At 52.1% G+C, this 139,064-nt stretch overlaps 6 protein-coding genes across 8 annotated transcripts; 3 read left to right on the forward strand and 3 right to left on the reverse strand.

Annotated features, from left to right (window-relative positions):
* The first annotated feature begins 614 nt into the window (after positions 1 to 614).
* On the forward strand, positions 615 to 30,069 carry Dtx1 (deltex E3 ubiquitin ligase 1). Its single transcript, XM_051161593.1, has 10 exons — positions 615 to 798; positions 1,307 to 2,219; positions 17,270 to 17,975; positions 27,368 to 27,429; positions 27,686 to 27,847; positions 28,011 to 28,072; positions 28,301 to 28,459; positions 28,560 to 28,721; positions 28,802 to 28,891; positions 29,433 to 30,069. The coding sequence occupies exons 2-10, from the start codon at positions 1,961 to 1,963 to the stop codon at positions 29,655 to 29,657; spliced, it is 1,887 nt and encodes a 628-aa protein (XP_051017550.1). The 5' UTR covers positions 615 to 798; positions 1,307 to 1,960; the 3' UTR covers positions 29,658 to 30,069.
* Positions 30,070 to 31,480: 1,411 nt separating this feature from the next.
* Positions 31,481 to 65,228, reverse strand: Rasal1 (RAS protein activator like 1). 2 transcript variants are annotated; one of them, XM_051161594.1, is made up of 20 exons: positions 64,899 to 65,228; positions 61,386 to 61,442; positions 59,316 to 59,429; positions 59,098 to 59,159; positions 55,021 to 55,150; positions 51,746 to 51,827; positions 51,524 to 51,655; positions 50,735 to 50,820; positions 49,682 to 50,082; positions 49,282 to 49,346; positions 48,916 to 49,028; positions 47,504 to 47,696; positions 42,349 to 42,486; positions 41,074 to 41,218; positions 38,240 to 38,412; positions 36,558 to 36,695; positions 36,321 to 36,456; positions 35,053 to 35,173; positions 32,426 to 32,490; positions 31,481 to 32,182 (listed from the first exon to the last, which is right to left on the reverse strand). In XM_051161594.1, exons 1-20 carry the CDS (start codon positions 64,961 to 64,963, stop codon positions 32,058 to 32,060), a joined length of 2,541 nt encoding a protein of 846 aa, XP_051017551.1. In that variant the 5' UTR covers positions 64,964 to 65,228; the 3' UTR covers positions 31,481 to 32,057. The 2 variants fall into 2 exon arrangements, with proteins under 2 accessions (XP_051017551.1, XP_051017552.1); XM_051161595.1 differs by lacking the exons at positions 51,746 to 51,827; positions 55,021 to 55,150; positions 59,098 to 59,159; ... (1 more) ...; positions 61,386 to 61,442; positions 64,899 to 65,228 and having other exon boundaries at positions 32,414 to 32,490; positions 51,529 to 51,624.
* Positions 65,229 to 76,685: 11,457 nt separating this feature from the next.
* On the forward strand, positions 76,686 to 84,147 carry Cfap73 (cilia and flagella associated protein 73). The gene is made up of 8 exons (XM_051161958.1): positions 76,686 to 76,837; positions 78,572 to 78,677; positions 79,894 to 79,998; positions 80,234 to 80,434; positions 81,722 to 81,943; positions 82,143 to 82,301; positions 83,553 to 83,639; positions 83,930 to 84,147. Exons 1-7 carry the CDS (start codon positions 76,782 to 76,784, stop codon positions 83,628 to 83,630), a joined length of 927 nt encoding a protein of 308 aa, XP_051017915.1. The 5' UTR covers positions 76,686 to 76,781; the 3' UTR covers positions 83,631 to 83,639; positions 83,930 to 84,147.
* Positions 84,148 to 84,328: 181 nt separating this feature from the next.
* Ddx54 (DEAD-box helicase 54) lies at positions 84,329 to 98,371 on the reverse strand. 2 transcript variants are annotated; one of them, XM_051161598.1, is made up of 20 exons: positions 98,162 to 98,371; positions 95,311 to 95,440; positions 93,980 to 94,050; positions 93,216 to 93,404; positions 93,074 to 93,123; positions 92,391 to 92,432; positions 92,175 to 92,270; positions 91,658 to 91,779; positions 91,507 to 91,568; positions 91,282 to 91,413; positions 90,197 to 90,404; positions 88,525 to 88,659; positions 87,958 to 88,188; positions 87,800 to 87,873; positions 87,021 to 87,221; positions 85,974 to 86,116; positions 85,777 to 85,890; positions 85,290 to 85,394; positions 84,956 to 85,071; positions 84,329 to 84,857 (listed from the first exon to the last, which is right to left on the reverse strand). In XM_051161598.1, the coding sequence occupies exons 1-20, from the start codon at positions 98,330 to 98,332 to the stop codon at positions 84,625 to 84,627; spliced, it is 2,625 nt and encodes an 874-aa protein (XP_051017555.1). In that variant the 5' UTR covers positions 98,333 to 98,371; the 3' UTR covers positions 84,329 to 84,624. The 2 variants fall into 2 exon arrangements, with proteins under 2 accessions (XP_051017555.1, XP_051017554.1); XM_051161597.1 differs by having other exon boundaries at positions 87,958 to 88,191.
* A 642-nt stretch (positions 98,372 to 99,013) lies between these two features.
* On the forward strand, positions 99,014 to 102,091 carry Rita1 (RBPJ interacting and tubulin associated 1). Its single transcript, XM_051161599.1, has 4 exons — positions 99,014 to 99,100; positions 99,303 to 99,422; positions 99,717 to 100,069; positions 101,187 to 102,091. Exons 3-4 carry the CDS (start codon positions 99,801 to 99,803, stop codon positions 101,692 to 101,694), a joined length of 777 nt encoding a protein of 258 aa, XP_051017556.1. The 5' UTR covers positions 99,014 to 99,100; positions 99,303 to 99,422; positions 99,717 to 99,800; the 3' UTR covers positions 101,695 to 102,091.
* Positions 102,092 to 103,522: 1,431 nt separating this feature from the next.
* Positions 103,523 to 111,855, reverse strand: Iqcd (IQ motif containing D). The gene is made up of 4 exons (XM_051161600.1): positions 111,040 to 111,855; positions 108,938 to 109,171; positions 105,915 to 105,986; positions 103,523 to 104,132 (listed from the first exon to the last, which is right to left on the reverse strand). Exons 1-4 carry the CDS (start codon positions 111,760 to 111,762, stop codon positions 103,704 to 103,706), a joined length of 1,458 nt encoding a protein of 485 aa, XP_051017557.1. The 5' UTR covers positions 111,763 to 111,855; the 3' UTR covers positions 103,523 to 103,703.
* Between the last annotated feature and the right edge of the window lie 27,209 nt (positions 111,856 to 139,064).

Below are 139,064 nucleotides of genomic sequence, written 5' to 3' on the forward strand. Positions count from 1 at the left end.
CTAGAGCAAGGTGCAGGTCCGTTCGCTGCCCAGGCTCCCAAGATACTGGACGTGAACTTTTCTTTCTTATTTTTTAAAAAAATGCTTTTTTAATTTTTTACTCTATGTGTATTGGCCTTTTGCATTTGCCTGAGGGTGTGGGAGCTGCCATGTGAGTACTAGGAATTGAACCTGGAGCCTACTGAAAAAGCAGCCAGTGCTCTTCAGGGCTGAGCCATCTCTCCAGCCCCCAGTGGGCCCTTTGATTACTCTAGGCTCCAGGGTTCTATTAGGCTCTGAAACAGGCCTTCTGGGCCCCTTTGCCCTCCAGTGAGGAGATGGGAAGCCATCCAAGAAGGCCTTATGAGGGGCCCTCAGCCTGTCTCCAAACCAGATTCATTCATTCTAGCACTAATTTGATGCCTGTTGTGTACCAGGTCCTGGCCTAGCCGCTAATGCAAAGATGATAGATTGGAGCCAAGACCCCTAAACACACACTGGGTTCGTGTCTCCCTGCCTGGATCCGTTGCCTCGTGGCGGGCCCAGCCTGAGACTCAGTGACTCGCGTGTCACGGCGGCTGGGCGGATCGGTCTCCTCCCCTTCCTCTACCCGCCCCGCCCTGAGGCCGCCTCCACCCGCGGGATCCCAGCGACGCGTCCAACGCGTCTGCTTGCTTGCCAGGACTGCTGCGTCCTTCTGTCTGTCTGTTAGTCTGTCCCGTGGCGGGCGAGGTCCGGGCTGGGGAGGACCGGTCCCCTCCTTCCTTCCCTCCCTCCCTCCCGGGAGCCGGCAGGGAAGGAGCCAGCGCGGAGATCACGGTAAGCGTGCAGCGCAGGGACCCCACATCCCTGGCTCCAGTGGGCCCACAGATGCCACCGGGCGGGGACAAAACGACCTGCAGCTCTTTTGCCCCTGGGGAGGTGACCCCAGAGGAGACCTGGGTTGCACCTGCACCTGGCACCCTCCACCCATCTCGACATCCCGCATCTTGAACTCGAATCCCTGCATCCCACATCCTTCATTCCGCATCCCCGAATCCTGCATTCCTACATCCCGCGTCCCAGCATCCTACACCGCAGCCCCCGGTAGCATGCGGGCCCGGGGCGGGGGATGAGCTCCAACCGAGCACGGGCCACTGCGGGTGACAGTAGTAGGGTCTGGTACCCGCTCTTCTCCCGGCACCCAGGGACCGCAGGGCTTGGACCCTAGAGCCTCCCTACCGCCCCCCCCCACCGGCGCCCCATTGTTCTCTGCCTCGGCTCCCGGGAGGGGGAGGGGGCTGCTCTCTTCTTAAAGGGCCCTCTCCCCTTCTAGTCGTCTCTGCAGGTCGCGAACACCAGTGGGGTGGGGCGTGCCCACGGCTCCCGCCCCCCAGGGTCTCCCGCCGCAGCTCCGGAGCCGCGATCCACACGCTCCGCCCCCTTCCCTGGGAGATCTGCGACCACTCAGGCCGGCCAGGAGAGGAGATAGGGGTACAGGGGTGCAGGGGTGCTGGAAGCCCCGTCGGGAGGGGCGGACCCGAGGCACCCCGTAGCACGAGATCTGGGACGCAGAGCTGAGCGCGCAGGAAGCAGCAGGCTGGGGCCTCCTGGGTGACAAGGCCCTGCGTGGTGGACAGGAGGAACGGGAGAGAAGCAGAGGAAAGGCCGAACCTAGAGGGGCAAGTGCCTCACTTCTGCACCTGCACCGAGGGGACCAAGGAATTGAGAGCACGTTCCCCACGTAGGACAAACATTGCCTTCAGCGCACCCCTGTGTGCAACAGCTGCGCTCTGCAGGAAGGGGTCCTCGCAGTGTCTGGATGGCCACCCATCCCCCTAACCCAGGCCTCTAGGCCTTGGAGAGGAGCCCAGCTGGAAAAGAGGCCACACTCTTCGCCGCCCGCCCTGGAGAGAGAGGACGAAGCTTCTCCGGTGCTCCCAGGCCCAGGAGGAGCTGGGCCAGCAACAGTGGGGACCTGGCCCCGCAGGCAGCAGCGGCCATGTCACGGCCAGGCCAAGGTGTGATGGTGCCAGTGAACGGGCTGGGCTTCCCGCCGCAGAACGTGGCCCGGGTGGTGGTGTGGGAGTGGCTCAACGAGCATAGCCGCTGGCGACCCTACACGGCCACCGTGTGCCACCACATCGAGAACGTTCTTAAGGAGGATGCCCGGGGCTCTGTGGTCCTGGGTCAGGTGGATGCCCAGCTAGTACCCTATGTCATCGACCTACAATCCATGCATCAGTTCAGGCAAGATACAGGTGAGTAGATCTCCGCGGGCCAGGCCCCCAACTCTCCCAGGGAGGTGGGGGTGGGGCGAAACAATTCCCCCTCCCAGCATCCCTGAAAGGGGAGTCTGCCATTCAGGAGATCCTTCCTCCTTCTCCCACCCCTAGGAAAAAGGACAGTGTGGCCTCCCCACCATGCCCAACACAAGCCACTTCAGGTTAACATGTTGGTTCCAGCCTTGTGTCTTGTATTAGTTGAGGGGGCACGGGGTGGGGGGGGGGTCGCGCCGGGTAGGGAGTGGATAAGCTAATCGCAGCTATGAGCCGGAGTTTCTTCACCTGTAAAATTGATAGACTGCCATCTCTCGGAGCTATGTAAAGATTTCCTTAAGTGAATCCCCCTCCCTCAGCACCGAGCCCCTCAGCACCGAGCACACCCACTTACCAAACTGACAGAAAGTCTTTTTGATTCCTAACGGGCCATTTTACAGGCAAAAGAAACTGAGTCTCCCCGAAACTGAGTGATTTGAACTCAGAGCTGGGATCAAAATCCAGACCTGGGGGTAATGGTACAGATGAGGCGTGGAGGAGTGGTGGTGATGGTATCCATGGTGAGGGTGGGGTCATGATGGAGAGGGAGAGTGCTGACTGTGTGGTAATGAAGTCGATGAGGTGCTGTGGGCTGTGGAATTTTTTTTTGACAGTCTGAAACTGGTGGTTCTGCTGGAAGTAACACTTGTGTTGCGGGGAAGGGGTGCTGGCCATCTTGGTGGCCCTGTGTGGTGTGGGTGGTAGCTGCCAACGGTGGATGGTGGCCATAGGGGCCATATCTGTAGTTAAATAGTAACAGTGAGCTGAAGATGGCCTCTCTCCTCTGTTGGAGATTTGTCACCTCTATGGAGAGTGTCTGCCTCATCACTGGGCGGCCTCTGAGGCGCACATGATGGACAGTACGCAGTGAGGCCCTGCCTGGTGGGAACCAAGGAGCCCTTGATGAGTTTGACCTCGAGGGACAGTGATGGGGGCAGGGGACGCCGCTGTACTTCCCTGGGTGACCACCACGGGCACCAGCTTGGGGACAGAAGAATCTTCACCCCCACCCCCACCCCATGTAGCTTCCTGCCCAGCCTGGAGGCCACTATCCACCTGTAGCTATTTCAACTCACATTAAAGATAAATATACTGGGGCCTGGCATGGTGGCACACGCCTTTAATGCCAGCACTTGGGAGGTAGAGGCAGGTGCATCGTTGTGAGTTCGAGGCCAGCCTAGTCTACAAAGTGAGTCTAGGACAGCCACAGAGAAACCCTGTCTCAAAAACAAACAAACAAAAACAAAACAAAACAAAACCTGGCACTTAGTTGCACATCAATCCCTCAGGAACAACAAGCCAGCCTAGGGAGGGTAGAGTGTGGATCCAGAGCTTCCAGGGCTTACAAGTGGCACCTACATAAGTCCAGACACGCAGAGGGACTGCATCTCCAGTGGCCCGGCAACGTGACATTTCAGTGTGCCTGTTTTCATAGCTTTGGGCATCAGCCTGTCATAAGGACATTTGCTGATCTTCTGGGTCCTGGAGTGCAGCGGGGAGCAAGGTCCGCTAGTGACTGTCCCTGTGTGGTCAAGGAGCAAGCAGGAGGAGGCAGGAGCCTGTGAGCTAGAGATGTGTGGGTACTTGGGAAGACCTGTCAGGATGTGGTATTCTCAGAAGAAGGGAACAGCCAGTGCAAAGGTCCTGGGGTGAGGAGGAACTGCGCGTGCTCAAGTCTACTGAGTTTGGGAGGCAGGGAGGGGGGCACCGATACACCTGAAGGCCCAGATGGTGGGAAGGACTTTGGACTTGATCCTGAGAACTGGAGATTATCCTATAGTTCTTTAGGCTCATTCTCCTAAAGAAAAGGAAGGTGGGCAGGGTCTGAGAGGAGAAGGGGGCGGGGGCGGGATTCCCCTCACCTGCACCTGGTTTAGCTTTCTGTAACTTGGAGGGTGGGGGGTCCTTAAAGTAGAAACAGCCTCTCCTGAGGCCACCAAATTTGCATCTTTACCCATGGTTTTCCTCTGGGGCCTCCTTCAAATTTCAATACCCCTACTTCAGCTCCCAAGGCCCCAGAGTCCCAGGCCTAGTCCAATCTGCTTACTCTCCACAGCAGCTCCGTGCTTCTTCAAATTATGCCTGGCCTGTGAGCGAAAAGGGGGGACTAGGCTTCTGAGTGCTAGCCAAGATCCCCCAGCAAGGTGCAGGGTCTGGAAACCTGTGGGGGATGTAGCGGGGTCTTGGGGGCACGCTAGGATCCTGGGAAGCTTGGGGGACCTGGGGAGGCTGCCTCCTGCAGACAGACAGGCTGGGCTGAGCTGTTTAGGAAAGAACCAAGATGCCTCCAGGTCTTCCTTCCTTTCTGACCAGCTGTGGGGACCAGGCCAGAGGACCGCTCCTCCCTGAGGCCTCAGCTTCCACATTGTGTCACCAGAGAGAATGGAGTCCAACTCACCTCACAGACCAACTCCTAACCCACATCGAACCGGTACCTAGGCACACTGTGGTTGAGAGAGGGGACAGGGAGAGTGAGGGGTAAACCCAAATTCCAGGGGCTGGGAAGTTTGCTCAGTTGATTGCTTGGGCATAGGCAATGTAGTGGTGCCCACCTAACACTCCAGCATAGAGGTGGAGGCAGAGGGGACCAGAAGCTCAGGGTCATCCATGGCTACATAGTGAGTTCAGGACTAACCTGGGACATACGAGGTCTTATCTCAAAAAACTAAACAAAACAAAAACCTGAAAACCCAAAACTCACATACGTGTACCAAAACCACACAGGGCTCCTGTCTAGACTTGTTTGGTATCAAAGCCCCTAGAAGCTTCTAGAAGCTGTGTGTCCTCAGGTGGGGAGATGTGAGCCTGGTTTTGCCTAATGCAAGAGCTGGTGGGCTTTTTAGGCTCCTCAAACCAGACCCTTACACTGAGCTTAAGCACTGCCTAGGACTTATGCAAATGAGCAGCCATGGATGGGTTTGATAAACACTGTGGCCAACAATGACATTTGAATTTTGTGCCAGTTTCACGGCTCATAAAATATTATTTTTTATTAGAACTGTTTGAAAAATGCAAAAGCCACTCTCCACTCTTAACCTCTGCAAGCTGAGAGTAGGTGCGTCGACCCCTGGCTGCCGTTCACCCCACCCCCACCCCCTGCCAAAGCATCTAAAAACTTGCCTGTGGGGGTGTGACAGGGACCAACACCCCAGAACACCCAGCATGATGTAGGCATGCCTCAGGATACGCCAGACAGAGCTCGTGTTCAGTGCAAACACACGCGCGCACAGCCACAGCCTGCTCATCAGCCGCCAGCACACAAATGTCCTGTCTGCCTGCCTGCGTGGCAGCCAGCCAACCTAAGGGAAGGGAAGGGGGCCAGGTGTCAGGCTTGGGGACAAGAGGAGAGGGAGAGAACAGACCTGTCACATGGGGAGAGTTGGGGGGGAAACGACAGGATCACTGTTTACTCAGCTGTCCCAGATGCTTCCACATGGGGGGGTAGGGAGGTTCCCACAGCCTCCCAAGTGGAGGCAGAGGCTACATCCCATGGCTGGGATATTAGATCCCTAACGGTTACACCCCACTGGCTGCTTGCTAGCTTTTCCCTTGCATGTCCACGTGGGTGATGATGCTTATCTTTTCTGCACAGGGGACTTCAACTTTGAACCCAGGACCTCACACACAGTGTGCTACATCGCCAGCCCTCTTAAGTGTTCATTTTGAGACAGGGTCTACCCAGATGGCCTTGAACTTGTGACCTTCCTTCTCAGTCTCTGAGTAGATGGGATGACAGGCCCCAGGCTGGGCTCCCAAAGCTTAACGCTTTGTCTAAAGCCTCCCCACCCCAGATGAACCTAGGTGATTGCAAATGGCCAGGCTCAGAGGGGTTTGGCCAAGTGGGCTCACAGAAACGGAGGAGCCACCAGGATGTGGGGGCTAGGGGCTAGGAATGGCTTCCCTATACACACACACACAACTTCTCTGAAGCCTACAAGCTTTCGAGCCCAGATAGGAAGACTGAGGCCCAGAGAAGACAAGTCAGTTGCCCCAGGATCACACAGCTCAGCAACCCCAGAGCCTTGCTCCAGACCTGCTCTACACAGCTAGAAATCTGGTCCCTGCTGATAGCAGGCTCCATCGTCTCTGTGGCCAGGGAGAGAAGCTATGAAAGAGAATAGAGGGCTCCTATGTGGCAGGTGTCCCCCATCTTCCTCTTTATCCATTCTGTAAAAACAGCTAAGTTCCACTGGCAGCTGTGTCTTAAAATGCAGGCTGTCTCAAGAAACAGGGTTACAGGATTTACACCCCTTCTCTGGGCAGCCAGGACTCTCTCATCCCTCATCCCTCATCCTGCCTTGAGGGGTAGGTCCTGCCTGAGACACTTAGACTGAGGGGACCAGGGAGGAAAGACAGCTGTTGCCACCAAAAATGCTTTCAACATTTACAGTCCAGATGGGGAGACAAAGCCCCAGAGAGGGTGAGCGGCCTGCCCAAGGTCACACAGCTTTTCTCTCCCAAACCAAAACTAGGCTCCTTAAGTCAGATCTCAAGGACAGAGATGAGAGCTGAGTGTCTCTTCTCCCTGTCCCCTGAGAGCTCTGTTGGGCTTGTTGTCAGGGTTTGAACTAAGGCAGGGACATCCAGAATTACCTTGGGGCCTCTAGGGGCTGCGTCCCAGCATACCACACCTCTGGGGCCCTTTCCTAGCAGGTCTAAGGCTTGATGCCAGAGCAAAAACTGGAAGGAGGGTTCTATGAGGTCCAGCTAAGCCATCCACAGCCTAGCTGTGTCCCTGTGTCCCGCGCCCCTGTCACAGGCCACAGTACCTCCCTTGTACTCCCGTTCTTTGGGGTCTGCTGTCTGTTATGCCCACTAGCCACCAACTCTACCATTTATCTATTGGACAGTCACTGGTGCTACCCAGGGCTTGGTACTGGGTTGAGTTCTCAGGGAGGCGGTGTGTGGTTCAGAGAGAAAGACCAAATCAATCAATTTCAGATCTTATCAATCAATATCAAACCCATGCCAGACTCTAGGAGAGATAAAAGCCATCACATCATAGAAATGACTTCTGAGCCTGGTTCTGACACTGAGGCCAACAGAAAGGTGTATGAAAGCACACTTATGCTGGCTGTGTGACTGTGGGCAAGCCATTTCACCTCTCTGGGCCTCCATTTCCTGCAGTAGTCCTTCCCCAGGACGGTTTCTCGGTTTCACAAGAAGCCTGGAGAACACTCTTGTACGTCATTCTTACGGGCGATTAGGTAGAATGACCTAAGTGCCTTCCGATGAGGCCAGGGTGTTCCAAGCAGATGATGTGGGCTCCCGTGGGTGTGCAGGCCTTTGCCAGGGTCAGCCCTGGAGGCACACTCAGGCCTGGGGGCAGAGGGAGGCTATGACAAGCAGGGGAAGGCAAAGGTGGTCCCTTGGGGCCCTTCAGACCTGGCAGATTTGGCTGCCAGCTGCTGCCCTTTAGCGGCCAGGCCCCCAAGGGACCCAGAGCCAGTGTGCTGTACCAGCATCGTTAATCTCAGGGCCTGGGAGGCTGGCGCAGGTGAGCCTGGGTGGGCAGGCTTCTCTACAGTGAGTACAGCTCCCACCCGGGTCCAGGACACAGCCAGAGATGGAGACACAGACGCCGGGGTTGGGGGGTTCAGGGTGCACTGCAGATCCCCTCCCCTCCCCAAGCTTGCTCTGTGATACTTGGATGGCCACATGGTCCTATTTATGTGTCTCCTGCCTTGCTCCCCTCCTCTCTTCTCTGGTGGCAGCTACAGGGTCTATTTGAAAAGTAAGGGAGTACTGAAGGCCCCAGGGGGTGCTGGTCTGATGGAGGAGAAAGTACTACAGAGTAGGTGACATAGAAGGGGTGTGGCTAAGAAGGGGGAGGAGGCCAGGGAGGGGATAAGGCCCTGGTGGAGGAGGATGAGGAGGGTAGAGAAGAGGGTGGGGCTGTCATGGAGATGAGAGTGAGGAGGAGGAGTCACAGTGGAAAGTGGGAGTGGGGCAGTAACATGCCCAAATTCCTCTTCATGCTGGGACCCCGGGGACCTCCCCAATCCCCCTCCACCTTTGTGTCCCTGAACCTCCCGCCTCTTACCTCGCCACTGACACAGTAGTGTCACACCCTGCATTGGCCAGTCCTCCTAGACACTCACCTTGAACTCACTTAGCCTAGGATGCTAGGCAAAGGGACCCCAGACCCAACACAAACACCCTTGGGATCCCATGGGTGAGGGTAGGGCTCCCAGGCTGGACACAGTGAGAGGGGCAAGGCCCACAGTGTCCCCGAGCCTGAGCCTGTTTCCTCATCTGCAGAATGGACCCCAGAAACAGCAGCTTTGGCCAGACTGTTCAGCCTTTACAAATTGGTTCACAGGGGCTGAGGATGTGGCCCAGTTAATGATGTTCCCTGCTATGCCTGAGGCCATGGGTTCGATCCCCAGCCCTGCATGAACTAGGCATGGTGGGGGACAGCTCTAATCCCAGCACTTAGGGAGGCAGAAGGATCAGAAATTCAAGGTTATCCTCAGCTACATAGAGAGCTTGAGACCAGCCTGGGCTTTGTGAGACCCTATCCAAAAAAAAAAAAAAAATCAATAGGAATGATTAATGAGTGCCTACTATTGCAAGTGTTAAGAATGTCACAATCAGGGCTGGAGAGATGGCTCAGTGGTTAAGAGCACCACCTGCTCTTCCAGAGGTCCTGAGTTCAATTCCCAGCAACCACATGGTGGCTCACAACCACCTATAACATGATCTGATTCCTCTTCTGCAGATAAAACACTCGTATACAATATATAAATAAATCTTTAAAAAAAAAAAAAAAAAAGAATGTCACAATCAGCAGAGTGTACACAGAGAGCCTGCCTCTGGGTGCTTTGGTTCTGGTAGGGTCTAGAGGATAGTAGAGGAAGCCAGGTACCAGAGACGTCCAGGACACAGGGCTGCCGATGACCTTGGGGCTGGCTGAGCCTTCTCCAGATCCTGCCCTTGTTCTGCCTCTATGGCAGAAGCCTCTCTGGGCCCCTCCCACAGTCTCTCTGGACCTGGTCCAGGCTGCCACCTCCACCTGCCCAGACAGCAGTGGCACTCAGTGACTGGGATACATGAAAGAGCCTGGCAGGGAGCCCTGAGCTCTAGAACAACGGGCCCAGTCATCATAGATGGCTGCCAAGACAGCCTGCCCACACCTGCAGCCCAATGGCCACCTCTTCCACGGCGACAGCGCCACAGCCCCTGTGCATCTCTGTCCCTCTCTCTTGGGCTCCAATGGGGCCACCAAGTAGCAGAGCTCAGATGAAATTGGAGGGATGCAGGGGTCAGGGGCCTGTTCTTCCTGTCAAGGTGTGAGTGGCCAGGCCCTGGGGAAGAGGCGCCCTGAGTTGAAACTCTGATGAGCTAGCTAGGTGACCTCAGAGGAGTTTTTCTGTCTGGGACTCAGTTTCCCTATCTGTGCAGACGCTGCAAATTCAGCTGCCTAACTGGATAACAGTGTAGGCAAAGACTGGAAAAGCACAGGTCTAAGAGTCTCTTAGCCACCAGCACATGGCACGGAGTAGGTGCTCAATAGATCTTTAAAGGCACTGGGCACAGTATGGCATCTGTGATCTCAGCACTCTGGAGGCAATGGCAGGATTGTTAATTTGTAACCAGCCTAGGCTACTTACTTAGTGAAACCCAATCTCAAAACAAACAGTGGAAAAAACAAGGACAAAACCACTTAAAGTCATGTACACAGGGTGGCCCTGACCTAGCTCGGCTACCTGTTGCCAAGGAAACCAACCCTTGTAGCCATGTCTTTAGATATTTGAGGATCTGGGAACCCAAACTAACATGTCCTTTACCCTCCCCCAACACACACCTTTTTTTTTTTTTTTTTTTTTTTTTTTTTTTTTTTAATTAAAGACAGGATCTATGTAGCCCTGGCTGTCCTGGATAGAACTCATTCTGTAGACCAAGCTGGCCTCAGTCTCACAGAGATCCACCTGCCTCTGACTCCAGAATGCTAGCATTAAAGGCATGCGCTACTACACCTGCCTACGCTCCCAGTTTTTAGATGTTGCTCACGATTTTTCTTATCACAAGCAGTAGCGGAGCAGAAGAAGCCCACACTCATGCCAGTTGAGAGCCTCCGGCCTGGCCGTGGGAATGGTCCACCTAGCATTATTCATATCCCCGTGTTGCATCACTCATGCATTGCATCACTCGTGCATTGCATCACTCGTGCATTGCATCACTCATGCATTGCATCACTCGTGCATTGCATCACTCATGCATTGCATCACTCATTCACTCAGATTCAGCCATCATTTCTACAGTGTTGACCTTGTGCTGCTGCTGCTGCTGCTGCTAAGGTGCAAAAGAGACTGAGAAAACCTGCCCCAACCTTCCAGATAAAGGGTATAGCCAGACTGAAGGGGATGCAGACACCCTGTGAAGGGGATGCAGACACCCTGTCACCTAGCGATCTGCTTTTGGTGCTCTAGAACTCAGAGTGTTAATGGAGCCTGTGGGGGAGTCTTTGATTCTCCTTTGAGATGGTGGAGACGATTTGAGGACAGACTTAAGCCAAGATAGTTATACTCAGCAGGGAGGAAAACTAGGATGGCAGAAAAACATGTCAGACACTCAGGGTTTGGCCGGTGGCAGCCCCCAAGATTACTGTTGTTAAGTAACATCTTCATTTCACAGGCTGGAAGGACACAGCTTGGGGGACTCAGAGGAGGAGGATTCAGAGTCCCTCTGTCTCTTTCCCATCTCCTTCTCATTCTTAGCTGCTGGCATCTCGATCTCAGGGCATGAGAATTGGTGTCAGGGAGGCCTCAGGGTGATGAAGTGCACAGACACACACACACACACACACACACACACACACACACACACACACACTGCAGCAGCCTTGGGGCATCAGTGGTCAAACAGAGTGGAAGAAATCTGGGGGCCCCAAGTCCTCCTTGCCCCACCATCAGCAGCGCATCCCTAGGGAGCCTGGGCAGCCCCATGCCCAAACCATTGATGGGCCAGAGCCAAGCCTGAGAGTCCCACGGGAGCAATCAGAGAGAAACAGGATCTGCAGGTTCATCGATTGTGGCCAGAGCGGGAAGCCCTTGACCCAGAGCCAGCTGTTTCTACCCCAGTCATCCAGTGCAGGGACTGGACTTGTGTATCTTCTTGAAGAGCCTCAGTTTCCCCATTTTTCAGATGGATTCCCCCTGGGAAGACGACGTCAAAAGACCTTACTCGGCACAGGGCTGCCGCTGCTGTTGCTGCAGGAGGCTGCACCAGCCCTGCAGACAGCCTGAGATCCAAAGCTGCAATACTCCTGGCTAGGGTTTTACGTCAGCCTCAGCCATGTCTCTTTCTTGCTATGTAGCCTCTCTGCCTATGTTTCCTCCACGGTGATGGGGACTTGTGAACATACACAGTTAAAGAAGCAGCCACAGAAGGCAGGTGGCCCCAGGCTGGAGTCTCCTGGACCAGGGAACCGCAGATGACCCTGCGTGTGTCCCAGTACTGCCTGGAACCTGTGCATCTTCAGCTGTAGGCAGGGCAGCCGGCTCCATTTCACAGTGTGGCTGAGGATGGGATGGGGGACAAGCCCGCTGCCTGTGTCACTCGTTCCTGGGATCACTAAAGATCCCACAACACCCCTCCCCCTGCCAGAGATGCTCAACCCACTCACTGCCCAACTCCCAGTCTGAGGCTCCCACTTGACAGGACGTCCATGGCTGCCTCCCATGGGCCCTCCTTCCCACCAGGTCTGGATGCCCCTAACTGTGGTCATTTCCTCCAGGAAGCCATCCCCAAAGGGAAGGGCTCCTACTGGGGACTGTTTAGTGCCAGAGGGACAAGTAAGGGTTACTCCCATCCACAAAGTCACCGTTCTGAAGTATTCAAGCTTGGGGGTGAGACACACACACACAAACACATACGTTGTGCCTCTACGTATGTGTTGGCTGGTGGGGTTGTCTGGGTAGGAAAGCATACTGAGGTAGTGAGCTCCCTGTGAGTGGAGGAATTCTAGGTTAGGCTACCACCTGGCTAAGCTGGAGGCCTCAGGAAGCAAGCTTTCCTCTACTCTGTCCTGCTCTCAACTCTCACCCTTCCTTATTTTACCCCTCTAGACCTATCTCCTCAACCATTAAGAGGGACAGGTCTGTGTGGCCTGAGAGGGAAGGGAGGGAGGGAGAGGACAGCAATGAGCCTTCAGGGAACGTACATAGTAGGTGCTCAGCAAAGGGTGTATAATAGGGCGTCTAGTGGTACCAACTGATGCTTTCTGGTGGTGCTGTGCCCCACCCCCCCCCCCCAGCCTCCCTTCTCTCACTGAGTCTCAGGCTCAGCCTCTGGTCCTTCCTGATTCTGCTGGCCAACCGCCAGGCTTCGAGCCTCTCTCTGATCTGGCACATGGTAACTGCCCTTTAGCTCCCAAAGGGATCTTGCTGCCTCTGATAATCTATGAGTGAATGTCTCTGTGTCTCTGTGTCTCTGTGTCTCTGTGTCTATCTGTGTCTCTGTGTCTGTCTCTCTCTTTCTCTGTCGGTCTCTCTGTCTTTCTGTCTCTCTCTCTGTCTCTGTCTGTCTGTGGGTCTCTCTCTGTCTCTCTGTCTCTCTGTCTCTGTCACTCATGTTCCCTACCTTGTCTGACTGTCACCTCCATGCTGTCTCAAGCCCTGCAGCCCCCAGCAGACACTAGCCCTCAGCCCCCCATCAGCTGAGGCAATTTTTCAATATCCATTCTTAACTGGCCAGAGGAGGAAGAAGAAGTGCCCACAAAGGCTGACACACAACACCAGGCCCAGGACAGTCCTCTGGGCCCAGGTACTAACAGCCCTGGGATCCCACTCTGGGTGGTCAGCCCAGGCCTGGAGAGACCTAAGCGGTGGCTCATCTCCCAGGCTCACACACTGGGCATTCAGTCTCCGGCTCATTGTACTGTTCCACAAATCTAGGCCAAGGCCACCATGGAGGAGGCCGGCACGGCTGCCTAGGAAATCTCAAGATCCAAATCCAAGCAAACACTGGGAGCCAGCTGCCTCCCTTCCCCACAACCCCCTGGGCTGAAGGGGTAGATATACCGGCAGGGCAGCAGCGGGTGCAGTGGTGCAGGGTCTGGTAGGGCGGGTACAGCCGCCCTAATTACTCTAGCTCTCCAGGCTCCGATCTGTTCTCAAAAGGACTCCAGGGACACTGCCTTTAATAACTACCACTAAACAGGCAAGAAAATCCATGCCTGGTAAACAGAGCCCCAGGGAGGAGATGCGGGCTGGCCAGCTCCCAGAATCCTTTGCTGCAGAGTAGCCAAGGCAATCTCCAGAGCTCTCTTCTACTGCCCAAGGTCCACCTCCCCCTCTCCCTGTCAGCTCGGATTCTTCCCTCCCCCTCTGTTCCACAGACCTCGGGTTCAACTGCACGTACCTTCCTTTGGGACAGGTTTTGAAACTACTGTGGCACCAATCTGGCCTGAGAAGCCCAGACGTTATCAGCCAGTTCAAGAGAAAAAAGCAGAAATGATTCAGTGACAGTACAAGAGCCACATGCACCAGCTTCTACAACTGAAACTAAGAAGGCCTTGCTGGAAGGGCTGGGCATGCAATGGGATGATTAGGAGTTCACTATGTGGGGACGCTGGAAGTGGGTCATGTGTGTGATAGCAGCCATCTCAGGCAACACTGGATGATCGTTTCTGTATGCTAAGTCAGTCATGTGCTAAGCAGCTGTCATGCCTTCTTTTATTTTGTCCTCCAGAAGTTCTTTGGGCTAGGTGTTGACACCCCCATTTTATATACAAGAACACTGAGGATATGCCAGGTGGTGATGGCACACACCTTTAATCCCAGCATTTGGGAGGCAGAGGCAGGTGGATCTCTTTGAGTTTGAGGCCAGCCTGGTCTACATACAGAGTGAAGTTCCAGGACAGCCAGGGCTACACAGAGAAACCTGTCTTGAAAAACTAAAAAAAAAAACCAAAACAAAAAAACCCCAAAACCCAAAACAACAACAAACACACAAACAGAACACTGAGACTGTGTGAGGAGCCAGGGTTCTCACCAGGCTCTCTAACGGTGGCTTCTTGTCTCACACATTCTGCCCCTGAACCCCCTTTGGCTCAGGACCTAAGGAGCACATGGGGCTCAAGGGGGGGCAATTCCCTTTTGTCCCTCCTGGCCCACCCAAGGGGACACAGCCCCTCACCTTACCACAAAGCTGAAAGTACTTAAGGTTCATCCCTCACAGCTCTTTATTCTGCAGGTGGGGAAACTGAGGCACTGAGGGGGCAAGTCTAGCAAGCAGGAACAAGGGGACAGGATAGAGGCCTTGCTCCCAGCATGGAGAAAACCACAGAAAATGAATATGCGTTCCAATAAAACAAACGGGCATTAGGCCCTGGGGAGTCTTTCTGTGGCTGACTGGGGCATTGTTGCTGCTCAGAGACCTTACTTATTTCTTGACACCCTCCCCCCTGCCTCTCTCCTATGAACAGCTACAGCTCTGTGCCTCAGTTTCCCCAGCCTGTGCTGTTGTCAGGGGCAACCTTGGACACTCTAACAGGCGAGGCGGATGAGTTCTTTGAGACCTGAGTGGCACTAGAGTGAGGGACAGTCAAGACAAGATCTGTAGGTCGGGAGAGGGACCTCCTAGCAAGACACCATGCTGGGTGCCCCCCATCTGGCTGTAGACTCCCAAACCGAGCACCCTGGAAACATCTCATGCTGTGAGGACCTACTGTGTGAAGCTTTGTGCCCAGAGTAGGGGTTGGTGAGCTGGAGGGTTAAGCAGAGCAGCTTCCTGTGCGCCTGAGCTGACAGACGGGGGAGCAGAGGCAGAAGGAAAGGACCTGCCATGGCCAGGTATGAGCAAGTTCTGGGAAGTGGGGTACAACAAGGCAAGGATGGAACCACTCATTAAGAAGCCAGGTGTGGGAGGAAGGGCTTTCCTAAGCAGTGACATCCAAACAAACCTGGATTAAAGGAGTCTGAACATGCCTAAGTCATGATCCATGCAGAGGGAACAGCCAGCGCAAAGGCCCTGGGGCAGCACCAGGTTTGAGATGGCTAGGGAACAGCAGGGAGACCAGGTGACGCCAGGGCCAGGTCCTCATGAGGCCTTCAGCTTCCACAGGTCACTAGGAGCCACCAAGGACTCTGAGCTCCCTGAGGATGAGTGTGATGTGGGCTGGACAGGGTGCCCGGGCTACCACTGTGGGCCAGGCACAGGGGCCCAACGGCGCGGAGCAGCAGGGAACCAGGCAACAGAGTTGTCAAAGAGGCAGCTCAATGGGCACACCTGGGTCTGGGGAAAGATGTGAGGCTAATGGCAGCACATTTGGGAGGTATCAAAGCAGAGGCAGGATTCTCCCCGCACCCCCCCCCCCAGCAGCTCTGCCCACCTGATGAGAAACCAAGGCTGACAGAGGAAGTCACCTGAAGGTGGTTACAGAACTGGATTGTTGTGACACCGGAACTTGAGATGAGAGCTGTCTGCTCCAAATCCCCGGGACCTCATGCACCCTCTTTGAGGAAGGCTACTCTCAAATCCTTGCAGTGGTCTGAGGGACGTGGTGGGCCCGGGAGCTCCCTGTTACTGTCAGGATGAAGGCAGGATATTAATTCTTTGTCTAATTGCCATGATAAAACGCCTGACAAAAAAGCAAAGCTTATTTTGACTCACAATTTGGAGGTACAATCAGTCATGGCAGGAGGAGGTGACGGCAGGAGCCGGAGGTGGCCTCCACAGTCAGGAAGCAGAGAGATAGGAATGCTGCCGTTCAGTCGTTCAGCTTGCTTTCTTCTTATGCAATCTTGGACCCCCCCTCCTGCCCACAGTGATGGTACTGCCCACATCCAAGGTGGGTCTTCCCATTTCAACTAACCCAGTCCAGAAATCCCCTCCCAGACATGGCCAGAGGTTTGGCTTCTAGGTGATGGGTGTTAGGCCCTGTCAGTATTAATTGTTGTCCGGGCCACAGAGGCCTGGGAAGGGACTTCCCACAGCTTTGTAGCAGGTGGCAGCCTTTCCACAGCTGTGTCCTTGCAATCCCAAGAGTTCAGTTACCTGAACTAGGCAACCCAGAGCCAACTAAAGTAACAAGAAGTCTGGCATCAAGCATTGTCAGCCACTGGTCCCCTCAGTTTTCTCAGGAGTGTGGCTCTCGGGCAGAGAGGTAAAGCTTTGGCCAGCGCAAAGAAAAACAAACAAACAAACAAAAAAAAAAAAAAAAAAAAAGGAGGGAAGCCACTGGCAAACTGCAGGCTGGGATATCACAGAGCTGCATGGAGTCTGGGTGCACTCTCCACTCTCACTTGGAACACATATGGGAGGGGAAAGGAAAAGTCAGGGGCGAGAAGGAGAAAGGGTTCTTGTAAGTGTTGACTGTACACAAGAAGGTGTGGTTGAGTGAATGGAGAGATGGCTGAATGAATGAAGTGAGGGTTGAGGGAAGGCGTGAAGGAATGAATGGACCAATGGGAGCATCCAGTGGGCCCCGTGTGAATGAAGAAACCCACAAATGCTCAGGTTGCTGGGCACCCTGGGAGTCTCTGGAGGGAGCTCAGTGGGCACTTGCTCTCTGGGTGGCCACTTTGCTGTTCTCCCTGCTCCTGTTGTAACCAGGACCTTCAGGGTCCATCTTGCCCCTGCAGAGGGTAGGCTGGCTCTCCAGGGCCACCCACCTCTTGCTCTTTTTTACCCTTTGGTTCCCTTTCTGGCCCCTTAGTGCACCTGTTTCCCCATATGTTGACTGGACCTCTGCCGCCTTCTTTCCCAGCCTCCATGCCTTTTAGCATTTAATGGCTTTCATTTATTAGTTAATTGAAGGTCAGATCGCGGCCTGGAGGAGCCGACTCTCTCCTTCCACCATGTGGGGCTCTGGGATTAGAATCAAGTTGTCTGTCAGGCTTGGTGGTAAACACCCTTCCCTGCTTAGCCATTTTGGCGGCCCAGTCTCCATATCTTGACTCTCTCTGTCTGCGCTGATTTCTTTCCTGGCTCTGAAGGTCCCCTTAGGGACCTGTGATGACACCTCTCTCTCTCCCTTCTGAGCGCAGGTACCATGCGGCCAGTGCGACGCAACTTCTACGACCCGTCGTCGGCGCCGGGCAAGGGCATCGTGTGGGAGTGGGAGAACGACGGCGGCGCGTGGACTGCCTACGACATGGACATCTGCATCACCATCCAGAACGCGTACGAGAAGCAGCACCCGTGGCTCGACCTCTCGTCGCTCGGCTTCTGCTACCTCATCTACTTCAACAGCATGTCCCAGATGAACCGCCAGACGCGCCGCCGCCGTCGCCTGCGCCGTCGCCTGGACCTGGCCTACCCGCTCACGGTTGGCTCCATTCCCAAATCGCAGTCCTGGCCCGTGGGGGCCAGCTCGGGTCAGCCCTGCTCCTGTCAACAGTGCCTGCTGGTCAACAGCACGCGCGCCGCCTCCAACGCCATCCTGGCCTCGCAGCGCCGCAAGGCGCCCATTGCGCCAGCCGCGCCTCCAGCGCCCCCGCCACCCCCGCCGCCGCTGCCGCCACCCGGAGGACCTCCGGGTGCTCTCGCTGTGCGCCCTAGCGCCACCTTCGCCGGGGCCGCGCTCTGGGCCACACCTGCTGCGGGCCCTGCGGAGCCCGCGCCGCCTCCAGGAGTACCCCCACGGAGCCCTAGCGCCCCCAACGGAGCGCCCACCCCGGGCCAAAACAACCTCAGCCGGCCAGGACCCCAGAGAGCCACCAGCGTCAGCGCACGCGCCTCTATCCCGCCTGGGTAAGACCTCCCCACCTTCTCCAGAAGGGCACCCAGGGCCACCCCAGCACAGGTGGGCAGCAGGACCCCATGAGTCAGGGACCACCATCACCCCATTTACAGCTGGAAGGTGTCCCAGTTCACTATCTGGCTAAGCTGGTTGGCAAATAAGCCATTGGGATCCTCCCGTCCACCCCCTCCACCAGAGCCAGCGCTGGGGGATTGTGACTGGCTATTTACAGACACATGCGTGCACACTCACGTGCACATACACACACGCCCTCCCAAGGGATGAAACTTAAGCCTTCCTTCATCAGTATGTGACAAGCACTCGACCCACTGAGCCATCTCCCAGCCGTAATATGTTTATTATTTGCCAAATTTCTCAGTGTCACTTTGAGACACATCCCCCCAAGACAATCCCAGAAGCCATAAATGAAAGGTACCTTTTGCCCATCACCCAGGAGAGCAAGGGTTCAGCCCAGACGAACAGATCCAGTAATGGAAGTTTTATTTATTTTTTTATTTACTGGTGGGGTAGGGACTCGAACTCAGGATGTCAGGCTTGGCTGTAGGTACCTTTTCCCACTGATCCATGTTGCAGGCCCTGTTCATGCACACACTTCATGGGTCAGTGAGGACGGTGCCGGAAGCCACCCCTTCAGGACATGCTATAAATCACTCAGCTTTCCCTGCCTAGCATTCATTCTTCACATATGGAGTGGAGTGTGAGCTCGCAAAGCTGAGCTACTCCGGGGAGGGCCTAGTTCTCACCATGCACACACAGGAGACAGGCACACCGTGGTCAAGGGAGTCAGTGGACACAATCCTGGGAGGAGAGGGGAGGTGGTGGGACAAGGTAGCATGTAGTCCAGAGAGAGTGGGCGGTCAGATCAGGACACCATGGGGAGGAGCTCGTGGTGGGAAGAGGCTGTCTTTAGGGAGCTCAGAGGACATGTCTGAACTCCAGGGAGGAGGTTTGGTGTTCCATACCTGGCAGGAAGAAGGGCATCCCAGGGTGGGCATTGCAGGTGCGTAGGAGTGGAAGCTGAGCAAATCTAGAAGGTTCTAGAAACCAGACACCAAGCCTCCCTAGTGGGATGGGGATAGGGGTCTCCCAAAGGGGGATTCTAAATTGGGGCTTAGAGCCAGATTGGGGAGCCTCAAGGGAGCTTGGGGTTGGTGCCACCCGCAGCTGGAAGCCATAGAGTATATTTGAGCTACAGAGAGCCTGGGGGTGTTAATTGTTAGACACGCCCTCAGGTCTCATCGTTGTAGCCATACAGAACCCCCTTCTCATGCCTGACAAATCTGTGTCAAGACACCCCCCCACCCTCCCTCTCCAAGAAATCCAAAGAAATATACCCCTGGCTTAGCATGAGGGATGGGGGTGTACAGGGGGTGGATGGAGAGGGTGAGGCATCTGACCCCTGGTCCTGTCACATTGTGAACTGGACGAGAAAAGACACATGGGCGTCTCCATGGAGCAGGCAGCCCCACCCACCCCAGGCTGCTCCCCAAACCCCCTTACCGCCCCTCCCTGTCCTGTCCTCAGCTCTTCCGCCAAGTCCTTCCTTCAGTCACTGCTCCCAGGGCTTGAACTGCAGAACTAAGCATCCCAGGCTTCTGAGGTCTAGAAACCTAAGATGGAGGAGGGGGTGGGGCTGGTTCCCCTTAAGACCCCACCCCTCAGATTCAGGGTGTCCTGTCCCCTTTAGGCTCCTGTGTTTCCTCATTAAATGGCTGTATCCATCCTCATCCGTTCTGGGATTCTGGGGTCCTGTGTTTAGGTCCCCTTCCACATGAGCTGCCCCCACGGGTTCCTTTTTCTCTCAGCCTCTCCCTTCTTCTTTGCCACCTACTAGCTGGGTGACCTTCAGAAGTAGTTTCACCTCTTCAGCCTCAGTTTCCCCACCCGACAGACAGAGTTCCACCTGACACCTGTCTGCCCAGGACAGGTGAATGAGATCTTCACACCTACTGGATGTGGTCAATGTGCCGGGGTGTGGTCAATGTGCGGAGGTGTGGTCAATGTGCAGGGGTGTGGTCAGTGTAGGGGTATGGTCAGTGTACGAGGGACGTGGTCAGGGTACAGAGATTCTCACCTTATCACTAGAAGTCAATCAGGAGGGAGGCCCAGAGACGGGGATCAACCTGCCCAGAGTCACACAGCCAGTTGGGGACTGGCCAGGGTTTTTTCCACTCCCGTGTGCTGCGGCTGGGAACCAGCTGGCAGAATGAGCCTGGGGGATACACAGGGTGGGGAGATCCGCTCTGTCTCGAGGGAGGTCAGTGTCCATCACTGTGGAACACAGCTGCAGGCCAGAGGAACCGAGTCAGACTTTCCACCCCACATGGGGGACAGCTGCAGGCCTGTTTCTGTTTACAGAGCATGCACCATGTCCCCAGTCCCATGGCTCTGCCATCTCCTGGAAACTTGTGGCGAAGCTCCTATTGTTGCCATTTCTCAGAGGGCAAAACTGAGGCTCCAAAAGACCATGACACTTGCTCGGATCACACAGTTTGAACCTAAGTTGGCCAGGATATGTGGGGTCCTGTTTCCCCCACCTGCTCACGCTATTCCAGGCTGTAGCCCCGGACAGTAGCAGAGCCCAAAAGAGAAGATAAGCAACAGAGGCCATCTTGGGTCCCAGCTTCAACTTTCTCTACTGCTCTGTGACTAGCTGAACCCATTGCCCTCGCTGGTCTTTGGGGTTTTTTGGGGGGGGCGGTTGGGGGGTTGTTTTTGTTTGTTTGTTTGTTTTGGGTTTTTTGTTTATTTTTTTGTTTTGTTTTTCGAGACAGGGTTTCTCTGTGTAGCCTTGGCTGTCCTGGACTCGATTTGCAGACCAGGCTGACCTCTAACTCACAGCGATCCGCCTGCCTCTGCCTCCTGAGTGCTGTCTGTCTGTCCATCAATTCCCCATGTATTAAAGAACCTCTATGTGGCAGGCACCTTTTGGGGATGCTGGGACACAGCAGTGAGTGAAGCAGGCAGTCCCTGACCTCTGAGAACTTACAGTTTCATCAAGACAAACAACACATGAAAGAAATAGATCCCGGAATATACTAGGAGGTAGTTAGTGCTGTGGAGGAACCATAGTTAAGCTGGATGTAGTGGCACATGCCTTTAGTCTCAGCACTATGGAGGCAGAGGCAGGCAGATCTTTGTGAGTTCAAGGCCAGCCTGGTCTACAAAGAGAGCCCAGGACATCCAGGGCTACACAGAGAAACCCTGTCTGGAAGAAGAAAAAAAGAAAGAGAGAGAGAAGCAATGAGAGAGAGAGAGGAGCAATAAAATAAAATGTCACTATTGGCTGGGTGAGGTGGCACACACCTTTAATCCCAGCACTTGGGAGGCAGAGGCAGGCGGATCTTCATGAGTTTGAGGCTAGCCTGGTCTACAAAGTGAGTCCAGGACAGCCAAGACTACACAGAGAAACCCTCTCTCAGGAAACAAAAAACAAAAAAGTCACTATTGCCTTCCCTTTCTATGTCATGGTGGCACACACCTTTAACCCAAGAACACCAGAAGCTGAGACAGGAGGCCTGCTGGGAGTTGGAGGCTGTCTTGGGTTACATAGCGAGTTCTTATCTCAAAAGTGGGGGAGAGGGGTGCAACAAGATGGCTCAGCAGGTAAAGGCGCTTGCTGCCAAGCCTGGCCACCTAAGTTCAATACTTGGGAGCCACGTGGTAGGAGGAGAGAACAGACTCCCGGAAGTCATCCTCTGACCATCACAAGCACAGCTCAGCACACTCGCACACACAAAATAAATAAATGGGGGTCAGGAGAAAGAAAGTTGGGCATGGTGGAACACACTTATAATCTCAGTGCTTGGGGGCTGAGGTATACAGACTGTGAACTTAATTAAGGCCAGCCTGGCCTGATACTGAGACTCTTAGGGGCAGCATGCGTGGAAGGGAGGCAGGGACAAGCTTTCCAGGCGGTAGGAAGAGACTGTGCAAGAGCCCCGAGGCAGGAGCTGGCCTCGTGTGCTGAGGCCCAAGTAGCTGGAAAGGACGGAGGGGCCACAGGCCACAGGCTGTGGGACCTCTGGCTTGCTTTAACTGGCTTAATCCAGACTTGAGAAGAGCCTTCAGCTGTGGGAAAAGATGTGCCTGGCTGTATATGGGGGAGAGGTGATTTGAATGATAAATATCTTTTAAAGCAGGGTCTCGTAGCCCAGGATAGCTTTGAGCTCGATACTTAGCTAAGATAACCTTGAACTGCTGGTCCTCCAGTCTCCCGCCCTCTCGAACGTTGCTATGTGGCCACGGTGCCAGGTTTAAGTGGTGTGGTGGATCAAACCCAGGACTTCATGAATGCTAGGTAATCGCTCTACCCACTGAGCCACACCCCCAGCACTTGTTTATTTCTTGTGATCTTGTATCTGTTGAATGGCTTCATGTTCTTTCTCTCCCTCTCCTCCCCCCCCCCCCCAGGTCTTTTCACTTAAATGGCTCTAAAATGTTAAAGTTCCCAAGTCTTGCAGGGAGCCTGAACCTGGGAAGGGAGGAGCCTGGGTTCCCACCCATCCCCCCCTTTCCTGGCCAGGGTAGCTGTCATGAGGCTGGGTCACACCCTCACCACAAGGTCAAACCCAAAACCTCCCAACCAGCCCCCACCTGAAGCACTTCCTGTCTTCTCCCTGGGAAGCGGAGCCACACGCTCCTGTCTGCACCCCCATGCTACCCCAAGGGCGTGGGAACAGCAACCCAGCCCGCCCTCCCCTACCTGGGCTCCCCCAGAGCTCTTGGGGGAGGGGTGGTGGTGACACAGACCTTGAGATAGAACACAGGCACATAAAATACATCAATCTTTGAAAGCAGGACTGAGCCCCAGGGTCCTGCAAAAAAATTCAAGTTCCAATCGGCAGCCAGGGCTCCACGTTGTTCAGTGCGCACCCTGAGAGGCAGACAGGGACAAGGAGTCATTTGACAAGGGAAAACTGAGGCTATGGATGCTCAGAGCTGGCCGATGAGGAAAGACAGTGTGATCATGGGTCCCAGATCACTGATGGTGGACCCCTGAGCTCAGGCTCCATCTCCCAGGCCTTGCCTTGTCTTCACAGACAGGGGAGTGCAGGGGGTGGTCTCAGGTGATCATGAGGGCAGGGAGTTGGCTACAAGGTATAGAGGGACTCAAAGGCAGCAGGTGACAAGAGCATCTCAGGGTCCCGGCAGGAATCTCTAGAGAGGAGAAAGGGAAGTGTGGGGGACAGTTTCACTTCTGCTCTCTCTCTCCACCTGAACTGAGGCCAGAGCTTTTGGGGGCTCCCCTGGGGGCTGCTGGGAACATTAGGCATCTTCAGAAGGTCTGAGGTTTGTGGGAGACATGGGAACCACCATCAGAAAGTGTGGAGGCTCAGAAGATCTATAGGGGGTGCTGGTGGGGCTCTTGCTCTCAAAAGGGATGACTTTGACAGCCAATCAATGGCATGTCCTGAAGCCACTTGTACCGCCCCTGAGCTAGCTCTGCAGGCTGGCTCTGAGGCTTTGCATAACCCTGTAGTTCTCAGCTCCACAATGCCCTGAACCCTGGCCAACCTGGTGGGGTCAGCCCCGAGTTGGACCCAGAAATTACAGGTCCCACTGCCAAGAGCAGCCAGGACAGCTGGGTGGCCAAAGTGAAGTCATTTCCTCTCTTTGGGCTTCATCATGTTGCCAGGTTCAGGGTCTGTGACAGACTGTCTCACAGGTGTCTCTAACCTAGCAGTATGGACTTTCTGGAGTACGGTATTGCGGGTGATTCTCAAGTTATATCTTAGGTGTGTGGGAAAGAGTGCTGGGATTGATTGGTGATGTCTGCCATGGCGCAAATTTGGTAATAGTGATATGCATGTTATTTAATTGATATCTGTTCTGATCTTGTATGGGAGATTTCAGGGAGCATTTGCAATTGGAGCCCTTGTTTTTGAAGCAGAAGCAAGAGACCCCAGAGCTAGTGAGCTAGTTTCTTATCTGTTTCTTATCACTGGGAGCCTGTTTTGTTATCCTCAATCCTTGGGTCACAGGGTTGGGAGGTTCCCAGAGCTAGAAATCTGGCAGACGAGATAAGAGCAGAACCACACAACTAGAAAACAAGATGGAAAATGCCCTGATCCTCTATGAAAGATGAATTTTGTCCCTCATAGATAAAAACGAGTGGGGCCTGCGTTCAGAGGACAGATGTGGAAGTTTATGGGGAAACAGTGGACAAGATGTCCAAACCCCCCTCCCCCGCCAAAAAAGACAGGGAATGATGTGAGGAACAGCAAAAAACAAAACAAAAAAAACAAAACAAAACAAAAAAACAAAAACAAAAACAAAAAAAAACCTCCCTGCATTTTGCCTCTGTGCATTGCCCTCCAGCGGGAACACGCATAAGCATGTGCCTGCTCTCCTGGTAGGAAGGGGGACCAAGTGAGCCTCCTTCCTTCTCAGACTGGGGAAGGAGATGAGTTCCCCACCCCTCAGCTGGAGCTTCTAGCCTCTGGGTGGTGGGAAGGGAACCTAGTTCAGTGTAAGTTTTCCTGAAGTCTTGCTGTGGACCATGCCCTGAGAGGGATTAGCAGCATTGCTGGGGACGCCTTGGACAATGCAGGGATGCTCTGTTCTTCAGGAGTCCTCCCCTGAGTGCTCTCACCTCAGCACGAATGTAGCCTGAAAGCTGCAGGAGGCGTTCCCTGAGCACCTGCTCCATGGTTTTCTTAAGACATGATCAGAGAACACCCAGGGACAGCACCCACCCTGCCTTCGTACACTCGCGCTGCGGGTGTGTGTATTGCACATCTGCTCCATGCCAAATGAGCGCCCTTTCTGTCCCAGCATCATCCAGAGAGACCTCATTTGGGGATATGAGTGGGAGGGCACAGAAGTGCAAAGGCCAGAAAAGAGGCTGGGCCCACACCTTAAAGAAACCCCTGTGGGTTTGAGGAAGAAACCAGGAGTAGGAGGGGAGACCAGAGACAGAGGTGGGCCAGATGGTACAGTGCCTGGCTGGGCGTGAAGACTTCCGTATGTCCGTGCTAACACCAAGAAAAGAGTAAGATACGAGAAACAGGCTGTTAAAGAAAGGCAGCATTGAACCCGAGACCTCTGTGAGGGAGAGCGCTAGATGAACATCTTGAGGAGAGCCACCTGGAGAAAGGGGTTAGCTGGTGCAAGGGGCCCTGGGATAGAATTGAACCTGGCACTTAAGAGATCAGCACAGCTGGTGTAGAGCGTGTGTGTGTGAGAGAAAGAGTACATACACAGGAAGTGAGGTTCACAGCACAGTGGAGGTCCCATCAGATGACCAGCCGTTCCTCAGTGCAAAAGGCTAGCCTCTGCAGGATGGAGGGTAGAGGACACACGGCAGCTGAGCAGGGGCTGGGAATGGTAGTCAAGCACAGGCCTGCCTTGTGGAAGCTTTTCCTCAGACCTTCTGCCAAGCTAGGGCCCCAAGAAAGTAGGGCAGGAGTGAAGGCGACCCCATCCCCCTTTTCTGGAGGCCCTAGGCCACAGTGCTTGTCCAGGGAGGTGTTCTCTCGATGCCTGGGAGGAAGAGGTGTCTCCCACATCAAAAGGGCCACCTCCCAAGGCTCCCACGCTTGGTAGCATGGGAACCGCTCTACGGAAGGTTCTCGCAGGCTGCCTGCGGACTGCAAGAGGGTGTGTGCCACCTCGGGACTGTCCCCTACAACACTGAGATGCTGTACCATCAGGCTCCAACGAAATCCTCCTCCCAGTAGCCAAGCTAATTTTTATAGCACAGGTCTCTTTTAAAAAAAAAAAAAAGTTTTTGAAACTTATCTTGAGAGATGAGTGTGACCAAGATCTCAAGAATCCTTTTCCTGGGGTTTCTCTACCCATCTCCCAGGGACAGACTCATGGGGAATCATTTGGACCAGACTTTTGAACCTCACATATACAAGGTAACAATCTGATCATCCTGGTAGATAGAAGCTGACTGGAGAACTGTGTTATGGAGTATTTGAGCTTCAGAGAGCTGTGATGGATTAGGCATCCCTGCCAATGGTAGGCGACAAGTGGTTAGTGGTATGTGTGTTAAATACTGTCCTCCCTGCCCGTCTTACATCAGAGCACCCATCCCTCCTCCCTCCTCACTTTCCCCTCCTCCCACATGAGCAGTGCTTAGGGACTTTAGGTTGTCCCAGCCACGTCTCCAAAAATGGGTCTAGATGGCTATGGTATTGATGATGGTGATAATGGTGATGCTGATGATGGTGATGATGATGGTATAGTGATAGTGATGATGGTGATGGCAGTGATGTGACAGTAATGATAATGGTGATGGTAATGGTGGTGACAATAAGTGGTGGTGGTGGTGCTGATGGGAATTGTAGTGATAGTAGTGATGATGGTGCTTTCAGAATCTTTCCTAGCTACCAGGATTTGTACTCCTCTCAGCAAACAAAAAGCAGGCGCTGCACCCTACCCATTCCACACATAGAAAAATTAGCTTACGAAGGCTGACATGCTGCCATGTGTCACCAGCTAATTAGCATCTGCACTAAGAAGCAAAAGCGGCTGTGATTGACCCCAGAAGGCAAAGAATACTTTTTTCCAGGGGTTCCTCATCTGAAGAGCAGACCATGTGAGGCCTGGTGTCAGGACTTATCAGAGCCTTTACGAGCTTGGATAAGTTGAGAACCTCAGAGTGAAAGACACTGTAGTGTTTCCCATCTTACATGTTTCCTGATTTTTATTTTTATTTATTTATTTATTTATTTATTTTTGAGACAGGGTCTCTCTGTGTAGCCTTGGCTGTCCTGAACTCACTTTGTAGATCTGCCTGCCTCTGCCTCTGGAGTGCTGGGATTAAAGGTGTGCGCCACCACACCCGGCCATGTGTTTCCTGAGATTTTTTTCCAGAGTGTTTTGCAGGACTCAGTGCTCCACAGAGCAAGCCTTAAGAGAAGCTAACTCGGTGATAGTTGGGTTTCAGGCCAGAGAAGGAGAAAGAACTGGGGCCCAAATGCTCTCCAGTGGGTGAAGAGGATGTGGGACCAGGAACATGGCTCGTTTGGTAGAGTGCTTGCCTCATCGTGAAGCCCTGGTTCAATCCCCAGCACCACATAAAAACTAGGTGTGGCAGAACACACTTGCAAGATCAGCACATGGGGGGTGAAGGCAAGAGGATCAGAAATTCAAGGTCATCCTTGGGTACAATGCAGGTTCGAGGCCAGCCTGGGCTAAACAAGAACATCTCTAAAGATCAGAACTAGGCCTAAGGATGTTTCCATTAGAGTCCACTGACGGTACCCATCGCTGATAGGAGCTCAAAATGGGATAGGGTTTCCTAGTGGCTCATCCGGATGGTGAAAGTGGGGTGCGTCAGGAGGAGCCCTGATGTAAAATCAAGCCAAGGTCCTTGCTTGGCGGCGTGTTGGGCCTGGAATCCAGCAGGGGCTTCTTCTCATCCCTGCAGGGTTCCGGCACTCCCAGTGAAGAACTTGAATGGCACTGGCCCTGTCCACCCAGCACTGGCAGGTAAGACCCAACCCAGTGAGGCCCCGCCCACCAGCCTCATGAGCCCCGCCCCTTCGGTGAACTGGTAGGTGGGTTCAAGAGTGGCCCTTCTAATTGGGTTTGCTTGGTTTAAGCTTGAGGTGGTTTTCTAGGGTAGGTCCGCTGTAGCCTCCGCCTGCCTCATCAGCGCAATAACGAAGGGAGGGCGTGGCTTGTCATGACTCCGCCTTTCATCCCTAAACAACATCCCCCCTCCCCCAACACACCCGGTCCCCAGGTATGACCGGGATCCTGCTGTGTGCAGCCGGGCTACCAGTGTGCCTGACGCGAGCCCCCAAACCCATTTTGCACCCGCCACCCGTAAACAAGAGCGACGTGAAGCCCGTGCCCGGAGTGCCCGGCGTGTGCCGCAAGACCAAGAAAAAACACCTCAAAAAAAGTAGGTCCCGCGCCGCCCCGAACACAACCGCAGTGCTCTTAGGACCAGCATGCACCTACCTCAGCTTACCCTCAGCTCTCCCTTCCAGACACTCCCTCACCTGTTCCCCAGCACTTGACCCCCACCCCTACTCTTCCTGAGACACATCCCACTCTCTTGGCAGGTAAGAATCCTGAGGATGTGGTTCGGAGGTACATGCAGAAAGTGAAAACCCCACCTGATGAGGTGAGCCAGCCAGGTGGGGCCTGGGGGTGGTGGTGCCCAGGACCAGTCAGTTCCTCCCAGCCGGCCTCTCCTCCCGTCCATCCAGGCCTCACTTTCCTCACCAGGCCCTGGGGGGGAGGAGCTTAAGTTTAACAGAGGCACACCTGTCTCTGTAGCCCATAGCCTTCCCTATGACCTCATCCTCTGTGTCCTTCCTCATGGCGCTCCCTCATCTCCCTGGCCCTCCAGGACTGTACCATCTGCATGGAGCGGCTGGTCACAGCGTCTGGCTATGAGGGCGTGCTCCGGAACAAGAGTGTGCGGCCCGAACTCGTGGGCCGCCTGGGCCGCTGCGGCCATATGTACCACCTGCTCTGCCTGGTGGCCATGTACTCCAATGGTAACAAGGTAGGCTGCCGTGCAATGGGTGGGTGTCATGCAGTGAGGTGGGCAGTGGGTGTGGGCCCGGTGGGACCCCAGGGGCCTCACCCCAGCACACGCTTCTCAGGATGGCAGCCTGCAGTGTCCCACCTGCAAAGCCATCTACGGGGAGAAGACCGGGACACAGCCACCGGGGAAGATGGAGTTCCATGTCATCCCGCACTCGCTGCCTGGTTTTGCAGACACCCAGACCATCCGCATTGTCTATGACATCCCCACGGGCATTCAGGTGAGGCTGCAGGCCACAGCCCCAACTCTCTGGCCCCTTCCAGAAACTCTATGATCTGAACCCTCCTGCTGTCACCGCAGGGCCCTGAACATCCCAACCCAGGCAAGAAGTTCACCGCCAGAGGATTCCCTCGTCACTGCTACCTACCCAACAATGAGAAGGGCCGGAAGGTGGGTGCCCACCTGGTCTAAACAATGAATGAAGACAGGGTCCCCCAGCCACCGTCTTTTAAGCCTGCCCCACCCCCGCCCCCGACCCCTGTTGGTCCACAGTCCCTGCTATGTTATTTCTTCCAACATGCTAAACAGCAGGCCCTGAGCCTACTTCATCTCATTCACCAGCTAAGATAAAGCTTCAGAGAGGGCAAATAACTTACGCACAGTCACACAGCAATGAAGTGGCAGAGCCGGGATTTGAACCCCAAGCAGCTCTTCAAACCCTTCATCTTCACACTTAGGTTGTCTGGTTTTATTTACTGTTTAACCAAAGAAGCTAGTGCCTTTGGTTTTTTTCCTGTGAAATCTGCAGGTTTTTAATCATGGAAACTAATTCACGAAGTGACTGTTTAGTGCAAAGAGTGGGGTCTAAGCCCCGTCTGTACTGACGACAAGCCGGGAAAGAAACAGAAATTTATGCAGAGGATGACAGTGGAGCAGACCATGGCTCTGACTGCCTGTGACACGCACCCCCATCCCACCCCACCCCCTCCAGGTGTTGAGGTTGCTCATCACCGCCTGGGAGCGCAGACTCATCTTCACCATTGGGACATCCAATACCACGGGCGAGTCGGACACGGTGGTGTGGAACGAGATTCACCACAAGACGGAGTTTGGTTCCAACCTCACTGGCCATGGCTACCCCGATGCCAGTTACCTAGACAACGTGCTGGCCGAGCTCACCGCCCAGGGCGTATCTGAGGCCATGGCCAAGGCCTGAGGCCTAAGTTGCCTGCCTTCCCTCTTGCTTTGCCCTTAGCTTGGCACATACCTCCCTCCACTAGGGGGGAGGAGCCAGAAGTGCTAAGGGGATCTGGCTGGTGGCTGTGGGAGGTGATGGGAGGACACCAGGCCAGCTGGTTCCAACCTGTGGTTTCCGGTAAGGGTGGCAGATATAGGACCACCAGCAAGGGCGACCTCCCTACGGAAAAGATGGAGCTTTGTCCCTCACCACACACACACACAAACACACATACACACACGTCCTGTTGCACGCACACACTCATGCACATACACCCAGGTGCCTCTGACTTCTCCCAGCTTTGGGGGAAAAAGAGACAGAAAGGTCCTCATGACACATCCTGTGGGTTCCACCTGTGTCTCCATTACATCTGCATAGACTCCTTCCCAGGAGCACGAAGGGATGGGGAATCTGCAAGGCTTCTAGGGGCCAGTCCTGTGCCCCTGTGCCTCACCCCTTAACTCATGTCAGCTCCGCCACCTGCCCACTGAGCACTATAAAGCCAATGGGGTAGAGATCCCAGGTTACTGAGTAGCTTTTTGCAGGGCACTGGGGACGAGGCTGTCTTACTTTGTGCTTGTGTCTATTTATCTTTCTGGCACCCTGACTTCTTCCTCCTGTGCCCATCCCTAGACCTCTGTCTATCCCAGTCAAAGGCGTCATTCCTTGCCTCTGTATCGGCTTCTCCCCGACTAAACCGCTCCGGACATTGAGACCCAAAAGCTGTAGCTTCTGGCTTTTAGGGAGCGAGGGGAGGCCTTGTTCAGGCTCCTCGCGTTGAAAATGGAGAGCAGGCGGCAAAGCGTTAATTTTATTAACTTCTCGCTGCTTGGAAGTGGGCAGTGGGCGGCTGATCGTCTCCGGCCAACCAGAGGCCTGTTGCCCAGGCAACCCACCAGCTCCGCCTCTGAGGATTGGCTGCTGTGATGGAAGTCAGCCAAGCTTTAAAGGGACGCCAGCGATTGCTCTTTTGGAAAAAAAAAATTCTACCAGTCCCACTGTGGGTGGAGAAATAAATGGTCTTTCTCCTTGTCAGGCCTTTTTTTTCCGCCAAGAGGGTGCTGGGTGACTGTGCTGCGGAATACTAGGGAGTAGTGATGGTTTGGGAGACAAAGGTAACCTTAGGACCACTGCCCTGGGCAGCAGGAGCAGTGGATGACTCTCCTAGTCCCTAAGGATTCAGAAACACACACCATAGTGATAAGGATGTGGTAGGGCCAGGAGCAGGGGGAACGCTTCCCTCTTAAGAGAAGCCTCTGAGCCAGGCGTGGTGGTGCACACCTTTAATCCCAGCGCTCGGATCGCTGTGAATTCGAGGCCAGCCTGGTCTACAAAGCGAGTCTAGGACACGACTAACTAACACAGAGAGACTCTGTCTCGAAAATAAAAGAGAGAAACAGAGACAGAGAAGCCTCTGGTAGCATAGGAATACCCAAGCCAGTGGGAGATGCTCGGGGCGACCCTTGCTGGCCACATGCGGTATAGCGCCATGCCTTTCCTGGTGCCTTTGATCCAGCCTAGCTGACTTGAGTTTTTTCCTGTCCAGAGCTCTCCTCAGACAAACTCAGAAGTCTTCCAGCTCTGCCAGCCCAATTTTCCTGAACATTTCATCCTCTATAGGCTCTCTCAAATCATACCCCAACCCTACAAAACCTGTGAGCCCCAGAATTCAGATACCAGCCCCCCTAAACCCTCAGAGGCACTCTGCAGCTGAGCGGGGCCTTGGAACCTGTATTTTTAGCTAAGAAGCTTTTCAACTGGCGCCTCCCAGGGTACCCCAATTTTAACACTTCACAGCTAAGCACACTCACTCGTCACTTTATACAGAGTAAACTGAGGCTCAAAGAGGGAGAAAGAGCCTGTAGTATCCAACTTCAAGGCTCTGAATTGGCATGCTGGGCTCCCAACCCGTTCTTCTGAGAACACCCGGTTCCAGAAACTTGAGGGTGGGGTTGCCAGATGAGAGTGGGGTACAGGGGTTCCTATGGGGTCATAGGAACTCAGAAGTGAAAACCAGAAGCTCCTGGCCAGCCAAGCCTTTTCTGAGTCAGCCAGGGTACGCATTCAGGTACAGCTGTATCCAGCAGCTCAGGGTGAGGTGGGCGCCATAGGCATTGGAAGAGGTGTGTCCAGTGAAGCTGAGACTCCGGGCTCAGAAAAGAAAGTTGAGGTTTGGTCGGTACAAGGCTGGACCCTACCAAAGTCGCCTACGCCCTGGCTGGCCACAGGGCACACAGGATCGGGATTTGTCTAGGAGGCTCCAAGCCACAGCAGTGAAGAAGGCAGCCTCAAGGAGATGCCTGGGCCGGAGTGTGCTGAGGGAGACCCCATGGCTCCTTGTCCCCAGCTGGCTCTGGCACCTCCTCAGCATCCAGCTTCCTAGAGGGCCATTTGCCCCTGTCCCCGTCTCTGGAACTCCTCATGGGCTTGCTCCAAGTCTTCAAGCACCTGCAGCAGGCGAGTGATAGCTGTTCTCTGCTGAGCCAGAACCTCGGCACAGGCCTCTGGAGGGAAAGTGAAAGCCACGGGGCTCAGCAGGTTTCTGGTGGCTGTCACCAGAGTCCACTTCCTGGGGCTGAAGTTTTTTCCTATGTAGAAAGAAGCCCCAAATTCACCAGCACTGGGGTCCCATTGGTAAACCGGAAACAGGAGGGCATGCAGAAGGGCATAAGGGTGTGTCTGGCCAACTGGGACACACATCTGTAAGGGGCAAGAATAGAACCTGTCTCCCTTACCATCCATGGCACCGGAGTCATTCCCAGAGTCCGCCTCTGGAGCTATGTCCAGGCTGGAGTCCTCCAGTAATTTCAGCCTGAGGATTGAGAGGAAAAGGGACAAGGCTGGTTTCTGAGACACGGTGTTGCTCCTACCCAAGATTCTTTGCTGCTTGCAGGGGAAATCAGAGAGTCATCTCCATCATCACCATCATCACTATCACCATCACCATCACTACCATTATCGTATCATTACCACCATCACCATCACTACCATCATCATGATCACTACCACCATCACCACCAACACTATTACCACCATCACCATCATCATCACCATCACCACCAACACTATTACCACCACCATCACCACCATCATCACATCACCAACACTATTGATCACAGCATCACCAGCACCACCAACACTACCACCATCACCACCAGCACCACCAGCACCACCAACACGATTACCACCATCACCACCAGCATCACCATCACCACCAACACGATTACCACCATCACCACCAGCACCAGCACCACCAACACTATTACCACCAGCACCACCAGCATCCAGCACCACCAACACTATTACCACCAACCACCAGCACCACCAACACGAGGACCACCATCACACCATCATCACCATCACCACCAACACTTACCACCATCACCACCAGCATCACCATCACCACCAACACTATTACCACCACACCACACACCACCAACACGATTACCACCATCACCCATCACACCACACCACCAACACAACCACCACCACCCTCACCACCAACACTATTACCACCATCACCACCATCATCACCATCACCACCAACACTATTACCACCATCACCACCAACACTATTACCACCATCACCACCATCATCACCATCACCACCAACACTATTACCACCATCACCACCATCACCACCAACACTATTACCACCATCACCACCATCATCACCATCACCACCAACACTATTACCACCATCACCACCATCACCACCAACACTATTACCACCATCACCACCATCATCACCATCACCACCAACACTATTACCACCATCACCACCATCACCACCAACACTATTACCACCATCACCACCATCATCACCATCACCACCAACACTATTACCACCATCACCACCATCACCACCAACACTATTACCACCATCACCACCATCATCACCATCACCACCAACACTATTACCACCATCACCACCATCACCACCAACACTATTACCACCATCATCACCATCACCACCAACACTATTACCACCATCACCACCATCACCACCAACACTATTACCACCATCACCACCACCACCACCATCACCAGTATCATAGCCATCATCATTATCACAACCATCACCACAAACATTTCTGGAGTGTAGCAGACACTACACTGAGAAGCCCTGCACACAAGTGAATTCATTTCATTACTTACCAGTAACGCTGTTCTTCAAAGAAATCAAGGAACTTGCCTAAGGCCACACAGCATAACAATAGCTATGTGGTGTCCTTTCACTGGATTAGCATCTGACCCTTAGGGCAATACTATGAGGCCCATACCCTACCACCTCCTTTTCCAGATGAGGCTCAGAGAAGCCAGGAAATTAGCTGAGTACCACACAGCCACTAAATAGTCAGGATATGAACCCAGGCACCTCAGTGCAGACCTTTCTTCACAGTGGGATGGGACAAGCCCATCACTAAATAACAAAGCTCTTCAGGCCAGGAAGGAGAAGGGAGGTATCCAAGGCACCAGGGAGGCTCAGAAGCCAAGTTAGATAGATCAACCATGCCTGTATCTCTGGAGCCCCCCACACTGTAAGCTCCCATGCTCCCTGCAGTGCTTTGAATGAGAACAACACTCACAGGCTCATATATTTGAACACGTGGTTCCCAGTTGGCAGAACTGCTTGGATAGGATTGGGAGGTGTGGCCTTGTTGGAGGAGGTGTGGTCTTGTTGGAGGAGGTGTGGCCTTGTTGGAGGAGGTGTGCCACTGGGGCGGGTGGAGCTTTGAGGTTTCAAAAGAGTCAAGCCACACCCAGTTAGTTCTCTCTGCCTCCCGCTTTGGGATCAAGATGTGAGCTCTCAGCAGCTCTTGCCACCACATTTTTTTGGTCCTCCATCATGAACTCTAACCCTGTGAAGCCTAAGCCCCAAGTTAAATGCTTTCTTCTAGATGGTGCCTTGTCCATGGTGTTTTGTTCTTGTGCCTAGCAGATCAACTACAGATCGTTCCGAGCCCTGACTTCCTGGACACTGAGGCCCCTTGGTGGTGCATAGGCATCTCTGGAAGCTTAGCCAGTGTGCTAGAAGATGGGCAAATGGAGCTAAGTGAGTGCAAGGCACTCAGCCCCATCCACAGCACTGGCAAACAGAAAAAGAAAAGGAACGAAAGGGGCTCAGCCTGCAGCTTGATTGGTAAGAGTCTGCCTGGCATGTGTGAAAATCAAGGCTCAGTCTCCAGCGTCACGCCTGTAAGACTGAGCACTGAGAAACTACAAGCAGGAGGATCAGAAGTTTAAGGTCTTCTGCTACATGGCCAAGTTCAAGGCTAGCCTGGGCTACATGAAACCCTGTGGGGGTGGAACACTTTCTAAGGGATGAATGAATGTGAGGAGGCCACAGCAGGGTGAGGCAGGTGACACCCACCTGAGCTGGTCCCGCCCAAGGAGCAGCTGGCGATACACCACCTGGGCCTCAGCATCAGGATCCAGTGGGTCACTCCAGTCTCCAAGTGTCACAGCTGAGTGGGTGCGGCTGCAGCCAGCAGCTGAGGGGACACAGTATTGTCAGGGACGTCTTGTTCCACGCCAGCAGCCTCTGCCCCATTCCAGGCCCAGGTGCCATAGCACCCTGCCTTCAGCTTGTCCAATACCTGTGCAAGCCTCTGCTTAGTCAACTGCCCCCCCCCAACCCCTATAGCTTCTGCCTGGGTCCCAGCCTCCTCCCCAGCCACCCTGCCTTCACCATGAACCCTGTCCCCGTTTAGATTAACTGTCAACTCAACACAGCCTAGAATCCTCCAAAAAGAGAGTCTCAAACAGGAATGCCCAGATCAGATTAGCCCGTGGTTCTGTCTGTGTGGATTGTTAGTTGATGCACGAGGGCCTAGCCCACTGCAGGCAGCACCATTCCCTAGGCAGGTGCTCCTGGGCAGTACAAAAAAGCTGGCTGAGTGAGGCCACAAGTGAGTCAGCAAGCCGTGTTCCGCCATGGTTTCTGCTTCAAGTTCCTATTCCTGACTTCCCCCAACGATGGATTGTGATCTGGAAGCGTAAGCCAAACTAACCCTTCCTTCCCCTAAGAAAGAGAAAGGAAGCTAACACAGACCATATCGATCAGTTAGCCCCACCTCGGCACCCCTTCGCTCAGCCTGATCCCTGCCATGCACATCCTTGCTTGCTCATCGCCTCCATTCAACTCTAGCTACACCCTCCTCCAGGAAGCCTCCCTGATCCCTGCCCCAGGGCTGAGTCTCAGGCAAAGCCTCAGGTTGGTGTTTCTAACACTGTTTAATTGTCTGGCTGGGGCTGGGATGTGGGTCAGTGGCAGAGAGCTCGAGGCCACGGATTCATCCCCAGGAACGGCATAGCAACCTGTTTCCGTCACCATAATCATCATTGTCATCTGGCCTCAACCACTATGTGTGAGCTCTGGGCAGCTGGCACACGGTGAGAATGTTGGAAACAGTCCTTGCACGCAGCTAACGCGGTGCTTTAAGTACATCAACTCGGTATCCGCTAACAGGACCAAAGAGGTAAGGGCTATCCTCAGTCCCACTTTCCAGCTAAGACGAACCAAGGCACAGAGAGATGACGTCACATGCTGAAGGTTGCACAGCGCGCCCAAGTGGAAGTGGGATGCTGCTGACAGGCAGATGGGGAGGGTGGAGCTTGTAGCACGCCCCGCCCCTTCACCTGAGCGCTCTGCTTGGAGGCAGCAGGTCCAGCGCCCACTGCGGAAGGCACCAGGGTGGCAGGCAGACAGCTTGTCCTGGTTGGGGGCGCTGGCTTTGCGCAGGGCTGACAGCCATTGGTTGAGGTCGTTCACATTCTGCCAGAGGTAGATGGCAGGCGGTCAGGATGTGGGTAAGGCTGAGCCATGGTCCCCACCCCACCCCACCCCCGACTCCTGACTGTGCTGAGAGGCCTTACCTTGCACTGGAGGTAGGTGGTGTGCGGCAGCCCCGTGCCATCCTGGGTCACCACCTGCATGACATGTGGTAGTTGGAAGGCACCCTCGTCCACACGCTCCACAGCACGGATGCAGGACAGCGGGATGGATGAGTGAACCTGTGGGCAGCCAGGAGACAACATCCCTTTGGATGTGGCACCAGGTGGAGTCACTAAGGCCATGTATTCAATTCTGAATAGCTCTTTGCATCTTCCCCACAGTCCTGCTCTGTCATGTGCTGACTTGACTTTTCTAGGTCTAAGTTTGCTTTTATAAGTATTACTGATATCATCATCACTGTCATCAGCAGCAATCATCACCATCGTCGCCATCACCACCATGTCACAATCACCATCATCAACATCACCCTCATCACTATGACTATCAGTATCATCACCATTGTGTTGGCTGGTTTGACACAAGCTAGAGTCATCTGAGAGGAGGGAGCCTCAGTTGAGAAAATGCCACCATAAGATCAGGCTGTGGGAAAACCTATAGGGCATTTTCCCAATTAGTGATCAATTCGAGAGAGCCCAGCCCATTGTGGATGGGGCCATCCCTGGGCTGATGGTTCTGGGTTCTATAAGAAAGCAGGCTGAGAAAGCCATGGGGAGCAAGCCAGTAAGCAGCACCCGTCCACGGCCTCTGCATCAGCTCCTGACTCCAGGTTCCTGCCCTGTTTGAGCTCCTGTTCTGACTTCCTTTGACAATGAACAGTAATGTGGAAGTGTAAGCTGAATAAACCCTTTCCTCTCAAAGCTGTTTTGATCATAGGGTTTCATCACAGCAAGAGTAACACTAAGACAACCATCATCATCACCTCCATCACCAGCATCATCACCACTATTATCAACATCACCAGCATCATCACCACTATTATCAACATCAATATCACCACCATCACCACTATTATCAACATCACCAGCACCATCCCCACCATCACCACTATTATCAACATCACCAGCATCACCATTATTAGCATCAGCATCCTTATCATAGTTACCGCCTCATTAACTTCAGCATCTTCATCACCACCCTCACTCATCATCAACACCACCATCATCCTTGCCACAGCACTTGCTTATGTGGTACTTGGCTGTCTGTGGCTTTTAGAACCTTACTTCCATCAGCTCACTCAATCACCACGGCCATCTTCTGAGACCGAGTCTGTCCTTCTCCCCAATTTGAAGATGAGGAAACTGAGGCATGAAGGTAAATGATCCTTCCTAAGTCACTTGGTCTGTGCACCCAGCCTGACAACCTAAGCAAGCCAGACCCACAAGCCGAGTCCTAGTCTCCCTCAGGCTATGCTGGTTAGGGCAGCAGGACCTGCAGTGTTTTCTGCCTAGGAGAAAGCCCGGCACACACAGGCACACAGGGAAAGCTTGTGTATGGGTGACTGAGCTATTGAGTGGATGCCTGGATGTGTGTGCACCTGCACGTAGCCATGGGAAACAGATAGATCCTATGTGAGTCTATGATGCTTGGTGTAAACCTTGTGGCCTCCACCCATGCTTGTTCACACCTGCTCAAGAGTGTAACAGCAAGTGTCCCTGTCACGAGCCAGGCTGGCCCAAAGCAAGCCAAGGGTTTGGAATCCATTACCTTAGCTGCTGTGATACCAGGGGTGGGCGTGAGGGTGGGGGAGGTGTCAGAGTCCCACCTGCCACTCTGGAGTCTTGGAGTAGGAGAGGTCCTGCCCACTCAGCCGGAAGTAGCGCTTCTTGAAGGCAAAGCGTGTAGCCAGGCCTGCAGGCTCCTCCTTGCGCTTCAGCAGGAAGCCTTCTCGAACAATTGTCGAGGGTTGGACCAGGACACAGGCTGATCCCCCAGACTCTGGGGAATAGATAAAAGGGGATGGGTGACTCTGTCATGTCTGGAGCCTCTGATGCTTTTTGGTCTGTCTGCTCCCAAGGAGCAGGAAGATTAGGGATATGGCCTCAGACATCACTCCTTTAGCTACTACCAACACCACCACTTATCCCTAACAGGAAAATGGTACCGAGGTCCCTCCCCGAGCTGAGAAGTGAGAAGTGCAGATGGCAGGCAGGCAGGCAGGGAGGCAGGAAGGCAGGCAGTGTGTGTGTGTGTGTGTGTGTGTGTGTGTGCGTGTGTGTGTGTCCGTCCAGCCATGTTCCCAGCCAGCCTCAAGCCAGACCTCCAGACTACAGATCTCTCCCCCCACCACAGACACACATCCACCCCCAACCCTTGCCCCAGGGCTCAGCCTGGGCTCTCCACTGTTCCAGGTCGCTCCTATGCAACCTGAGCACCCCCCACACTCTGACGTTCCCTCCACCCGAAGTCCTTCATTTCAGAGGGCCACATGGCACCACCCTACTCCTAACACAAGTCCCAGTTCTCCCAAAGCTCTTTCCAGCACCCTACTTTTCTTCTTTCTCTTCTTTTTCTCTTCTGCACTGGCCTCTCTGATATTCTCTGTTCCCACTCCAGGGCCTTTGCACATGCTGTCCCCAGCCTGGGTCACTCGGACATTGACATTAGTTCTCCAGTTTTGGCCGGAATGACTCCATCTTGCACCAAGACACCCTTTAGCTACTCTGTGTGCCCAGACAGAAGACCAACAAGCTGTCCTGCCCCAGTCAGTTATCTCTGAGGCCAGCAGAAGATGAGAGCAAAACGGCCTGTGCCCTGTTGTCTGAGTCCACAGTCATTGCACAGTGCTGACTCTAGGTGGCACTCTGAAACCAGGGTTGCATCAGCGATTGGGTAGACAGGTGCTTAGTGAATCAGGGGTGGGGACTTTGAGAAAATCCAGCAGTTCTCTTGGCACCTGGCAGCGCCCCCATCTGGGAGCTGATGTTAACAAAATTCCAAAAACTCCCCTCCTTCCTTCCCTTCTTTCTCTTTTTTAAGATTTATTTCTTTATTTGTTGTATATGATGCTTTATCTGCAGAAGAGGGCATCAGATAACATTATAGATGGTTTTGAGCCACCATGTGGTTGCTGAGAATTGAACTCAAGACCTCTGGAAGAGCAGGTGGTGCTCTTAGTCACTGAGCCATCTCTCCAAGCCCTTCCTTCCTTTCTTAAGACTCCATCTCACTGTGTCACTCTGCCTGGCCTGGAACTCTATAGACCAGGCTAGCCTCTCTTGCCTCCTGAGTGCCGGGATTAAAGACTTGGACTGCTGCACTCAGCCCACCCTTCCCTTCTTTGTAACTCTCTGACACTCTGTATATTTATTTGGCTATTGTCTTGTTTGTTTTGTTTTGTAAATGGTTTTTGTGGTTTTGGTTTTGTTGTTGTTGTTGTTGTTTTTGTTTTCCCAGACAGGGTTTCTCTGTGTAGCCTTGGCTGTCCTGGACTTGCTTTGTAGACCAGGCTGGCGTCGAACTCACAGTGATCCACCTGCCTCTGCCTCCCAAATGCTAGAATTAAAGGCGTACGCCACCACCACCCAGCTTTAAATGGTTTTTAATTACTTTTATTTTATAGGCATTGATTTTTTTTTTTTTTTTTTTTTTTTTTTTTTTGCCTGCTTGTGTGTCCCATGGAACTGGAATTACAGACAGGTGTGAGCTGCCCTGTAGGTGCTGGGAATTGAACCTGGGTCCTCTGAAAGATAGCCCTGGCTGTGTTGGAACTAATTTGTAAGCCAGGCTGACCTCAAACTCAGAGATCCACCTGTCTCTGACGCCTTTCCCCCAATGCTAGGATTAATGCTGTGCATCACCACTGCCCAGCCCTTGGCTATTGTCTTACAGCTTGGTTCCCATGAGATTAAAATTTTATGAATGATTACAAAGTTTTCTTTTATCTGTGTCTGTGTGTGTGTGTGTGTGTGTGTGTGTGTGTTTCATCTGCATGAGCTCATGTGGAGACCCAAGGTCGACATCTGAAGTCTTCCTTTGTGCCCCAATTTATGTTTTGACACTGGGCTACTTGTTGAATCTGGAGTTCACCATTTTGGCTATGGTGGCTGACTAGGGACCCAGAAGATCCACCTGTCTCCACACTACCAACGCTGGGGTTACAGGCAGGCACAGCCATGCCCAGATTTTAGGTGAGTGTGGGCATTTGAACTCAGGTCCTCAAGCTTGCCCAGCAAGCATTTTACCCATACAGTCGTTTCTCCCTCATTAAAACCACTTTATCCAAGGCGCCTTGAGGGGTGTCTATCATTACTTTCTTTTTCAGTGCTGGAATTGAACCTAGGACCTCATACATGCAAGGCAGGCATTCCCCCACTGAGCTGCTGTTCCAGACCTTTAGGGGTAGTGCCCGTTATATCTCATGACCATACCAGAGACCATGTTATACCAGAGACACATACCAGGATCATGTGCCATGACCCTGCCACACTGCCACATTGGCCGAGGTGACCTAAGCAAGCCCAACACAATATGTTAGGTGACTGACCTGCAAGTCTTAGTATCAGGGAACTGAGGACTAATGGGATTGGATGATGAGTACTGGGGGGAAGGTGAGGGGGCTGGGTCACAAGCCAGGAAGGGCAGGGCCACAGGACTCACCCTCATCCCCATCGACATCGACCAGCTGGTCCAGGAAGTCCCTCACACGTGAGATGCTCTGCAGCAGGAAGGGGTGAAGGGGGGCCAGCCATTGCTCCTTGCCCTGGCCCAGCTGCTGGCCCAGGTTTCCAATGCTCTGTACAGCCTGGAGCAAAGGAGAAAGGAAGCCAAGGTTACCGCTAAGGCAGGCGCCCTCTGTGGCCCCAAATTCTGGTCCTCATATCCATTCACCTCGGGCACTGTCTGATCCTCCTGCTCCCTTTTAGAATCAGCACCACAGCCCACCCAGCACCCAGCACTGCCCAATTCTGTCATGTGTACTTAGGGACCCGTCAGAGCCACAAGCTATGGCTACTTTGTCAAGAATAGCCTAATTCATAGTAAGGTATAAACGACTGCTAGTCCACTTCTCCCATTTCTTTTGGAAGAAGTGAGTTGTGGTTATTTCATTAAAAGAAGGGGGCACCAGGCGTTGGTGGAGCACGCCTTTAATCCCAGCACTCAGAAGGCAGAAGCAAGTGGATCTCTGTAAGTTCGAGGCCAGCCTGGTCAGCAAAGCGAGTCCAAGATAGCCAAAGCTACACAGAGAGACCCTGTCTCAAAAAACCAAAAGAGAGAGGCGGGGGTGGGGGGGAGGAAGAAGAGGAGGAGGAGGAGGAGGAGGAGGAGGAGGAGGAGGAGGAGGAGGAGGAGGAGGAGGGCTGGAGAAATAGCTCTGAGGTAAAGAGCACTGGCTATTCTTCCAAAGGTAATGAGGTCAATTCCCAGAAACCACATGGTGACTCACAACCATCTATAATAGCTCTGGTGCCCTCTTGTGGTGGGTAGTCACACATGCAGGCAGAATACTGTATAAATAATAAATCTTTAAGAAAAAAAAAAAGGAGGAGAAGGAGGAAAAGAAGAACAAGAACAAAGCTGGGGCTATAGCTCAGTGGTACAGCGATTACCTCCCATGCATGAGGCCCCATGTTCAATTCCCAGCACTGTCAAAACAGGTGTGGGCGTGGGCAAATGAAAGCTAGGCATGGTGGTACATTTAGAATCTCAGCACTTGAGAGACTGAGGCAGGAAGATTGCCTTGAGTCCTAGGCCAGCACGGGCAACATAGCAAGTTCTAGGTCTCAGTGGCCCCACAAGCTGTGTTACAGAAAACAAAAAGACACACACACACAAGGAAGCTTTCTTGCCATCTTCTCCCAGGTGATATTCCTGATCTTTCCCAACATGCTTCTCCCCAGATGGAGCCCCACCCCGCCCCCTCCCCACACACACCTTGGCGAGCAGCAGCAGGGAGCGGCTGGTCTGAGGGTCTGCGTGATGGTCTCTGAGATCAAACAGCTTCGGTGTGAGGATGGCGGGTGCAAAGAATCGCAGAAAGAGGAAGCCACTGGTGGCCAGGTACTTCACATCCTACCAGAGAATCACAGACAACAGGCCCTGAAGCCCTAGTCCCATCTAGGGAAACTGAGGCAGAAAAAACTAGCTGCCCAGAGGAGGGCAATGGGGTTGAGTCAGGATGCTTATTCTAGCCTGCCAGGGTGTATTTTCTTCTCTGACTCAGTTTCTCTAGCTGGAAAATGGGGTAATGAGACTGATCGGACAAAACTGGTTTCAGCAGAATCTGTGCTCGGAACACACAGCCAGAGGAGAGAGATGTCATTGCATCCTCAGAGAGGCCAAGTGCCTTGCTCAAGGTCACATAGCAGAAGAGTCAGGATTCAAACCCAGACCCATGACCTATGGCTGCAGAACAGGCCACATTCTCTCCCAGTGCCTCTGCTTATCACTTGCTCTAGGATGGGTTACATACAGTTTTAGAGAGGCAGCAACTGAGGCCTAGAATTGGTTCTTTGCCCAAGGTTACACAGCAACCAGCAGTAGAGGCAGTGTGATTTGCTGTTCAGTCATTCAGTCTCCACTACCAGGCAGTGCCCATAAGGGCCAAAGGTCAAAAGTTCCCCGAGTCCTCAAGTGGGCACATTCAATCTTCAAACACATTTGGTTTCCAAACAAGGAAACTGAGGCCCAGGCTGTCAGGCTGCAGAGCCCACCTGAGTGCACCACCAAGTCCCTCTGTGGACTTTCCACACTGGGCACAGCTCGCTCCTCCAGCGCTATATCACACCTGGGTATGTATGCCTGTGTTTATTTTGGGGGCGTCAGTCACACTTGTGACAGTAGCTGACCTGGAGTGTACTAGCTTGCTGGGTATGTCAGCCTTGCCAGCGGGCCCTGTGCTGAGTATCCCCAAGGCTTCCAGTGAGAGGTACCCTTCCCAACCAGAGCCCCGAAGTGTCCTCAATATCACCACTTCCTCCTAGGCAGGTCCCAGGGTCAATTTAGCCTGCAACATTAGCTCATCAAGGTACACATGAGCCAAGCCTGGTGGCACAGGCCCACCATCCCATCTACAGAGGCCAAGACAGGAGGGTAACAAATTCAAGGCTAGCCTTGGTTACAGAGTAAGTTCCAGGACAGCCCTGTCTCAAAATGAAAAATAAAAAGAGGCCTGCAGTCAGGCACAGTGCTACATGCCTATATTCCCAGAACTTGGGAAGGCAGAGGCAGGTATCTCTGTGAGTTCAAGGCTGGTCTACAAAGCAAGTCCAGGACAGCCAACCAAGGCTACACAGAGAAACCCTATCTTAAAAAAAAAAAAAGCCTGTGACTGCCTCTGACACTGGAGTGTTTGCGTAGTGTGCAAAGGACCCTGGATTTCTCCCCAGTGCCACGGAAGCTGGCTGTGGTGGCACACGCCTGTGATTCCAGGTGAAGGCAGGGGGGCAATCACGAGTTCAAAGTTACCATACTAGTTAGTGTGTGTGTGTGTGTGTGTGTGTGAGGGGGGGGGATGGAGAGGGGAGAAGAGGGAGGGGGAAGGGGAGGGGGAGAGGGAGAGAGAACAGGACACAAGCTAGAGTTACCTGGGATCAGGGCCCCAGTTGAGAAAAACCTCTCAATCAGACTGCCCATGAGCAAATCTATGGAGGCATTTTCTTGACTAATGTTTGATGTGGGAGGGTCCAGCCCACTGTGGGTGGCACCATTCCTAGGCTTAGGGTCCTGGGTAATGAGAAAGCAAACTGAGCAAGCCATAGGGAGCAAGCCAGTAAACAGCAATCTTCCATGGTGTCTGCATCAGTTCCTGCCTCTGGGTTCCTGACTTGAGCTCCCTCCATGTCGGATTACAAGCTCCTTTCTCTCCAAATGTGTCCTGGTGTTCATCACAGCAAGAGGAAGCAAACTAAAACAGACATCCTTGGTTACGTAATAAGTTAGAAGAGGCCAGCCTGGGCTACATGACTCTCTCTCTGTCTTTGTCTCCCTGTCTCTCTGCCTCTGTCTCTCTGTCTCTATCTCTCTGTCTCTGTCTGTCTCTGTCTCTCCTCTCTCTCTCTCATGCATGCACACAGGGACACACGCATTAAAATGCCATAATGAATCCTGTGATTCATGGACTGTCCCAGCCTCCCTACCTTCATGATCTGAGAAAGTCCCATCGGGGAACCCGCTGGTGGCATTGATGTTGGCTTCCTGGGCTGAGCTGAGTACAGAGCCACCTCCTAATTTTTCCCTCCACCCACCTCGGCCGGCCGCGTCCCACTTAACACCTATGAGTCGGCCCAGGTGAGAGCCAGGCTAAGTGGGGTGCAATGACGCCACCTCAAGATGGGAAGCCAGAGCTCATCCCTGTGTGGGAGGAGGGGGGAGTCTGGGGATGAGATCTCAAGCTCTCTGGACCTTGGTTTCCCCTGTCTGTAAGCAGGAAGCACAGAGAGAGGTATTATATACGTCCAAAGCTCCCCATCTTCTAGATCTTTCTGCCAAATGGTCTGAATCTAGAAGTGGGTAAAAGTTAGTCCGGCTGTGGCTGGAGAGCTGCCTCAGCAGTTAAGAGAACCCTAGTTCAGCTCTCAAATCCACATCAGGTGGGGCACAAATGTCCACAGTGCTAGGACTCATATGACACCCTTTAGCCTCTGAGCTTATGTGCATGTGAGCAAGTGGACACACACACATAAATAAATAAATAAATAAATAAATAAATAAATAAATAAATAAATCTATCTTACTTTAAAAAAAGAGTCTTGCTGGGCGTGGTAGCACATGCCTTTAATCCCAGCACTCAGGTGGCAGAGGGAGGTGGATCTCTGTGAGTTCAAAGCCAGTCTGGTCTACAAAAAAAAAAAAAAAAAAAAAGTGGGGGGTGGCACGGGGAAGGGAGTTCAGGACATCTAGGGCTACATAGAGAAACCTTGTCTCAAAAATATCAAAAAAAAAAAAACAGTAACAGTCACCTGTGTCTGTTGCTCAGGCTAGCCTTTTTTTTTTTTTTTTAAAGATGTATTTATCTATTACGCATACAGTGCTCTGCCTGCATGTACACCTTCATGCCAGAGAAGGACATTAGATCACATTATAGATGGTTGTGAGCCACCATGTGGTTGCTGGGAATTGAACTCAGGACCTCTGGAAGAGCAGCCAGTGCTCTTAATCTCTGAGCCATCCCTCCGGCCCCCTCAGGATAGCCTTGAACGTAAGACCCTCCTGCTTCAGCCCCCTAGGACCTGGGATTATAGGCTTATGTCACCAAGCTTCCCTTGACAGGCTGTGCACTGGACATTATTAAGACAGGGATCTCAGTCCAGGTAGTGGTGGTAGACGCCTTTAATCCCAGCACTTGGGAAGCAAAGGCAAGTGGATCTCTGTGAGTCCAGCCTGGTCTACAAAGCTAGTCCAGGACAGCCAAGGCTACACAGTAAAACCCTGTCTCAAAAGACCAAAAAGAAAAAGAAAAACAATGAAAAAAAAAAAAAGGGAGAGAAACAGGGATCTCAGACTGGTAACCACCCATGGCCCAGGACATGTGGTAACTGATTCCAAGGGGCTTTTGTTTGTGTCTGAGCGAATTAATCCCAATGTTTCAAAATGGGAGACTTCAAAAAGACTCATGGGAGTTAGTGAGAGAGAAAAAGAGAGAGGAAGAGAAGGAGGAAGGAAGGAAGGAAGGATGGATGGATGAAAGGATGGAGAGTAGGTACCCAGCCCAGCTCAGCTCAGCTTGGGGCAAAGGCCGGTCTGTCATCCCAGATATTCCAGTGGCTGAACCAGGAGGATGATGACAAATTCAAGTTCAACAAGTTCAAGGCCTGCCTTGGAAACTTAGCAAGGCCCTATTTCTAAAAGAATCAAAAAAGAAAGAAAGAAAGAAAAGAAAAATGAAGAGGAGCGAGGCCTTGGCTCAGTGGTAGAGTACCTATCTGCCTGATGTGTGAGAGACTGGATTTCAGCCCAGCGTAGCAGTGAGAAAAGGGGCTCTGCAGGAGCAGGGAGACTAGGCCCCATTCATGTCCCTGTAGACAAGCTGTGGGAGCTACATTTTGCCACAGTCTCCACCATTCCCTCCAGTCCTACACCTGCTCTGTTCATGTCTCTTACTTGCCCACTTGGCCCAAAGCCACAGCTCCCAGTTTCTACCTTCTGTGTCCAACACCTGCCAGACCCTTTCAGCCTTCACCCTGGCCCTGTCCTTCTCCCTCCTTTCTGTTACCACCTCATTACCATTATCACCATCACCATCATCATCACCACGTCCACCACCATCATCATCACCATCACCATTCCCGACATCACCACCATCACTTTCATCAGTCATCATCATTATCGTCATCAACTCATCAGCATCATCATTATCAGCATCACCATCACCATCATCACCATCATCATCAACATCACCAACATCATCAATATCACCACCATCACCATCTCATCACCATCATCATCACCATTCCTGACATCACCACCATCACCTTCATCAGTCATCATCATTATCGTCATCAACTCATCATCATCATCATTATCAGCATCACCATCACCATCATCATCAACATCACCAACATCATCAATATCACCACCATCACCATCTCATCACCATCATCATCACCATTCCTGACATCACCACCATCACCTTCATCAGTCATCATCATTATCGTCATCAACTCATCATCATCATCATTATCATCATCACCATCATCACCAACATCATCAATATCACCACCATCACCATCTCATCACCATCATCATCACCACTCCTGACATCACCATCATCAATTACCATCTCATCACTATCATCATCATCATCACCACCACCATCATCACCATCAATATCACCATCACCATTCCTGACATCACCACCATCACATCACCACAGTCACCATTACAACCATCACCTTCATCAGTCATCATCATTGGTTCCCCCTTGGTTCCAGGCCCTGCCAAGAACACTGTCCTTCTGCCAGGACACACATACCCAAGTCTCAGTAGCCCAGGTCCTTGCATCACCTTTGACCTGACTCTGCATGTGACCCTGGATAAGGTGTCCCACCCATCCCAACATCCGAATCAGGCCCCACAGAGCCCAGCCCACCTGATGCTCCGCCCTGGGAAAGCGCTTCTCCACACACCGCTGGAGCTGCTTAAAGGCCAGGCGCAGGGCAATCGGGCAGCGCCCTACAGAGCTCACAATGGCATCCACAATGGACCCCAGATATCCGGTCAGCAGCCCCAGGCTGGTCTCCCGCACCTGCTCTTCCGTGGGTGCACCCTTGAAGGAGATCCTCCTGCAGGGAACAGGCAGAACCTTCGGTTAGGGCACCAGAGCTGCTGCCTCCACTGTGCCTCCCTCCCCTCACACCAGGCTTCCTGCTGGAGCTTGAGCACAAAGAAAGCTTCATCTCTGGGCCTTCAAAGTGGCTGCTTCTTTGTCCTGGGACATGCTGCCATGCAGCTGAACTGTCACTTCCTCAGAATGGCCACCAACCCAGCACTCGTGATGACAGGCTCTAGCTCTGGGTGTCTTCAGCATGGCCATGTCAGAGTTTTCCAAACCCGCCTTGGCACATATTGTCCCCACTGCCTGGAGCCCCCAAGCCAGAAGTTCTCAGGCCCTGCGTCCAACTCATGGCCTCTGGTATTGCCCCGTGTGGTCCTAACGGGAACTCCTGAGTTGAATAGCTGACCTTTCCCATCTAGCAGACTTGGAAACTGAGGCCTGTCAACGTGACTTTGCAAGTAGGTGGCAAACCTGAGATTAGAAGTTAGGACAGACTCAACCCTGCCTCACCCAGGTCCCCAGTGTCCCACCGCCCATGAATGCCACTCAGTCTCCCGTGGTCTCCATCAATTCCCCTGGGAGTTTCACAGACAACTCTACCCTTTCTGCTTGGGGACTGGGTTCAAATGCCCCCTTTGCAACTTCCCAGTTACGCGACCTTGGGCATGGAGCTTTCCTCGCTGCTGGGGCCTGCGCCTGAGAGGTTGAGAGGCATGGGGACTTTATTTTCCTCATTATTGTCCTAACAGATTGCCTGCCTGAGCACTGAAGCCAGCCCTCTGACTATAGTGAAGAATGTTCTAAAAAAGAAAGGAGGGGGGAGTCCACAGAGGTTTGGAGTGGCTTTTAGTCACAGCCTAGCTTGCCCCTGATCTCGTAGAAGGTCCAGAGGCCCATTCTATGGATGACCCCCATTTGAGCCTCCATCACCTCCCATCACCCTCCTCTGAACTTTACAAGCAAAACTCAGTGCCCATAGCACCGCCCCCCCCCAAGTGTCAGGTCAAGTCACAGGGTGTGGGAGAGGCAAAGCCAGGATTTGAACTCAGGGCTCTGAGTTTCCCAAAACAGCCCAGAACAGCCTGAGTGGCCACAGCACACAAAAACTTGGAGGTTGCACATGTGCCCCTAGGCAGGTGGCAGCCAGCACAAAGCAACCCAAGGTGCCTGCAAATGATAAGGGGGGAGGGGAGGCTGGAGGCCTGGGCCACCCCTGCCTTGCTTACCGGGAGCGGTTCAGGTCCATCTTGCAAGGGTCCAACTCCATGTATTTCTTCTCCTCAAAGATGCGGCTGATGACCGGCCTCAGGACCTCGTGCAGGTAGCGCATGCCCACGAGCTGAGGGCAGGGGCCACACGGAGCGGCTAAGGGTGGCAGGGAACACCCTGGGCTGGGGCAGGGGGTGTGCAGGGAGATTTCAGAGGCAGGTGAGCTGTGTCTGAGGGTACTAACCAGGGCTGAAGCCACCAGCACCTGCCACCGGCACCCACCTCAGCCACCTAAGTGTCATTTGAAGCCAGCAGGCTCTGGGACCCAGGCGAGCAGGGCAGGAAGTCACTTGCACCCAGACATGCCAGGTCTCCCGACTCACCTTCATGAACTGCTCCATCGACTTGGAAGCCAAGGAGTTAGAGCGGAAGAGGGTATTGGGGTCATCTGGGAAGACAGGAAGATGTGTTTGCTGAGATGGAAGGGGCTGGACCCAGCTCACCCAATTCACCCATGGCTGGGATATGACTCTTCCACCCCAAGAATCAGGAAGAACCCAAAATGTCAACTTTGTTCACAGTTCAGAAGCCCAGAGTGGTTTGGCAAGCTGCCTGGGGTCACACAGCACCTGAACCCAGACTTGTACACTCACTCCTCCAGAGCTCACGGCACAGACTCCCTAGCATGTAAGCATTGTCTAAAGGACCCTATTTCTCCCCCCTGGAGATCCTCTGCAGACCCATCCTTGGAGAGTGGCATCTGAGATCCTGTAGGAAACTCACTGGTTCGAGCCACCTCACGCCTTGTGAGGTAGTCTAGAAAAGGTCCAGCCAGGCCCCGGCCCAGGAAGAGCTTCACCAACTTGGTGGCAAGGTCCTGACGGCAGTCCCCAGAGGCCAGCTCCTCTAGCACAGCCAGGGGGCTGGCAGTGTCCTCCTGAGCAGGAATGGGAGAACCAACAGGTGACCCAGGACCCCCAAAGCAGAAGAACTCCCTCATTCCCACTGGAGAGGAGCTACATCCCAGACCCAGGAGCCCAGGTGGAGCACCTGCTGCCACACCCACCTCAGCTGGCCCTTGTACCGACTCCAGGAGTAGTTCCATGAGAGCCTGATAGTACTGGGAAGGTAGGACGCGGTCCTCAGTGAGGCGCACCTTCAGGCGCAGGGCACCCAGGCTCCCCCTAGATGGAGCAGACCCACAGGGAAGGGGATGTGAGTGCAGGTTAGCCCAGAGCAGGAGATAAGAAGATGGGAAGGGGCAAGAGACACACGGTGAAGGCAGAGGAGGGCAATGGGGACAGAAGTGGAAAAGGAGAAAGAGGAATGGGAAACACCATATGTGGAGAGGAGAGCATGGCCAGGTGTGCAGACACACACACAAGACAGGCAGAACAGCAGGCACGAGCAAAGCAGTAAGGTGTGGGTGCTGTGGACACAAGTGGGGGTAGTCAGGGCTGTGAACGGCACGGACAGAGCTAACCAGAAAACAAAGGATGGGGATAGGGGGCCGTGTGGTCAGTGTGCACAGCACGTCAGTGCCCAGATATCAGCGGCCCGGCTGCTCGTGACAGTGGCAGGGCTCTAGCCTAGCACAGGCAAGGCCCTGGGTTTAATTCCTGACACCGCGTCATAAAGCAAGGGATACAGCCAGCTAGGCAGGGCATGAGGGGAGCCAACATTCTGACACACATTGGGTGGGCCAGCCTATCTGTGGTCGACCTACGGAAACACCCTGAGGATAGGTGACTCGGGGACCACTGGATGGTGAAGTGCCAGTGCCCATGATAACCTGCCCCCAGGCTGAGGTGCCCCTCCCTAGGCACCCGCATTTACCCAGACTCCTCAGCTCTAGGAAAGGGCAAGAGGCGGAACCAGCCATTGGGTGGCTTCTGCTGGAGGGTCTGTGGAGTGAATTCCACCTGTGGGAGATACATAGACCTCAGCTGGGGGACCTGTCCTGCCTGATGCAGGGACCACCCAGGCCTGGAGGGGAAGCTTGAGCTGCCATCCACAGATGGCATGTGGCCAGCCAGGGTACACTTCCTCCTCTCTCTCTCTCAAGGGCACTCAGGGCCTACCATGGGACACTTGATTTACAAATGAGAAAAGCTAAGTCTTGGAGAAGTGGCTTGCCCTGGGCCACACAGTGACCCAGGGTGAGCACAAGGTCAGTGTCACAGCCACAGCCTCAGACAAGCCTGCGGCCATATTCCCAGGGCAGAGCTAAGAGCCACCGGGCCTCGGCAAAACCACTTTGCTGCTCCAAACCTCAATTTCCTCATGTGCAGAGGGTGTAATGACCGTCAATATCATGGGGATGGTGACAAGGTTAGGTCAATGCAAATGGCTGGCACCAGAATACCTAGGAGCCTTGGGCCCACCCTGCGCATCTTGGGCAGTTCCCTGCATCTTGGGCAGTTCCCTGCATCTTGGGCAGTTCCCTGCATCTTGGGCAGTTCCCTGCATCTTTGCCTGTCCCATGGACAGTGAGACTCCACTACCCAGGCTGGCCATGGTACACAGGCTGCTTGAACACCCACCCTCCACCCCCATCTCACCTGCCTGCTCATTGGATGCACGAGGGAGACAGAGAGAGCGTTTGTTAGTAGGAGGGAGGCTCACCATGCCCAGGAAGTCATTCTTGCCCACCATGTCCCAATCCCAGAGCTCCACTCGCAGTGGGGACATGGTCCCCGGTGCCTCCCGCAGCTCCAGCACCTCATCCCAGTGTGGGAACCGAGTTTTCTTGATTGTCTAAGGGCGGGCAGAAAAGGCTCTAAGTGGGAGAGGTGACTGGTTCCACTCACTGAGGGGTGCCCCACTCCTGCCTGGCTCACTGCTTACCGATGTTTCCAAACTATGGTTGCCCCAGAACACACGTGCAAACGGGTCCGATGTGCCAGAAATGTCCCTGGGGGCCAGGTCTCTGGGGACAGAGGAAGAGGTGTGTGTGGTCACAGGCCCTTGAAGACCCAGACCCAAAGTAGGTCCAGGGAAGAGAGTTCAAACTAGAGCATCCTAGTGGCAGTGTTCTGTTTCCAGGGCAACATGCCTGTCCATCACAGGGGCTCAGGCTGGTCCCCATTATGCCCATGAAGACCTGGTAGCTTTCAGACACAAAACCTATAGGAAAATGTCAGATGTCCTGATTTCCAGAAGAGGAAACTGAGGTACAGAACCATCAGACTCTATCACAATACCCAGCAAGGACAGATAAGATGGGAAGGGAAAATGCCTCAGTTTCCCCCAGAGGCCCTACAAAGGGAGCAACAGGCATAAATTCAAAGCCTGGCTCTGCACTCGCTGGCTGGGTGACATTAGAAAAAGTTACCTCTGCCAGGAGGTGGTGGTGCATGCCTCTAATCTCAGCACTTGGGAGGTAGAAGCAGGCGGATCTCTGTGAGTTCAAGGCCAGCCTTGGTCTACAAAGAGAGTCCAGGGTAGCCAGGGCTCTGTGTAACAGAGAAACCCTGTCTCCAAAAACAAACAAAAACAAAAACAAAACAACAACAACAAAAAATCAAAGAAGAAAAAAGAAAAGTCACCTACACTTCCCGAGGCTTAGACCAGAAAACAAGGACAATGACAGACCAAGTTCTGAAGGCCAAGGGTCCAATAAGATGACACAGGCAAGTTATTTAGCAAAGCACTTCGTTCGGCTCACTTATTCATTCAACAAACACCCATGCCCACACCTTGCTTAGGAACAATGGGAGAGCAGGAGACTCAGACATTCTGACTGCAGTTGCCATGACAACTCAAAGCCTCACCTGAGTCAGATTCCCCATCCCTCCTCCTTGAGGCCCCCAAATCTAGGAACACCCCACCACCACCAAGGGCTGTTTCTTCCTCCCTGCTTGCTTCCCAGCCTTGCTGGGCATCCAAAGCCTTCGGTTTCCTAGGAACCAACACAGTTGCTAAGCGACAGCAATCGGTCCCTCTCCGGCTTGCAAAGGATCCTGTACAGCCTAGTGTCTGGGGAGGGGTCATAGGCAGAACAGCTGAGATCAGACCCCTGCACACAATCCGTTATCTGGTTCCCTTCCTCCTTGGATCATTCTTCATCCATGTTTCTCCTACATCCAGCTGGGGACAAGACAAGGACCAGAATCCAGAGGTAGCAGGAGGAGCTCAGAGAGAGCAAGGAAGCGTCTCATGGTCACACAGCAAGCTAGAAATATGGACCGTTCTTAATGTATGTGAGCAGAAAAGAACAGGGGCGTGAGTGGAGGGCAGAAAGACAGGGTGTCAGGGGGGAGAAGATGCAAGAAAGCAAAAGGATGTGACTGGAGGGCTGAGGAGGGGATGGGGGCATGGGGGCGGTGGCTACTGGAGAAGGAGGCAGGAGGGCAGTGGATGTGGTTGGGCCAGTCTCTAGAGGCCACCTGTGGGTTTTACTGGCCTTGAGTCTGTTGACTTCCTCCAGGCCTTTCTCCATTGCCCTACCTCTCAGCTCACAAGACTCCAGCGTGCCCCCCCCCACCCCAGATTGAGACAATAAAAATTAACCCTGAGGCCAGGTGGCAGCGGCACATGAGGGTAATCTCGGCATTCAGGAGGCAGCAGGTGGATCTCTGAGTTTAAAGCCAGCCTAGTCTACAGAACGATTTCTCAGACAGCCAGGCCCACACAGAGAAGCCCTGTCTCAAAAATACAAGCAAAATAAAATAAAACAACCCTGGGATGTTCTGTAAAAGTAAGGCTCTTGGTCAGTTGGTAAGACACCAGCCTTGGGCCATGAGTTCTCTCTTGTCCCTACTCAGGGAGACACTGCCTGGGTTCCTGGACCCATCATGCCTGAAGCCACAGTCAGTCCAGTGAGCCAATAAATATGTCTTCTGCCCAGGAAGTAACAATTGTCTATTTAATACTGTGTCTCTGTATTTATGGCGTGCGTGTGTGTGTGTGTGTGTCTCTGTCTGTCAGTGTGTGCGTTTATCTGCCTGTCTGTGTGTCTCTCTGTGTGTGTTTCTGTGTCTGTCTGTGTGTGCGTTTATCTGCCTGTCTGTGTGTGTTTGTCTATGTTGTCTGTGTGTCTTTCTGTGTGTTTCTGTGTCTGTCTGTATGTGCATTACCTGCCTGTCTGTGTCTGTCTGTGTGTCTATGTTGTCTGTCTGTCTGTGTGTCTGTGTATGTGTGTCTGTGTCTGTGTGTCTGTGTGTTTCTATGTCTGTCTGTGTGTGCGTTTATCTGCCTGTCTGTGTGTGTCTGTGTGACTCTGCATGCATGCACACGTGTGGAGGTCAGAGGACAACTTTCAAGAGTTGGTTTTCTCCTTCTACTGTGGGTCCCAGGGATCAAGATCAGGGCCTCCAGGTTGCGTGGCAAGTGATGAACCTGTTGAACCATCTCGCCAGCCCTGAGCGGCTCAAATTTGACTATTCCTGCCACGCTCATCTGTCTGCCCACCTGGAATATGTGGCTGGTTGTCATCGGTCCCCGCACACCTAGGCTAAGATTTGCCTTTTGCGAAGCATAGTGGTGCACGCTTTTAATCCCAGCACTTAGGAAGCAGAGGCAGGCGGACCTCTGTGAGTTCGAGGCCAGCCTGTTCTACAAAGAGAGTTCCAGGACAGCCAGGGCTACACAGAGAAGCCTTGTCTTTAAAAAAAAAAAAAAAAAAAAAAAAAAAAGAGGGCCAGGTATGGTGGCGCACGCCTTTAGTCCCCGCACTTGGGAGGCAGAGGCAGGTGGATCGCTGTGAGTTCGAGGCCAGCCTGACTAACATAGAGAGACCCTGTCTCGAAAAAACCAAACCAAAACAAAACAAAAGAACATGGGGTGAGGGAGAGTTAGTAGCTATGGATCAAGAAGGACAAGAGGGTCCCCATAGTCACCAGTACTCCTGTCCATTTTTGAGTTTGTGTTTTTCTTTGTTGAAGCAGGATCTCTTATAGCCCAGGCTAGCCTAAAACTCCCTAGTCACTGAGGATGACTTTAATTCCTGATCCTCCTGCCTCCGCCTCCTGAATGCTGGGATCAGAGTACCACTGTGCACCATGTAGGTGGTTCTGGGGATAGAACCCGGGGCCTTGTGCATGCGAAGCTAGCACTCTCCCCAACAACCCTCCTTTTTCATTTTCAAAGTACTCCATACTTCTCCCTCAGGGCAAGCATACCTGGCCTGTCTTACGTGGCAGCGGAGGCATCGGCCCCGAGCATCCTCCAGTAGCTGCACCACCAGGCAGACCTCACCCTGCACCTCAGCGTCTGGATCCACTCGGCTCAGGTTGATCCAGCTGTCGATCCCTGGAGAACACACACGGGTGTTTAGGAAGCGCCTGAGACTCACTAGGCATTGTGTCAGCTCAGTCCTGCCACCGATAATGGCTTCTCACGCAGGACTTCAGATGCGGTCTGTAATCAGCCCCCATGTCAGAGGGGGAAACTGAGGTGTAGAGAATAGGCCTCTGCCCTAGACCCCTCAGCTAGAAAACAACAAAGTTGAGTCTTCACATGGGCAGTGCAGCTCTGGGACTGATGTTGAGCCTGTGGTCACCCCAGGACATGAATCTCACTCACACACACACACTCTCTCTCTCTCTCTCTCTCTCTCTCTCTCTCTCTCTCTCTCTCTCACTCACATAGACACACAGAGATACTCAAACACACACACACACACACACACACACACACACAGATACTCAGACACACACACTCTCACATAGACACACAGAGATACTCAGACATACACACACAAACACACAGATACTCAGACACACACACATCACATATACACTCACACACACATATACACACACTCACAGATGCACACAGAGATACTCAGACAAACATACACTCACACACACAGACACATGCTCACACTCACACACACAGACACATGCTCACACTCACACACACAGACACATGCTCACACACACACACACACACACACACACACACCTTTCATCACACTTAAGCACATCATCTGTTGACTTCTGACTCCCACTGTAGCTGAAGGGAAGTGGGCTTCCTGCTCAATCCCTCACTGGCAGATATCTTTCCCCCATTTGTTTCTCTTTTGTTTCCATACAGGGTCTTGTTAATTAGCCCAAGCTAGACCAGAACTCCTGCTCCTCCTACCTCTACCTTCTGAGGGCACCGATCAGACCTGCGGCCACCGTGCCTAGCTCAATGCTCTAATCACCTGCTGCCCTTTTATCTCCAAATATCTGACTTCTCAAAGCACCTGTAACTGTGGTTTGCGTGATCCTTTGACCGATTCTAGAAGCTAGGCCTCCAGGCACACCTGGGAGGGATTAACTAGATCAAGGTTTGCCCCTGAGGACACCTGTGGGGTGGAGACGAGGCAGACAAAATATTTCCTTTCCTGGGATCTCCCTGTCTTGGGGAAGCCATTTCTGAGGGCCTAGCACCCCCATTCATGGTGCTGGACATAGAAAGGCCTCCTCTTTCTCTCCCCGGCCACCTCCCAGTCCAGGGACCTGCCAGTTTCCTGTCACTTGGCCACCACAAAGACGCCTCACTGATCCTTTCTGTCTAGCCTCATCCTGGTGTGACCTGATCCCTGCAAAACAGCCACTTCTGACACGAGGCCGCCAACCTCTTCACTCTCTTGATCAAAAACCATCAATGGAGGCCAGGTGTGGTGACCCGCACCTTTAATCCCAGTCCCCAGGAGGCAAGGGCAGGCCTGTGAGTTCAAAGCCTGCCTGATCTGCGAAGTAAATTCCAGCCAGGGTTACACAGTGAGACCCTGTCACAAATGAGCAAACAAACAGGCAACCTTCGGTGGCTCCCCATTGCTGCCATGAGAAAACCTGGAATCAGATCCTCTGGAGTTATACACCCTTCTGAGCCACAGGTGGGTACTGGGAAGTGAACTCTGACCCCTAGAAAAGCGACGCTTACTCTTAACTGCTGATCCATCTCTCCAGCCCCTGTAGCTCTAATGTAACTAACGTGCAGATGGGGCTGGAGGCAGAGCTCCATGATAGAGCCATTGCTTTGATCCCAGCACATGATGATGATGATGATGATGACGACGACGACGATGAAGACAACGCACAAATGAGGAAGGCTCACTATGTAGCCCAGGCTAGCCTCCTCAATGCCATGATGACAGGCATACACCATCAAACCCCTATGGGGAGCCACTTTTTATCAGCATTCACCCTCCTTGCTGGTGTTCCCAACAGTAGGACATGCATGTGGTAACCCTCCTCCCCACCAAGATGAGAACAATGCCCCCTGCCCAGCACCCACAGGTGCCTTTTCCTGAGGTATCCTTATGTCCTTATGTCTTTATATCCTTATGTCTTGAAACTCATGGGGTCTATGATGTATTAAAAAGAATACTATGGCCGGGCGTGGTGGCGCATGCCTTTAATCCCAGCACTCGGGAGGCAGAGGCAGGCGGATAGCTGTGAGTTCGAGGCCAGCCTGGTCTACAAAGTGAGTCCAGGATGGCCAAGGCTACACAGAGAAACCCTGTCTCGAAAAACAAAAAACAAACAAACAAAAAAGAATACTATGCCAGGTGGCGGTGCTGGTGGTAGCACATGCCGTTAGTCCCAGAAGTCAGGAGGCAGGGGCAGGGGGATCTCTCTGAGTTCAAGGCCAGCCTGGTCTACAGAGTGAGTTCCAGGACAGCTGAGGCTACACAGCAAAAGCCTACCTCAGGGAAAAAAGAAAAAAAAAAGGTACATACAAGAATGTATGCTGGATGCAATTAATAAACTTGTAGGAATTTTTGTTTGCTGGTGGGACAGAGCTACTCACTGCAACTGTTTGAGCTGGGAACACATTGCTAGCACCCCAGATGTGTCACCAGGGAGCCAGCCAAGTGCACGACGGGACATTACAGCAGAAATGCAGCTATTTCCGAACTCAGAAATCCTTCAAGCACTGTTAGGCAAAGACCTAAAAGGTACACTGTGGCTGGCTGCTAGGCACAGTGGTGTACGCCTGCCATCCCAATATTGGGAGGCTGAGATTGGGCTTCATGCATTAAAGTCTGGGGTACCTAGTCTCAAAAGGACATGGCACTGGGTAGTGATGGCACACAATGTTAATCCCAGCATTCAGGAGGCAGAGGCAGGAGGATCTCTGTGAGTTCCAGGATAGCCAAGACAACGCAAAGAGAAACCCTGTCTCGAAAAAAAATAAATAAATAAAAATAAATAAATAAAAAGTACATGGTAAAGGGGGGCAGAGAGCTCACACCATCTGCTCTTCCATAAGCTCTGGGTTTGGTTCCCAGCACCCATTTGTGACTCACAGCCATCTGTAACTCCAGTTTCAGGGAATCCAACACCTTCTTCTGGCCTCTACAGGCACTGCATGAAAAACACTCATGTAAAATAAAAATAAGTTTAAAAAATTTAAATACACGAGGAGGTTTTTTTAAAAAGGGCAACCAGGGAAAAACAAGTGTAATAGGATACCACATGGAGTGAGAAAACCCATGTTCGTACACACTCCAGACACAGACACACACACACACAGACACACACACACACCCCACAGAGTGTAATGTGGTGAATTCAAACGCTGGACCTGAACAACATTGGTCCCATGTCGTGGCTGTCACAATGAGCAAGTCCCTGAGCCTCTAGGTCTCAGCACATTCCTATGGGGAAAACATGAGCGAACAGAGAGGTCCCTACTTCAGAGGAGGGCTCAGCGTGCATTCCCAGTCTCTGTCAGTGTGTCGGGTGCTGCTATTGCTCTTGCTTATGTATGTTTAAAAGGGGGGTAGGGGCGCTTGAAGGGCTTGGGTAGAGGCAGAGCACTTGGGAGACCCTAGGTGCATCCTATAGATAGATATGCAAATATATGTATATACAAATACATATGCAAATATAAAGTGTCTAGAAAGGTATGAGGAGGCTGCGCATTGGAATACCAGCATGAGGGAAAGTGAGGCAGGGGATCACAACTTAAGGCTAGATAGAGAGATCTTGTCTCAAAGGAAAAAAAAAAAAAAAAAAAAAAAAGACCAAACTGAAGTTGCTAACTACAGTGGATAGGGAGCAGAGTCCCAGGAGGAAAGGGGTGCCATGCTTCTGCTATATGAACCCCGAGTCTATGAACATGAATTACCTATTCAATAAATGAACTGAAATACAAATTAAAGAGATAAGGTCCTCTCCATTTCAGGCTCTCCCTCAGTCCTTGCAAGGCCCTCATGGGCCATGCCCTTCTTCCTCTCCTGCCAGCCACGCCCTGCTCACCTCGAGGGTCAGCCGTGATCGCCTCCTTACTCAGGGAGATCTTCCCAATGGTATCATCGTGTCTGTGGGAAGGTTGGTAGGAGAAAGTCAGGCTAGGACCCGCACCTTCCCATGGAGCCATGGGGACAAGGGTCAGGGGTTAGAGGCAGCACACACTTCCTCTTGGTGTCCAGGCTCTGGACACCCATGCACACCCTACCCACCAATCCGCCACACACCCAACGGTGTCCTCATCCAACACGTAGAAGGCCAGGTGGTGGAAGTCCAGCGGCAGGTGCACAGTATACTCCTCCCCCCAAAAGGGGCTCAGGCTCCTCCAGATGGTCGCTGTCCTGCAAGAGGGATGCTGGGCTAGGACCTCATACGGTGGGTGACCTGGGGATCTCCATGAACACACATACAAGGACAGACATGGCCACACACACACTCCTAGCATGTACACACACCCCCATCTTAGGAACAGAACAAGTGCACTCAGATCCTTGAACCCAGAGAGGCATACCCAGACCCAACATGTACACATACCAGAGACATAGACAAATGCAAGCCCAGCTGCAAGGAGTCAACATGTGCACATACACATGCAGTCACACATGCGTACACCCATGTCCCCAAGATGCAACTAAAGAGGTTTACACGTGGACCAAAATGCACACATGGAAACACACACATACATACAACCAGAGAAACATACCTAGACATGCCAAGGAAGCTGAGACACGGGGAGTTACATTCACACATACACAGATACAGGCAATCCTGAGAAACTTGTTTGTAAATATGGACACAGTGTCCTACATAGGCACAAGGCTGGAACACGAAGACATGATGTTTACATGGAAGGCATGCTTACATAGCAACACACGACACACAAGCCACCAGTACCTGGTGGTCCACTCATTCGGTTCCTTCCCTGCCCCCTACCTGGACCATAGACATCATTTGAGATTGGGGTGGTCTCAGTGATGCCTGGGTGGGGGTGAGGCTAGGGCTAGGAATACAGGAAGGCTTCTCACACAAATTAATCAAGCAAAAGAGAGCTGGGCAGGGAAGGCAAGCATTCCAGATGGCTGGAACAGCATGTGTAAAGGTCCTGAGGCAGGCATGAGCAGAGTCATGTCACTGTGCCATCAACAATGGTCAGAGAGAACACTCAAACGGCTTTGTAGCACCCAGAAAGTCAGGGGACGCTAAGGTTAAGCCAGAGCCAGACACAGGCGCACAGATGTTCAACATCTGGGCCTGGGACCCAGACTGGGCTCCCACCATGGGTGCTCCTGGGAACAAAGATTCTACTTTTCCCAGTGACATCCCAGCCAAACCCAAGTGTGCAAAGCCCACTTCCTTCTGCTGTCCCTTTGCAGAGAAGGGAGGAGGGCTGCCTAAAGGCATGAAGAAAGCCTGCCTGAGGTTCGGGGGTTAGTATCTTACAATAGAGCAAACATAGAGGAGATATGGGAGGGGTCAGCCTTCCCTGGGGGCTCCCAACCCCCAGCTCGCAGCCCATCTGGACCAGAACTAGTGCCAGGAGCATCCTGAATCCTGCCGTCTCCATAGAAACCAAGGCTTCAGCCACCCGCCCACCCACCCACTCAGGTCTGCGGGGGCTGAGAGCTGTCCCTTGACCTGCGGAGGCAGAAGCCCAGCTTAGCTGACATCCCACCCAGACTCTGCACCCACAGACATCCACACACCCGCCCATGCATTCATACTTGCTCCTGTGTTCCCCTCCAAGGCACATGCACATATCCCCACTCTGGTAGGCACAGGATTCCTGTGGGCCTGCACACCTACACGGACACTCACACATGGTCAAAAGCATTCACACCAGCCCTGTGGCACTCCAGATGGGCAGGCTGGTATGCACACACACACACACACACACACACACACACACAGACACACAGACACACACACACACACACACACACACTCCCACTTGAACATTTGTGCAAATATAACACATGCAGACACCCGCAGCACCCAGAGGCCAGAGCAAGCCAAGCGTGAGATGCCTGCCCCCGTCCCCCAAAGGCCACTGGGGAGGCACAGCCTGGTGGTGGCTGAGTCAGCCCCAGGGAGCCACAGAGACATCACAGGCCCCCAGACATAGGACACTGAACAATTGACATTGGCCCCAGTGGCCAGGACATAAGCAGGCCCCTTGAAGTCTGAAAGAACACCCCCACTCCCTCCAAAGGAGGGGGGTTACACTCCCTGCTCCCCTGGAAAGCACTGGTTCTCCTTCTTGGGTCCCTTCCCCTCACCATCCCCTGCTGACTACGCACCTGGCCACCACCTCATCATCCACTTTCACCAGGCAATAGGGGTCACTGCTCCCAGACCTGTGGGAAGAAAAGACCAAGGAGGATGTTGGAAGGGCAGCCATGGTAGGAGCCCAAATCCCCACGTTAGGCAGGGTGACGCTTAGGCCCTCAGAGGGGAGGGGACCTACCCTGGCTCACACACCACAGGACCTTGAGGAGCATCAACAGGTTATGTCAGTATAAGCCTGCTCCCTCCCAATTTGGGGCCTCACCTTTGTCACTATATGACTCCAACAGACATTTACACCCACCCCAGAGAGGTCAGGAGGGGTTGAGAGAGATGGGTATGGAGGACGGGTCATGAGTTACCTGAGCTCCCTGACACAGACAAGACCCTAATGCCAACTTCTGTGCTCCTCCCCTGCCCTGTCCCCCTCCATCAGCAGGAAGGACCTGCAGGCACACACCAGGGTCCAGGACCTCAAAACCAAAGCCACAGAGATGACTGTAGGGCCAGAGTATGTCTCAGTGGTAGATTGTTTGCCTAGTATACTCAAACCCTGGGTTCCCTGCCCAACAAGAGAAACAAAACAAAACCCCAAATCCCAAAAGACATGTGCTATTTTCCCCTCACAAAGCCCTGAGCCCTAAACCAATCAAAGCCAGCCTCACCCACTTACAATAGTAGTCACCAGTCAACCCCAGGTCTCCTACCTGGGTCTCTGCTACCTCCCTCCCAAAGCCATCTCCACTGTCTAAATTGACCCTCTAAGCCATTTGGGGTGGGCCACACCCACAGCCCCAGCTCCTGGGAGGCTGAGACAGGTTAGGCTGAACCCAGGAGTTGAAGACCAGCCTGGACGCCATAGTAAGAGTAAATCTCAGAAAGAAATAACCACTGCCCTCTGAAACCTAAATCATCTTGCACACCGTTTATCTGTGTGGTTTGTTCAGTCTCTACCTGCCTGCAACCTCTAAACTGACTCCTCCTTGGGGTGCCATCTGTGCCTACTCCTCCAGGGTTTGAGGGTGTTCCTTCAGGGAAGGTTCTGGATGAACGGATGTGTATAGTGCAGGTTCTGGAGGATGGTGGGATGGGCGGTACTGACAGGATTACAGCTCAGATCTTCCGGCCGTGTCCCCTCTATGGCTTGTGCTGCCTTCCCCCTGTCAGCCACCCATATGCTCAACCACAGGGAACAGAGATGTTGGCTGCAATCTGGGTCTTGGCTGGCTGGCTGGCTGGCTCATGAGTCCTTCCCTGTCCCCCAGTTTCCCTCCAAGGCTTATCCACATCATCCTTCAGTCTCCCCAGCACAGATGTGACCCAGACCGACTGAGATCAGCTGGAATGGAGGCTTGGAGATACAGTTTTCTCCCAGGCAACCTGGCTGGCCCCAGGTCCCTCAAGGGAGCAGGCTTCACCACATCTCTTCCAGGACCATGACGCACAAGGTCTTATCAGGCCCCTATCAGGTAGAGGCCAGGGTGGCAGGCAGGGCTGGCCTCTCCCACACTCCTGGCCTCTCCCATGGCCCCTGCCTGAGTCAAGCATGGGAAAGGATAACCCTCAGCCATTCTTGCCCAGTATGGTTCATACGTTAAAGCTGTTGGTGTTTAGCTCCCAGCTCTGTGATCTTACGGCCACGGCTGCCTCTCTGGTCCTCAGTTTCCCCATTTGTAAAACAAACCAGCCAGGCGGTGGTGGTGCACGCCTTTAATCCCAGCACTCGGGAGGCAGAGGCAGGTGGATCGCTGTGAGTTCGAGGCCAGCCTGGTCTACAAAGTGAGCCCAGGACAGCCAAGGCTACACAGAGAAACCCTGTCTTAAAAAACAAAACAAACAAAACAAAAAACAGAAACCAGTTGGCCCATACAAAGTGCTAAACAGGAAACTTATCCATGGTCAGCCCTCAGTGATGGCTGGCAGAACTGGCCACACCCCCTTAACCTTGACTGTCAGGCTAATCTAGGCCCTCTCTGCCTTAGAAGAGGGAATGAGGTGACATCACAACTAGCACCCCACTTACAGACCAGGGAACCCCAGCTTGCTCTGAGAATATCCCTTTTAGAGAAGGGAGCTGACCATGAGAGAAACTGAGACAGGGTACCCAGCAGGGCACAGTGATACCTCCTCGGTCTTGCTCTGGGGCACAGTCTCCTGGAAAGCTTACTGTGGCCAGAAAACGAGAGGGACAGGGGTGAGCTGAGATACAAGAATGACTCTAGCTCCTTCCAGAAGAAGCAGGGAACCCTTAAACCCGTGTCCTAGCCCAGTGGCAACATCTGCCACTGCCTCAGAATTCTCTCCCAAGACTGGTGGACCAGCTCGAGTTCAATGAGGCAAGAGCCCTTTTTCTGGGCAGGTCCCTTCAGCCAGCCAGCCACTCCTGCCCTGCAGTTCTGCAATCTCTAATACTCTGGGATATCTTGAAGAGGGTAGTTCAAATCTGGTGCTGGCAATCCCTGCTTTTACTTTAGGTGTGTATTTATTTGTGATAGCTAATGAGAGAAGTGGGGCATTAAATTTACTCTAAACACTCCCCCTCTTGGCACAGCTGCAGTGTTGGGGGACAAGAAAGTCCCCAAAATCAAGGGAGGGAATGTAGCTTGGATAATTGGAACTTTCACCCAAGCAATGGTCCAGGTCCAATGCCTGCTCACCACAGCTGACCCCCCCCCCCCCCCCCCCCCAGCCAATGTCCTATGCCCTCCCAGTTGGACACTGGATCAGACAGCAACTCCTTCCAGCTCTACACTAGCCAGATGGGACACCAAAAGGCAGCAAGAGGCAGGTTCAAGGTCACTCAGCACACCTCCTCCCAAGGATCCAGACACCTGTCTCAGGTGCTGACAACTCCAGAACCCCTTCTGGCTTTGGACCAAGCGCGAGGGGGAATCCGCTCCAACCAACCCCATTCTGCTGAGTCAGCACTGCTGACTCAGCCCCCGGAGAATCAGAGCCAAGAACAGGGGCAGAGGAACCCAGCGCCCCCCGCCCCATCACGTGTGACACATGTGAATGGCTCTTAGATCAGATGGGGATCTGAGACAGTCCACCCTAGATTTGCAGGTACAAGACTGGGGGACTCGGGTTCCGGGTTAGCATGCTGACAACCTGGTGAAGCTTTGCAAACCTAAACCACCCCTGAAGCACAAAAATCTTGGGAGTCCATCCAGACCACAGTCCTTGGGGGCTTTACCACTCGTCTCTGGATAGCCCCCTCAATCGCTCAGAAGCCCCACCTCCAACACCTGCTGAAGCTAAGGAAGGGATCACTGAGGCCCCCCCACCCCCACTCCCAGGTCCAGAAATCTCGTCTCCCGTCCTGGAAGATTCACTTGGGGACATCCTAGAACAAAGACACCCTCCTAACACCTCCCCCCAGAGGGACGGGGAAGAGCAGGGCGCGGCACCTCCTTAACCTGGGCGCCCCATCCCACAGACCAGAGAGGGAGGACCCCCAACAGCGAGTCTCAGACGGGGGTCCCCACGACCCTTCTACGCACCCCAGTGGGTACCCGGGAACTCACACATCCTTGGCGGGTAGCGCCCGTCCCTCCACCACGCGGATACTCAGAGAGCCGCTCTTGGCCATGGCGCACAGTCCCAAACTTTCCAGGCAAGGAATCTGCGGAGGTTCCGAGGCTGGACCAGGAGGTGACCCTACATGTCACCAGCTGTGGGCCCAGAGCGCTGTCCGCAAATTTTCTCAGGTCCGGGTCCGGGGTCCGGAGTGCGAGTGGGCTGGATTCGAGACTGGGAGAAAGAAGTGCTAGGTCCCAGGAGGGGACATGCGTCCCGAGCTACAGGTAGCTGTGCGTTGGGATCTGGGCAGGCTGAGACTGGCGTCTGCAGCCCGGGAGGTCCCTCCCAATCCCGCCCTCCGCAGCTGCCCCGCCCGCCCTGAGCCCCAAGCGAGCTCCCCCTGCTGGCACCCCAGCCCGCTGCACTCAGCCAGGGACCCCAGGAGCTGTGGGTCAGGGGCGGAGGTGAGGGCCGGGTGGGGTAGGAAGTAGGAGCAAGCAGTCGGGCAGGGTAGGGCAAGTCAGCGAGCTATTGCTGGGCTGGCATTGGTCCCTCTAAGAACCCAGGTGTCTCCTGACTGCCCTCAACCCTGCACCTCCACGCCTCTCCCATCTCTGCCACCTGCCACCCCAACACCAGCCTCGGGGTCTCCGGAACAGTACTCGCGTTGGGCGGCAGGCGGCGCACGCTCCCTGGGGGTCTGCTGCGAATGGAGGGAGGGGCTTCGAACATCCCCCTAGCATCGTCTCTTCGTCTCCAATTAAACCCAGAATGTGCCAGCGGAGGCTCCCACGTCACCGGCTGCCACTGCGGGGGAGGAAGCCGGGGCCGCAGGGGGAGGGGAGGCGCGGAGATAACACCGCCAGGGCGACAAGATAAGAGCCATCTGCAATCCTCGAACACTTAACTGAGTGCCAGGCACGGCTTGAGCTTTTCAGGGGATTATCTGTTTCGAGCCCTCGGCAACTCTCTATGCCATGCATGCCCTCCATCTATGGATTAAAAACAAAACCAAAACTGGTGTTCTGAGAAGTGGGTTCATCTTCCTGGGCTTGAGTTCTGACTCTGCCGTTTGGAAAATTTGGTGGCTGTGTGATCTTGGATGAGTCACTTCACCTCTCTGTGTCTTGGTTTGGTTCTCTCAGCCATCCAGTGAGGGTGACGCTGTTTCATTCCCAGGGCTTAGAGAGAAGTAAGTGAGGTTTTCCCATATGGGCCTCAGAACAGTGCTAGGCACCGAATGAGCCACACAACGCATTCAATATTATTGTGGTTTTGTTCCTCAAGGTATGTCTTAAATGTCACGTCTCCTGGCAAGGCTTTCAGGATGCCCTTCCACCCCACGCACAGCTCTTCCTCCTTTTTGCTCTGTTCCCAAAATGCTTTGTGCGGTTTTTGAGTTTTAAATGGGATCATGTGAACAGAAGGCTTGTCCCAGGGTAGACACTGGCACAGCTTCCTTCCTCTCAGAGTCTGTGGTGTGCCTAACTGGAGAGTGTTTTAAAAGGCTGGCAAGGGCAATTTAGGGCCGGGCACCCATGGAAGTGCAGAATGAGGTCACTTGCCACTGCCCAGACTGGCAGGACTGGGAGCACCTGCCCAGCTCCAGGAGCACTTGCCCAGCCCCAGGAGCAGAAGCAGCCTAGTAGTCTGACTCTCCTGCATCCTCAACTTCCTAGCCAGCACTCAGCCCAGATGGAAGTGAGTGGGTGCCCTGGAATTCTCTCCCATGGGGCTTTCTGGCAACCCTGGAGCAGCCAGACCCTCAGAGGAATGCCAGGGGTGACCCAGAGTTGAATCCCAAACTGTAGCAGCCCTCCCAACCCACACCATCTGCAGAGATCACTCCTCATGCTCCTAGGGAGGAAGAAGAGTTGCCATGTGACTCCCCGCACCCCACACAACCTGGACAGACACCTCTGCCAGGATAGAGACTCCAGACAAGTCATTTAGGTCCTGTGGGGGGGGGGGCAGACCCTGAGGGACACATATCATTAATCCCCATTTCAGTGTTAAACAAGAAGCCCCACTCCTGCTCTCCCACAGCTCCAGGGAGCCAGCTTTGTCAATTACCCCCACTCCTGCTTGGCATCAGGTCCTCTGGGACAGAGGTCACACTCTCTAAATTTTCTACATGACCCTCCCCCAGCCACTTTCTATTGTGGGTTTTTGGGGGGTGCTTTGTTTTGTTTTTGTTTTTGTTTCTCAAGACAGGGTTTCCCTGTGTAACCTTGGCTATCCTGGACTTGCTTTGTAGATCAGGCTGGCCTCGAACTCACAGTCATCCATCTGCCTCTGCCTCCCTAGTGCTGGGATTAAAGGCGTGTACCACCACGTTCAGCTCCACTTTCTGTTGTTCTAAGAAACTTTTGGCTAAAATTGGTAGGAGGCTGGAGTCTTGCTCAGACAACACCTATCCAGGGACCAAACAGGAAAAGACAACCAGGGAAGGTGTGTGACTCGCTGGGAACCCACCAGCCAGGCCAAAGAGGAGGCCCTAGAAGCCATCAGTTTCGCATAAGTCCCAATCACAGACCCTTACATGGGCAGAGTGGGGCCAGCTGTTCCAAGCACACAGTAGGTGCTCATGAAATGCCCCCTAATCTCCTTAAGGATAAGCACACAGTCATTGCCAGCTCCCTGCATTATTTAGCATCCATGGCTGCAGACAGCAGACAGCATGCAGAGATTCAGGTGAAGCCCGGCCGTGATTGGTGTACACCTGCAATCTCAGCACAGGAGGCTGAGGCAGGAGGATCATGAAGTCTAGGCTAGCCTGGGTTACAAAAGCAGAGCCCCCCATCTAAAAAATAAATTAAAGTCTGGGGCTGTTGCCCAGTTGGTAGTATGTTTGCCTCTCACATGTGCATAAAAAGCCCTGGGCTACATCCCTAGCACCATGGCGGCACACAGCTGTAATAGTAGCACTTGGAGGACAGAGACAGGAGGATTGGAAGCTCAAGTTCATCTTTGGCTACTTGGTAAGTTCAAGGTCAGCCTGGGCTACAGCTTTAAATAAATAAAGCCTTAGATGGGGAAGGTTCTGGATGAAGGTCCTGGGAAAGGGTCTTGTCTTCTTAGTGAATCTCAGGCCTGGGTGCTCTCAGGTGAGTTGCCCTCTCAGTGCCTCCATTTCTTCCTGTGTGAACAGCACCCATTTCACTGAACGTATGAGGGCACAAAGAAAATGTAAGAGATTTCAGCCCACCTGGTACACAGCAAGTGCCCACTAAGTATCAGGACCATGGAAGAGGATCCTAGCTCACTCCAGAGCCTGGAAACCCCACTTGGCTTAACACTGAGGCTGGGTCTTAAGGACATGGCTGGTGTAGGGGGGTGGAGGGGAGGGGGGAAGGGGGGAAGCAGCCCGGAATTCCATGCTTAGAGGAAGTGCCGCATTCCAGCTAATCAGGGGCATTCTCTCTCGTTCTGGATTGCAGACCTCAGGGAATCTGGCAGAAAGATCCCAAGATCAGAGTTCTACTGCCCCCATAGGCTCACTGCCCAGACCTGGTTGATACGCCCCCACATCTCACCCTCAGGTGTAACATACTCTGCCTGGGGCCCAGGGGAACTCATGGGCCCTGAGCAGAGTGTACCTACCCTAATGTCACTATGGGGTCTGGGTAGACAGGGCTGCACTCAGGAACCCCACACCGTGAAAGGGAAACGTACTGTGTGGAAACTGGCAACCAATACAATGGACTTGGGTTTGGTTTTTTTCAGACAGAGTCTCACTAGGGAGTCAAGGCTGCTCTTAAACCCATAATCCCCTTGCCTTAACCACCCCAGGGTTGGTATCCCAGTGTTGAGATTCTGGCTCTTAAAAACCAGCTGTTACAGCTTGCCTGTAACCCCAGTGCTGGAAGGAGATGTAGGGGTTCGGGGAGACAGGTGGATCCTGAGGACCCACTGGCCAGCCAGTCTGACTGACCCCGAAAGCTCTGGGCTCAATGACACATCTTATTTTTGTATTTATAGGGGTCTGAAGCAATATTGATCAACAGGAAGACTACAAGTTTGAGGCTAACCCAGACTATATCTTGAGAACCTGTTTGAAAAACAGAGGAAAAGGGCTGGAGAGATGGCTCAGTGGTTAAGAGCACTGACTGCTCTTCCAAAGGGCCCAGGTTCAATTCCCAGCACCCACATGGCAGCTCACAACTGTCTGTAACTCCAAGATCTGACACCCTCACACATACATACACGCAGGCAAAATACCAATGCACATACAATAAAAATAAATAGATTATTTTTAAAAAAACAAACAAACAAACAAAAGAAAATCAGGAGTTAATTCATACTTCCTTTAGTTTTTAAAAGAATATCTCTCCCTTTCAACTTTTGTCATTTGGCACACGGATGTTGTAAAGCCCGTGCAGAGGGGTAGAATGACAAGAAGAGCTGTGGAGTCCTCCCTCCACGGCCCACCTGCCACTCGCATGACCTTGGTTTCCTGATGGCTTGTTCTGTGGTGATTTACCCACCAGTCTTATCACCTAAATGTCAGGGACAATGTCTGATTCATGCCGCCTCCCACACCCTTGGCACATAGACTCAAAACACAACACACTTTGGGTAGAAGTCACTAGGAGTCGGAGCCCAGTGTTCCCGTGCCCCTGGTCCATTGATTATCACTTCTTTGTCCCCAAGGTACCTAGGATGGTATCCTGACTTTCAGCAAGTCAATCCTTGCCCTGTACACTTCCTTCTCCACTCAGTGGCGGATCTGCCCCTGCCATGGATCAGTCGTCCACCTCCCCCCCCCCAACACACACACACCAAGGATACAGAACCAACTAAGAATATGGCTGGGGCAGGGATGACAGGTCTCAGGCACAGGTGGGGGTTGGGGGTGAGAGTGAGTTCTTTGTCCCTAGACACAAAGCCCGGTTTGTGATGGCTGGGCACTATTCTGGGCAAGATGCCATGGTGGACAGGCAGCCACGGTGGAAGAAGGTGTGTGCAGGATTGGCATACTACCCCGTTCCCCAGGCTGCCTGCCCAGGAAACAGCTCTGCGATGGCCTCCCCCGCCCACGCCTTGGAATGGAGAAGTAGGAAGGGAAGTCATTGGACCGTGAGGCCAAAGGAGGGGGGCAGTGGATATTTCCAGAGCATGTGGGTTTGTGGCCAAGGGCAAGGCCAGCTGGGAAAGTGTCCCTGCTGTCACTCAACACACAACTCAAACCAACATCTCCCACCCCCATCCTAGCTGGGGACAGAGACAGGCAGGAGAACCCCAAACCAAGCAGACACAGAAGGGGGTTTTGAGGCCTGGGAGGGGAATGGCTCCGTGCAGCTAAAGGCACAGCCCTCCACAGCTGACGAACAAGCTGGTCGCTTAAGAGCTGATGCCTGACCCTCAGCCACGTGCAGTCTCAGGTCCGAGATGACTATCTGTATCCAAGCCAACACCAGAATGCCGAGTGTGGAAGAATGCACCTGGACTGCCAGCACCCGGGTGGCAGAGGCAGGAGGATTGTGGCCGCTTTGAGGCTGGCCAGGGCTACAGAGCAAGATCCTATCTCTAAAAAGACCCAGCTCCTGGTGAGTCACCCATAGCACAGGTCTGGACCCTCCTTGGCCTGATCCAGCCCTGATCTCTTCATGTTTGAATCCCACACCCCAACCTGCAGTTCTTCCTTCTCTTGCTGCCTCAGGACCTTTGCACAAACTGTGCTCTCCGGTCAGGCCACTCTTCTGCCAGGCTCTCCTCTCAGGTCCTTCCAGTCTGTTTACTTGTGACTTTTTCAAGTGCCTTCTTCTAGGGACTGTCACAGCAACACAGTGACCTCCCACCTCCCTCACCCAGAATCTTTAGCTTTTTAATCTGACCTCCTATAGCACCTGTCTGTGAACCCCTGAAGACAGGTTTAGCTTGGTTCTGAGAGCTGATGTATCTTTGGCATCTATAACAGTGTTAGGACACATAGTAGGTACTCAATAAACATTTGCAAAAGTGGGCTAGAGAGATGGCTTGGTCAGTAAAGGGCTTTCCATACAAGCATGGGGACCTGAATTCATAACCCTGGACCCTACATTAAATGCTGAGTGTGAGCCAGGCGTGGTGGCACACGCCTTTAATCCTAGCACTTAGGAGGCAGAGGCAGGTGGATCTCTGTGAGTTCCTTGATAGTCAAACACTAAAAGCATCTAGCCAGGTGCCTCACACCTGCCCGTCATCCTTGCCCTTGACAAGCTGAGGCAGGTGGATCACTAAGATCCAGGCCTTTTTTTTTTTTTTTTTTTTTTTGGTTTTTTGAGACAGGATTTCTCCATGTAGCCTTAGCTGTCCTGGACCTGCTTTGTAGACTAGGCTGGATCCAGGCCATTGTGAGCCAATACAAAACAAAGCATTTTTTTTGGATGTCTCACAAAGTTACACATTGTATGCTTTTGTTTATATAACTTGGTTTTTTAAAGATTTATTTTTAATTTGTGTGTATGAGTGTTTGTCTGTCTGTCTGCATGTCTGTCTGTGCATCACAACTGTGCCTGATGGCCTGCAGAGTCCAGAAGAGGGTGTCAGATCCTCTGGTGTTGGAGTTAAAGATGATTGTGAGCTGCCATGTGGGTACTGGGAATCAAACTCATGTCCTCTGCCAGAGCAGCTAGTGCTCTTAATGGCTGAGCCATCTCTCCAGCTCCTGTAACTTTTGTTTTAGGCTGTTGTCTCAGGTAGCCCAGGCTGGCCTTGACCTCAATATGTAGCCAAGATTGACCTTGAACTTCTGATCCTCCTTAGGACTGAAGGTGACATGTGTCACAACTCTTGGTTTATGCAGCAAGCACTCTACCCCCTAAGCTACAGTCCCAGCCCTGGACAGCATTCTTGAGATGGTATATCTGTGCTGCTGCTGCTGCTGCTGCTGCTGGGTGGGGTCTGGTGGGGGAACAAGATACAGGACATAGAGGGGAGAGGGCATGATGTGGGCTAGAAAAAGACGCTTTTAAATGTTTGCAGCAATTTGTGGTTTTCACCTTCCCTCCTCCTCAAACCAGGCTTAAAATCAAAATGGAGTCAGTCGAGCTAAGGCTCCACATCCCTGAGCTAAAATTAAGCTGTTTGTCCGGCCTTCCCAGAAATGGGGATTGGCAATAATAAGCAAAGTTTCCAAACAGGCAGGTTTCTATGGGAAATTATGAGTGAGATTTCTCTCTCATAATTAACCCTCACACAAAAGAGCCTGGAATAGCAGGATGTTCACTCACTGGGTACCTTCCTATATTGCTTCCTGGTCGCTGCTGTACAAAGGAGAGGTACTGGGAAATGACTGTGTGTGTGTGTGTATGTGTGTGTGTGTGTGTGCACATGTGCATGCACATTGATGTATGGACGTGTGTGCATTCATGCACGCGAGTGTGGCGCAGAGGTCCATGTCTGGTGGTCCTCAGTCATACTCCACCTTGTTTTGAGACAGGCTCTCTCACAGGCCCAGAAGCTCATGCATCATCCAGTCTGGCTACCCAGTGAGCCCCAGGGATCCTTCCATTTTCATCTCCCCAGTGCTGACATGACCATGTCCTGCCACACCCAGCTTCTTAAGAAGGAGCTAAGGATCCAAACTCAGATCCTGGTACTTTCACAGCTCCCTAGCCCCTCCCGTCTCTGTTTCTGCTCTGGCTTTCTTCACGCCCCCCTCTTCTCGTAAGCCAGCCTCCTTTGTTCCAAGCATCGGAACATTTATTCTGTTTTGTGGAATAATGTGTTCCCTGATTCTAGAATTCAAAATAGGGGTGGGGGAGCTGACGCTGGGAGATCATGCACTCAGAGAAGAGCTTTATCTGTGTGCAGAGGGACTTGAACTTAGATCACAACACCCAGCATCCACCCAAATCACCAGGCACAGTATTGAGTGCATTGCAGAGGCAGATCCTTGGCGCTCGCTGACCTGTGATAAGCCCTGTATCAAAAAAAAAAAAAAAAAAAAGGAGGGAGGGGCAATGAGATGGCAAGGCACTTGCCACCAAGCCTGTGGCAATTCTTACCCTATATGGTAGAACGACAGAACCAGTTCAAGGCAACCTTTGACCTCCACAAACTGTGGACTTGCCCACAAGCCACACAATAAATAAATAAACAAACAAATAAGTAAATGTTAACAAAAAAAGGTGGATTGTGTTTGAAGAATGGCATTTAGGTTGTCTTCTGGCCTCTGCACACAGGAGCTCACACACACACACACACACACACACACACACACACACACACACACAGGCTGAGAGACAGAGTCCAAGGCCATCCTCAGCTATATTGAGGCCAGCCAGGATACATAAAACCCTGTGCGAACACTGGACCAGTGTTTAGCTGACAGGATCCCAGGATCCATTCTCACAGTGACATAAAGCCTACACAGGACACTAGGCCTGTGAGTGAGAAGCAACTGTGCCGTCTTTTATTCAAGGACAGAAGAAAGAAACCGCAACGCACAACACACAGTGTCCATAGCTATCCTAGTTGGCTTTTTGTTGTTTTTTGTTTTGTTTTGTTTTGCTTTGCTTTTCGAGACAAGGTTTCTCTGTGTAACAGCTCTGAGTGTCCTAGAACTCACTATGTAGATCAAGCTGGCCTTGAACTCACAGAGATCCATCTGCATCTTCCTAGCCTAGTTTGCTTTTTATTGTTTCGATAAAACACTATGACCTTGCCAGGCAGTGGTGGGGCACGCTATTAATGCCAGCACTGGGGAGACAGAGGCAAACGGATCTCTGAGTTCAAGGCCAGCATCATCTACAGAGTGAATTCTTGGACAGCCAGGGCTACAGAAAGAAACTTTGTCTCAAAATACCAAGGGAGAAAGAAAGAAAGAAAGAGAGAGAGAGAGAGAGAGAGAGAGAGAGAGAGAGAGAGAGAGAGAGAGAGAGAGAGAAGACCACAGTGATCAAAAGCAACCTGGAGGTAAAAGTGCTTACTTCCTACAAGTCACATCCATCACTGAGGAAGTCAGGGCAGGAAGCTCCTTACCAGCTTGCTCCCCACGGCTTGCTCAGCCTGTTTTCTTATACAACCCAGGAGCACCTGCCTAGGTTGGTACCACCCACAGTGGGCTGGGCCCTCTCACATCGCTAATTAAGAGAATACCCCACAACTGGGGGTCCCTCTTCCCAGGTGAGTTTAGCTTGTGTCAAGTTAACAACAACTAACAATATCACCCGGAAAACAAGACCGGGTGGGGGGCGGGGGCTGACTCCACAGCCACGTTGCTAAGCAAAAGTGGACAGGCTCAGCCTGTGGCATATGGCTACTGGCAGTATGCCCCCAACCCCAATACTGGGCATGGGACCCAGGGTCTCGGGAATGCTGGGTAAGCCCTCTATCCCGAGTGCTATACCCATTTTGACATTCTGGGAAAGGCAAAATTATAAAGATCCCTCTCTCTCTCTCTCCCTCTCTCCCTCTCTCCCTCTCTCTCACTCTCTCCCTCTCCCTCTCTCTTTCCCTCTCTCTCCCCCCCTCTCTCTCATTCGAAGTAAGTAATCTCACTGGCCTACATCCTCAGCTCTTGTTTTTGAAAAAGATTATTTATTTATTTATTTATTTTGCATACAGTGTTCTGTCTGCATGTATACCTGCAGGCCAGAAGAGAGTGTTAGATCTCATTATAGATGGTTGTGAGCCACCATGTGGTTGCTGGGAATTGAACTCAGGACCTCTGGAAGAGTAACCAGTGCTCTTAACCTCTGAGCCATCTCTCCATATCCGCTCTCATTTTTTAAATTTCTTATCCTTTTGAGACAGGATCTCAGTACGTTGCCCAGGATGGCCTCCAGCTTATGTTGTGGCCCAGCATAGCCTGCGTGTTTTGTTTTATTTTAGGCAGGGCCTTTCTATGTAGCCCAGGCTGGCTTTGAACTCTCCATCTTCCTGCCTCAGCCTCCTTAAATACCGGGATCACAGAGGTGCACCGCCACAGCCCATATGGCTTTGAGGCGGGGCTATGCCCCAGGCAGATTGCAAATGGGACAAATGGGACAAATGGGCCAGCGCCTCGAGGTTTTTGCCTTAAGATGTCACGGCCACACAACTTTACACAGTTGCCACAGCCCATGAAAACGTGCGGGGAGGGGGGTGGGGGGAGGGGGGAAGGCAGTGAGTTTCAGGAAGGTAGAAATTACACATCCATTATTTAATTAAGAAAAATGAGATCATGCTACTTGCTGGGGCTTCTCATCAGGGTTACTTGGGAAGATAATGTGGGTAATTTAATGCAAAATGCTCAAAGGGAAACTGTGGGCTATTTTAGATCTCTCTTTAAAAAAAAAAAAAAAAAAAATATCCCCTAACAAAACTCCTTAGGAGTCAGTCGCTTTAAGCAATGCCGGTATTACAAATAAATATAGGTTGGCACAGGACTGGAATCACGATGCTGAGGGGAACTGAGGAGGAGTGTAAATCTGAGCACTGCCTGGGCTACACAGTGAAAGCTCACCTTAAATCCACCCATCAGTCAAACTGAACAGGGTAGCTGTCTTAGTTAGGGCTACTGTTTTTGTTGTTGTTGTTTTAAGATTTATTTATTATTTTGTATACAGTGCTCTGCCTGAATGTACACTTTCAGGTCAGAAGAGGGCATCAGATCATGTTATAAATGGTCATGAGCCACCACGTGGTGGCTGGGAATTGAACTCAGGACCTCTGGAAGAGCAGCCAGTGCTGTTAACCTCTGAGCCATCTCTCCAGCCCCATTAGGGCTACTATTACTGTGATGGAGCACCATAACTAAAAGCAACATGGGGGGTAGGGGGAAGGGCTTATTTCACTCACAGTGTCACAGCACTGTTCACCATCAATGGCAGTCAGGACAGGAACTCAAACAGGACAAGAACCTGGAGGCAGGAGCTGATGCAGGGGCCATGATGCCAGCATTTTGCAGGGTGACTTTTGTGAGTTCAAGGTCGGCCTGGGATACAGAGTGAGATCTTGACTCATGGAAGGACAGAAGAAAGGGAGGGAACGGAGGGAGGAAGAGAAGAAAGAAGGATGGAGGGATTCGAACAGTCTACAGCAGGTGAGTGCTTACTGCTCTCCACTTCCAGTTGGATATGCTGTGGCATTTTTAACTGAGTCCTTTCCCCCTCTAGTACCAGTGCCTTGGATTAACTGTATTACACAACGGAGTGCTTAGCATCCTGTCTGACCTATAGTAATTACTCAAACTGTGACAGCCTCTCCCTCCTCCACCCTTTAAGTGCCAGTCACCAGCCCCTTCCAAGGGCACCTCTTCAGAGAAGCGCTTTCTCCAAACCAGCCTGGGGTTCCATGAGACATGGTCAGGATCGCATCTTGGGTAGCCCAGGCAGCATCATGGATAGCCCTGACAGCATCATGGGTAGCCCCAGCAGCAGTATGGCTGTGGAGGCCCTCCTCAGTAGTTTTCCCTAGAATGACTGACAGGACATAGGGCTGGGCAAACACTGGGCACTCAATAATTACTATTTGCGGGGGCGGGGGACAGAGTACTGGAGATGGAACCCAGTGACCTTGCGTATGCCAGATGAGAGTGGTAGCACTGAGCCCCAGTCCAGCTCCGATTATTCTCTGGTGTGGTTGGAGAAGCATACTGTTGGCCTGGTGATGCCCAACTCGACCCAGCCTGGAAGAGGCTCGGCCGGACACAGGCCTCCCGGAAAAAGGAAATATTGACCCAAGACCCAAGTCCTGCCCACTGCCTCCAAATTTAGATGGGGGATACCCGTTCCCTCCCTTCCTGACTGCTGTCTGTCCCTGTCAGGGGTGGGTCCTAGGCTGCAGCCTGGCAACAGAATGTTGCGCTGTTGGCTGCCCAGGCAACCAGGGCTTACTCAGCCTTGGGCTTCTGGGAGTTCCAGGCAGGGTAGTACTCTTCATCCAAGTCCCTCAGCTTGTGCTAAGACACCTGTAGATGAATGGCAGTGGCCTGGGAGGAATATTTCCGACTGGCCCTCCGAGAGAAAGAACCCAAGTGAGTGGTTGCAAGGAGGGGGTGAGTGGGGGAAGGGGGACGGGGAGCAAGCAGAGAGCCCCTCCCTTCTTCTGGGGTTCCTGCAGCCTCATTCCTTTAGGCAGTTTTGGGGTGGGGTGCAAAGGCCCTAAGAGCATCTGTAACTGAGACAGGTCTACCTTCAATGTCTCTTTGAGCAAGTTAGAGCCGAACTGGCTAGCAGTAGGCCAAGCTCTGAGCTTCTGGGATGGCTAGCCTGTATCTGCCCCAAGCCTTGGCCAGTATCTCACAAAGATGAAATCCTTGAACCAGGGTGGAAAGGAAATTTTCTGTCAGTCCAGTGGAGAAGCTGCATTTTAAGGACACCAGCTCTGTAATGCACTGCCTGAGGCCAGTGGGACCGTGGGGGGCCCCAACATCTCAGTTCTATAAAGTTGGGGGGAAATAGACCTTTCTGATGCAGAGCTAGGCAAGTTTTGTTGAGTGAGATGTCAGGCTTTCTTTAATTCCCTCTTTTCCTCCTGGGAGAACCAGGCTCCCATACCCAACTTCTCTTGCACCATACCCCACAGAGGAATGCCTCCACTCTGTGTGGTCAGAGCAGGAACCCCACTTGCTCATCCTATAGTCATCCCTCAAAGTGACATCCTTCCAGCTGCTAAGGTCGCCCTTACTCCTCTCCCACCCCGCCCTGCTCCATCAGCTCTGCTGTCAAGCAGTACCTGAGTGGGTGCATCTCATATCCCCATCATGCCCACCCCAATCAGAATAACATTCTTCCTGGAACACTCCAAGCCCCACCACTGAGCACCCATGGTCCCCAGCGCCTACAGCATCCACAAGGGTTTTCTATTCCGCTCAAAACTTGCCCATGGCTCCCATCTCACTAAGGGTCCTAGCCAAAGTCTTCCTTCCGCATGGCCTGCCATAGTCTGGTCTTGGATAGCTCTGGTTTAGTTTCTATCTGTCATCTCTTTTCTCTTTTATGGCTCCTTCAACATACCCAGGCATTTCACTGGGAGCCTGGGTGTTTCTTGACCATTCCGTTGGCCTGGACTTTGCAGTTGTTGGTGCAGCTCGTTCTCTGTGGCCCTGTTCCAATGTCTGTTACTCCATTGTTGAAAATTGGCTGTGGTCTACTGGACTTTACAGCTCAGAGCCCACGGTGGTCAAGCAGTACTTGCTACTGTTATCCATCTTAGCTATCTATGGTCCTCTGGGGAGTACTTCTCTCTGTAACATGGGTTTCTGTCTGTCTTCTTGATGGTTGAACTGTGACAAGGACATTACCCGAACAGAACAAGTGCTCCATAAACTTGTGAGCAAAAATCCAGTAGCCAGCCGGATGTGGTGGCTCATGCCTTTAATCCCAGCACTAGGGAGACAGAGGCAGGTGGATCTCTGTGAGTTCAAGGCCAGCCTGGTCTACAAAGCGAGTCCAGGACAGTCAAGGCTACACAGAGAAACCTCGTCTCAAAAACAAACAAACAAACAAACAAACAACAACAACAACAACAAAAATCCAGTAGCCAGTAGGTGTGCCACCTTCATGCCTGTCATCCTAACATGCAAGAAGTAGTAGCTTGAGGATTAAGAGCTCAAGGCTAGCCTGGGCTAGCCTGCCCTACATGAGACCTTTAAAAACAAAACAAAGAAGCAAACAAACTCAATAGGTAGTGAGTGGGGCCATTCCAGGTACCCCCAGGGAGACTGCCCCCCGCTTCTTCCTACCTCCTCCCCTTTGGGTTTCTTCAGGAAGCCACTAGAACATAATGTGGACCATTTTCCACCCCTGCTACGTCTATTGGAGAAGAAGCAAGAGCTAGCAACTGCAGACCAAGATCTGCAGGCCCAGAAGGAGGTGAGCCTCAGTTGCTAAATTTTGGGGGTTCCCCAGACACACACTGGTGGTGTCCAATGGGTATACATGGTCTACAATGAGTCTACTCTGAGCTCTGATGTCCTTATCTGTCAAAGGAAGATCCAGTGAGAGCACTTGGTACAGATGCACATGTGTGCATCAAGCACCTACTGTGTGCTGGGCTCTGCACTGGCCCTTGACCTCTGGGGTTTCAGTTTGGAGATGAAAATAGGAGTCCAGGTGGGGGTTGCTTTACGGGAAGACACTGGACAAGGGCTGTTGGAGTCTGGGTAGTGGGGGACATCTGCTCCCCAGTGGAGTGGACAGGCAAGGCTTCCTGGAAGAAGTGAAGCCTTAGAGACTGCAAAAGGGCAAGCCAGATAATGCAGCAATGGAAAAAAGGAGAAAGAAGCAGGAAAGGGGGCACATTAAACACAAAAACTGGAATTCAAGGACAAAGCTCAGAAGGTCATGGAGCTCAACAGTTAAGAGCACTGGCTGCTCTTACAGAGGAGCCAAGTTCAAGCTCCTGCACCCACATCAGGTAGCTTACAACAGCCTGCAACTCCAGCTCTAGAGGATCAGACGCCCTCTTCTGGCCTCTAAGGACACTGTGCCCACATGCACACACCCCTCCCTTAAATACACACATTTATTTATTTATTTATTTATTTATTTATTTAGACAGAGTTTCTCTGTGGAGTTTTGGCTATTCTGGACTCACTTTGTAGACCAAGCTGGTCTCAAATTCACATCGATCTGCCTGCCTCTGCCTCCTGAGTGCTGACGTTAAAGGTGTGCACCACCACAGCTGGCCAAATACACACAATTTAAAACATAAAAATAATGTTTTTTAAAGTTCAGGGTGGCTGGAACATAGTGTGTCTTGAGGAGAGAAGGTGTGAAGTAGTTGGAAGGACAGACAAGGACAATAAATTGCATTCTGAGCCGGGCATGGTGGCGCATGCCTTTAATCCCAACACTGGAGAGGCAGAGGTAGGAGGAGCTCTGTAAATTTGAGACCAGCCTGGTCTACAAAGTGAGTCCAAGACAGCCAAGATTACACAGAGAAACCCAGTCTCGAAAAACCAAAATAAATAAATAAATAGCATTCTGGAGCCACAGGAGGGTGTTGTCTGTGAGCAGGGGCACAGCTGCAGATGGGAGCATTAGATGACCTGATATGCACACACCTCTAACTGCACCCCGCCCCAAGTTGTTTCGCAGCAGGATGGCCACCCTGAACCAGCGCTGGGCACAGCTGGAGGAGAAAGAACAGGCGCTAAAGGGGTCTTTCATCCGCTTTGACAAATTCCTGCAGGTCAGTGGATGTTGAGGGCCAGAGGCAGGTCGCAGGGGCTACTGTGTGCCACTCTAGGTTGGCCTCCATCTAGGAAAGCCACCTCGGAGATGACAGTGGAAAGGTGGGCAGATCAGATTGCCAGAGGGTGGAAGAGGAGAGAGGACCCCGAATCATAGTTGCGTTTTGGTGATGGCGGGAGAGCGCCTCAAGCCCCAGAGTCCTGAGACTTCCCGATCGCCTTCCTCCTTCCCAGGACGCTGAGGTTCGGAGGGGCCGTGCGCAGCGGAGAGCTACCGATGAACAGCATGGAGCGCGCCACCAGGAGGCTGAGGCGCTTCGGCTGCGCGCACAGCTGGAGGAGCTGAGGCGGGAGCGCGCGAGGCTGCAGCGGAGGTTGCAGCGCCTGGAACCCTGTGCTCGCCTGCTGGAGCGTGTGCTGGAGCACCTGCCGGAGGTGTGTAGGGCTAAGGGCCAGTGGACCACTTTGTTTTGACGAACTAGCCGAACTCTGTATAGAAGAGACAGCACTTCCTGAATGCTCACTGTATATATACAGCAGATGAGCTTTGCTCCCCAGTCATCCCCTAAATTCGGTCAAGTGGGTATCAATCCCGCTTTTACAGGTCAAAAACCAGTTGCAGAAAGTTCTTTTGCATTCAAAGTCACGAAATTAAGCACAAGCACGCACGTGTGTGTGTGTGTGTGTGTGTGTGTGTGAGAGAGAGAGAGAGAGAGAGAGAGAGAGAGAGAGAGAGAGACAGAGACAGAGACAGAGACAGAGACAGAGACAGAGACAGAGAACAGAGAGAGCAAGAGGCAGAGAAAGGACAGACAATAATATAAATTTTATTATTATTTGTGGAAAGTTGGATGTGGAGGTGCAGTGTGTGTGTCTTTAGTTGATTTATTGAGACAGGTTTGCTTGATATTTTGAGACATAAGAATATAGCCCAGGCTGGTCTTGAACTCCCTACATAGCAAAGGCCAACCTTCAACTCTTGTTTCCTTCCCCCATCCCCTCCCAAACCCCCAGACAGGTATAGCCTTGTATAATAGCCCTGGCTATCCTGGAACTCACTCTGTAGACCTGACTGGCCTTGAATTCAGAGATCAGAGTGCATCCCAACCTTCAACAACTCCCAGGCACAAATATGTACACCTCATCCATACCTGGTGCCATAGAATCCCTGGAACTGGAGGTTCCGTGTGGGTGCTAGGAATTGAACCTGGATCCTCTACAGGAACAGCCCGTGCTCTTAACCACTAAGCAGTCTCTCTCCAGGGCCCAACCTTCAACTCTTTCTCCCATCTTAGCCTTGTTTTTTGTTGTTGTTGTTTTGGTTTTGGTTTTTTTGTTTTGTTTTGTTTTGTTTTGCAACAGGGTCCCATTCTGTAGCCCAAACTAACCAGGTACTCGATATGTAGTCGAAGCTGGCCTTGAGCTTAAGGCAACCTTTCTGTCTCAACCTCACAAATGCTAGCACTCCAGGCATCAGCCACAAAGGTCCATGGATGAAAAATGAAGTGGTGTCAACAAGTTGTGGCACTTAGCCACCTCAACTAGGTTTTATCATGGGAGCGGGGAAGGGCATGAACATGGCTCAAGTCCTCATCCAGTGGCTCCTCACTTCAGGGCCTGAGGTGTCCTATGGCACATCTGGACTAAGGATGCTCCTAGGGTATACTGGCGAGCCAAATGGGGAGAAGATTGCAGGCCATGTGAACGAGTCCCCCTCTCCAGTTTCAGGAGGTTCCAGAACTGGTAGCCCACTTCGACAGCCTGGTGGACACACAGGAGGCCCTGAAGCTGACGGAGCGCAAGCGACAGGTGGAGTTGGACGCGGCTCGTGTGCAGCTGAAACACCTGCGGGAAGCGAAGCAGGATGAGCTCTTGCGTCTGGGCCAGCAGCGTGCACAGCTGACCGAGCAGTTGGAGGCAGCACGAGAGCGCACACTGCAGTGGGTACGTGTCCCGGGGGCTGGCGAGGACCCACCCACTGTGCTACCCAAGAGGCTGAGGCACCACATCCCCACTTGGTATCAGAGACAGTGCTTGCTCCAGACCCACAGAGCCCCCTGGGTGCACCTGCCAGGTGGATGGGGTCTCCCCGCCCCCAGGGCCAGGTCCTAACTCCATGGCCATCTGGGTGTGCATTCTGCAGGAATCCAAGTGGACTCAAATCCAGAACACAGCGGCAGCCAAGACCCTGCTCCTGGGACGCACTCGGATGTCTGCCCTCAACTTGTACCAGCTTGTGCGCCTGCACCAGAGTCAGCCGCTCACTCTGGACGTGGAGGACACCGAGGGGCAGCTGGAGGAGGTGAGGCTCTATGCTTGAGAAATTGCGCTCAAGGCTGGGACACCTTGAGGTGAGGGCTCTTTCCAAGTATGGGTTCCTTGTAGTGGCCTACTGTGGCTGGACAACCACACTCAGCTACCAGGACTGTATCTGCCAGGACAGCAAGTGGGTCTGTGTGTCCCTTGAAGGGTTGGCTAGATTCACCCATGAGTTGCCCCCGCCCTTGAGATAGAAACACATGCCAAGTCCAGGAGGGTCTCAGGGTCATGTGAACTAGATGTCTTTGGCAGGGTCTCATATAGCCCAGGTTTACCCCCCAGACTCGCTACCCTGAACTCCTCCCTGCTCCATCTCCTGAGTGCTGGGGTTACTACAGGCACACTCTGCACATGCCTGTCTGAGTTCCTCCTCAGCTGCCTCTGCTCCTAGGAAGAAGGCTCAGAGGAGGGGGCTGGATCTCTCCTGACCACTCTCCTGGCCAGGAATCACTGTCAGGCTGGACACAGCAGTGAATGGACACCCAGCCTCACTGTCACTGTTGTGACAAGGGATGGCTATTCTGCTTTTCCCTTCTTTGGTGTTGTGTCACTGTTGACCCAGGTGACGGACAGGAAGAAGGTCCCCCAGGCTGCTGTCAGCTTGCTCCCAGTTCATGGCAGTGGGCCTACAGGTGTCCCATGAAGTTCTTATGTATGAACAAGTAGCACAAAACAAGGGATGCTGTGGAGATGAGGTGACAAGCCAACAAAGAAGCCGGATCCACGGAAAGCATGACTTCACGTGGGTGGGAGACCAGTTTGGCAGGGAGCCAGCTGGAAAGCTCCAAGTGTCTGGTTAAGAATCATTTGGTGAGCTGGGTGTAGTGGTGTACGCCTTTAATCCCAGCACTGGTGAGGCAGAGGCAGGCAGATCTCTGTGAGTTCCAGGCCAGCCTGGTCTACAAAGTGAGTCCAGGATAGCCAAGGCTACACAGAGAAACCTTGTTTCAAAAAACAAAACAAAACAAACAAAGGTGGTATACCCAATCATTTTCAACACTCACGAGACTGAGGCAGAAGAGCTGCCATGAGTCAAAAGCCAAGCCTGAGCTGTACTCTACTAATATTCAAAGCAAAGCAGACTCTTGGGAGGCTGGACTGAAAGCCATCAATGCCTCTTCAGTGGGGTTTCCAGGGCCACCTCTGGACACAGCCTCCCTGTGTGTGTTTAGACGGGGTGGGGGGGGGGTGGGGTGGGGGGAATATGATCTAGCCTTGTCATCCCTGCCCACAGGTGAAGCTGTTTATCATGGACCTCTCAGCCACCCTGGCCAGTCTTGCCCAGGCTGAGCCCACAGCCACTGCCTCCTAGTCCAGCCAGGTGAGCCTCGAAGGAGACCTGAGGGACCAAGTCTCACATTTCTTGGTGGGCAGGCTCAACACAGTGGCTCTCTGAATATGCTTTCTCTGGGCAAGATGGAGCTGTGCCAGCCCATGCCATTGTGAGCCTTCACAGGGCACTGGGCTTGCACTCAGTTAAGTGGGGTTGACAGCTGTGCTGGGGGCATGGGACAAGCTCAGACAGGGCTGTACACTCCAAGACGGGTACTTGCTAAGTGGGTCTGAGCAGCTGGTGACTGTTGGTACCATCTGATCTTCGGGGCCCAACAGGTAAGTTTCCAATGTGTACCTGGCCTGGGCTAGGGGCAGCTGATGGAGGAATGTTTGATCATCCCAGCACCTCAAGCAAAAGGTGGGGAAAGCCACCAGCAGGATGGATGCCGCAGACTGGTTCTCTCCTCCACATGCAGAAGGGCAGTGCCACCCTCAGAGCCAACCTCCACTCTGCAGCAGCCCTGAGCTGCCTCAGGCAATTGGATCCAAAGTCTCATTTTCCCCACCTCAGGGGCCAGGTGCGACACACAGCATGGCTACCTACACTCAGCCACTACATCAGCTGAGAGTTTCCTACCTGTATCTCTCCATCCCAACACCCCAAGTAAACTCCACTCCTGGTCGACCAGAGGCGGTCCACCAAGTTTATTACAACTCAACACTGGGCTGGAGGCAGCCAGGGCCCACAGCCACACGGCTATGACCTGTGAACCCTGAATACATAGAGGCGGCAGCAGCTGAGTTGTAGGCTCAGGACTCAGTCTGCCTAGCCTTGCATAGTTTAGACTCCTAGGCATCCTTCAAGACCCCACCCAATGTTCCAGTCAGAAGCAGATGTTGCTTTCTGTGGCCATACAGCACTACTCCTCACAGACACTGGCTCCTTAGGAGGCTCTGCCAACAGACCCAGAGACATGTCTCTGATGTCCACTCCAGGGCTACCAGCAAGTCCCAGGGCTGACTCTGGCTCCTTACATCCTCTTCCTCATCTTGCCCTTCCTGGAGGGAGCACCCCGGCCAAAGGCGCCCCGGCGCAGCTCCTGAGCTCGGCGGCGGTTGCGTGCTGAGAGCTGCTTCAGGCCGCCTCGCTGCAGGAAGCGCTGCTTCTGGGCTTGTCGCCGATGCTTCAAGATCTGTTCCTTGGTTTTGAGTTCTGAGCGCATGCGGCCTGTGGGTGCACTGGGCGCTCGCGGCTGGGACCCACCTGTCAGCACAGAGATTTGGGGAGCTCAGCTTTTTTCATCCCCACATCTCACCACACCTTGCTTTCCCCGTTTAGACCATACCACCTGCCCTGCTCACCTTGACTACGCCCTCGCTTTCCAGCTCGCCGCGGCCCAGGGCCTCGCTGGTTGGATGGCCCTTCTTCCTCAGAGTCCTGGTCATCAATTTTCTGCTTTTGCTTCCACTTCTGGTAGCTGAGAGCCCCGTTAAGGAAGTAACAAGCAGCATCCAAAGCTGGGCCACACCCCTTATAGGGGTCTGATGAGGAAGCTGCAGCCCCGCTCCTCTGTGGCCTGTCCTATAGGAGCACAGCTGGACACCTGCCCCGCTCCCAGGCGCAGGCCTTCCTATGGAAATCAGGATCAGGAAGCTGCTTAGGCCCCGCCCCTTCACAGCCCCGCCTTTAGGATACAGGTCGCGCTTGTAGGAGCTGTTGATATAGCGGCCACTCTCTGTCTTGATCTTTTTCTTGTCCTCTTGTCCTGACTGCCCCACAAACCGCTTCTTCTTCCGGTCCCTGAGGGAGAGGGAGACGAGGGGTCTACTTTAGGGAACTTGTTCCCTCATCTGCCCTGTAGCCAGTAGAGGATTAAAGGAAAACAGCCAGGCACACCTGGCCTGCACAGGGCACTCAAAAAGTTCCTTGACCACCTCTTCACACTGCATGGACAGCCCGGGTCTCAAAAGAAGCATGGGGGGACTTGGAGTTCGCTCCCCACACCACTTTCAGCCCCCCCGTGTGTGTTGGGGGACCTGCATCAGAGTCCTCATGGGAACAACGGGTAAAAGGCCTGCCAGGGAAGGGGCACGGAGCTGGCAAGGTGTCACCACCTTGCTCTTGAGAAATCAAGAGGAGACACAGAAGGCCATGCCCGGTAGCACGGGAACTGGTCACTCACCACCTGAGCTGCTGCCGACCCCGGCTCATGTTCTGCGCTTCATCCCCCATGAGGTCAAGGACTGCGCCAGACACCTGCTGCTCGAAGGCCCCTCCAGTCCCACCGACTCTCAGCCTGCAGATTCCAGTGGGAGATTTGATGAATGGGACTCAGACCCTCTCTGTCCACCCGACTCTGGGCCCTAAGCTCACACTCACCCCTGCTCACTGTCGAAATCCTTGGGCCGGTAGGGGACATAAAACTCCTGGTCTCGCTGACGGGCCTCCTCCCTCCGTCTCTTGGCTCCTTGGTTGGGTCCTGGCCTTGGCCGCTTCTGGCCCACAACCTCTGTGAAGACACCCTGGCAGGCAGAGGGCTAGTGTCACTCTTGAAGCCTCGGGGAGCCCCACTAGAACCAAGGGGCCAGGAGTTCCCCTTTCATCTGCCAGAAGGTGTCTCCTGCAAGATCCGCATCTGCACGCCCAATGGCAGCTGCCTTGGAGAGCGGTGCAGGCGGTGCAGGCAGGAGGGGCTGCATGGACAGACACTGGCAATGACATTGTCTTCCAGCAGAGCCAGCCTGAAGGCACTCTGGCCTTGGCTTCTTCCATACAATAGGATACACCCAGGGGTTTGAGGCTGCACCTTCAGACTAAGATGCTATCTGCCTCAAGAGGCCAGGAGAGATGGAGTGGAGGTGTAGGAGGAAGCCACCGCCACGTTGGTGGGGTACTCCAACACCCCTTAGGCCCACCTGCTAGGGTTTCTCTTCCACCAGGACCTCAGGCTTAGCCACAGCCCAGGCCATAGCATATGGGAAGGGGACTCTTTCTTATAATTTTAGGTGTGAAGGTGTATGTGTGTGTGTGTGTGTAGGTGTGTGTGTGTGTGTGTGTTTACGAGGGTGCTGATTCCCTGGAACTGGAATTACAGGCAGCTATGAGCCTCATACTCTCATACTGTGTTGTGGTGCTGCGAGCAGAAGGGCTTTCTGTTGTTTCTGAGATGGTCTCAGTGTGTGGGCTATTTATAGGCTGACCCTGAACGTCGATGTCCACCTGCTTCTGCCACCAGAGTGCTCTTGGGTTGTCTAAGACAGTATCACTCTGTAGCCTGCCTTAGTCTCCACACCCCTCTCCTGCAGGCTGCGAGCTGAGGCTGTGTCCTGCTTCCACAGACATATGGGGGCTGCACCACTGCCTGTCCCACCGACTGCTGGAACCTAGCTGTCCCTCCCCAGCTCTAGCTGCCCCTGCAGTCCGCACCTCCACACTCTCGGCCATGTCTTCCTCCTCTTCTCCCTCCTTCTGAGACAGCTCTTTGTGGGAGACTGGGCCAGTGGGCCCTTCCTGCCTCCCCCCACGTGCCTGCTGGAAGCTGGCGACCGCTTTTCGGTCCCTCTGTCGCTTGGCGCGCATCATCTGGCTGCTTGGGTCCCTGCTGGAGGCGTTGATCTCAAAGATGGTCTGCAAAAGGGACGCCACGTTCACTGCCGACTACCCACCCTAAGCCAGGTGTGACTTGTGTGGGCACTCACAAGTGAGTGCTGTGAGAGGTGGGGCCCTTCATATCAGTTCTGCACAATTAGAGAGACCCAGACAAAGTGGGTGTCTGGCCCAAGACCACACAGCCGGGGAAGCCAGAAGCCGGACCTCATACCGAGGTCATTGGGCTTCCTCCATGTTGCTCCCTAGCTGCTCTTGCTACTGGTCACCTGGCTGGGCTCTCCTTGGGGTTCTACACCTGAACCCCACTGCGTATGCCTGCCCATGGAGAGCCAGGAAGAGTGAGCAGGTAGAAGGGTCAAAGGTAGGGTGGACGGCTCTTTAGTCCTCTGAAAGACAGAACATGTCACACCTCTAAGGAAATTCACTCTTTGACTGGTGGGAAGTGACGATACACGGACCTGCCGTGGGTCACAGGAATTCTCCACAACGGGAAAGGGGGGAAGCTATGAATGGCCAGCAGAACCAGTCAGAACCAGTGTAGCATGTTAAGAAGCTGTAAACCCAGAAGGAAATCCCCGCTGTGGGGCCACACTCACCGCGCGGGTGCGATAGTTCTTGATGCTGTCCACCAGGCGCAGGCGCTGTAGTTCTCCCTCCTCAAATCGTGAGCCTGAAGGGTGAGGAGGTGTGTGAGGCCAGGGTAGGTTTTCAAGGGCCAATCCACCCTCACCTACTCCACCCTGCAGAATCTCACTGAAGAGTGGGTGCAAGCCCAACCCTGCCAGGTCCAGCTCCTTGGCTCTCTTGATGGACTCAGGTGAGGGCGCTGGACGGGAGCGCACGTACTGCTGCTGGGCGTTGTCGGCCACACGGTGCAGGCCCTGAAGTTCTAGTGATGTCTCCAGGGTGGTCTGCAGGCCGCTGTCCTCGTCATCCACCACACTCTGAGGCACCCGACCCAGCACACCATCCCTGCCGACTGCATCTGCTGGCCACAGGGCACATTTAGGAGATAGTCCATAATCCATCCCTTCACGGCCTATGGACCCCAGGACTACAAACAAGAGGGACATTTAGAGTGCTGTGCTCAACCAGATCCCTATGATACACAGGAGCAGAGACAGCCCCCCAACTCTGATGACAATGGCCCCAAGAGTAGTCCCAGAGCCCAAGACCGTCCCACAGATGCCTGTGGCTATCTCCCAGGACATGGTGATCTCCCCTATGGTCAGACCCAGTGCCACCTCCTGCAGCCAGATCGCTGCACCCTTGCTTGCTCATGTACTCCACAGGGATCTGGTGCTGTCCAGCTTCGACTCACCTGAGGGCTCCTCACGAGGCTGGGCAAGGGTGACAGAGCGGCCCAAGAACAGGTGCAGGTCAAGCAGGTAAGGGACCTCGTCTGGGGCCACTAAGGAATAAGCTGTGCCACTTCGGCCTGCTCGGGCCACACGGCCTGTGGAAGGAAAGTTGAGTTCAGTGTAGGGACCCCAACTCCTTGAGGGCTAGAGCTAGGCCAGGGCCTTTCCTGAACTGCTATCCCCCACTACAGAGTAGGTAGGCAGGGTTGGGCACAGGTTGGTACAGAGCTCAAGTGAGTGAAAGAAGAACAAGTACCAGCACTCAAAAGTCCTTGGCACTCTCACTGTGGGAGGAGTTTTTCTCCCCCAAGGAATAATTAAGACTACAAGTTCTGGGGCTGGAGAGATGGCTCAGAGGTTAAGAGCACTGGCTGCTCTTCCAGAGGTCCTGAGTTCAATTCCAAGCAACCACATGGTGGCTCACAACCATCTATAATGCGATCTAGGGCATGTGCATAGTTGTACATGCAGATACAACATTGTACACAAAATAGATAAATATTGAAAAGAAAAAAAAAAGACTACAAATTCTGACAAAAAGAGATTTGGGCCAAAACTTCCTAAAGGTGTCAGGAAAGAGGACTGCTCAACAAGCTGATGACTACCAGGTGGGAAATACAGAGCTGAGGAAAGGGTGAGCTCCACCGGGCCTACCGCTTGTTTGTACAATAAAGTTTTACTGGCACACAGCCATGTCCGCTCATTTACATATTCCCAATGGACCGTTCCTAACACTGTACACTGAATAGCTGTAACAAAGATGGTATAGAGTGACAGAATAAAAATGCCCATTACTCAGCCCTTTCCTGAAGATATGCCACCATGAAGAATGGCATCACAGTAAATGAAAATATCTGTAATGCTATACAGCAACATGAAAAGCAGCAGCTGGTGGAAAATACCCCAACATGGCCCCAGCATTGTGTTAAGAACATTGGAGGTGTCACATTGCAGTTTGGTCTGCTGTTTGTGACAGGGTCTATGTAGCTCTGGCTGGTCTCAAACTCCTGATCCCCCTGCTTCAGCACCCTGAGTGCTGTGACTAAAGACATGGGCCACCGCGCCTAGCTTTCTCCCTTGTCTTAGACAAATGCCACACCCACTCATTAGCAGATTTCAGTGGGGATGGTCTGTCAGGTGGCATCTGAGGAGTTCCCCTGGGAGCTCTGGAAACTCCCCTGCCAGGAAGCCAGCTGTCCAGGAAACAAGAGAGACTTGGACATAGTGGGCAGCCATCAACAAGGACATGATCTGGCATCCACCACAGGAGACATGGCCAGGGTCTCCAACCAGCCTAACAGTGAAGTGACAGGACACAGACCCTAGCACCTGCCCTACCTGACAGCTGTGCATGTGATACCAACCACACTCAGTCACACAGAGATCAGCCCTAAGAAGCCCTGTGCCCGGCTTCTCCCCATGCATCTTTCAATCTGTTTGTACTTATGAACACGGCACACAACTCAATGTGTGGTGGAGATTGTCCAGCATGAGCAATGCCATGGGTTCCGTTCCCAACACCAAAAGCAAGGCTCACATAATAAACTCTGCTTAAGGCCTCAGTTTCCCCAAATTCCCAATATGACACAGTGTCCCTCCCTGAGCCCACCAGTGCGCAGCCAGGCTCCTTACCCACTCGGTGCAGGAAGAGCTTGCCCTTGGCGGGAAAGCTATAGTTGATGACATTGTCCAGCAATGGGATATCCAGGCCCCGGGCAGCCAGGTCAGTCACGATGAGGGTGGAACACTTGTGTGTGAACTTCGCTAAGTTGATCTTACGGGCTGTCTGGTCCAGGGCACTGTAGATGTGGGTGCAGCTCACCCCCTGGGCTGTCAGCAACTACTCAGAGTGAAGGCAGGGAGGTGAGAAGCCTTGCTGGATTGAAGGCTGGAGGCTGGGCCTAAGCTGGGGCACCATGCACTGTAGGTTTGAATCCCAGCCTACTGGCTGGCCTCATTGCTGTCTGCATCAGCATAAGTGCAGCTTCTGCCACCTGCCAGCTCTGCAAGGCTGTTGGAGCATCCAAGGGTACAATATATACAGAAGGCTACCCTAAGGATCCTGTGTGACCATGGACAAATTACTTGGCCTCTCTGTGCTCACAGGATTAAGTGGGTTAATGCACAGGAAGCCCATGACAGCATCAACCACTCTCTCTGTTACTATTTTAGTCTCAGACACTCGGGGGAGGAAAACACCGCTAACATGTCGGGTAAGTGAGACCCAGGCACCCGTGTCATCAACGGTGCCCAGGTGTGGCTGCTGGGGTGTGTGACAGTGGCTAGGCAGCCCCTCCCCCAGCCTTCCAGGCTGCTGGAACTCCCCAGACTTGTATCTAGCTGAGGGTCACACAGGTGTGAATGCACCGAAAAGCCAAGAGCACACCACCCCACTAGATGCCAGGCACATTACAAACTACAAATCCACCCCCGTCCCCAAATCCAAGTCCACTGGAAGTTGAGGCAGATGATATGGACAGAATGCCAGACAGAACAGAACCAGCTCGGGTGTGCTAACAGTAGCTACACCCACACAAATGGCAAAGACAGTTCACTGGCGGCTTCTATGTCAGGATGTGAAAAAGCCCCACCCAGGCTCATGGTCGCTCTGTTCCTGCCCTCTGGTGGCCTCCCTTGGAAGTGCAGCTCTGGGCCCGGGATGAGGCTGGTTTGAGAGCGCTCATGGGGGTCTCTCCATCCCAGAGCCCCTTGCTCACCTCTGTGAGATACTCAGCGTGGTGCTTGGTGGCTACAAAGACCACAGTCTGGTCCTGGGGTCGAATGACATTACGCAGCAGGTAGAGGAGCACAGCAGCTTTGGTGTCCTCACGCACCAGGAGGAAGGAGGTCTGCAGGGAGAAGGATGGATGTGGGCTCCTGGCCACGGACCGGCAAACTCCACCTGGCCACTAGCCTGGGGAAGAGGCCCAAGACTGCCTCACCTTGAGCTGCTCATTGAGCTTGGTGTCCACATCCAGACGGATGAGCACGGGCTCTGTGAGGCCTGTGGAGGTGTGGAGGAGATTGCAGGGGTCACTGAGGGGAAATACCCAGACTCCACCCTGAGTCCAGCACCATGACCCACTGGCTCACCTGCCCGGGCAAATTCCACCAGCAATTTGGGCAATGTAGCTGAGAACAGCACCGTCTGATGGCCCCCGGGAAGGCGGCCTATGATCTCCTGAAGCTGCTCAGCGAAGCCCATTTCAAAGAGCCTGCAGGGGGAGTGGGGGGCAGGGAGGGGTCAGGAAAAGGGCTTCTGCCCTGAAGCACTTGGAGCCCTGCCCACCCTCATTCCAGAATCCCACCATGTGCTACTGATCATCTTTTGTGTGTCTGTCTTTCCAGTGTTGGGGGAATGAACGCAGCCTTACACACCCTCGAGCAAGCGCTCTCCACTGGGTACAGCCAGGGTTGAATGTAACATTCTTTTCAATACTAAGACATGAGCTTCAGTTGACTAGTGTAAGTGGCCCAGGGATGGGAATACAGAAACACACATTCTGGTCTCCGTGGGCAGAGCTGGTCCCCTGTGACCTCCCCTCTCTCTGCTTCCTCCGCCTTGGGGGACAACCCTGACAGTTGCTCAGGGGTATAGCTGTGGCCTCACCTGTCCGCCTCATCGAAAACCACATACTCCACACTCTGGAGCTTCAAGTTCATCTCCACAGCCACATGTACCAACCGCCCAGGGGTGCCAATGATTCTAGAAGGGATACACAGGTCAGGTCACCCCAGGTCCAGGGCCCTGCCACAGCCCTCAGCACCCTCCATGCCCCTCTCTGGGAAGGGACCCCAGAGCATCACCTCCCATCAACAAACTCACATGTCGGGGTTCTCATGCAGGGCTGCAAACTGGTCTTCCATTCTAGGGAAAAAACAGGGTCAGGCTGAGAGGACAGAGCTTTTGAGTCTATTCCACCCCTATCCCATAGCCAAGTGTCCCCACACTTCGCCATGGGATGCACATCACAGGTAAGAAATGGCCACTGTGAGACACCTTGTCAAAGCACTACCCCAGCTGATACACAACAAAGCTACTACTACTCCACAGCACCACCTAGTGGCTCAACCTGAAACTACAGGCTTCACCTAGAACCTGATTCCCGGCTGGCCAAGTGCCTGTCCCTGCCTTGCCCTGAAGCACCCCAGGGACAGTTGTAGAAGTGGGGATCCTGGCTCCATGTAGCTTGGGGAGGGTGGGCTTTCTAACAATCACAGACTTCATCCCTTGGTAGTAGCTGGAACAGGTAAGCAGGACAGGCCAACCGCAGCATGGCACCCGGAGAATGACATAGCCTATACAACCAAGGCCTCACCAAACTCCCCAGCCCAACACAGTAAGCTGACAGGGACAGACAGACTTGTCCCAGCTTCTACCATGTGTTGTGTTTCCTGACCAGCCTGTCTGAACATGCAGAGAAGCTGTTGTTACTGGCTAGCAACTCAGACCCACCAAGGGCACCCTTGAGGCACAGGGGGCTAAGATACAGGGTGAGGGCTCCTTACTTGTCCCCGCCCAGGATCAAGGCAGTCTTGAGGCCAGTGAACTTGCCCAGCTGTGAAGAAAGAGACACAGAGGGATCAAAGGCAGGTGGGTGCATGCCGCCTCAGTCGCCTTTGGAGTCTCACCAGGCCCAGCTACCCGTACCTCTTTGGTGAACTTCATGGTCTGCAGGGCCAGCTCCCTGGTGGGCGAGAGGATGAGGGCCCGGGCCCCTGCCTGTGCACTGCGTGCTTTGAGCCGTTCAAACATCGGGAGGAGGAAGCAGGCCGTCTTGCCACTGCCTGTCCGGGCCATGGCCACCACGTCCTTGCCGTCCAAGATCACGGGGATGGTCTGTCAGACACAGGACGGAGGTAGTGTCAGCCCTGGCCCCAGCATGGAGAGCCACAGGCCTCTAGATCTATTTTCTTTCTTTCTTTTTTAATATTTATTTATTTATTATTGTGTGTAGAGTGTTCTTCCTGCATGTACACCTGCAGGCCAGAACAGGGCATCAGATCACAGTACAGATGGTTGTAAACCACCATGTGGTTGCTGGGAATTGAACTCAGGACCTTTGGAAGAGCAGGCGGCGCTCTTAACCACTGAGCCATCTCTCCAGCCCTCTAGATCTATGTTCACAAAGGCCTGTCAGCACAGCTAGGAATGCGCACCCCCAGCTCCTGCACAACCAAGGTGACTCTGCCTCCCTTGTCTCCCCCGCAGCTGACTGCAAGTGTTGGGCGATCGTGGGCTGCCTGGGCAGGCTCAGCGTGATGGGAGACAGAGAGCCACAGTCCAACCCCAGCTCTGCTGGGCCCAACCTTCTCCCCTGTATAAGGGCTAAGCTACGTGGAGCTTCAGCTAGATGCCAGCTATCGCATGGCCGTCGCACACCGCTGCCACGGCCTGCTGCCCTGGCTCCTTACCTTCCTCTGGATGGGTGTTGGCACCTTGTAGCCCTTTTTCATGATCCCTTTGAATACGGGGTAGCTCAAGCCTGGGAGAAACATGGGAGGGGTCAGGGGCCTGGGGGCCACAGTGGCCACCAGACATTATAGGACAAAGGACTATGCTGTCCACCGACACAGAGAGAAAAGAGAACATAAAACGGAAGGTTAAAGGAGTGGAAGACACCAAACTGCACAAGGGACACCTCACCCAACCTCTGCTGGAATTCTCTCATTTCAGTTTTTCTGTTTAAGACAAGGCCTTGCTATGTACCCCACCCTGGTCAACCTGTCTTCACCACACCTGTACCTAAGTCTCTGCTTAATTCCCCTGATTATCAGGAGTCAGCACTTTGCTTTTGACCTAACAGCCATCTAGATCGCTTTTGAAAGCCAACTATTCGGTTTCTTCACCCCACTCTTTCAGGACTTCTGTCCTTTTCTTATTGATTTGTAAGAACTCTTTGCATATTGTAGATGATAACCTTCTGCCTGTCCCATAGGCTGCAGATATTTTTATGTTGCAAGACAGAGTTTTCCTATGTAGCCTTGGCATGCACCACCACATCAAGCTCCTATTTACTGCTATTAAAAGTCATTCAGAGGGGCTGGAGAGATGGCTTAGAGGTTAAGAGCACTTGGCTGTTCTTCCGAAGGCCCTGAGTTCAATTCCCAGCAACCACATGGTGGCTCACAACCACCTATAATGAGATCTGGTGCCTTCTTCTGGCGGGCAGGCACATCTGTACACATAATAAATAAATCTTTTTTTAAAAAATGCAAAAAAAGTCATTTAGAGCCGGTGTGTTGGTACACGCCTTTAATCCCAAAGGCAGGAGGATCTCTGAGTTCAAGGCCAGCCTGGTCTACAAAGAGAGTTCTAAGACAGCTAGGGCTATTACACAGAGAAACCCTGTCATGAAAAACTAAAAGAACAAATAAAACAAAACAAAAGTCATTCAGTGGGTGTCCCAACCCTTGCCCTGGCAACTGCCATTGTGTCAAGAGCAGATCACTTAAGCTCTAATTCCCACACATGTGTCTTGGCACCACCCCATCATCCTGTGCATTCTTCAAGGCTGTCCTCCTGTCCAACAGTGAATTCTCTGCCACCTCCTGTGCCTGCAGAGGTGGCTCCTGTCCAAGGCTGCCGTGAAAGACTACTTGTTTCTACTACTTCCTACTTGACACCAGACTGCCTGGCCTACAGTAGACATCAGTAGCCAAACACAGAGGGCACAGTGATACCCCACACACACAACCCTCAGGCTGCTCCCGAGGGCCCCCAGCCACCCAGCCTGTTTACCTACCCATGGATTGGAAGCCTCCAGACTTCTTCTTTTTCTGGTTCTGGGCTCGTACCATCTGACGGGTGTCAGGCTCCACGTCTGATATGCACTCTGAGGTCGGAAAGGAGGGCAAGGCTCTGCCGGGGCCGAGCTGTGAGGGAGGGACGGAGAGCTGGCATCACTCTAGCTCTGACCGACCATAAGGGTAGAAAGGCTGGAAGCTCAGCAACTCTCTAACAAGCTCTCCTTGGACCAGGCCGGGGCAGAGGTACAGGTCAGCTCAGCCAGCCAGCCAGCCGGGCTCCACTCCTTACCACAGCACTGCCTGACTGCATCCTTCTAGAAATGGAGGCCAAACGTGGGAGGTATTAAAGACCCAGGCTTGGCTGGGAGAGGTCGACACTGAAGACTGAGGACGTGTGTGTGTGTGTGTGTGTGTGTGTGTGTGTGTGTGTGTGTGTGTGTGTGTGTGTGTGTCCACGTGCATGCGCGCGTGTGCCTGAGTAGTAGTAGTAAAGAGTAGTAGGCTGGGATGTGCTTCTGGAACTCACTATGTAGATCAGGGTGGGCTCAAACTCACAGAGACCTACCTGCCTATCTCCCAAGCGCTGTCTCAAAAAACCAAAAAGAAAAGAGAGTGATGTCTAGTTGAATAGCAAACAAAGTGCAGAGGGAGAGAGAAGGCAGTTTTACCAGGACAGTTTTACAGACAGGTTGTGGAGAGAACAGGCTAGACACAGGTGAAGACAGAACAAGCCAGAGAATGAGAAAGAGCCAGAAGATAAGAGCACATTGCCAGAGTTAGTGTGAGGTCAAGCAGAGCCATTCAGTCAGAGGCTAAGAAAGAAGCCAGTTTGAACCAGTCAGCTTGGAGAGCAGTGAGCCAGAACAGCTGAGCTGAGCCAGCCAGCAAGAGTTCAGAAGAGCTAGAAACGGTGAGATTATTCAACAGAAAGTCTCAGAGGCTGAAACCATTCTGGGCCTAGACCAGATTGTACAGCCCAGTGTGGTGACTCACACCTATAACCCCAGCACTCCTGAGGCACACACAGGCGGATCTCTGTGAGTTCTAGGCCATCTGGGTCTACAAAACAAGTCCAGGACAGCCAGGGCTCTGTTATACAGAGAAATCCAGTCTGAGGGTGGGGGTGGGGATGGGGATGGGGGACTGGGGGCTTATGAAGCAAGAGTTTCTACCTACTAGACCACCTTTCTGGCCTCTCAACCTATTATCTGACTTATAAATAGCATACTTTATGTCTCTTTGTATAACATTTCTGTTTCGGTATTGCTCTTTTTCAGATAGTATCTCCTGTGGCCAAGTTGGCCTTTTAAACCCCCAATCTTCTTGCCTCCAACGTCTGAGTGTTGAAATGATGGATGTGGGGCACCATAGCCAATTCTTTCACTGAAATTTTTTTTAAAGAAGTTTATTTTGTGTGTGTGTTTTTGTTTTTAATACAGCATAGCCAGAGGGCTCCAGATCTCGTTATAGATGGTTATAAGCTGTCATGTCGTTGCTGGGAATTGAACTCAGGACTTTTGGAAGAACAGCCAGAGCTCTTAACCTCTGAGTCATCTCTCCAGCCCCAGTGGACTTCTTTTGATGAAACTCATCAAGAACTTTTACATTTTAAAACCTTTGAGAGAGCCAGGCCTTTAATCCCAGCACTTGGGAGGCAGAGGCAGGCAGATCGCTGTGAGTTCAAGGCCAGCCTGGTCTACAAAGCGAGTCCAGGACAGCCAAGGCTACACAGAGAAACTCTGTCTCAAAAAACTGGAAGAAAAAAAAAAAAAAACCTTTGAGAGAGGTAATTATATAACTTATTACAGGCCTTTAATAAGTATGTGTGTTTCCCAAGATGTGGAGGATCCTTTACATCTTCTGTAAAGCAAAATTTTAGGATTGGTGGTATAGCTTTTACCAACTCACTACATAGCCAAGGGTGGCCTTGAACTCCTGATCCTCCTGCCTCCACCACTCCTACCCTGGGCGCTTGTGCCACACCATCTGCTCTTATGTGGTGATGCGGCATCAAACCGTACACTCTAGGCAAGCGCTCTACCAACTGAGCTATATATGGAGCCCACAGACTGGGTTTTGACTTGTAAAAAAGTTAAGCAAAGGCAGGGCTTAATCTCGCACTCGGGAGGCAGAGGCAGGCGGATCGCTGTGAGTTCGAGGCCAGCCCGGTCTACAAAGGGAGTCCAGGACAGCCAAGGCTACACATAGAAACCCTGTCTCGAAAACAAAGCTGAGTAACTTCTTTATGTCCCACAGCCCGTGGAGGGCTGGTCTTCAACAAAAACCTTAGTCTGAACCACGTGGGCTGCCTTCGCTTCTTTGGCAATGACTACTTGAGTTCTCGTTGCCTTTAGCAGTTTCGGCAAATTTAATGACCAACAACTGAGAACAGTTCACTGACTGAGCTGGGGAGAAGAAATGGAGAAATAGATATACCCGTTGTGCACAGGACGGTGGGCTTCAAAACCGCTAGGCTTTTCTGCCCCCCCTTAGAGCTCACACCTATCTCCCCATGTGCGTACATTTGGAACCAAACTATCCTCAGTTACAATCCTGCTGTCCCCTCTGACAGCGCTGATGAGGCTGGCACAGCTGAGGTGCAAACTGTACGTAAATACTAGTTTAGTTTATAACCGGCTTCTCAGAGGTCTAGTCCGGCCTCTCCTTTATTTTACCTCCTAAGACCAGCCCAAATTCAGGCGGACCGTCAGCACAAGCACTTTCTATTGGCTGCTTAAATTGGATCCCACCCCCTGTGCGAAGGTGCCCAATGAGGGTCCACGATGAGTGAGCCGGGCAAGCGGAAGGACACAGGCCGGGCCCCGAGCGAGCATCCAGCGTTCCTACCTTCCGCGTCCGGGCGTCATCCTCCGCCTGGATCTCGAAATCGCCGTCCTCCGAGTCGCTGTCGCGGGCCTGAGAAGCCCCAGTTCGGCGTTTCCGAAGCCCCTTCTTCTTCCACCGCGCCATGGCGGGACGCGACCGCGGGCCAGACCCCACGCGCCTCCCAGCAGCCATGCGGGCCGGATACTCGAACCCGGAAGAGGGCGGGGCTTACGGGACGCACAGATTTGGGTGCGGAGCCTGGAGGACGCAAGCGCGGCATCACCCGAAGGGCGCGGCCTGAGAGACCAACCAGAAGCGAAGAGCGGGGCCTGAGGGACCAACCAACTGCACAGGGGACAGAGCGTCAATGTGGCTTCACCAATGGGGCGAGGCCTGAGAGAAAGAGAGAGAGAAAGGGGGCGGGACTTAAGGAATGTACCAACTGGGAAGAGGCGGGGCCTGAGGACATACCAACTGAGAGGGTGGAAGGACTTGAGGAATGTACCAACTACGCGGGGCCGGCCCCTGAGGGGCGGGACCTAAGGGATGTAAAACTGAAACGGGGCGGTGTGGCCTATGGAATGTACCATCTGCGCGGGGGTGGGATCTAGAAACACACCAGCTGCTCAGGGGTGGAGCATCGCTCCTATTGCCCAGCGCGGGATGCGCATGGGCGCGAGTTGCTGTGGCACCGCTGCGGATGCTGTGCTGTGCGGGGATCTGTGGCTGAGCTGGATCTGGCTGGCCAGAGGCCCCGGTAGGAAAAGCCCCGGACACGGAGTTTCCATGATGCCTGCACTTTCAGCTTTGTGAGCTGTCTGTCAAGAGCGTGCTACCCCGCTGTTTGGAGCCTGAGTTGTGAAGGGGTGGGGGGTGGAAATGGATTTAATCTGAGAGACCGAAAGGGAGGCTGTGGGCGAGGACTAGAACGCCCCACGTTTGTAAAGCGCTTTGCACAAGGTAAGCATGGGGGCGACAGTGGCTTGCGAGCCTCTTTCCCTCTCCCACCATAATTAGGTTGTCTGGTTGGTGCCATCCCCCTGCATGCCCGTAGTCGTACTATAAATATTTGTTGAGCATACACTGTAGGCTAAAACTGTGTATCTACTTATTCATTAAATATTTGCTGACGGCATTTTCTCCTGTCTTGACAACTAAAAAGACAGGAGTGCCTGCTTAGCCTGCGGCATGCCCAGAGCACGGGGTTGGAACCCATGCACCTCGGACTCCAGGCAGTCGTGCAGTTCTACGCGGGAAGTAGAAGCAGGATCCGGAGTTAAAGGTCATTCTTGGCTATATAATAAATATAATATGATATAATATAATATGATATGATGAGTACCAGGCCAGCTTGGGCTACGTAAAACTCTGGGTGGGGGAGGGGCAAGAAAGTGAAGCATTTCTAAGGTGCCCCCTGAATGACAGCTTTGCCCCTTTGAGAAAGACCAGTCGCTTCCCTCCCTCAACCCCCAGCAGAAAAAAAAAAAAGCCCTTTTTGCCCTCGGGCTTGGGACTCCAGGCTGCTGCTGTTACTTAACTGACCCTGACACTAGGTCACTCTGACCCCTTTTCACAGGGAGCCCTGGAGGCTGAGTCTGCTCTGCCCTGTCACCCTTGACCACCTGTATCGAAGACCCAGGTGGAACTGGCCCTCAGCGGAATGCAGGCCCTCCACCTTCAGCACCGCAGCCCCCGCAGCTACAGGGTCAAGGCTAGGGCCTCCTATGTGGATGAGACCCTGTTTGGCAGCCCGACAGGAACCAGGCCTGCTCTACCAGACTTTGACCCACCCTGGGTACAGAATGGTAACAGATCCAGAGGAGGGGGCCCAGAGCCACCAAAGGTCTCTCTGACCAAGAGAGACAGTGAGTCCACCCCTTCCAGGGGCAGCACCCCAAACCTCACACCAAGGAAGAAAAACAAATACAGGTAATGGGGTGGGGGTGCATCCCTGTACTAAGGGTGGCTGTCCTGGTCTCTTCTGGTTGCTGTGATAAACTGCTCTTGGCAGAACGAACTTAGGTGAGAAAGGGTTTATTCTGGCTCATGATTGGGGTTGTGCTCCGTAGTTACAAAGAGTTGCAGCAGCGGGGTAGGCGTGGGGCTGGAGACAGCTGGTCACATCCCATGCTTGCTGCTCGGCACACTCTTTCCCTTCCATTCAGTCCCAGGACATCCGGCCCCCATCTTCCGACACACACGTGGTGCATAGACTTACACATAGGTACATTCATATAAAACACTAGTACTAAGAGGAAGAGCTGTCGTGGGCGTGCCCACAGGCCACTCTCCTGCCAGGTGGACAGTTGAAACTGGCCATCATCGTAGCCGGCAGGCTTCCTGGTCCAGCCTGCTCTTCATGTGCTATGTGGCCATGGGCAAGCGGCTTGACTTCTCTGAGCTGCAGTTTACTCATGTGGAGCATGAGTAAATGACAGTGGGGGATACCTTGCCGTAGCAACCAAACGCTTAGGAAGGTCTTGACAAATGGTTGTGTTGATTGGTGAGCAGGCACAGATGTGCACAGGGACTCCTGGAGTGGTTCCCCCCCATAGACCAAGCAATGGCTGTAGTCGGGACTTTTTTTTTTTTTTTAAGATTTTATTTATTCATTTTGTGTGTATGCGTGCTCTATCTGCATGTACACCTGCAGGCCAGAAGAGGGCACCAGATCTCATTATAAATGGTTCTGAGCCTCAGGAATTGAACTCAGGACCTCAGGGAGAGCAGCCAGTGCTCTTAACCACTGAGCCATCTCTCCAGTCCATAATCGGGACTCATGGTGGTAGGGCTTATATGAGGTGCTCATGGTGAGGACCCCTCTTAGGACTGTTCCCTTCCACAACATGCTCTTCTGTCTCCAGGAGAAGAGAGAAAGAAGCTCCACGCTGTTTGGGGCTGATACCTATCAGCCTATGGAACAGTAAGTCAGAGCCCCCTGAGGGCGCCAGGCAGGCTCCAGCAGCTTCCAGTATCTGGTGGGGAGTGAGGCTGTAAAGGACTTTAGGGTTGTCACCCCAGGTCACTGCACTCTTCCCTTTTCCAGGTTGATTGGCCACACCCCATCCTACTGTGACGAGTCACTGTTTGGTTCCCGGCCACAGGGCAGCAGCAAGGAGGGGTCTCGCACAGCCATGGGAGATGCTGCCAAGCTCTGGACCCTTTTCTGGACACCACCAGCCACCCCTAGGGGCAGCTGCTCACCTCGCCCCAGGGAGAGCCCACTCCGAGCCATTCACCCAGCTGGAGCCTCCAGGACAGAGTCCAGAGTGGACACGGGTTCCCAGAAGATGTCCCAGGATGGGTTGGATGTTCCCCATTCCCTGGGGCGGAGGCGTTCCCAATCACTCACCCATCTAACTGTCCCCAGCATGGTTCATCCGGCTTCCAGTGTCTCCCAGACCAATGGGCCTTGGAGTCCCCAGCCTTCCACATCAGGGGTGACTGTCCAGAGTCCCCTGGTCACTCCCAAGGCACGGTCAGGCAGTGTTTCAGGGCCAGCTGCCCCTCAGCGAGGCGCTGGCCCCCCCAAGCCAAAGCCTCCTTGGAAATGAGGTTCCCACCAGGAAAGCCTTTGGCTCACAGCCCAGTCTTAGCTCAGGTGGGGTCCTCTGGGGACCAGTGTCTCAGGGCCCCCAAGCGCTGGAGAAGCCTCCATGGGACTCCATGGATGACCCTCACCATCCGTTGTCCCCACAAGCTCAGGATGACCCTAGCCTTTCCTGGAGGATATTTGGGGTCCTCAAGATGTCTCTTTGGCCATGTCTCAGCCGCTTTCTGCATCAGTGCCAAACTCTACCCAGCTCCTTGCTCAGGATTCGGGTTCTACAGGGGTTTGGAGGCCTTAAGGGAGTGCTCTGGGCTGTGTATGGGCCCCACGGGTGGAACATGGGGAGGCATGTTAATATTCACATGTTTATTCTATGTATTAAATGTATTTAGCGACCCAAACCCAGCGGCCTGTTGCTGTCTCCCCCTTAAGTAAAGGCCTCAGTCAATTTCAGTAGCAGAGTTAGACAGGACAGCTGGTGACTAGAGGGTGTGGCACAAATGACAGTGGCTGCTGAGGCTGAGGGCATAGACATCAAGTAATGCTTCATCCAGCAGAAGCCCTGTGTCTGTCCTAAGACTCCACACACACAGGCGGGTGGGTGGTTCCTGCCGGCTCAGGGCATAGTGAGACTCCTTAGCTGGCAGTTCTCATTGTTAGGGGGCAGGGACGTGGCTTGGTGGTTGAGTGTTTGCCTAGCAAGCTTGAATGGCACTGGGCTCAATCCCCAGCAACCCCCGCCCTCAACAAACAAAACAAAACAGAACAAAAAGGGCTTAGTGATGGGTCAGGTGGAAAGGGCAGCCAGAGACAGGCTGAAGTCTGCAGAATGCTAGGCCTGGGCTAAGGCCTGAGCGCTGCAGGGTACACTGGTGCTTCCCTGCACCACGGAGGTCAGATAGTCATGTCCGGGCACAGACACACTGCACTTTAGCCATGCAGGATGTTTAAGCCTCTAGAACTTTCACAAAGAATTAGTTAGTCTACCTCTTGTCTTTCTGTCTCTTCCCTCCGTGTTGCTAGACTTGGGCTAGAAATAGAAACACACATTCTTCTCCCATCTACACTAAAGATCAGCTGGAGCCCAGGGTGACACCACCAGGTAGCTGATACCACCGGGCTGTGGTGTCGGAGCAGTTGGGGGCAACGGAACAGGCAGCCTGATGTGAACCACAGAAACTGGAGGAAATGGGACTGAAGAGATGACCGAGCAGTTAAGAATGCTTACTGCTCTTCCAAAGGATCTGGCTTTGGTCCTAGATGGTCTATATGCATAGGCCAGGCTAGCCTTGAACTCCAGAGATCTGCCTACCTCTGCCTTCTGAGTGACAGAATTGAAGGCAAGGCCTGTGGAGGAAGGAGTTACCCAGGTGAGGTGGCCCGTGCTTGTAATTTCAGCATTTAGAAATCAGAGGCAGGAGGATCACCGTAAGTTCCAGGCCAGCCTGGGCTACATAAAGTTGCAGGGCAGTTGCTGCTGCACCAAGGGAGACACAGGACCAGGACTGGGATATCAGGATGATGAGATCATTACAGAAAGGACAATTAAGTTTCTATAGGATAGTTCTCAATTTATGGAATTCTGGCAACTAATACTTCAAAAAAAAAAATCATGCAACAATCTGGACACCAAAAAACGGGCTCCTGCCTTCCTGACGTTTCATGGCATGGGGGCAGGAGCTATGGAGTAGGGGGACAGTCCCAGAGCAGCCTGGTGGTGATGTCTCATGGCAGCCACAGGAGCTTCCAGGCTGGGACTAGGACCTCATTTCCCAGTGAAGATGTGGGTGGATAGAGCCCAGTTCGCACCCTCAGGATGCTGCCCACACGAACACACACCCAACCTCAGCCCGGGGCAGATATGTCTGCTGAAGGGTGAGCCCGTGAGTATGGTTCAAAATGTTTCTGTTTCGTTTTTTAATTTTAGCCATCATTAAAGCCAGGTATAGTAGGGCTGGGGTGAGTAGGGGCCGTGGCAGAGCATGGCAGGGGCGGGGCCAAGCCAGGCGGCCATCACTTCTTGCCTTTACCCTTGCCCTTGCCTTTCTTCTTGCCTTTCTCTTCCTTGCCCTTCTCCGTCTCCTCCTTCTCCTCCTTCTTCTCCTTCTTCTCCTTCTCCTCCTTCTTCTCCTTCTTCTCCTTCTCCTCCTTACCCTTACCCTTGCCCTTACCCTTGTCTTTGCCTTTGCCCTTTCCCCGCTTTTTCTTCTTAGACCTGAGCATGGAGCGCACCAGGTAGCCCTTCCATACGGCCTGGATGAGCGTGGCGGCCCTCATCATGCGCAGCAACTCCCGCTCCGCCTCCACCCGCTTTTTGGAGTTGATCTCGTTCTCTGCGCGGATCTGAGCGAACTCCTCCACCAGCACCGCATGCTTCTCCTTCAGCTCCTCCAGCTGCAGTTTCTCCTCCTTGTGGATGCTCTCGAGGTCCTCGTATTCCTCCTAGGCGAGGGGGCAGGACTGGGGCCAGGGCACCTGCCATGGCCTCCCAGCTCGCCAGGAATGCCTGTTTCCGCCCCAGCCAGGTGGGATGCAGAGCCTCTCTGCACCTGGGCTCCCTCTAGGAAGGACTCAACTGAACGGATCTCGGGATGGAGGGAGCAACAAGGGCTGAGCTAGGTGTGCCTGTGTTCTTGTGTAACTGCACATGTTAGTGCATGCAGTTTGTGTGTGTGTGTGCGTATGTGTGTGTGTCTGGCTATAGGTGTTCAGATGTCCTCCACCTTCCTTTTTGAGGCAGACTCTCTCACTGAACCTGGAGTTTGCTGATGATGTGTGTGAGCCTGCTGGCCGGCAAACTCCCAGAATCTGCCTGTCTCTGCCTCCTGGGTGCTGTGATTACAGGTGCCCACTGAGGACTTCACGTCTTACATGGGGCCTGGAAATGGGGCCTCAGACCCCCTGTTTGCACTGCAGGCCTCCTACTGAGCCAGCTCCCCCAGCTGCTGGCCCTAGTTTTGAAGTCTAGTTCTCTGCAGCTTTAGCAGATTCCCTTTAAGCTTCTGGTTTACCTTATTTGAAACACAGGAACAATTCCAAATACCAGGGCCGGTTTCTGGGATCAGGTGACCTTAATTATGACCTATGTTAGTAAGAACGGTTCCTCACAGCAGCCTGGGTTGGAGGCCTAGTCTCCCCACTAGGTGGTGCTGTTGAGTGGTGACTGAATCATGAAAGCTGCAAGCTCATCTGTGGGTTAATAGTGGAGACCATGGGCAAGGAAAGCCGCTGCCACAGAGGTGGCTTAGTGGGGATTAGAGCAGAAGGAACTGTCTTGGGTGATGCCCAAGATCCCTCCTTTTTGTCTCTCTTGCTGCAACTCACACCAGCTTCCCCCTCCTCCCTTTCTCTACTCCCTCCTTCCACCTGCACCTACTGAGACGGGCAGCTGGGGTCTCGGTCTGTAGGGTTTTGTAGTGCTAGAATGTGTGCACACTAGGCAGGTGCCGAGCCACTCGGTCATGTCCCCAGCCACACAACCTCCACTGGGACCCACGAAGCAAGACCAACAGCCACGCAGCTCCCATACCAGGAGGGCACTATGGTTAGGCTGTGTGTGTTTGCCTTTCTCTGACCAGGCCTGGCCTTTAACTGTCTTGTGTGAACCCTCTGTTCTTCAGGCCAGCGCAGATCAGGGCCAGGTGCCACCCATGTCACCTGGAAGTGGGTGGGGCCATACAGGTTCCTGCTTCGGGCCAGGACTTCATCTAGAGCTCGTTCAAGACTCAGACACATTCAGGGTCTCATTGACCCTCTCACCGGGGTCCCAGGACAGATGTCACAACTTAGTATCCCTCACAGACACAAGCTCAAAAAAGCCAGTTGATGTCACATGGCACCAGTTTGCAACTTTCAGGTGACAATGAAGACTCGTTTCCCTGCCTTATTCTGGAGCCTGGCACCTTTGAGGTGCTCTGTAAAGCCTGCTGAGTGACAGAAGTTGAGATGTGCTTAGCAGGCAGGAGCTAAGCCAGGCTAGAGAGAGGACCCTGGGACGTGTATGTTCTATGGAACCACACGCTTCTGGATGGATCTGGATTTCAGCAGTTTCCCACTTTTCACCCCTCCCCACCCTGCACCCTCTACCCCCTTCCTCCACAAACACACCTGGACATACCCTTGAGACCAAGGGTCTCCAGGGGAGGCTCATACCCAGGCCATCTTCGGCAGCTCCTACCCTATGCCCACCCCACTAGCTCCTCAGGAGGAACCCTGGGCACATACCTGCTTCTCAGTCATCTCCATGTCATATTTTTGGATCCAATTTTCAATTTCTGTCTCCACTTTATATTTTTTCTTAAAACAAAAACAAATAAGTCCAGGGCCAGTTAGTTGGTTCAGTGGGTGGGTAGAGGCACTTGGGATTTGAGTTTAATGCCCTGATCCCACAAGGTGGCAGGAGAGAACTGACAACAGAGCTCTTCTCTGATCTTCCCACAGGCACACACAAGGGTCAGCCCCCACTGGGTGGTGGTGGCACACACCTTTAATTCCAGAACTGAGAAGGCAGAGGCAGGTGGATCTCTGTGAGTTCAAAGCCAGCCTGGTCTACAAAGCAAGTCCAGGCTGGCCAAAGCTACACATAGAAACCCTGTCTGGAAAAAATAAAGTGTTGGGGGGGGGGGTCAGCTCCCAGCTTGGGGTGTGGCTCATAACCTTTGCCTAGCATGAATGAGGCCCTAAGTTCCATCACTAGTATTTAAAAATTAAGTTTAAAAGTGCTTGGGGCTGCTGGGTGCGGTGGTACATGCTTTTAATCCTAGCATTCGGGAGGCAGAGGCTGGTGGATTGCTGCAAGTTCGAGGCCAACCTGGTCTACAAAGTGACTCTAGGACAGCCAAGGCTATACAGAGAAACCCTGTCTTGAAAAAAAAAAAAAGTGCTTGGGGCTGGAGAGAGGGCTCAGCAGTTAAGAACACTGGTTTCTCTTCCAGAGGACCCAGGTTCGATTCCCACTACCCACGTGGTAGTTTACAACCCTCTGTAGTTCCAGTTCTGGGTATTCCAACAGCCTTTCTGGCCTCTGATGACACTGTACACATGTGGTGCATAGACATAAATGTAGGCAGCCAGGCGTGGTGGCACACGCCTTTAATGCCAGCACTCGGGAGGCAGAGGCAGGCAGATTGCTGTGAGTTCGAGGCCAGCCTGGTCTACAAAGTGAGTCTAGGACAGCCAAGGCTCCACAGAGAAACCCTGTCTTGAAAAAAACCAAACCAAACCAAACAAAAACAACATTCATGTAGGCCATACAGAAAGTAAAAATATAAAGAAAAAGAAAACACGTGGGCCAGGCACAGTAATGCACACCTCTGATCCAGCCCTAGGGAGGAGGCAGAGACAGATGGATCTCTGAGTTCAAAGCCAGCCTGGTTTACAGAGAGTTCCAGGATAGCCAGGGCTACACAGAGAAACCCTGTCTCAATAAATAAACACTTTTTCCCTTAAATAAAATGGAAGGTGATTCTGCCATACAAATGAATGAAGACAGGGCCTCCACCGTGGGGGAACTTTAAGATGGTGGTAAAGGAGGAGCCACAGCAAAAGGTCCCACAGCAGATTCCATTCATAGGACATACTATAGTGGGCCAATCCTTAGAAACTAGAAGATGAGCCTCTGCCAGAGTGGGTAAAAGATGAGTTCCTGGCCTACTGGGTCCCAGTCATATTAAAATTTTTTAAAATTACATATATGGAGGTCAGAGGACAAAACTTGCAGAGTTGGTTCTCTTCTGCCGCCACCATGTGGGTCCCAGGGATCAGACTCAGGTTACCAGGCTTGGCAGCAGGCTCCTTTACAGACTGAGCCATTTCACTGCCCCCCCTCCGCCCCCGCCAGTGCTATGTTTTGAGGGGATGAAATAGTTTGGAACTATGTAGGTTGCAGATACTGTCTTTAGATGTTGTGCCCAGTGACACTGCATAGGCTGCTTTTAAATGGATATGTGAAGCTGGGCATGGTGGCCCACACCTTTAATCCCAGCACTCAGGAGGCAGAGGCAGACAGATCGCTATGAGTTTGAGGTCAGCCTGGTCTACAAAGTGAGTCCAGGACAGCCAAGGCTACACAGAGAGACCCTGTCTTGAAAAGATGATAATAATAATAATAAATGGATATGTGGATTTTACTGCAAATGGAAAGAAGCAGACAGCTGCAGTCATGGTGGGCACCTGTGATTACAGCCCTTGGAAGCAAAGGGCAGCGGACTGTAGCAAGTTGGAAAGTTCCTTGGGCCACATCTTCTGACACTGCTTTCCCCCCCCCCCCCCATGTACATTGGTGTTTTGCCTGCATGTATGTCAGTGTAAGGGTGTTAGATCCCCTGGAACTAGGGTTACAGACAGTTATGAGCTGCCATGTGGGTGCTGGGAATTGAACCCAGGCCCTCTGGAACAATAGTCAGTGTTTTTAATCACTGAACCATTTCTTCAGCCCCCTGACACTCTTTTTATTGGGGTGGGTGCGCATGCATGCATGAACGCAATGGTGGACTATGTAGAAGTCAGAGGACAACTTGCAGGAATTGCTTCTCTCCTACCATGTGGGTCCTGCAGATTGAATTCAGGGCATCAGGCTTGACAGCAAGTGCCTTTCCCCATTGAGCCATCTTCCTAGCTCCACACTGTCTTAAGAAAAAGGAACTCTTTGATCCCAGAGCGGTCCTCAGTGTGGGCACTGACCGCAAGCTGGCTTCCGGGGTCCTGTGACCCTTTAGGACTGTCCACCAACCTAGTGTGCAGACCTGTGCCTTTCATCCAGAAACACAACTTCTGAGAGATGCTCAAAGAGTCAGGAGACTGGAAGAGGCTGGGGACTGGTCCACAAGAAGGTGTCCTCAGAAAGAGACTTGAAAGGCAGGGAGGGCATGGCTAAGATGGAGAGACAGTGAAGCAGCCATGCTTGGCGCATGCCCATTGCACACACGGCACCCAGGCTCCACCTCTGTTTCCTCAGATGTCATTGGAACCAGACGCAGAGGAGCCGAGCTCAGTTTGCCTGAGGGTCATGAGCCACTTCAAGTAAGGGTCATCCCTGGGGCTCAGGGGAGTCAAGGAACATTTTGAAGGTCACCTAGCTGCGGTCCCCTAATTCTGGGACAGAGATTGAGCCTCTTCACTCCAAACTTTTAGCCTGAGTGCCTCCCCCTCCCACCTCCCAGAAGATACCACCTGTGTTGGACTTTCCCACACCTCGGCCAGCCCTGCCCTGCCCTGCCCCCCTCTGTATCCCCGAGACTTTGGGGCACCTTCCTTAGGGCCTGCTCCACCTCCCGATTCTCCATGACCAGGGTGTGGTACTGCGAGCGAAGCGCCAGGATGTCTTGCTGTATCTTGGCCTGCCTGGCCTGCGAGGCCCGGTAATCCATCTTCTGCTGTTTCTCTGCCTCCTGCTTTGTGCGGAGGAGGCTGTTCTCTGAGAACTTGAACACCTGGTGCAGGTGATTCTTCAGTTCCTGGATCACAAAGTTCTCCTTCTCCACCTAGGGCGGGACAGATGATGACAGGGCCCTACTGATAGCCACACAGAGCTGCCACGCCCCCACCCCCACCCCCAGCCAATCACAGGGGGGTTGGCTTTTGACCATTTATGCTTATCTTAGGCCTGGGACCATATGCTCCCCTCTACCTAGGAAAGGAGTTGGAAAACTAAGGTCCACGGGCCAAAAAGAGCCAGTCCCATCTGCCAATAAAGAATTGGGACCCAACCCTTTTGTCCTGATACGTTCATGGTTGCTTCCGTACTAACAGTAGAGTCATGTTGGGACTGTTACCAACTGAGCCCGGTGTGTGGATTGTGTGATCCTTTGGAGATGAGATACCAAGCCAGCCAGCAAGCAAGCTGCTGTTGCTCACCTGTGACAAGTTTGTAGAAAGACAGTAGCCACTGAGGACCCACAGCCATCAGATTCAGTTGTAATCGACCCTGAGACTTATTACAATACATTAAGTAGTAAAATCTGGGTGGAGGGCGGGGCCGGTTGGAATGCATATACAGGTACACTTTAAGCCGTCTGCACAACCTTTGAATGTTCCAATATTCAAACCCTTCTGTAAGATGAAACATAGCTCTGTGCTCACAGCTGTAGAGTAGCCTGCTGTACTTCTTTGTATGTATGCACGTGTGTGCCCCTCCAAGTGTCAACCTCCTCTCTCTTTAGCCTAGAGCTTGTTGGCTAAGAAGGCTGGCTGGCCACTGAGTCCCATGGGTCCTCCTATCCCTGCCTCCCCAGGGTTGCAATTACAGAGGTACACTTACATGCCATCTTAAAAAGGGGTCGGGGCAAGCTGGGCATGGTGGCGCAAGCCTTTAATCCCAGCACTTGGAAGGCAGAGGCGGGTGGATCACTGTGAGTTTGAGGCCAGCCTGGTCTACAAAGTGAGTCTAGGACAGTCAAGGCTACAAAGAGAAACACTGTCTCAAAAAACCAAGGGGGGAAAAAAGTTATAAAGTGGAGGGGGAGGGGTTCTGAGGCTCAAACTCAGGTCCCCCACTTTGTACAGAAAGCATTTTACTCATGAGCCAGGCCCTGCTCTGTTCTTTTTATAGTAAGTTTGCTTTTGCTCAGTGCTCCTGGGTTTCTGATGCATATGCATTCTGAGCACTATGCATTGGGCCTGGTGCTGCACGTCTTTAATCCCAACACCTGGGAGGCACAGGCAGGAGGATCTCTGAGTCAAAGCCAACCTGGTCTGTGGCATTTCTTGCCAGTCAAGGCTGGATAGCGAGACCCTGTCTCAAACAAACAATGGGACCGTATGCACTTTAATCCACTGAGCCATCTCCCCAACCCCTCCCCCACACAAGACAAAGGACCCACTTGGTGACACAGATACTTTGCCAAGCTCTAGCTGGGAAGGTCTTCCTCATTTGTCTGGCTCACTCCCCCTTTCTTTAACCTTCTTCTCCCCCACCCCAACCAGGGTTTCTCTGTGTAACAGCCCTGGCTGTCTTGGAACTCGCTCTATAGACAAGGCTGGCCTTGAACTAACAGAGATTCCCCCTGCTTCTGTCTCCTGAGTGCTCAGACTAAAAGGCGTGTGCACCACTGCCTGGCTATCCTTGTCCTAGTGACACTGTTCCTGGTCCTTCTGGCTCAAGTTCACTTTTCTTGTAGCATCGCTTCACAGTGCTCCGCTCTTACCCTTTGTCACCTAGCAGCTAGTGACCTCTTTAATGCCCACCTTGTGTCCTGTGAGCTCTTGAGGCTGGGCTCACTTAAAGAAAATGTTCAGAGCAATCGCTATGGGATAAATGAAGAGCCAATGAGAGGAAACCTAAGTCCTAAAGGGCTGGCCCACTTGGGTGTGGTACCACTGTTAGTAACTCGAGGAAGCCGGGGAGGTTTACCTCTGACTCCTTATTCTTCAGCACCTCTGCCAGCTCTCCCTGGAGAGTGTCGATGACCTCTTGGTTCCTTTTATGCTTCCGGCTAATGTCCTGTATGAACTGGTTCTTCTCCCTCACTTCCATGGGGCTGGTGAGGAGCTTCTCAAAGAGGAAACCCCGAAGCTCCACCAGGCTGTCCAGGAGGCACTGGGCCCCTGGGCTTCTGCCTGGTGCCTGTATCTGCAGTAGCCTGATGACCTGGGGGTTCCTGAGCAGGAGCCTCAGGACAGTCTTGGTGGAGTCCTGAAACTGGTGTGTCAGTGGCCATAGGCTAGCCTTGTGTAGGTCTATGGACAGGAGGCGTTCCTGGAGCCAGGCTCCATCAGCATCCTCCTCTTCTTCCTCCAGCTGTTTCTGTTTCTCCTGAAGGATGCTGGCGCCCTCCAGCAGGCCCTGGCCAATGTCCAAATGCTCTCTTATGGCCCTCACCACGTCCTCGGACAGCATTCCCTCCAGAGCCTCTGGGTGGGACTCCAGATAGGACATCAGGGTCACCAGTTCCACTTTGTATATGGCCTCATCCAGGACTGACATGATTCTCTTGGCCTCAATCGTGCTGAGCTTGGATTTAGATGGGGCCAAGGTCTTCATCGGTTCAGCTGGGACTATATCTGTCCTCAGCGGGATTCTATGGATGGCCAGGCTGTGGTAGGAAGGAGCCATGCTAAAGATCTCCAGCGCCATCTCTGGGGCGGGTGGCTTTGCCTCTGTATACCCTGGCACTGAGACGCCAGCCACGTCAAGGCTGTCCTGGCTTTTCAGTCTCTAGCAACCCTGCCAGCAAAGGAAGGAAGGAGTGGCTGTTAGGTACAACTGCTACCTATCAAGTCTGCTGTGCAGAACCTCGAAGCTACTTTTTGCTGGTTTCTGTTTGGGGTTGTTCTATTTTGTTTTGTACTTTGTTTTGAGGTAGAGTCTCTTATAACCTGGGCTGTCCTTCTTCTTGATCCCCAAGTGCTGGTGTACCACCCTGTCAGGCTTATGTTTTAGCACTGTAACAGTGCTTGAGCCACTGGGGTAAGAGGGCTGAGGATGGAGGTGAGCCCCAGGCACATATATCAGCCATGAGGCAGCCACTCTTCTGAGGATCTACATTTGGGGGTTGCCCAAGTGGCAAAAACATGTAGGGAGATCAGCTTCAGGCAGCTGAGGTCACCCAGCAGTGTCAGTAGCAGGCAGACACATGGGGAGAAGGTGTGAGTGTGGGGCTTAGCAGGCTCTAGAGGAGTTGAAGGTGTGGCTAGAAGTGTTGTCCACTTAAGAGAGTGGAAATGTGCTCTGCCCCTTCCTGTATTTCCTCCCCATGTTGACCGTAAACCGGTAGGAAACCAACCAACTGAAGAGCCCAAGTCACAGTCTGCCACATCAGGAGCCCAGGACACAGAGGAGGCTGTGACTAGGAAGCATGACAGGTTATAGAGGAGGATGGGACATGGGCAGAGCAGGATGGGACACAGCATAGGAGAGGTCATGGATTAGGTCACAGAGTAGGACATGAAGGGGACCAGACACAGGCAGAGCTGACAGTGGGGCAAGAGCGAGCAGGGTGGGTGACAGGGCACCACGTATGCCAGGAGTGTGTGTGTGTTCAGGTGTGTATAGTGTGTGCCCTTGTGTAGGTGTGCATTGGGTATAGGTGTTTGCATAGTGTGTGCATGTGTTTATTGTGTGCATCTCAGTCTGTGTGTGGTCACATAGTACAAGCCAGCGGTCACCACCAGGTGTCTTTCTTTATCTACCTCCACCTTAGTTTTTGAGACAGGGTCTTTCACTGAATCTGGACCTCACCAGCTCAGGTAGGCTCCTTGCCAGCAAGCCCTGGACTCCTCTTCTCCCCACCTCCCCGGTACTGGGATTACACTCTTGCCAACGTCCTTGGGTTTTTGTGTGAGTGCTGGGGACTGACCTCAAGTCATCATGTAGGTGTAACAGGCACCTTCCCAAGGCAGCCATCTCTCCTGATGCAAGCAGGTCACTTTTGAGTATTGATTCAAAAACTGGGTGGAGTGGTAACAATAGTTTCCTTTTTTTTCTTTTTCTTTTTTTTTTTTTTTTAAAGATTTATTTATTTATTTATTATTTTTACAGTATTCTACCCACATGACAGAAGAGGGCACCAGATCTCATTATAGATGGTTGTGAGACACCATGTGGTTGCTGGGAATTGAACTCAGGACCTCTGGAAGAACAGACAGTGCTCTTAACCTCTGAGCCATCTCTCCAGCCCAACAATAGTTTCAAAATACAGTTTACAGAGTTTCAGGGGATGTGGCAGCTTGCAGGACCAGCACCCAGGAGGCTCAGGAAAGGAGATGGCTATAGGCTCAAGGCGTACCTGAGTACATTCTCAAAATTCCAAAAGCAAATAAGTAAATAAAGTTAAGCTGGGAGGTGATGATGCATGCCTTTAATCCCAGCACTCAGGAGGCATGAGTTTGAAGCCAGCCTGGTCTATAGAATGAGTTCCAGGACAGCCAGGGCTACACAGAGAAACCCTTACTCAAAATAGATAGACAGATACATACATATACATATGTGTGTGTGTGTGTGTGTGTGTGTGTGTGTGTGTGTGTGCGTGCGCATACGTACAACCCACTAGGTGTGGTGAGGTAGGCCTGTAATGCCAACACTGGGAAGAAAAGATGAGGGAGGTTAGAGAGAGATGGCTCAGTAGTTAAGAGCACTGACTGCTCTTCCAGAGGTCCAGAGTTCAATTCCCAGCAACCACATGGTGGCTCACAGCCATCTATAATGTGATCTAATGTGCACTGCATAAATCTTTTTTAAAAAATGATGAGAAAGAAGAGGGGGAGGAAGAAAGCCAGTCCCATTTTCCTGAAAATCAATTCATGTCCTGGACTAGTGGATCGAGGCCCCAACAGGTGTTGCATATCAGATATTTACATTACAATGATGAGGTAGCAATGAAATAATTCCATGGGGGATGTCGCCAGAACATGAGGAGCTATATTAAAGGGTCGCAGCATTAGGAAGATTGAGAACCACTATATGGACTATAGTCTGAAACAGAAAGGACACCAGTGTAACATCTGGGAAGTAACTAAATCCAAGGTTTTGCTACCAGAATTGCATCAGTAGTGTCTTACTTATTTGTTTCTTTGTTTGAGACAGAGCTTCATATAGCCCAGGCTGGCCTGGAACTTGCTATGTGGCAGGCGATACTCTTAAACTCCTCCCTCTGTCTCCAAAGTGTGAGGATTACAGGCAGGTGTGTGTGGTCATGCCAGGTTAGCAATGTTAACGTCATAGTCCTGGCCTATGAAGCGGCATCTGGGGAGCTGAACGAAGGATGCAGACAACCTATGTTACCCAGGTACTTTTTCTTATATGTTTTTTAAAGATTTATTTATTATGTATACAGTGTTCTACCTGCATTTATTCCTACATGACTAAAGAGGGCATCAGATCACAGTATAGGTGGTTGTGAGCCACCATGTGATTGCTTGGAATTAAACTCAGGACCTTTGGAAGAGCAGTCAGTGTTCTTAACCTGTGAGCCATCTCTCCAGCCCTATAATATGTTTCTTAAAAGATTTATTTATTATGTATACAGTGTTCTGCCTGCACACCAGAAGAGGGCACCACATCTCATTATAGATAGTTGTGAGCCACCATGTGGTTGCTGGGAATTGAACTCAGGACCTCTGGAAGAGCAGCCAGTGCTCTTAACCACTGAGCCATCTCTCCAGCCCCAGGTAATTTTTCTATAAATCCACAATCATTACAAAGTCAAAGGTTTGTCTTCAACAACTGTCTCAGAAATCAATGATGACATCAGAAATCAGTAATTTCTTTGGCAAGCCAGGCATAGTGGTGCACACCTTTAAACCCAGCACCTGGGAAACAGATCTGAGTTTGAAGCCAGCCTGGTCTAAAGAGTGAGTTCCTAAATCCGAGCCTACCTATATGCTAGGCAAACACTCCCACTGAGCTACACCCACAGTGTCTCACTTCACAGCCCTGGCTGGCCTGGAACTCACAGAGATTTGCTCACCTCCATGTACAGTTTCTTAGTTTAGTTGCTTTATCTGTTGGTTTTCTTAATAAAAAAAGTATATGCCAGTTTACTATCCAATTTATTTGTTCATTTCATTACCTGCTGTTGCAAATAAAATGATTTTTATTTAAAAAAAAAAAAAGAAAGAAAGAAAGAAAAAAATAGTGGGTTCCAAGACAGCCAGAGCCACACAGAGAAACCCTGACTCAAAAACAAAAATCCCAAGAAACAAAAAACACAAAAGCAAACAAAAAACAACTGCCCCCCCCCCAAAAAAAAAAAAAAACTAGAAAAACATTCTTTGTGACTTGGGTAGCACAGCGGCTGTCAGGAGTTTGCAGTGGCCCCACTTGAATTCCAGTCCTTGCTGGGGATCCTGGGCTTCCTTTACTGTCAGGCAAGAATCTCTGGGTTCAATAGGAAGCTCTGAGTACAAGGCTCAGACATGGTGAGCCCTCAGCAAACAGCTAAGATTACATCATAGGCCCAGGGAAACTGAAATGTGTGTCTGGAACATCGTGGTGTCATGGATGAATGCTAGCCACACCCAAGTTCCTAACTCCATACTCAGCCCCTTCTTCATGACCCTTGCCCCGCTGACCAGCTCTGATGTCCCCACAGGGACCTGCTTACTTGTCCACTATCTTTCCCTTCTCTGAAGACGCATGGCCTGCCAACACCAACACCGGCAGGGGCTCATCAGGGTGCATTGCACATCTGTGACTGGGGAAGCCAAGCCAGAGAGAGTGTTGGAGGGGAGGACAGAGGACTCACTTTTGGACCTCAGATTGCCTTAGCTGCCTGGAGGGGACAGTCTCTGTCTGTGGAAATCTGTGTTCTTATCAGGTGAGTGCACCAGGTTTCCCTCAGGAAGCAGCCTCTCCCATCATAGGCAGTTGTTTTGGTGCAGACCCCCACGGGTGTGCTAAAGCACCTGTCCCCAGTCTACAGCACTATGCAGAGGTGGTGGGGTGTTTCTTTAAGAGGTGGGGCCTGGTGAGGAGACAGTTGGGGTTTCCTTTGGGTAAGGTGAGTGTTAAGAGGGGGAGGAGGGGGTGTGACTCACTATGCAGGCCTGGCTGGCCTGAAACTCCATAAGTAGACCAGGCTGGCCTTGAACTCAGAGATCTGCCTCCCTCTGCCTCTGGCTCCTGAGATCTGGGATTGAAAGGCTTAAGTAACCATACCATATTTGCCTGGTTCAAGGTTCATGGGCCATTAGGGCTGTGCCCTTGAAGGGGACATTCATACTGTCTCTCTCTCTCCTTGCCCCTCACTCTCTCCAAACCACTTAGAAGTGAGCAAGCTCCTCCCTCACCTCCCTCCCAGGCTCTGCCATTTAGTGATGCCCTGTCCTACCACAGCATCCAAAACAGCGGAGCCTCCAACCACGGACTAGACCAGTCTTTCCCCCTTACCAGTCATTCACCTCAGGGACTCTGTCATGGTGAGAAAGCTCACTGACAGTGCAGTCTTGATGGAACTGTCCATCAGAGAGTCCTGTCCACTCTCTGAGGGGCAGGGACTCTGGCTGAAGGGAAGACACAGGGGTGGGAAATTCCAAGATTCCCACTCCTCCTTGAAGACCCCACTAATCCAGACCTTGAAGTGTGTGTGGGGGAGGGGGCAAGCAGCTGTCTGAGCTCTGAAGCCGGGTTTCTTTCATCGCTATGCCCAGCCACCATTTGTTTCTGTTGTTTGCCATCAGAGAGGCTCAGCTGATCAAATACACAGTCCAAGAGCCTTAGGTGCTGATAGTGGCGATCACAGGGAACCAGATAAAGATGGAGGAAGAAAAAGCATTATGCAAAGCCATGGGAGACTATCTTTAGTTCATCAAATCGCAGAAAGCGAGGCGTTCGGATGAGTATCTAATATGTCTAAGGACAGAGAAGAGAGGCGCCAGCTCTGCTGTGAAGGATGGAGGCTCCTTGGCCAATCAAAATACACCCAGGGTCAGAACCTTCTCAAACCAGCCCAAGGCAGCATCACCTTGCTTCTCTGGGACCCACTCCCACTTCCTGCTCTCTCATCCCAGAGTGAGCTCCATCGGGGCCTTTTCCTGACTTTAAAGTGTTCTGGGCAGCTGTGGTGCCTCTCCCCAACCCCTCAGATGAAGAGTCCCTGGCCTGAAGCCACAGGATGAATGAAGAAAGCGTTGGACAGACGCACTTTTCCACGTTGTCCTCGGAATTCTCTGGGCATCAATCAAAACTCCCAGAATTCCCAGGAGACGGAGGCTGGAAACTCAGAGCCATGGGGAATGTTTCCAATTTGCTTTCAGCTAAATTGCCTCTTTTGCTTTAAAGGGCAAGCTTGTTTTCTTTGATTACCAAGATGCCTGTCAGCTCTTGACAGCTCATTTGGGTGAACAAGGAAAAAAAAAACAACCAGGGGAAGGGGTTGGTGTGGGGAGAGGGGGCGGATGATGACACCAGCGAAAATTACCGGAGAATCTTTTCCTTGAATTCTAATATGGTTGTTCCGTGTCCTTTTCGATGCTACCAACCTTCATATTGAAACTGTTGTTGTCACCCCAGCCTGTCTTTTGTAAAATTCCTGCCCAGAGAGCGAAGCCTGACTGCTGATGGACCATGGCTTTAATTGCCACGAGTGCTATTGATTTATTTTTATCATGCAAATGTGCCTCTACTTCATTCAAATAGGCCCGTTGGATATTTATTACTGTGTTCTCATTTTGGGGGGAAATGATTTGAGCTAAAGGAGCCCACACAACACGCTTGGAGAGAAGCTGGAAGAAACTCCATCACCTGTGGCTATTTCATTGACCCAACACTGGTTGATGGGGAGGTCAGGACAGGGAGAGGGCTGTCTTGGTTTAAGGACCTTTTTTTTTTTTTGTAATACTGGCCAATCTTAGAAGTTAACCTATGTGCTCAATTGTTCTAAATACACAAGTGATCACAGCACTCTAGAGGTGGGGGCTGGAGAATCAGAAGTTCAAGACCATCCTTGGCTACGACTTTCTGTTTTGTTTGTTTTCAGACAGCATTTCTCTGTGAAACCCTGGCTGTCCTGAAACTCACTCTGTAGACCAGGCTGGCCTTGAACTCATAGAGATCCACTTGCATCTGCCTCCTGAATGCTGGGATTAAAGGCATATGCCACCACTGCCTGGCTAAGAAGTACTTTCTATGGATGAGGGTTTTTTTTTTTTTTTTTTTTTTTTTTTTGTCCTTATAACCCTGAAAGGTCATTTTACAGAGAAGAAAAAGGAGCCGAGAAAGGTACAGGAGCATAGTCAATCATGTTGAAAGCATCCATTCATGCTCAGTGGATATGGATCAATGGGTAAAGATGCTTGTTAGCAAAACTGAGGGCCCTAGTTCGATCCCCGGAGCCTATGGTAGAAAGAGAAAACCAACTCCTGGAAATTGTTCTTGACCTCCACATACACATACAGTGGCATACCAACACACACACACACACACACACACACACACACACACACACACACACGCATCATGCACACACACACAACAATAATAATAACTTTTATCCTGAGCAACTATCACATAGTAGATGCTCAGTAAATGCTTGGCTGTAGGTAAATGAGGGGTTGGTGGCCCAACCTTCCCATCATTCCCTGCAGGATGCTGCAGATGCAGTACTGAGTTCACAAGCCACGTCATTCGTCCATTAGAGCCAGCCAAGGATGTCACTTGGGCTTGTCTCTGTTTGCTAGTCAGGATCTCATGGTATTTCCCAGGCTGGCCTTGACCATGTGATGCCCTTGCTTTAGCCTCCCAAGTGGCTGGGAACCATATCTTGTGGATTATATTTGGTTTCTGAAGGCTCCTGGGATGGGCTATGGCAATGGTGCTGGAGGTGGACTTGTCAACAGATGGCATCTTAGCTGTGGCCAGAGGCTTCAGAGACAGGGCAATGGTGAGTACCGACTGGGGATAGGTGCTCACATTGGTCCTTGCAGGGGTCAACAACCTTCTGCAGCTTGGGACAGACCTTGGCATGGTCACTTGATCTTCTACAAGTTCCAAAAATGAAAGAGGAAGCCAGGGGCTCACCATGCGGTAACTCAGTTCACTTGGAGCCAGATTCCTGTGGCTCCCACCTGTGGCTCCCACCAGGTCACATGGTTTGAGTGAGCTGACCACTCTTTCCAGGCTTTGGCTGCCTGCCCCTCTGTAAAATGGGGACAGAACTCTTGTGTGAATGCAGTACTACCAAAACATGTCTAGCTTTTATGACTTTATTACTAATGCAGAAATGACATGTGAGAGCTGAAGAGATGGCTCAGTGGTTAAGAGCAACTCCTGCTCTTGCTGAGGACAAAGGTTTGGTTTTCAGCACACACATGGAGGTTCATAACCATCTGTAGTTCTAGTTCCAGGGGGTCCAGTGCCCTCTTCTAGCCTCTGATAGTACTGCACACATGTGATATACATACATACTGTGAGGCAAAAAAAATTCATACAGAAAAAATAAAAAAATCTAAACAACAATGAAGGAAAGACAGAAAGGAAAAATAGAAAAAATGAAGAAGCGCTAAAGTATGACTAGGGTATAGGATTCTTCAGACTGAACAGAACAGGAGCAGAGGCAGGAGGATGCCAGAGTTGTTGGCTTCAAGCCTAGATGAGAAAATTTGAGGCCCAGGTTCAGGGGAAAACCTGCCTCAGAGGAATAAACTGAGAGTTACAGAGGATACTTAATCCCTCCTCTGGCTTCCATGCCAGATGCTTTCAATTCCTTTCTTGGTCATAGTATGCTTTAGAAATGTGCATGTCTAGTCACACATGACCATACAGTGGATTATTTCAGTTGTTTCAAAGAGAAGGAAAGGCTGGGATCAGCACATCTGCTTAGCATATGTGAGGTCCTGGGTTCCATCACAGCACTAGTGTACACACACACACACACACACACACACACACACACACACACACACTCTCTCTGTCTTGGTTTAAGGACTTTTTTTTGTAATACTGGCCAATCTTAGAACTTAACCTATGTGCCCATAAATGCCCATGCACACATACATGCACATCCACACACATATACACAATACAACACACACATACACACTACACACATACACACATCATGCACACACATACAAACATACACACACATGCATACACACACGCATACACACACATCATGCACATACATACACACACCAAGTAGATGAAACTTAATTTAAAGTATAGGTTAGAGCGATGGCTCCATCATTAAAATACTTGCTGCTCAAATCTAAAGCTCCCTAACACCCATGTAAAAGCCAGATGTCACACACAGAATAAAAATAAATCCTTCATCTTTAGAAAATATCAATTACCAGAGCCTAAAATATCAATATAACTAGCACACATAGGAAGCCCAGAATTTGTGTTTGCCTGGTGTTTGGGTGCTGGGCATGAAACAGGGCCTCGTGTGTTGGGCACACTTAGTGTCACCAGACTGCATTTTGGGCCTGCGTTATTCTTTCATAATTAAATTTGTGCCGAGACTAGAAAGAAAATGCTTTCCCCTGATTCTCGGTTTAAAATGTTTTTTATTTTCAATTACTTTTAATTCCAAGAACACTCACTGGGGCCTCAAAAAAAGTGTGTGTGTGTGTGTGTGTGTGTGTGTGCGCGCGCGCGCGCGCGCTGGGGTATGTGCATATAAATGCAAGAGTCTGTGCAACCAGAAGAGGGTGCTGGATCACCTGGGGTAGAGTTGCAGGCAGTTGTGTACCCCTTAATGTTGGTACTGGGTACTGCGGATCCTCTGCAAGATCAGTGTATCTTCTTTTCTTTTAAAAATATTATTTATCTTTATTTCACGTGCATTTGTGTTTTTCCTGCATGTGTGCCTGTGTGAGGGTGTCAGTTCTTGGAGTCACAGGCAGTTATAAACTGTCATATGGGTGGGTGCTTTTGGAAGGGCAGTCAGTGCTCTTAACTGCTGAGCCATCTCCCAAACCTCTGTGTATGTTCTTAGCTGCCAAGTCATCTCTCTAGGCCCTCCCACACAGAGTTCATGCAGCTCATACCGCCTCCACTGGCCACGATAAAGCAATCAATAAACCTGTGTTGAATATGTGAATTATTTGTAGCATGAGCCACGAGAATGTCCTCGGGAATGCTTAGAAAGAGTTCCGATAGAATGAGTCATGGCAGGGAATCACCACAATTAGCTGAGCAGTCACTCGGTGGCTACGCCCATGCCAATTCTTCATTGTCTCACCTCATTTGGCCTTCCCAAGAACTTCTTTGTCTTCATAATGCACCAGGAAGTCACATTTTAGGGATAGGAGCAAAGTTAAAGTCAACATCAAAGACAAAACTCTGTGTATAATCAAAATAACCAGGCTGGATCCACTGATGTCTTCATGGTCAATAGCACTGGCTGCTCTTGCAGAGGACCTAGGCTCGGTTCCTAGCGTACACATAGTGGCTCACAACCTGCTGTAACTCCAAATCCAGGGGATCCTGGACACCGTGTGCATTTCTGGCTTCCTCAGTCACAACACACATTGTGCACATATATACATGTAGGCACACACAGATACACGTTAGATCAAAATAAACAAATCTTCAAGTATTTTTTAAAAAGCGTGTGTATGGCTCTTTCAGAGTTCAGTTCCCAGCACCCGTGTCAGCCAGCTTACAACTGCTTGCCACTAGCTTCAGCCCCAGGCTCCAGAGGATCCAAAACCCCTTTTCTGGACTCACATGCATATACCTCACCAACACACACATAGTGATCAAAATAATAAAGACAAACCGTCAACAAACAACACCTAAAGGAAAACAACCTAATTAGACCAAGTGTGGTAGTGTGCACCTGTAATCCCAGCACTCAAAGGCAGAGAGTCAGGTGGATCTCTGCAATTCTGAGGCCACCCTGGTCTACAGTGTGAGTTCCAGGCCAACCAGAGCTACATAGTGAGACTTTGTCTCAATAACAAAACAAACAACAAACCCCTAATTTAAGCATACACTGAAGTGGGCTTCTGCACCGGGCAGGCAAGCACATCTCAGAACATAAGGTCCTAAGATGGGAATGGTGGGCTCCTGACAAACCAACCCATTCTCTTACTTGAACTAAAGCTCACTCGGATGCCTACACAAATGGTACCCGTGAGGGATGAGGGGCAGAGCCGTGAAATGACAGGTGGACCGGACAGGAGACAACTGTCAGAAGAGGATGCTTGGTGGTCCTTGCAGGAGGCCTAAAGGAAGCCTGGAAGGAGGTAGGGCAAGAAGAGTGAGGCCCTGGAGCTGGACGGGATGGCAGTGGGGTGCGGACCTGTCGGGGGGAGGGTCACTGTGCAGCGCACCTACTCGGTGCACACGGCACGCAGCCCGGGACTACCCCGCTGTCACTCACCGGCTCCTCAAGCTGCAAGTTTCTCTGCCCACAGTTAACCACCTCCGCGGCCCCTGAGTTGCTAGGTTACGCGCCAATCTTAAAAGGCGTTACTTTGTGTTTGACTGACCTCCTTTTTCACCATTCAACTTCTAGCAGGGCTGCATTGGCTCCGCCTCCCGAAATATGTCCAATCAAATTCACTGTCTCTCTGAGGTTTCGCCAATGGAAAGACTCACGATTCCCGTTGGTTGAGAGAATAAGGCGGGGGGAGAGGAGTGGAGCTTCTTCGCCCCGCCCTCCCTGCGGGTGGAGGGATGTGAGGGCGATGAATGACGTGCAGATCATCCTGTTAAATTTCAATCCGGCCTCTCTCCTGGCCAATGGGCCATGGCGTGGGAACGTGGGGCGGGGCTTGCGGGGCTGAGTGACAGGAGTCGGCGGATGCGAGGGCTGGCGCAGCTGCCGCTGTGGCAGCGGTGAGGCGGCGTTGGCGGCTGCAGTGGCTCCGTTGTCGGGATATTGGCGGCAGCAGCTGCGGGCTGCGCTGCGCTGTGCAGACCCGGTGCACGGTGCGAGATCCCGGGACAGTGCATGTAAGAATCCGAGAAATGCGCTATGTTGGCCCGAGGGCAGGGGTCAGGGGTCAGAGGGCGCAGAGAAGGGTCTGAGCCTGGGGCTGCGCCCGAAGCGGTTCCTGGAAAGGTTGCCCGCGTGCCTCTCTCCTTGCAGATGCTTGTCTGCCTGTACTGCTCTTTGCCCTGACTTCCTGGGGCGACCTGGGTCACGGCGGGGATCCTGGCGAGCTAGAGCCCCCGAGCGACCCGTCCTCCCCTTTCCCTCCCGCTGTGTCCTCTTGTGATCCCGCCTGGGGCTCCGGCCTGGGTCTGCCTGCCCGAGGGGACAGAGGATGGCAGCTAGCTGTCTAATCCCGGGACCTTTCTCCAGGGGTGACCTTTCTCCAGGGTTGACTCCCTGGGTCCTCTCCAGAGTGAGAACCGAAGTCTTCCGAAGGGCAGGACCTGGGGAGCCCTGAGTTCTGCCTCTGAGTTTGCTGTGTGACCTCGGACAGTTTCCTTATCCCCCTCTCTGGGTCTTCTTTCTCTTTGAAAAGTCATAGGTTCATTGGGAGGCTGAGGGCGGGGGGATGGGAACTTATCCAAGGCCAGACAGGGACGTCCCTGCCTCAAAAGACAAAAACAAGAAAGTGGTTGGTGGAATTCACTTAAGTAGAGTGCAGTTTCTAGGGATCATTATGGGACCGAGCTGGAGTTGGAAGTTTGTGCCACCTGCGTTCCAGTCAGCCTTGCTACTTGTAGCTGTTTACTCGTGAGAGGCACGCTAGGCGGCCTCATCTTTAAAGTTGGCCCTAGCTGACCCAGGCTTTTCCGTGGAGGAGGGCAGAGCTGTTGAGTCTGAGCCAGGGGGTTGTTTCCTGTGGGTGGGGTACTGTAGATGTTCAGTGGCCTCTCTGGACTCCCTTGAGATCATTCCCAAGTTGTGACTCCGGAAATATTTCTGGACCGAGAGGACAAAGTCACGCCAGGCGCCAGCCATTGAGGTTAAGACAAGGCATGCAAGAATGGGGTCATCCATTCAGCAGTTAAAAAAAAAAACGTAAAACCCAGCAGCTATGAGGATACTAGTGACAATGATTAGAAACCCGATATCACGAGTTTCCAGGAAGTGCAGTCATGTAATCCCTCTACCGTGGAGTGTTTTAGAAGAGTGAGCTTAGCCTGTAAGAGTCACTGGGGAGGAGAAAGTTAAGCCAAAATAAAAAACACAGTTCTTTAGACAGCCAAATGATGGTGTCTTGTGGTGGTGGTTCCTCTTGTATCCCCTTGTCGAGATTTCAAAGGAAAATAAACCCCCAAATCGGGAGGGAAAAGGAAAAAACAAACAACAACAACAAACCTCAAACGCCACTTGCAGGACATTTTTTTTTTTTCCAGGCAGAACGTTTGAGGCTTAGCTGGCTGCAGAGGGGGTGTTTATCTCTGCTGCTGCCTCTTGGCTCCCAGCTTCCCCAGAAGGGAGGCATGGCCCAGTTGCCCTGCATTGGGTGGGTTTGGAGAACCCATGGAGTGCACAGGCCACAGCTGGAGGCAGCAACCTGCTGCTGTTTTCCAAGTTCAAAGGTCTCCAAGGCGGATCTGCTGAGCCCTGCTTTTCCTTTCTGTCTCAGTAAGCAGAAGGAGGGTGTGTAAACAGGCTCCCCTCACAGGCCAGTGCTGGGTGTTTAAACCTACAGGGAAGGATGGGCCCTTTGAAAAGGACTCTCATTAGAAGTTGTGAAAAATGTGCCTGTCCCTTTTCCTTACCAGATCTCTCCATCCAGGAGGACCGGCTATAAAAGGTCTGCACAGGAATAATGCGCATTGGCCAGCAGCAAAGCCAGGATGATCTTGTGTGTTCCCAAGAGGGCATTTAATAAAACTGAAGTGGAAATTGTTCATAAGCGTAAAAACGGAAATAAGGTCCAGCCTGCACAGCTGACACACTCTCACACTGCTGATTCCTGAGGACCTGGGGACTTAGAAGGCACCGTATGTGGTGTATTGGCTAGGAATATGGGCCTGGAGTCACACTGTGCAAGACAAGGCTTGTCTTTCTGACTATGACCTCAGGAAAGTTACCTAATGTCTCAGTCCCTTCCTGATGTGTAGAGATATTAGTGAGTTTGTTTGTTTGTTTGTTTGTTTGTTTTTTCTTCCCAGACAGGGTTTCTCTGTGTAGCCCTGGCTATTCTGAAACTTGCTCTGTAGAACAGGTTGGCCTCGAACTCACAGAGACGGCCCCTGCCTCTGCCTTCCTCTCGAGTGCTGGGATTAAAGGCGTGTACCATCACACCTGGCTCTGGTTTTGTTTGAGACTGTCTCATATAGGTCAGGCTGGCTTTGAACTCCTGATCTACCTGCCTCAGGCCTCCTAAGTCCTGGGATTACTAGCCTGGGTCTTCTTCATATTTTAGAGTTTATGTATCATTTTATACTCTGATACATATTCTCTCTCTCTCTCTCTCTCTCTCTCTCTCTCTCTCTCTCTCTCTCTCAGTAGACTCTTGCCATACAGTCCAACTTGCCCTTAAACTCTGTCATCCTCCTGCCTCAGCCTCCCAGGTGCTGGAATGACAGCACATGTGGCAACTCCTAACGTTTTTTTAAAGTTGAAATGTGGTGTAGGCTGTGGTGTGGGTCAATGCCTAGCATACACGCAGCCCTGGGTTCAGTCTCTGGTTCCCCATAAACCAGTTGTGTTGGAGGTATGGGGATCAGAAGTTCAAAGTCTCTGTCAGATATATTGGGCCAGAGGGCAGAAGATGATGCTCCAACGTTATAGAGAGTTTTGGGTGACTGTTCAGTTAGCAAACTGTCTTTGTCATCTCCTCATTTGGAAAGCTACTAACCTGCACTCCCGGTATACTCAAGTAATCAATTTTATTCCTTCTTAAGTCTCTGATGGGGTTGAAGACCATATTATAGTTTAGTTTTACAATTAAGCTTAGTTGTTTAGGGCTTAAGATGTTTTTAGGTCTAGTTAGATGTTTTAAGTTGATAATGATGAGATATGATAGATATTGATTTACATTCAGAATTTGAGACACACCAAGATAGGAAAGATGTTTTCTTCATGGCTGCCAAATATAAATAGTCAAAACCCTAAGAATGTAATACTTTTCATTGGTTACATTTTATAATGGTTCTTCTTGCTGTAGGTAGTTTATTGTATATATGTGTAATAATATAAATGTATTTATATTATAAATGTAAAAATATTTAACAAAAAAAAGAAAAAATAGCTTACTATCTTTAAGAGCAATTTTTATTCATTTTGAAAATGAAAGATATTTAAAATAATAAAATGGCCAAGTATTGAGCTAAACTAAAAGAACTGAAAAAAAAATGGAATAAGCTTAAATTTATTTTGCATGTAAGAATTAAACTATGATTAAGATTTCCTTAAAAAGTTCAGAGTCATCCTCTACTTCATAGCAGTTTTGAAACCAACATGGGCTATAGAAAATTCTGTCAGCCGGGCGTGGTGGCACACACCTTTAATCCCAGCACTTGGAGGCAGAGGCAGGCGGATCACTGAGTGCGAGGCCAGCCTGGTCTACAAAGCGAGTCTAGAACAGCCAAGGCTACACAGAGAAACTCTGTCTCGAAAAACCAAAAAAAAAAAAAAAAATGCTATAAGTTACCTTGACAAAAGATAAAATTTAGTGGATTTTAGCCTGGCCTCCATTGCACCGCCCTTGCTGCTACATGACTCTAGACCATGTTCGTCAGTAACGATTTATGTTTTAATCACTGCCTTTCCTTTTTTTTTTTAATCCTCTAAACCCTAGACGATGCCTCTGATGGAGCAGGCCTTGAGAAGCATCTCTGGCCGCGCGGCTTTGAACAGGAGCTCAAGTTGGAGACCATTTAAAGCCCTGGCCTTTGCATCCTGAGGACCACAGGTCAGGGGAACATGGCTGTGAGTCTAGATGACGACGTACCACTCATTCTCACCTTGGACGAGGGGGAGAGTGCTCCACTGGCTCCTTCCAACAGCCTGGGCCAAGAAGAGCTGCCCGGCAAAAGTAAGCTGGTGGGCGGGGGTGGGGGCGTGGGGCTAGCCTGTCTGTTGAGGCAGTGAGAGACAGGTGGGCTTCAAGCTAAGAGGAAGAAGAGCCCTATCACCCATCTCAAGTGTGCCACACACGTTGCTCCTAGTTGGCGGTGGGTGTGTGATACTGTAGTGCAGCCTTGCAATGCTTTTGGGGTCCAGTGTCCCTCCAGGAATCCTCACTTCTGACCCCACTGAGCTTAGTCCCTGTGCCAAGGGACTTCAGGCAGGCCTCAATGCTTCTGTGGGTCTCCACCTGAAGCTGGTAGGGGAGATGAGCTGCTTTATGCCGTCTCGGGATGGGGGTGGAGGGTGAGCCTTGTGGTGTATTGATCAAGGCTTTGGGGTTTCACATTGTCTTTCTGGGAATTGAAGCCTGCTACAAAGTAAACCCAAGAGAGGTGATGAGCTGCCTGTGTTGTAGACTTTAAGTGTCTTTCTGGCAGAGGGAGAGGCCTGAAAGCCCTTCCTGGTCCTCATCCCCAAACCATCACTTTGTTTGTTCAGGACAAGAGGCTTAAAATAACTTGCCCTTTGGGGCTGGAGAGATGGCTCAGAGGTTAAGAGCACTGGCTGCTCTTCCAGAGGTCCTGAATTCAATTCCCAGCAACCACATGGTGGCTCACAACCATCTGTAAGGAGATCTGGTGCCCTCTTCTGGCAAGCAGGCATACATGTACACTGTATACATAATAAATACATTCATCTTTAAAACAAAAAAACAAAGCTGGGCATGGTAGTTCATACCTTTAATCCCAGCACTCTCGGGAGGCAGAGGCAGATCACTGTGAGTTCGAGACCAGCCTAGTCTACAAAGCAAGTCCAGGACAGCCAAGGCTACACAGAGAAATCCTGGCTTGAAAAGCCAAATAAATAAACAAATAAATAAAATAATATAAAATAAAAACACAAAAACTTGCTTATGTGGAGGGTCCTGAGAAATTAGGGAGCAGGGCTTCAGGGCTCCCCAGTGAGTGCAGATGCTACTACATTTATACCCACAGGGGAAGACACCATGGGCCAGGCAGCATCAAGCCTAGCACCCAGATCTCCTTTGTCCAGAGAAAATCCAGTTGGGCTTTGGGGGGGGTCTCTGAAAGTTCTTGGGAAGGGATGAAGGAAAACAGTGTTCCAGGGCAAGGGTGCCAGAGAGTGCTGACTCCCTGCAAACCACCCTCTTGCCTAATCCGCTCACTGTCATCCTGAGGGCCAAACTGGGTGGTCCCAGACAATCAGACCCTGAGCCTGTTTTTTCCCTCTCAGGGCCATGAGGCCTACAGAACCCTGGCTCTGACTCCCAGTTTTAACCTGATTTCTTTCTAAGAAGGCAATATCTTTCCTATTTGGCAAAGAAGGAAACTGAGGGTCAGAGAGGTTGAGTAAGCTTCCCAAGGCCACACAGCCAGCTAGTGAGAGAGGAAGGATTTGAACTCAGGCCTGTCTGACTTTTTAAATTCATCCTCCCAGTCCATCCGTTCCTCCCTCTCCTTCTCCCTCCTCCATTTTTTTCTTTATCAGCTCTTAATATGTGTGGGTGGAGGCCCTTAGGGTTGGCTGTTATTTTTATTTGAGTTTATTTATTTGCTGTCTTGAGTTTTCAACCTTGGGGTTGGCAGAAGCCGTGCTTCTCATGTGATCTCAAGACAGAGTTATTATTGCTATCTGTATTTTACAGAGGAGGATGCAATCTCAGAAAGGTTAGCTAACTTGGCCAGGGCCACACAGCCAGGGAGCTCTGTGTTGCTCTGGGGACAGAGAGGGGCAAATGAGTCAGCTTCAGGGGACATCCTTTCAGAAGGGCCTCTGGGGAGGCAGAGGCAGGTGGATCGCTGTGAGTTCGAGGCCAGCCTGGTCCACAAAGCGAGTCCAGGACAGTCAAGGCTACACAGAGAAACCCTGTTTTGAAACTGCCCCCCCAAAAAGCTATATCTCTTGCCATGGGGCATTGTTTTCTGCTGGGGCACTTGTGCCTCAGTTTCCCCTCTCATGTGGTTACGGGCACTTTGTGAAAGCTCTGAGAAGCAGAGGTATAGCATAGCTGGCTGAGAGGCAGAGCCTCTGTAAGGACAGACATTGTCTTAGTCATGGTTTCTGTTGCTGTGATAAAATACCATAACCAAAAAGCAACTTGGTGTGGAAAAGGTTGCTTCTTATACTTCCGGGTAACACTCATCATCAAAGGAATGTAAGGCAGGAACCTGGAGGCAGGAGCTGAAGCAGAGGCCCCGGAGGGTGCTGCTGACTGCTTACTGGCTTGCTCCTCATGGCGTGCTCAGCCTGCTTTCTTATAGAACCCAGGACCACCAGCCCAGGGGCAGCACCTCCTACAGCGAGGCTGGCTCTCCCGTGGCAATCCCCTATAAAGAAAATGAACTGCAGGTTTGCCCACAGGCTAATTTCTCAAGTGAGATTCCTGCTGCTAAAAGGACTCTGGTTTATCTCAAGTTGATCTAGGAAGCCCACAGACCTTTGTCCCCAGGCCTTAATATTTCTTGCCCCCCCCCCCCCCCCCCCGCATTGTCCTGAGGTCCCCTACTGTCTGAGCTGACAATATGGACCATACCCAACCTGGCAATTTCCCCCATGCTAAAGCTGTCTGGGGACTGTCCCATCCCTACATGGTGGAGGCCGAGTGGTTTTTCTCAGTGTCCCAGGCCTGTAGTGTCCCACACCTTTCCTTCCTGGTCCTGTTTACGGAGCTAGCACATGGTGTCAGCTGGCCGCCTTCAGTCCAGTGAGTCTCCAGCACTGTGCTGAGCCTGCGCCTTGGTCCGGCAGTCTGTCTGGAAGACATTCCTGAGCCCCCTGTTTGCTCAAGGATTCCAGTTTGAGCTGAAAAGTCTTTCTGCTCACACAATTCTTTGAGATCTTTTAAGCCTTCCCTTTAGAGTTAATGACTTACTTTCCTCTTAACCTGATGGACAGGGGGAGATAGCCGCTGTGTGCTGATAGCTCAGTTAGCTATTTGGTTACCTGCTGGGACCTGACTCTCATTCATCTTTGTACCCTTTAGCTTATTGTATGCAAGTGCAGGGACTTCTTGTGGCCATAGCAAAAAAGAACAGAGCTGAGTTTCTGGGGCCTCGAAGTTCCTAGGAGTGGCTGACAAATGGCCTTTGTCACATGTGACATCCTGTTTTGTCTCAAACCAGTGGCTAGAGGCTCATCTCTCCCAATACCTCACAATCCTGGAGGCCCCAGGCCCCAGTCGACAGTTGCTATATAGACCCCGGAGACCAAGGGCAGGCAGGGTACAGACAACAATAGAGTTGGCAGCCGTGTGCCTTGCAGACGGCTATGTTGCTGTCTCCCCAGAGTCATGTCCCACCCACAGTGCCTCATTTTACCCCAGTTACCTCTAAGGATTCCATCTGGAAACATAAGTGTCATATTCGGAGGTTTTCAGGGCTCAGCACTTCAACATAGGGATTTGGTTTTGTAGTATGTTTTATTCCATTGTTTGTGTGTATGTGTGCATGTGTACATGCGGTGGCACACATGTGGAGGTCAGAGGACAACCTGCTGGACTCGGTTCTGTCCACCACGTGCGTCCCAGGAATAAAACTCGGATCATCGGACTTGGTGGCACGTGCCTTTATGCACTGAGCCATCTCCACAGCCCCAAGAATTGTTTTCCTTATTGTTTTGTTGAGGTGGAGAGAGGGGTTGAGACTGGGGCAGGCTAGGAACTCAGAATCTTCCTGCCTCCCTGGAGTTACAGGGAGGGCACCACTGGGCCTGGCTAACTTGCTCTTTGAGGGTCACACACGGTTCTTGTAACCTTTCCTCTAGTGGCCCCTAACTTGATGTGGTGACTTCAGTATAAGAAATGTAATGTAGCCAGGTGTGGTGGCGCAAGCCTTTCATCCCAGCACTTGGGACGCAGAGGCAGGCGGATCGCTGTGAGTTCGAGGCCAGCCTGGTCTACAAAGTGAGTCTAGGACAGCAAAGGCTACAAAGAGAAACCTTGTCTTGAAAAGAAAGAAAGAAAGAAATGCAATGTTTGGCTCTGCTGATGTGTGGATTTTATATAAGATTGTGACGTCGTTCTTTGGCTGTAGTGGCCGCTGGTGAGATGGTAATGAGTCACTCTCAGGCAGAAGAGTTTGTCAGGTTGATAAAGGAGGCAGTTAAGAGTCAGGTATTTAAAACCTGGAAATGAGGCCGGGCGCCTTTAATCTTGGGAGGCACAAGCAGGTGAATCTCTGAGTTCAAGGCCAGTCTGGTCTACAAAGCCAGTCAAGGACAGTCAAGGCTACACAGGGAAACCTTGTCTTGAAAACAAAGCAAAACTAAAAACAAAAACAAAAAAACCTGGAAATGAGGGATAACCTTGAAAAGGGCCCTGGGGCTGGCAGGGTGGCAGTGTGGCGGGTGGCAGGGTGGCCAGGCAGGGATCTCGGCTGCCCAAGCATGCCAGTCTATGAGAGTGTGCCTGGTGACTCCCAGCAGTTTACACTAGGATTTTGCCTCTTCCATACCTTTAAGCCCATACTTGTGCTTTCTGGTGGGGGATCAGGGACAAAATGATAGCTGTACCCTGGTCTCCTAGCAAGCTGGTCAGGACTGAGCCTAAGGGGACAGAGCAGAGAGTCCTAATATTCAGGCCTCCATCATTGTGTCATATCTATAGAGAAAACCACTGTCCCCACAGGGACCTGTGTGTGACACCCTGGCTCCTTTTCTAGAGACTTCTTATGGCCTAAGCCAGCTGGCACCAAGCACCATCTAGGTGACCAGAGCTGCTGGCCTCAGACAGATGTGGCCAAGAGGAGAGGAGCTGGGAGGGAGCAGTGGGGCTGTTCTCAAAGGACGCAGTTCCTCCATGCAGTGGATTCGCTCTCTAGCTCTTTTTTGGGCCAAACGTTCCAGCATGCTTGTCGAAGAGGGAAGGACACCCAAGGGTCCTCCGTGGCTTTTGTCGCTTGTAGTTTGTGTGGCGGGGGTGGGGTGGCTGTGTGGGTTCTGGAGTCAAGCCCCAGTTTCCTGTTCCTAGCTGAGAACACACCTAGCTTCTCCAAGTTGTAGCATCTACGGTGTTTTACAATCTCCCAGCCAAGTGGGTGGGGTTTATGTGGTCCATGCATGGCCAGTCATGACATAGGTGACGAGGCTGCAGACCGGGCTCTGGAGTGTCTGCAGTGAGCAGAAGTCTTAAGCCCAGAACAAAATGTGAGCCTGTTTCTCCTCACGCCCATCCTAGCATGTGGCTGTCACCACACAGGGACACCGAGGCAGTGTAGCAGTCGGAAACCAAGAACAATTAAGTTTCCACAGCCTCCCACTCTGCTTGGCCACCTGACTCTGCCAGTATCACTCCTCTGGCTTTTATAGGGTTTTTACAAAGGCAGAATGCGGATGTCACCAGAAGGTTGGTGGTGCCAATTAAAATGAGTGAGCACCCAGCATGCTGAGAGGGAGCCTCATAATGGAGACTTAGGCTTCCTGGCCCTCTGAATCTTCATGGGGGGATCCTGTCTGTTGCCTCGGGCCCCCTGCCATGAGATGCCATCTCTCCCTCTGCACGAAGAAAGCCGCCGCATCTAAATGGCAGACACAGCAGCTGGGCACGGACTGGCACTTGCTGCCCCGCTCCGCCAATCACTCGAAGGAGGTCTGAGATCATGTGTGCCCTGAAAGTGTTTTATGAGCCAGAACACTTGATTCCTAGCCTCCGAGTCAGGCATGGGAGCAGCTGGAGGGGTTATACTGAGCTGCTGAGCTGCTGGCTTCTGGCTGCAGTGTCTCCTGGGACTGTCTCAAGTAACAGTGTGAGGCCCTTGAAGGAAACCCCATGCTCTAACAGAAAGGAACCAAGACCAAAGCCAGAAGCGTTAGGGTCCTTGATGCTCAGGGACCTGAGGGGAAGTTCTTCCTTCTGATCTTGGCCAAGCAGGTTCCATGGTGTGGTCATTCTCTGGCTCAAACTCCTTTCCCCCTGCCCAGTCAGAGTGTGAAAGTTCACAGGAGCCACAGTGATCTGCCCCTGTGGAGCCCCTGCCAGGCCCAGGAATGCAGTGCTCATGCCCCTGCGGCCTTGTGACCCTACAGCCATCTAGGTCAGTGCTTTCGAGATCTTCCCACAGGGAGAAATCTGAGGTTTCCAGAGGTCGAAACCCATCCCAGGTCACAAAGGCATGCTCCACACTTCAGTCCAAGCATCCTAGTTTCTAGCTGATGTTCCTCTATCAGGAAGTGAAGATTGAGGGGGCAGGACTTGGGGTGGGGGTGGGGGTGGGGTTCTCATCCAAAGTTGTCAAACTAAAAAGCTAAAACTAAAATGTGTGTTAATTCCACGATGGTGGCTGGCGTCTGAGGCAGCGTTCCCTGGCCACCCTGATGGTATTCTGTTGTACAATGTCCGTGGGATCACCCCGTGGCCTGGGCAAGAGGGCAAGGGAAAACTCCAGCTTCTTGTTGTGAGGCATGGGCTTCCTCCTTCATGTCCCCCCCCACCCCACCTGCTTTCACCACCCTCCCTTAGGCCAGCTCCACACTATACTCTCTGGGTTTGTTTTCCATTATGGCTATGGAAATAGGAACTAAGAACTGGGTGTGGTGGCTCACGCCTGTGATCCCAGCACTTGGGAGGCAGAGGCAGGTGAATCCCTGTGAGTTTGAGGCCAGCCTGATATACAAAACTAGTCCCAAGACAGCCAAGGCTACACAGAGAAACCCTGTCTTGAAAAAACAAAAGAAGAAAGAAAGAAAGAAAATAGGAACAGGGGCTGGAGAGATGGCTCAGAGGTTAAGAGCACTGGCTCCTTTTCCAGAGGTCCTGAGTTCAATTCCCAGCAACTACGTGGTGGCTCACAACCATCTATAATGTGATCTGATGCCCTCTCTGGCCTAAGGTGTACACGCAGGCAGAAAACTGTATACATAATAATAAATAAATAAATCTTTAAAAAAAAAAGAAAATAGGAGCTAAGATTAAGGATCAGGAAAGGAAATACAAAGGAGAATATTCTTGGAGTGGAGGGACAGCCTCAGGCCATGTGGATCTCTGATGTTGGATCCTGGTGGCAGGTGACCAATTTGGAGACTGGAATGGGGCATGCCCCTGACTGGAGGCTGCTGGCACTTACGTCTTCGGTTCTTGGGACCAGTCTGGCCTTATTTGCTTTCTGTCAGGGTGTGTAGCTGGTTATGGACGTCTTGAACCAGGCATATAGGGTGTTTGTATAATCCAGAACCTGGGAGACTGAGGCAGGAGGATCATTAGGTCAAACCCAGAGAGGATGGTTCTGATCTCTTGGGGCTTTACTGTGGAAGAAGCCATGTTAGACGCACTGGCATGTGGGCTCTCTGTAGAGGCAGTTGCCACCCTGCTCTATGTAGTCATCACAGCGTCACAGGCTGAAGACAGCTTTAGCCCTGCTTCGTCCTCCTGCCTCCTCAGTTCTGCATGTCATGTCAAGTCAAGGAGAGCGGTGCAAGGCAGCCAGCCACCTGTCCTGGTCTGAGGTCACCTCCCCTGGGTATCATTCAGGAAGCATCAGAACCGGAGGAGTGAGGCAGGCTTAGCCAGTCAGACAGGAAGATGGAGAGGGCAGACAGGGACCAGTTTTCATCCTTCTTGGCTTTCAAGCCATTGTCTTTCTTTACCAAGTTTTGTTTTTTGTGCTACAACTCCAACCCTGAACCTCCTGAATAGGACTAGGGTGTAGCACTGAGCCACACCCCTTTTCCAGTGACTTGCCTTAGCTGATAATGAGGTTTTATTGTTCACTTTGGGTTTGCCTCCCCCCCCCCTCCCACCCAGTGCTAGGAACTATGGCCTTAGCCATGCTAGCTGAGGACTCTGCCTGGACTTCCAGCCTGAAAGTGTTTATGTATACATGTGTGTTTTATCTTTGACTTTGAGATATAGAAGTTACAAGTTAAAAAACAAATTGTGTAGGGGCTGGAGAGGTGGCCTAGTGGTTATGAACACTGGCTGTTCTGGCAAAAGACCTGGGCTTTTATTCCCAGAACCCACATCAGGTGGCTCACAACTACCTGAAGTTCCAGTTCCAGAGTGATCTGGTGCCCTCTTCTGGCATCTGCACTCACATGGGGCATATACTGTCAAGTAGGCACACACACACACACACACACACACACACACACACACACACACACACACACACACACACACACACGAATAAAAATAAATGATACTTTTTCTTTCTTTTCTTTTCTTTTTTTTTTTTTGGTTTTTCGAGACATGGTTTCTCTTTGTAGCCTTGGCTATCCTGGAGTCACTTTGTAGACCAGGCTGGCCTCGAACTTACAGCGATCCGCCTGCCTCTGCCTCCCAAGTGCTGGGATAAAAGGTGTGCGCCACCACTGCCTGGCAAAGGTGGCATTTTCTAATGGCCAGCTCATTTGTCCTTAGGATAGCACGGTGGTGGTTATAGGAAGTGCAGGAAATGGCCTATGGAGGTGTTGACAGGCCAGGGAGCATGTATGGTACCCAGTCTGTTGCATGAATTATATCTCTCAGAGCACCTGTGAGAGATGGGAGGAGGACAGGTTGGCGTTGGGATAGCACAGGAAAGGCTCTACAGCAGCGGTTCTCAACCTTCCTAATGCTGCAGCCCTTCAGGACATTTCCTCAGGTTGTGGTGAACCCCCACCATACAGTTATATTTGTTGCTACTCCATTTTTTTAAAGGATTTATTTATTTATTATGTATACAGTGCTCTGCCTGCATGTACCCCTGCAGGCCAGGAGAGGGCATCAGATCCCATTACAGATGGTTGTGAGCCACCATGTGGTTTCTTGGTCATTGAACTCAGGACCTTCAGAAGAGCAGGCAGTGCTCTTAACCATCTCTCCATCCCTTTGTTGCTACTTCATAACCGTCATTTTGCTACTGTTATGAATCGTAATGCAAATATTTTTGGAGACTGAAGTTAGGCCAACGGGTTGCGACCCACAGATTGAGAACCGCTGCTCTAGAGATTAAGGTTGAATGTGGCCCATTCACAGGAAGTGAAAGTCTGACCCTGAAGGAGCCGGAGAGAGCTGTGCCATTGTGGGTGAGTGGCACAGCAGCACTTTAATTACAGGGCAGGGTGGGGAACGGAGGTTTCAAGGTTGCCCTGCCTCCGCCCCGGGCCTATGCTGAGGCGTGGGAATGCCATTGGAGGGACAGAGAAGGCCGCGAGTGCCTTAAGCATGGGCTACTGTCCTGCTGCAGGGGCCTGACGATTCACCCAGTCTGCCTCCAGAAAGGCACTGGAGATAAGTGACAGGACCAGGTGGAAACTGGGGGTGTGACCAACCCATCAAAAAGGGGGCAGGAAGTTGGGGGAGCCAGGAGCAAGGAGGAAATGACAATGTGACCATGACCCAGAACACCATGTTGCTTGTTTGCTCGTTGCTTTAGGGGGTACCAGGATAGACAAGCAGGCATTGTGCTTGCTTGTTCTAGCCCGAGTCTTGCCTTCTGTAACCTCAGCTTCCCACATTCTATTGGTGCCTGGTGCACGGTATTCATAGCTCTAGAGCGCCAGGGTACATCACCCAGCTAGAAGGGGACAGATCCATTCAGGCATGTGGGTAAGCTAGGGTAGGGCTTCTTTAACTCTTTTGTTTTTTCGTTTGTTTTGGTTTTTTGCCCTTTTTTTTTTTTTTACACTTACAATCTCATCTTTATAGATTTTGTTTTGTTTTCTGTTTTTTCAAGACAGGTTTTCTCTGTGTAGCCTTGTCTGTTCTGGACTCTCTCTGTAGATCAGGCTGGCCTTGAACTCACATCGATATGCCTGCCTCTGCCTCCTGAGTGCTGGGATTAAAGCTATGCACCACCATGCCCAGCCTCTTTACACATTTTTTTAAACATTTGTTTTCTTTTTTTAAAAAAATATTTCATTATTACTTATTTACATGTACACGTGTGTATGTCTATATATGTGCATGTGCCTGAGGTTCGGGGCATCCCCTGGAGCTGGAGTGTACAAGCCGATGTAAGCTGCCCGATGTGGTGCTGGGAGTTGAACCCTGGGGCCTCTGCTAGAACAGTCCATGTAGAACAGTCCGTGCTCTTAACCACTGAGCCATCTCTCTAGCCCTAAACATTTATTTTCTCTGTGTGTTTGTACATATGTATATACACGCACGCACACATGCATTTGGAGATCAGAGACAGCTTATGAGAGTCAGTTCTCTCTTTCCAACACGTGCGCCTTAAGCAACAAACTCAGGCTGTCGGGATTGATGGCAGGCACTTCACCCGCTGGGGCATCGTGGTGGCCCAGGAAATTTATTTGAAAGCAATTCTTTGCTATATATAACTTTCCCATTTACTAAAGATGAAGTCAGTTTGCATCCCAAACGAGACCCGTGCGCTTGTCTGTCTGTTTCTACATTCAGGGTCAAATCTGGGCTGAACTTGATGTTGTTTAGCTGAATGCTTGACATTGATGCAGGGACTCCAGCATTTCCTGGAGCTGATCAATATAATCAATACCAAGAATTCTGCTTTGCCTATATCCATAGAGTGCAATGGCAGGAGTGAGCTTAGGGTCCTCCCAAACTGTTGGAAATTCTGTCTTAATACTAAGCCAGAATTGATTTAGTGATTTTTTTTTTTTTTTTTTTTTTTTTTTTTTTTTAATTTAAGAAACTCAAGTTAGCCACTCAAATGTCAGTGTTTAAAATTGAACATTCAAGGGCTGGAGAGACGTCCTAGTGGTTAGGAGCACTGGCTGCTCTTCCAGAGGACCTGGGTTCAATTCCCAGCACCTGCATGGCAGCTCAGAACTGCCTGTAACTCAAGTTCCAGGGGATCTGGCACCCTCACACAGACATACATGCAGGCAAAACAATGATAGACATAAACTAAAAATAAATAAATTGTTGAAAAAAATAATATTAACCTTCAAGTAGCACATTCCAAAGATATATACTGAAGAATAACAACAGGAAAAAAAATTAAAGTCTTTTTTGTTTTTCATAATCAACCACTATATTTCAGTTAGGTCATCACCACAGTTTAAAATATGGGATCTGGGAAGGCGGGAGTTAAGGCTGGGATGAAGGGCCAGGCCTCCCTGGCAGGGGATACAGAATAAACAGAGGAAGTGTGGTGTAGCCTTTGGGACAGGATGGAGAAGAGCACAGTTAGGTGGGAGGGTGTAGGGTGTGCAATAAGCCTGGGCTCTGGGCTGCTGAGGGTGAATCCAGCACAGCATGTATTGTGGTCCTTGGGCAGGCGCTGGCATGTCTCTAAGCTCAGGACCCCTCATTCCTAAGGACACAGTCACAGCAAAACGATCCTAAGGTTGATACGACAGCCTTCCTAGTGATGGCAGGGTCTGGAGTAGTCAGGTGGAGACTTAGGTGGACGGTCACCATTACGGAGCAGGGAATGTCAGCTCACAGAGAGGCCATCCTGCCTTCGCCTGAGCTGTGAAGGGTATTGGGTGGGTCTGTCATTTGGTGATATCACAGATGGCTGTCCTGAAGCAAGTAACCACAGGGGTGTTGGTCTTGGAGACTCTGACCATGTGGTGGGGACAGAGCCAGGTTTGGCTGTCCACTCTCTGGCGCTGGCTACCCAGCATTCCCTGAGCCTCCTCGGGGCTGCATGCGTTAATGCCTTGCTCACCTGCACAGCCTGAAAGCCTAGCACCCTCCTGTTTCAGAGGTGCTAGGAAATACCTGGATAGGATCGTCCCAGGCTACCCTGCCCAGGCTAGGGACGTGCTTAGATTAGTCTCATCCTGGACGCAGGGGGCAGGAAGTGAAAGCTGACCCCGCCACCCTCCTGCTGTGCCCTTTCTCATCCCATCCGCCCTCCAAGTCCAAGCCACTGTCTCAAGCACCTGCTGTGTCCCCTGATTTCCGTCCAGTCCCCCAAGCTTCCATTCTGATTAGGGATGGGGAGGTGTCCTGCTCCTCAGGGGGGTGAGCTCTGTCACTTTGTTCTTCACAAAGCAGAAATCCTCTCTCAGAGCCTCCCACGCCAGGAGTGCAGCTCAGATCCCCAGCACTTCAGATTTATACAGTGCTAGGTTGTGACTC

This window comes from Acomys russatus, chromosome 19 (genome assembly GCF_903995435.1).
Source record: "Acomys russatus chromosome 19, mAcoRus1.1, whole genome shotgun sequence".
NCBI classification, from domain to species: Eukaryota; Metazoa; Chordata; class Mammalia; order Rodentia; family Muridae; genus Acomys; species Acomys russatus.

What these genes read in the sequence shown, in the direction of transcription:
- Dtx1 (XM_051161593.1), top strand. Translation starts at nt 1,961, where the DNA reads ATGTCACGGCCAGGCCAAGGTGTGATGGTGCCAGTGAACGGGCTGGGC. An exon ending in TGAAAACCCCACCTGATGAG is followed by an intron (nt 28,073 to 28,300) that starts GTGAGCCAGCCA and finishes CTGGCCCTCCAG; the next exon opens with GACTGTACCATCTGCATGGA. An exon ending in TGTACTCCAATGGTAACAAG is followed by an intron (nt 28,460 to 28,559) that starts GTAGGCTGCCGT and finishes CACGCTTCTCAG; the next exon opens with GATGGCAGCCTGCAGTGTCC.
- Rasal1 (XM_051161594.1), bottom strand. Translation starts at nt 64,963, where the DNA reads ATGGCCAAGAGCGGCTCTCTGAGTATCCGCGTGGTGGAGGGACGGGCG. An exon ending in TTCCCAGGGCGGAGCATCAG is followed by an intron (nt 42,487 to 47,503) that starts GTGGGCTGGGCT and finishes ATTCTCTGGTAG; the next exon opens with GATGTGAAGTACCTGGCCAC. An exon ending in CCAAGACTCCAGAGTGGCAG is followed by an intron (nt 36,696 to 38,239) that starts GTGGGACTCTGA and finishes GGCTGCCCACAG; the next exon opens with GTTCACTCATCCATCCCGCT.
- Cfap73 (XM_051161958.1), top strand. Translation starts at nt 76,782, where the DNA reads ATGGCAGTGGCCTGGGAGGAATATTTCCGACTGGCCCTCCGAGAGAAA. An exon ending in CTCCGAGAGAAAGAACCCAA is followed by an intron (nt 76,838 to 78,571) that starts GTGAGTGGTTGC and finishes GGGTTTCTTCAG; the next exon opens with GAAGCCACTAGAACATAATG. An exon ending in CCGAGGGGCAGCTGGAGGAG is followed by an intron (nt 82,302 to 83,552) that starts GTGAGGCTCTAT and finishes CCCTGCCCACAG; the next exon opens with GTGAAGCTGTTTATCATGGA.
- Ddx54 (XM_051161597.1), bottom strand. Translation starts at nt 98,332, where the DNA reads ATGGCTGCTGGGAGGCGCGTGGGGTCTGGCCCGCGGTCGCGTCCCGCC. An exon ending in GGTGGAATTTGCCCGGGCAG is followed by an intron (nt 91,569 to 91,657) that starts GTGAGCCAGTGG and finishes ACACCTCCACAG; the next exon opens with GCCTCACAGAGCCCGTGCTC. An exon ending in GCTCTTCCTGCACCGAGTGG is followed by an intron (nt 88,660 to 90,196) that starts GTAAGGAGCCTG and finishes TTCCTTCCACAG; the next exon opens with GCCGTGTGGCCCGAGCAGGC.
- Rita1 (XM_051161599.1), top strand. Translation starts at nt 99,801, where the DNA reads ATGCAGGCCCTCCACCTTCAGCACCGCAGCCCCCGCAGCTACAGGGTC. An exon ending in AGGAAGAAAAACAAATACAG is followed by an intron (nt 100,070 to 101,186) that starts GTAATGGGGTGG and finishes TCCCTTTTCCAG; the next exon opens with GTTGATTGGCCACACCCCAT.
- Iqcd (XM_051161600.1), bottom strand. Translation starts at nt 111,762, where the DNA reads ATGGCGCTGGAGATCTTTAGCATGGCTCCTTCCTACCACAGCCTGGCC. An exon ending in TGAAGAATAAGGAGTCAGAG is followed by an intron (nt 109,172 to 111,039) that starts GTAAACCTCCCC and finishes GTCCCGCCCTAG; the next exon opens with GTGGAGAAGGAGAACTTTGT. An exon ending in TGGAGATGACTGAGAAGCAG is followed by an intron (nt 104,133 to 105,914) that starts GTATGTGCCCAG and finishes CCCCTCGCCTAG; the next exon opens with GAGGAATACGAGGACCTCGA.